General features: G+C 31.8%; 5 protein-coding genes and 3 long non-coding RNA genes across 11 annotated transcripts in view; 5 read left to right on the top strand and 3 right to left on the bottom strand.

The window, feature by feature from the left end:
* LOC139502575 (uncharacterized) overlaps positions 1–1,066 on the top strand; it is a 3,759-nt gene extending 2,693 nt beyond the window's left edge. Inside the window, exon 3 of the mRNA XM_071292080.1 lies at positions 217–1,066. Within this exon, the coding sequence (XP_071148181.1) occupies positions 288–827 (540 nt within the window). The 5' untranslated portion in view covers positions 217–287 and the 3' untranslated portion in view covers positions 828–1,066. The remainder of the gene's footprint in view (positions 1–216) is intronic.
* Positions 1,067–27,040: 25,974 nt separating this feature from the next.
* LOC139504336 (protein toll-like) lies at positions 27,041–28,391 on the top strand. The gene is made up of 2 exons (XM_071294407.1): positions 27,041–27,690; positions 27,735–28,391. The coding sequence occupies exons 1-2, from the start codon at positions 27,041–27,043 to the stop codon at positions 28,285–28,287; spliced, it is 1,203 nt and encodes a 400-aa protein (XP_071150508.1). The 3' UTR covers positions 28,288–28,391.
* A 4,741-nt stretch (positions 28,392–33,132) lies between these two features.
* LOC139502831 (uncharacterized) lies at positions 33,133–37,887 on the bottom strand. Its single transcript, XR_011658954.1, has 2 exons — positions 37,788–37,887; positions 33,133–35,584 (listed from the first exon to the last, which is right to left on the bottom strand). It is a non-coding gene; the product is annotated as an uncharacterized lncRNA (long non-coding RNA).
* Positions 37,888–44,926: 7,039 nt separating this feature from the next.
* LOC139503738 (cilia- and flagella-associated protein 65-like) lies at positions 44,927–97,187 on the bottom strand. Its single transcript, XM_071293582.1, has 42 exons — positions 96,906–97,187; positions 92,667–92,909; positions 92,030–92,168; positions 91,315–91,445; positions 90,830–90,944; positions 90,277–90,361; positions 89,256–89,401; positions 88,600–88,713; positions 87,223–87,331; positions 86,286–86,401; positions 85,550–85,699; positions 84,734–84,862; positions 84,404–84,472; positions 83,517–83,609; positions 82,633–82,713; positions 81,791–81,845; positions 81,464–81,549; positions 80,368–80,494; positions 79,165–79,333; positions 78,610–78,748; positions 76,976–77,115; positions 76,477–76,561; positions 75,799–75,957; positions 74,693–74,858; positions 73,212–73,340; positions 72,540–72,696; positions 72,145–72,213; positions 71,276–71,404; positions 70,366–70,450; positions 68,547–68,705; positions 68,024–68,212; positions 66,298–66,411; positions 65,246–65,404; positions 62,768–62,911; positions 59,489–59,605; positions 58,858–58,998; positions 55,393–55,467; positions 54,696–54,898; positions 54,254–54,382; positions 53,572–53,842; positions 48,191–48,303; positions 44,927–46,562 (listed from the first exon to the last, which is right to left on the bottom strand). The coding sequence occupies exons 2-42, from the start codon at positions 92,888–92,890 to the stop codon at positions 46,409–46,411; spliced, it is 5,364 nt and encodes a 1,787-aa protein (XP_071149683.1). The 5' UTR covers positions 92,891–92,909; positions 96,906–97,187; the 3' UTR covers positions 44,927–46,408.
* On the top strand, positions 57,116–57,876 carry LOC139503739 (uncharacterized). Its single transcript, XR_011659181.1, has 2 exons — positions 57,116–57,196; positions 57,758–57,876. It is a non-coding gene; the product is annotated as an uncharacterized lncRNA (long non-coding RNA).
* Positions 97,188–101,381: 4,194 nt separating the features above from the next.
* Positions 101,382–105,059, top strand: LOC139502753 (uncharacterized). The gene is made up of 3 exons (XR_011658926.1): positions 101,382–101,475; positions 102,275–102,410; positions 104,954–105,059. It is a non-coding gene; the product is annotated as an uncharacterized lncRNA (long non-coding RNA).
* Positions 105,060–107,704: 2,645 nt separating this feature from the next.
* LOC139503112 (activin receptor type-1-like) lies at positions 107,705–135,855 on the top strand. Of its 4 annotated transcripts, XR_011659029.1 has the most exons (9): positions 107,705–107,826; positions 123,010–123,137; positions 124,349–124,553; positions 125,760–125,974; positions 126,493–126,592; positions 128,148–128,768; positions 129,685–129,815; positions 133,039–135,078; positions 135,516–135,855. XR_011659029.1 is itself a non-coding variant. In XM_071292812.1 (8 exons), the coding sequence occupies exons 1-8, from the start codon at positions 107,775–107,777 to the stop codon at positions 133,192–133,194; spliced, it is 1,608 nt and encodes a 535-aa protein (XP_071148913.1). In that variant the 5' UTR covers positions 107,705–107,774; the 3' UTR covers positions 133,195–135,855. The 4 variants fall into 4 exon arrangements, 3 of the variants coding, with proteins under 3 accessions (XP_071148913.1, XP_071148914.1, XP_071148915.1); XM_071292812.1 differs by having other exon boundaries at positions 133,039–135,855; XM_071292813.1 differs by lacking the exon at positions 107,705–107,826 and adding an exon at positions 114,241–114,572 and having other exon boundaries at positions 133,039–135,855.
* Positions 135,856–137,522: 1,667 nt separating this feature from the next.
* Positions 137,523–140,630, bottom strand: LOC139503110 (uncharacterized). Its single transcript, XM_071292811.1, has 2 exons — positions 140,555–140,630; positions 137,523–140,067 (listed from the first exon to the last, which is right to left on the bottom strand). The coding sequence occupies exon 2, from the start codon at positions 140,046–140,048 to the stop codon at positions 138,015–138,017; it is 2,034 nt and encodes a 677-aa protein (XP_071148912.1). The 5' UTR covers positions 140,049–140,067; positions 140,555–140,630; the 3' UTR covers positions 137,523–138,014.
* Positions 140,631–144,179: the final 3,549 nt, after the last annotated feature.

Raw genomic sequence — 144,179 nt, 5'->3', positions numbered from 1 at the left:
TGTATATGAAAATAGTATCCTACAGATTACCAATGTTTCAAATGGGTAACAATACGCATACTGTTATACTAAGTGAAAAAATTTACTGGATCCGGAACATGAACCTTCAAGTGACGATTTAAGAGCTTTGGATTGGGTAATATTCATTCAAACGTAGCTAACTAAAATATTGATTTTAATCAGATTGTATAGCAATTGATTGTTATTGTTTTGCAGATATAAAGAATACTGAAGCAATTATTTATTTATCGTGTGGAGTTGGCTTTCTTGTAATTCTCATCTGCAGCATGGCTTGCTTTTACGTTGTTAAAAAATATCGAAATAACCAAAATCTAGGAATTAATCAAATTATCGATATGAATAACCGCGAAGCAGAGTTAGACAGTGAAACTCAAAGAAGCCCCACTATTTCATCAGAAAGGGGAAGTGGTTACGGATATGCCGAAATTGACGAACTTGAGATGTCTGAATTCATTCTCACACCATCCGAACAACTACATCTAGTACAAGACGACAACTCAAATGATTCATATGATCGGATCAGTTCACCAAGCAATGACTATTTAAACCCTTACGATTCATTGTTGCCTTCCTTGCAGCAGTCGGGGAACGACCAGGATGATTCGGATGAATATAGCAATCCTTATGAAGAGAACAGAGCGTACGACAATCTTTACCAACCCATAAGATTCAATCGACAGGACGAGTTCAGACAATATGCTAGTTGTTCAAGTGTACACTATTTCGAAGTCCTGGACGATCCCATAGGAAAAGAAAATGATGCAAGTATGAAGGAAGACAGCAAACAGTATAGGAAAACTTGGTAGGAAACACATTACAAAGACAGTTCGATAGCTATTTAATATATGCATAAATAAATGCGAAATGTGACTAATACTACTTACTATATAAAATGTCAACTTTCCTGTTTTGGAAATTATGATTTGAGATGTTAAATGCATGTGTGTAAAAGCTTTCAAGTTTTTAAATAGAAACAGCTGTCAATAAAGTTTAATTGTTTATTTATCTAATTATTCTGAACCGTTATTTCCAAAGCAGCTTAGCAAATATTTTAGGTTTTTGTTGTACTTTTACATTGTTGTGTAATCATAAGACAAACATTTCATATTGTGATCATAAATAAACCAAAACCATTATATTTCGCATGTTAATCGAAAGATAGCAGAGGGGCAATAAAAACCCAATTCGCTAAATGACACACATTACATGTGCAATATCATGACAAGCATTTGTACAGGAAGGGAAAGCAAACCCTACGGATATTTAGAATACCTTATTCTGCTTGATATTATCTAGTTCAAATGAGCTTTGTCTCAGATAATTACTATGCAGTGCAATCTGTGGAATCAGAAGGAAGGTTAATGTATTGTTTGTAGTTGCTCCGAAAATGTACTCACCATTGAATGGAATGTTTAAAGGGTGTCAATCATAAATGTCTTTCTAACACACTATCAGTAATTGCAAAATAGGAATTTGTCATGCAATGTTTATTTAGAAATAGTCACATTCAAAGTAGATACACTTTTGTGCTTCCGATAATGCAGACAAAAAGACTTATTAGCCAATTTATTACAGACATTTTACCAATTTAGCATTCTTGTAATTCTTGTAATTTATATAATTGTTATCAATTATAAAAGGCATATCCTTCAAAAAGCAACATATCCTCAAATATAATGGTATATACCACATTTTACCTAATATAATTTAGTCTTCTATAACGATACCTTTGACCTTTATTTGGTAACAACAATACAAACGGATATTCTGTTGGAATTAATTCAGATCAATCTAAAACAACAACATATATAATATAACAAGATAAGGAAACAAATCTAAGGAAGAACTCTAACGATCAAATTAGGGTTGAACTCTAACGATGAATTGTAGGGTACAAGAATCATAATCTTTTCTAGGGTAGAACTTTAACGATCGGTTCTAGGGTACATCAATCATAATCTTTTCTAGGGTTGAACTTTCACGATCAATTCTATGGTAGAACTTTTACGATCAGTTCTAAGGTAGAACTTTGCCGATCAATTCTAGGGTAGAACTTTCACGATCAGTTCGAGAGTAAAACTTTCAAATCATTTCTAGGGTTGAACTTTCACGACCAGTTCTATGGTAGAATTTTTACGATCAGTTCTAAGGTAGAATTTTAACGATCAGTTCTAGGGTAAAATTTTCATGATCAGTTCTAAGGTAGAACTTTAACGATAAATTCTAGGGTTAACTTTCACGATCAGTTCTAGGGTAGAACTTTAACGATCAGTTCTAGGGTTGAACTTTCACGATCAGTTCTAGGTTTGAACTTTAACGATCAGTTCTATTGCAGAACTTTCACGATCAGTTCTAGGGTAAAACTTTCAAATCAGTTCTAGGGTTGAACTTTCATGATCAGTTCTAGGGTAAAACTTTAACAATCAGTTCTAGGGTTGAACTTTCACGATCACTTCTAGGATTGAACGTTAACGATAAGTTCTATTGAAGAACTTTCACGATCAGTTCTAGGGGAAAACTTTCAAATCAGTTCTAGGGTAGAACTTTCACGATCAATTCTAGGGTTGAACTTTTATGATCAGGTTTAGAGTTAAACTTTCACGATCAGTTCTAGGGTTGAACTTTAACAATCAGTTCTTGGGCAGAACTTTCATGATCAGTTCTAGGGTAAATCTTTCAAATCAGTTCTAGGGTTGAACTTTTATGATCAGGTTTAGAGTTAAACTTTCACGATCAGTTCTAGGGTAGAACTTTCACGATCAGTTCTAGGGTAGAACTTTAACGATAAGTTATAGGGTTGAATTTTCACAATCAGTTCTAGGATGGAACTTTAACGATCAGTTCTAGGGTTGAACTTTCACGATAAGTTCTAAGTAAAACTTTCACGATCGGCTCTAGGGTTGAACTGTCACAATTAGTTCTAGGGTTGAACTTTCACGATCAGTTCTAGTGAAGAACTTTCACGATCAGTTCTAGTGAAGAACTTTCACGATCAGTTCTAGTGAAGAACTTTCACGATCAGTTCTAGTGAAGAACTTTCACGATCAGTTCTAGGGTAAAACTTTCACGATCAGTTCTAGGGTTGATCTTTTATGGTGAGTTCTAGGTTATAACTTAAACGATCGGTTCTAAGGTTGAACTGTCACAATCAGTCCTTGGGTAGAACTTTCACAGTCAGTTTTATAATTTAACTTTCACGATCAGTTCTAGGGTAGAATATTCACGATCAGTTCCAGGGTATAACTTTCAAATCAGTTCTAGGATTGACCTTCCATGACCAGTTCTAGGGTTGAACTTTCATGATGAATTCTAGGGTTGAACTTTCACGATCAGTTTTAGGGTAGAACTTTCACAATCAGTTCTAGGGTAGAACTTTCACAATCAGTTCCAGGGTTGAACTTTCACGATCAGTTCTAGGGTTGAACTGTCATCATCAGTTCTAGGGTTAAACTTTCACGATCATTAATAGGGTTGAACTGTCATGCTCAGCTCTAGGGTTAAATTTTTACGATCGGTTCTAGGGTTGAACTGTCACGATCAGTTCTAGGGTAGAACTTTCACGATCAGTTCTAGGGTCGAACTTTCACGATCAGTTCTAGTGAATAACTTTCACGATCAGTTCTAGTGAAGAACTTTCACGATCTGTTTTAGGGTTGAACTGTCATGATTTGTTCTAGGGTAGAACTTTCACGATCATTTCTAAGGTAGAACTTTCACGATCAGTTCTAGGGTTGAACTTTAACGATCAGTTCTACATTGTTCTAGGGTAAAACTTTCACGACCAGTTCTAGGATCAAACTTTCAAATCAGTTCTAGGGTTAAACTTTCACGATCGGTTTTAGGGTTGAACTGTCATGATTTGTTCTAGGGTAGAACTTTCACGATCATTTCTAAGGTAGAACTTTCACGATCAGTTCTAGGGTTGAATTTTAACGATCAGTTCTACATTGTTCTAGGGTAAAACTTTCACTACCAGTTCTAGGGTCAAACTTTCAAATCAGTTCTAGGGTTTAACTTTCATGATTAGTTCTAGGGTTGAATTTTCACGATCAATTCTAGGGTAGAACTTTTACGATCAGTTCCAGGGTTGAACTTTCACGATCAGTTCTAGGGTTGAACTTTAACGATAATTTCAAGGGTTAACTTTTACGATCAGTTCTAGGGTAGAACTTTAACAATCAGTTAAAGGGTCAAACCTTCACAATCAGTTCTAGGGTTGAACTTTTATGATCAGTTCTATGGTTGAACTGTCACGATCAGTTCTAGGGTTGAACTTTCACGATCAGTTCTAGGGTTGGACTTTCACGATCAGTTCTAGGGTTGAACTTTAACTATCATTTATAGGGTAGAACTTTCATATCAGTTCTAGGGTTGACCTTGCAAGATCAGTTCTAGGGTTGAAGTTTCACGATCAGTTCTAGGGTAGAACTTTCACGATCAGTTCTAAGGTTGCACTTTAACGATCAGTTCTAAGGTTAAACTTTCACAATCAGTTCTGTGGTAGAACTTTGACGAAGAGTTCCAGGGTTGAACTTTCATTATCATTTCTAGTGTTGAACTTTCACGATTAGTTCAGAGATAGGATTTTCATGATTAGTTCTAGGGTTGAACTTATTATTATCAATTCAAGGGTAGATAAATTAAATAAAGACAACAATAGCATACCTCTGTTCGAAATTCATAAATCGATTGATGAAAAATAAATTCGGGTTGCAAACTAAAACTGAGAGAAACACATCAAATATAAGAGCTGAACTACGACACAACAGAAACACAACATTAAAATGTTACAAACAGAAACGAACTATAATATAATAGCCATTTTTCTGACTTGGTACATGACATTTTATGAAAAGAAATGGTGGGTTGAACCTGGTTTTGTGGCATGCCAAACCTCCCGGTTTTATGGCAATGTTAAATATAACATTAAAATGACATCATTACATGACAGGACTACATTACAAATAAATGGGAGAACATATAAGACAGAGAAACACACGAATAAAAGCTAACAAAGGGTACCAGGTTTAAAATTTAACACGCCAGACGCGCTTTTCGTCCACACAGAACTAACCAGTGACTCTCAGATGGAAATAAGTTCGAAAGCCAAAACAAGTACAAAGTTGAAGAGCATTGAGGAACAAAAGTTTCAAAAAGTTAATTAATAGGGTTGAACTGTCATGCTCAGTTCTAGAGTTTAACTTTTACGATCGGTTCTAGGGTTGAACTGTCACGATCAGTTCTAGGGTAGAACTTTCTCGATCAGTTCTAGGGTTGAACTTTAACAATCAGCTCCAGTGAAGAACTTTCACGATCAGTTCTAAGGTTGCACTTTAACGATCAGTTCTAGGGTTAAACTTTCACAATCAGTTCTGTGGTAGAACTTTGACGAAGAGTTCCAGGGTTGAACTTTCATTATCATTTCTAGTGTTGAACTTTCACGATCAGTTCAGAGATAGGATTTTCATGATTAGTTCTAGGGTTGAACTTATTATTATCAATTCAAGGGTAGATAAATTAAATAAAGACAACAATAGCATACCTCTGTTCGAAATTCATAAATCGATTGATGAAAAATAAATTCGGGTTGCAAACTAAAACTGAGAGAAACACATCAAATATAAGAGCTGAACTACGACACAACAGAAACACAACATTAAAATGTTACAAACAGAAACGAACTATAATATAATAGCCATTTTTCTGACTTGGTACATGACATTTTATGAAAAGAAATGGTGGGTTGAACCTGGTTTTGTGGCATGCCAAACCTCCCAGTTTTATGGCAATGTTAAATATAACATTAAAATGACATCATTACATGACAGGACTACATTACAAATAAATGGGAGAACATATAAGACAGAGAAACACACGAATAAAAGCTAACAAAGGGTACCAGGTTTAAAATTTAACACGCCAGACGCGCTTTTCGTCCACACAGAACTAACCAGTGACTCTCAGATGGAAATAAGTTCGAAAGCCAAAACAAGTACAAAGTTGAAGAGCATTGAGGAACAAAAGTTTCAAAAAGTTAATTAATAGGGTTGAACTGTCATGCTCAGTTCTAGAGTTTAACTTTTACGATCGGTTCTAGGGTTGAACTGTCACGATCAGTTCTAGGGTAGAACTTTCTCGATCAGTTCTAGGGTTGAACTTTAACAATCAGCTCCAGTGAAGAACTTTCACGATCAGTTCTAAGGTTGCACTTTAACGATCAGTTCTAGGGTTAAACTTTCACAATCAGTTCTGTGGTAGAACTTTGACGAAGAGTTCCAGGGTTGAACTTTCATTATCATTTCTAGTGTTGAACTTTCACGATCAGTTCAGAGATAGGATTTTCATGATTAGTTCTAGGGTTGAACTTATTATTATCAATTCAAGGGTAGATAAATTAAATAAAGACAACAATAGCATACCTCTGTTCGAAATTCATAAATCGATTGATGAAAAATAAATTCGGGTTGCAAACTAAAACTGAGAGAAACACATCAAATATAAGAGCTGAACTACGACACAACAGAAACACAACATTAAAATGTTACAAACAGAAACGAACTATAATATAATAGCCATTTTTCTGACTTGGTACATGACATTTTATGAAAAGAAATGGTGGGTTGAACCTGGTTTTGTGGCATGCCAAACCTCCCAGTTTTATGGCAATGTTAAATATAACATTAAAATGACATCATTACATGACAGGACTACATTACAAATAAATGGGAGAACATATAAGACAGAGAAACACACGAATAATAGCTAACAAAGGGTACCAGGTTTAAAATTTAACACGCCAGACGCACTTTTCGTCCACACAGAACTAACCAGTGACTCTCAGATGGAAATAAGTTCGAAAGCCAAAACAAGTACAAAGTTGAAGAGCATTGAGGAATAAAAGTTTCAAAAAGTTAATTAATAGGGTTGAACTGTCATGCTCAGTTCTAGAGTTAAACTTTTACGATCAGTTCTAGGGTTGAACTGTCACGATCAGTTCTAGGGTAGAACTTTCTCGATCAGTTCTAGGGTTGAACTTTAACAATCAGCTCCAGTGAAGAACTTTCACGATCAGTTCTAAGGTAAAACTTTCACGATCGGTTTGACGGTTGATCTGTCATGATTTGTTCTAGAGTAGAACTTTCACAATCAGTTCTAAAGTAGAACTTTCACGATCAGTTCTAGGGTTTAACTTTCACAATCAGTTCTACATTGTTCTAGGGTAGAACTTTCACGATCAGTTCTAGGGTAAAACTTTCAAATCAGTTCTAGGGTTTAACTTTCATGATCAGTTCTAGGGTTGAATTTTCATGATGAGTTCTAGGGTTGAACTTTAACGATAATTTCAAGGGTTAACATTACGATCAGTTCAAGGGTAGAACTTTAACAATCAGTTAAATGGTTAAACCTTCACGATCAGTTCTAGGGTTAAACCTTCACGATCAGTTTTAGGGTTGAACTTTCACGATCAGTTCTAGGGTTGAACTTTCATGATCAGTTCTATGGTTGAACTGTCACGATACCTTTGACCTTTATTTGGTAACAACAATACAAATGGATATTCTGTTGGAATTAATTCAGATCAATCTAAAAAAACAACATATATGATATAACAAGATAAGGAAACAAATCTAAGGAAGAACTCTAACGATCAAATTAGGGTTGAACTCTAACGATCAGTTCTAGGGTGGAACTTTCTGGATCAGTTCTAGGGTTGAACTGTCACGATCAGTTATAGGGTAGAACTTTTACAATCAGTTCTAAGGTTGCACTTTCAAGTTCAGTTCTAGGGTGGAACTTTCACAATCAGTTCTATGGTAGAACTTTGACGAAGAGTTCCAGGGTTGAACTTTCATTATCATTTCTAGGGTTGAACTTTCACGATCAGTTCTGGGGTAGGATTTTCACGATCAGTTCTAGGGTTGAACTTTAACGATCGGTTCTACATTGTTCTAGGGTAGAACTTTCACGATCAGTTCTAGGGTAAAACTTTCAAATCAGTTCTAGGGTTTAACTTTGATGATCAGTTCTAGGGTTGAATTTTCACGATGATTTCTAGGGTAGAACTTTCACGATCAGTTCTAGGGTTGAACTTTCACGATCAGTTCTAGGGTTGAACTTTAACGATAATTTCAAGGGTTAACCTTACAATCAGTTCTAGGGTAGAACTTTAACAATCAGTTCTAGGGTAGAACTTTCACGATCAGTTCTAGGGTAAAACTTTCAAATCAGTTCTAGGGTTTAACTTTGATGATCAGTTCTAGGGTTGAATTTTCACGATGATTTCTAGGGTAGAACTTTCACGATCAGTTCTAGGGTTGAACTTTCACGATCAGTTCTAGGGTTGAACTTTAACGATAATTTCAAGGGTTAAACCTTCACGATCAGTTCTAGGGTTGAACTTTCATGATCAGTTCTATGGTTGAACTGTCAAAATCAGTTCTAGGGTTGAACTTTCACGATCAGTTCTAGGGTTGAACTTTAACTATCAGTTCTAGGGTAGAACTTTCATATCAGTTCTAGGGTTGAACTTGCACGATCAGTTTTAGGGTTGAACTTTCTGGATCAGTTCTAGGGTTGAACTGTCACGATCAGTTCTAGGGTAGAAATTTCACATTCAGTTCTAAGGTTTCACTTTCACGATCAGTTCTAGGGTTGAACTTTCATGATCTGTTCTATGGTTGAACTGCCACGATCAGTTGTAGGTTGAACTTTAACTATCATTTATAGGGTAGAACTTTCATATCATTTCTAGGGTTGAACTTGCACGATCAGTTCTAGGGTTGAACTTTCACGATCAGTTCTAGGGTTAAACTTTCACAATCAGTTCTATGGTAGAACTTTGACGAAGAGTTTCAGGGTTGAACTTTCAGTATCAGTTCTAGGGTTGAACTTTCACGATCAGTTCTAGGGTTGAACTTTAACGATAATTCCAAGGGTTAACCTTACGATCAGTTCTAGGGTAGAACTTTAACAATCAGTTAAAGGGTTAAACCTTCACAATCAGTTCTAGGGTTAAACCTTCACGATCATTTCTAGGGTTGAACTTGCACGATCAGTTCTAGGGTTGAACTTTAACTATCAGTTCTAGGGTTGATCTTTCACGATCAGTTCTAAGGTTGAACTTGCACGATCAGTTTAAGGGTTGAACTTTCTGGATCAGTTCTAGGGTTGAACTGTCACGATCAGTTCTAGGGTAGAACTTTAACGATCAGTTCTAGGGTAGAACTTTAACGATCAGTTCTACGTTGTTCTAGGGTAGAACTTTCACGATCAGTTCTAGGGTTTAACTTTGATGATCAGTTCTAGGGTAAATCTTTCAAATCAGTTCTAGGGTTTAACTTTGATGATCAGTTCTAGGGTTGAATTTTCACGATGAGTTCTAGGGTAGAACTTTCACGATCAGTTCTAGGGTTGAACTTTCACGATCAGTTCTAGGGTTGAACTTTAACGATAATTTCAAGAGTGAACCTTACGATCAGTTCTAGGGTAGAACTTTAACAATCAGTTAAAGGGTTAAACCTTCACGATCAGTTCTAGGGTTAAACCTTCACGATCAGTTCTAGGGTTGAACTTTCATGATCAGTTCTATGGTTGAACTGTCACGATCAGTTCTAGGGTTGAACTTTAACTGTCAGTTCTAGGGTTGAACTTGCACGATCAGTTTTAGGGTTGAACTTTCTGGATCAGTTCTAGGGTTGAACTGTCACGATCAGTTCTAGGGTAGAACTTTCACGATCAGTTCCAGGGTTGAACTTTCATTATCAGTTCTAGGGTTGAACTTTCAGGATCAGTTCTGGGGTAGGATTTTCATGATTAGTTCTAGGGATGAACTTATTATTATCAATTCAAGGGTAGATAAATTAAATAAAGACAACAGTAGTATACCGCCGTTCGAAATTCATAAATTGATTGAGGAAAAATAAATCCGGGTTGCAAACTAAAACTGAGAGAAACACATCAAATATAAGAGGTGAACTACGACACAACAGAAACACAACATTAAAATGTTACAAACAGAGACGAACTATAATATAATAGCCATTTTTCTGACTTGGTACATGACATTTTATGAAAAGAAATGGTGGGTTGAACCTGGTTTTGTGGCATGCCAAACCTCCCGGTAATAGATATACATGATAAAACCGAAATGGTGACAAACTACAGAATAAAATCAGCACATTCAAATTCACAGCCGCGTTAGTTAAATCGATAAACGCACAAAGTGATATAACATTTGAATTTCTAAAACGAGTAAATAATGCTTCAGTGGTGTAGAAAAATGCATCTTATCTTTTCGTTTTTATTAGCAAACATATTGTTAACAATGAGGCAACAATTTATGTACTGCACAATGTGTTTCCAACTAGAACCTATTTTCTTTATCATTAAGTCTTTATAATTGTTTGAGTAGACAATGTATTCTTTGAAACACATGTATTAGTTACAGTAAATGTTAAGTATATGGTGTTGATTACCAATCTAGTATTGAGTTCTTTAAAGTCTTAACATCTTGTTTGACTAAGAGTGATATATAGAGAATAATACATGGCAAAATCCATATCATATGTCGTATCATCCCAAGACACCAATATCAGCCCTAGGGCCTTTAGGATGATATGGTCGAGGGTGATACGGCATGTGATACGGATTTTGCCATGATTTATACGCTTTATCATATATTTCAACAGAAGAGTATTATATTATATGAACTGTTTTCTGATCCATAGCACTTGGTTACCTTCAGTTCTACCTTTGTCTTGTTTTAAAAGTCTTAAAATAACTCCTAAATTACTTATCCGAATCACCTGGGTTACCTTACAATTTGTGTGCTGTGGTTACTAAAAATATTTTGTTTATTATTGTATTTTTTGTGTACTTTGTATTTTTTATAGTTGTATATAGTGTTCCAAAAAATATGGAGTATTGACGTTCGTGCCGTCACATACCAAACAAAGACGTCATTCAATACATTTCGTCACGCCCGAATGACCGTTCTATCATAACTATCTTGAGGAAAAATATTTCTTTAGCTTACATAAATAAATACTGACTTATGTGAAATTAAAAAAAAAGTGGGGGTGTGATAAATGGTGTGAAAAAGGGTATGCGATAAAGGGTGCACATCAAAGTAGCGCGATATGGTTTAAACAGCAGGATATTTATCAAATATTCAAAACTACTGTATTTACTACTATACATATGATAAATATATATATATATAGAAGAATATATAGCAAAATCAGTACCGCATGGTGTATCACCTCGAGCAACTAATATCAGTTCTGATGGCTGAACATATTGGTCGAGTGGTAATACAGCATGCGATACGGATTTTGCCATTTATTGATCTGTTTATCATATATTTTGACAAAATAAAAATCATCATATGTAAGGGAAAAAACATTCAATTCTGTGGTGGGGGTCATGCAGATTTAAAAACTGAATATTTAGGCCTCCTTGTAGATGAAAACAAATCATGTTGTTTTACCACATATGCAAAATAAATAGTGTGACCCCAAATACATTTTTGTAATCATTTACAAAGGTATCCAATATTAACAGAAATCAGGGAAGAAGTATTATCAGTTGTTGTTTTGAGGGCTATTGCAGTTAACGTTCACTGCTTTGCCCTAAAAATAACAATACATGGCAAAATCAGTGTCGCATTCTTTATCACATCTATAAAAGGAAAGCAGAACAGAATAGCAGAAAACTGAACTGCTACAATAACAAACTACAGCATACATAAACACAGACTATTTTGTAACCACTACCATTATCCTGATATTTTAGGAAAACATAGTGGATTGGATCGGGTTTCATGATAAGTCAAACTTCCTGCTTATATTTTAAAATTAAAAATACCGTTACGCAACAGGAGTATGGGACAAATAAACACAGAAACACACATGAGACTTTATCTGTGATCTGGTAATTAGATAACGGACCATAGAGAAATATACCTTCATTTATATATTAGATCGGAAACAAATAGTTTTGTGTAAATCAGAATTTGCAGAGGAATACTGTTTTATAGAAAACCTTATTGAGTGGAATATGTTTCAAGAATACAGACATATATGTTTCTAATATACGATATACATTTCAAAGAGATCTTTTGATTTGAAATAAGGAGTCACATAGGTGAATAATTATAAGAATAAGAAAGCATATCAGTAGCGATTCTTGGATTTGAATAAGGAGAGACACGAAGGCAACGTTAAGAGTATCTACATCCGAATATGACCCTGTTCAAGTCTTGGATTTATTCTATTGGAAGCTTTGTTTTATTTACGTTCAATTCGCCTAGATTTCAATTTCTTGTTCATGAGGAAACTCATGTTTAAGTTTAGTAAAACTTCATGAAGGGTTGACAAAGTTATTCATTACAAATCTTTATCACATGCATGAACTACCTAGTCGTATTTGGAATAGCTTTTAGGAATTTTGGGTCCTAAATGCTCTTCAACTTTGTACCTCTTTGGCTTCTCAGCGTCACTAATGAGTCTCTTATGTAGACGAAACGCGTGTCGTCGTATTAAATTATAAGCCTGGTACCTTTGATAACTAATCACAACAGACTATACATTAAAAGTTAATTTACAATGCACAAGGTATTTGTAAATTATGGAAGAATAGGCTGAACATTCCTTGAAGGTTTAAATAAGGTTCTTTCTATTTAGCTCTAGATTTTCGCTAAATGTTTATTAAGCAAAAGTAAGTCATATTACCAAAAACAAGTTAACAAAACCAGAAAAAAAGTTTTTTCTTAAGATGCCATTGTTGGTCATAGTTAAACATCTGTCCCTATTCGTAAAATTCCATTGAGTTATTGATATCAGGGAACTTTAATTAAAGACTAGTATATAATCTCACTTCCAAAAAAAACGCCTTTTCTCGGTAAAGTAAGGAAAATTCAGAGAAATATTTATATTTTGATCTTGACCTTGAAGAAGCTAATAATATCATTCAATGGCCCTTTGAAAAAGTTAAAGATGTCTAGAAACAACTCAAACCTCAGACTGGTACTAAGCATAAATATTTGACGTCAGATGCATGTTTCATCTACAAAAGACTTCTCAGTGACGATATAAAAAAACCAAGTCCAAAATAAAGTATGTAGTTAAAGACAAGAATTTTTAAAGAATTAGCCATGTAATCTATTCCCGGAATCAAAAATCCATAGTAATTAGAAAATATCTAAATTTTGTTAACCATGTTAACAGTTCAAAGTATAATGGCAAAAAAACTGAACTTTGAGGAAAATTCATAACGGAGAGTCTCTAATCAAGTGGGGAAATCAAAAGCACAAACACACCAAACGAATGATTCTAATATGACGTGCTTCTTTCGCTTTGTGAACAACACTGGGATAAAACTCTCGATATATCTATCCTTAGCGCAGACTCCGAGATGTACATAATAAATAGCTGTTACAATATACTTCGCTAACGCTCAGGATAAAATGCTAATATCACGGCCCAGACCATGTGTAAATTTTCAATAATCTATGGCTTCCATGAATTATTTCTTAATTAGCAGCTCAATACTAGGTGCTTGATTTTTTTTTAATATCAGATATGCAAACAGTATATTATAGTAGTTAGCATTGCAAAAAAAAACAAATAATTCTTTGTATGCTGTCAATGCATAGAAGAAGCTTCTGTCAGTTCTGTAAAGATAAAACAAAATGTTAACGTTTTTAAAAAGAAAAAAAAAAGAAAAAGAATTGAACTTAAAGTTGACGACACAACTAGGAAAGGATTAGTTAAGTTTAAACCAGCTGATTAAAACAACCTTTTATTTCTGAAAGAGCTTACATAGCCATTGTACAATAGACATACAGGGATAAAAAAAAACTTATATGAATTCGTTTCCCATAAAAGGATTGCTATGTCTAGCTTTTGCAACTTTAATATTTTAACTCCTATTGAATATTTGACACTGCCGTTTTTCAAATGTGCATGTGGTACGAGAAAATTAAATTCTTTAGCTTCTCATGTTTTATTTTAGTAAACACAAAATTAACATATTTTTAAATATCAGTAATTTCTTATTCATATTTATTTATTAACATCAAAATAAAATCAAATGACTAAATAATTTATCAACCAGTTGATAATTGGTGAATGTTTTGCCTATTTTGCAGGAGAAACCATACATCTGGCGTTTTTGTTATCGATATATATAGAAAAAAACTTGTACTTTGATACTTGTTTAATTCATAATAACAAATAAACCACTAAATAAACAATCAATTGAAATCTCAGGATGGTACTTATAAACGGAAATGTTTAAAGTAGATCACTTCTGAATTATTAAGAGAGAGTTATACAATGAAACATAAAAGTAAAATAATGAATGCAAATATATATAGTCATTACATTGGTTGCAATGAATTACATTGATTTCCCAGTTAAAGATAAAAACCGATAATTTCACATGTGAAATACACGTGGTTATTTCACTCTCTGACGTCATACAACAATGCATGTTGTCAAGACGTCGATAACGGCGGATCAAAACAAATTGTAAATGCGTAGAAAAAAGATATAATTCCTTACATGTTTTACATAAATTTCTTTAAAAAAAAGGCATTTGCCAATGTAATAAGAAGAATAACTAATTAAAGAATTCAAATATCGAAAAATATTCAACTTGTGACCGAACAACACTGATAATTAACTCATGCGCTACGCGCATTCCTGAATTAATGTAGTGTTCGGTCACTCGTTGAATATTTTTCTCTATTTGAATTTTTCGATTAGTTATTCTATAAATATATATTATTTTTTTTTAACATAACAGAAACAAAAACTGATAATTGAAATAACGAGGTGAGCTTATTACCATTAAGGATGTTTGCTTGTCATTCCTTTGGAATTTTCGTCAGATTTTCGAAATCCTCTGGTGGTTTTATCCATTTAAATGCCTTAAAACTTTTGCCCATGTACCCCCATTTTTCTTTTAATAAATCTTTTACATGTCTAATTATCAGCCATTTGTACAAGTCTTACAATATACTATTTTTTTTAATAGTTTTTGAGAACTTGACTGGTCAATGATAAAGCTATGAAAAATCAATAGCGAACATTTTCCCACCAAAATTCCAATGGCTAATATCTCGAAAACAAGCACATTGACCCCTATATATTTTTTGCTTTTTTGATTCCTCAATTAATCCCCTATCAATATATACGAGTGTAATGGAAAGCTACTTATGAGCGACGAACTTCCTTAAAACCACAATGTGTATGCCTAAGTGCGATTTTACTTAGTTCCTTCGTAAAAATAAGACTCAAATATAGATTTGGTCGTTTGCAGAAACTTGTTCTTTCTCTTGCAAACACTGTTTAATAACATAATAATCTGAAATACGTAACTAAACTTCAAAGTTATACGATCCATATTCATAAATATGTCTATATAGTGTGCTTTGTAGTTACTATGAGCACCTTTGATGAACTGACAGCTCAACAATTTCTTTGTATAATATGACGGAACCACACCCTTTTAACCGCGGAAGGATTTCATGTGCATATATCACCGATATATCTAAACCAAAAGTAGCATTTACCTGTTTGACAACTTCTCTTACCAGTTTCAATTTATAAAACTATATTTAACTCAGGGAAATCCCTAAAGTCAAACGAAAAGAAATATATTGAAATACAGTATGTCTACTCAGGAAGCAATCGAAATGTAACTACTCTAACAACGTAAAGATGTGAACATTGTTTGTATTAATATTTCCTGACAAATTGCTTGAACAGTTTAGGAGAGTGCAATCCAATAATACAGTTATTCTATATATTTCATATATAAATGTTCGAAAGAAACCAACAAATGTAACTGAGGCATTTTGATATACATGTACAGCATATAACCCAAATTGATTGAAATCACTCGTATTTATAAAACAAATATGACGTACAAGAAAAACATAGCTTACTACCACCTTCGAAATTATGACAGGATACCTGCTCTTGAAGGTGCATTAGCTGTCAAAATCGTGGCCTCGATTTGACTAAAATTCTCATATTTGATTTATAGAATGCTAAAAAACATTTTAAAATTACAATAAGTCTAATGTAAGCGGTGAACAATGCATGTACTCAATAATGCATATCAGAAGTTTGTGTTTATTTTAATCTAGATGAAATCTTATTAATTATCGAGATGACCTCCTAAGACTGCCGACGGTCACATAACCCGATATAAACATAAAAATCAATATAAACGGGTAGGGGCCTCGTGCAATTTGGATTGTCCAAGGTCTGGTTGATATCATATTATTGGTTAAAAAAATATTGAACTAAAATTTAACCTCTGTAACAATGACCTTTTCGTGAATTGAATTCAAGGTTGACATTATTTTCCTTTTAATTGCTAAACATGATTAAAACATGAGTAACAACTCTCTAGTAAATGGGTAAAATTGAATATCACATGAATGCGGTTTAATGATGTCGAATTATTCACTTTCTAGTGAATAATTCATCAGCAATGTTTCCTCGTTCATTTTGACAAAATTGAACTAAATTGGCTGCTAAAAGCGAATATTTTATTTCATCTGTCACTTAAATTGGCCATTAAACAAAATTAAATCAAATTCTACTTTTTTCATATCTTGCATCAAGTTCTTATTTAATAAAATTATTTAAAACTACACTCGATCGATGAATGTATGAGGACATCAAACTGCAAAGTGCGTTTATAAACTAATTTAGGACAACATTACACATTTCTAAACCCTTTATTCCATCACGATAAGGGTACAGTTGGCAAAGGATAAAAATTCATCTCATGCAGAGTATTTTAAAAGTCATGTTCTAACAGAATGCTTGCAAGATTGTATGTGCTCAAGTAACGGAAAATCTAAATGTTAAAATACATCTGTTTGTTAACAACAAAACCTTACATGCACAAAGATGTGCACCGGTCAGGTCAGAAATCTGCAGAAATTCCCAATCATATTCCTTGACAGATTAAACAGAATAAACACCTTAGTGAATTATTGCTTGAATCTCTTCGATGACATTGGCTTAACTGTAATCGGGGTTTTATGAATTACATCCATGAGCTTTTGCCAAATATGCGTTGAATTCAAATCAATATTTGTCAATTTTTCAAGAGTTTGAATGTCAACAGGCAAGGTGACTACTGTATCATTTAAGTTATATGTGAAGATCTCAAACGCTGGCTGTTGACACAATATAAATATGTTAGTAAAGAGACTCAATTGACATTTGTAAGAAACAGTGCAGAAAGATACACTTCATATTTGAGTGAAATTTAGAAGGAACAAAGAATAGAGAAGAAGCCTATTATATTGCAAAATTGTGTGACTAAATGTCAATCCACCATTTTCTACATAAGAAAATGCCTATGCTAAGTCAGGAATATGGTGACTTTCCTTTTTGAATTTTCCTCGTAGTTCAATATTATTGTGATTTTACTTTTTATAATAGGTTTTATGACTATTTGTATATGATCCAAGATACAAGAGTACTTACTTTTTATTTCCGGTGGGATCATTCTTCTTGGGCTTTTTTTTCAAATGTTTTCAGCATCACATTTGAGTGAGATTGACCAGGAATCAATTTATGGATATTTTCACTGGAAAACAGATACTGTCCTTTAATAACATTTTGGGCAATACAACATTAAGGGTGTTGAAATATTTGAGAGCTTTGGATTTATCTAATAACAAGATACAGTATATAGAGCCAAATACGTTTAACTATCGTCCAGGTTCTCTCATGACGATTCGTCTAAATGGAAACTTTCTGAAAAGCATTGATTTATCAAACTTATATCTCGATTATTGGTTTAATTTTATCATTTTGACTGACAATAAAATTTCGAAGTTAACAAATGAATTATCTAGTAAATTCAATTTTTCAAATGGTGGGGGAATTATTAATTTAGCAAGAAATCACATTTCTGAAATGCCAAATCTATCGAAATTAGGATTTACCATTGATATTTTATTAAGTGCTGTTTTTAAATATTCCATCAATTTGAAAGAAACCCCAATAAGATGTGATTGTAAGTTTGAAAGATTTATTAAAACCATAAAATTTGCTGCCAAAGGAGTGCATAATTTAATTTGCAAAGACCCGCCCCTACTTCGCGAGAATAGGATTGTTGATATCAGTGAAGACCTTTTAAAATGTGCTATATCGATGAAAAATGGATGCCCTCCTGAATGTAATTGTTTCGAACAACCATCGAGGTCTAGGGTTGGGGTTAATTGTTTGTCGACTAGAAAGTATAAAATGCCGAGTGTTTGTCTACAACAAGATGATTTAGATATTAATTTAAGCCATAACTTAATTTCTGTTTTTGAATACCGTACTTTTCTGAATAGAACGTTTTCAATTAATTTTTCTAATAATAGAATAACAAGTGTAGATCCATTTGTTTATGGAATCATGAAACTACGGAATATTAATCTTCAGCACAATAAAATAGTTCAGATTCATTAAAATGTACTGTTAATGAGAAATGACCACACAATATCGTTTGGACGTATATCAATCAAGTGTTCCTGTAAAATGAAGTGGATTGGATCATGGCTAGAAAATCAGCACAGAAGACATGGAGTAAATAACTCCATTAACTGTCATATACGAGGTAGAGATATTCAAGCGAGTTCCATTTCTAAGATGTGTTCCTTTGTAAAACCGAATTCCACTGTTAAGTATGTACTACTTAGCTTCGTGATATCTATATGTGTATCATTAATGCTATGCTTGAAAATGAAATACGAACTGTGTCTCCTTTTAATGAATTTTAAAGGACTGTACCTAAATAATTACGACAATCTGGAGCCGACCCGATTCGACGTGTATATTTCGTGCAATGCAGAGAATGACAGCATAATGAAATGGATAAAGACAGTTGTATTCAATCTTGAAACAAGTGGCTTCAAAATTTGTTGGCCTCCAAGAGATTTTAATGTAGGCGATGTGTACGTTGTCAAATTTCGACCGAAATAGCGAACTCAAATTCGTATTTAGTCGTATTGAGTGAAGGTTCTTTACAATCACAATTTCAAATGATTTAATGGAACAAGATTTGGGCTCAGTACAAGACCAACATATCTCGCAATATTTTTGTTATAAATTATGATATGTTGGATAGTTGTAATAGCAAATTTAGGAGACTAAAAGCCTTTGCAAGACTGGGTCATACATTTGACTTTTGTAACTTTAATCACAAACTGATGAATGAGTTAGAAAAAAAGCTACGACCAACGAACCTTCAAAATACAGCTTGATTTTCAAATAGTCTGGTCGACCTAGCTAAACTCCCGTATCAATTTGACATGTTTTTTCCTGTCTAAGTATTGAAATCTAAAGCGATGTATATAGAGAATTATACATAGGAAAATCTGTATCACAGTATAAAAAACTCTTTCTGAATAACTTGCCTACCAATAAAAAAAATTGTAACAATAAACCAACAATTAAATAACAAGTATACTTAACATTATAAACAAAAATTCTTTGAGACTAGTGAGTAAATTTGAACGTTTGAAATATCAAAATTTAAAGTTTAACCCTATTGCTGCCCGTAGTTTTGTTATGATTTCATTTCGTGTGCAAGAAAATATGAAAGCGTGTCGTCTGTGACGTCATTTAAAAAAATGTCGTAATGACCGTTCCTTTTTAGACTCATGGAAGCTATGTTCGATCAAAAAAATACTATTACACATCGGCAGATATAATTGTAGCTAACTAAACCTCTTACTGACAGTCGCATGTAATTCCAATTATTGTAAAAGAATGTATTTCGGGATAAAATCGTGCTGTTTATATGCAGCATTTGGGAAAACTGATCTAATCCACAAAAAACTAAAAATTCTTATTTGTATATTGCAATGATCATTTAAAATTTAATATATATATATCAATGAGTAGGCAATTGATAGTTGGTGAAATCATCCATTTTTAATCTAAAATTACCGAAAACTTAATTTTCTATTTTAGTACAAGTATGATACGAATGATCAAAATATCTGAATTTATATATTGTTGAAATATCGGAGAAATAGTTCTTTTATTAAGCTAAAAATTAATGAAAAATCCAAGGAAATTTGGTTGATTTATCATTTTCTATTGCCGTTATCATGTCAAAGATGTATTCTTATCAAATACGCTAGAAGCGCGATTCATTTAAATATGACTTACAGTTAGGATAGAAGGAATCAAATAGATAATTAAGTTGAAGAGCACTGAAAACAAAAAGCAAATATCTATTTTTGTATGTTAATTTATGTAAAGCCAAAAAAAATAAAAATATCCTATTTAACAGGTAATGGGTTTCATCCAACATTTATTTGATTTTGTATTTACATTGTATCATGGATCACATTTATTCGTTCACTTTATGCTCACTTGTGTTAATGTGTCTTTTGATTGAGTTAAGTCTTTTCAATTTATATTTTATAGTAAGTCTTTCTATGCTGTGATGTTACACTACTGTTTCAGGTGTTGTTGTCGTTTGTTGATGTGTACCTCGTTTCTCGTTTTTCATATAGATAAAACCGTTGGTTTTCCCGTTTGAATGCTTTTACACTAGAAATTGTTGGGGCCTTTTATAGGTTGCTATTCGGTGTGAGCCACGACTCCCTGTTGACCTCAGTACTTTGACCTATAATGGTTTACTTTTTATATTTATTTACATATATCAATTGACAAATACTTTCTTTTTTTTTAACCTAAATAATTTTCATGTTTTCAAATGATAAAATAGCGTGAGATAGGATCGATTTCTATTGTATTTAACTAACAGTGGCAAGAACTAAAAGGTGTAAAATCCTTTACAAAAAAATCACAGAGGCTATGTCCATAATACAACATGTTTTTACTTTCCATTAAAATAAAAGTTTACAGTATATAGAAGTCACTATGAAATTAAGAAACCTATCTGCAAAGATATATTTCTTTTTTCGTATGTTGGCTATACCTTATTTCCTATGATGTCTTAGTTTTAAATTGCCTTGCTGTTGTTTGAGAAGATGGACATCATTCTTTGTTTAATGGATATCGTCATATCGTCTGGTAAAGGTGGAAGGGGTGTCGACTGCCATCATGGGATGAAAAGAAACAATAGGTTTTTAGCAAAGAACGAAAATGCTGTGTTTATTCGTTTATCATGTGTATAATCCCATGCCACCTGCATTCTGCATTGTTAAGAAATCTGACCTGGGTTTTCCTATTTTTTTCTTCTCTACATTCATTGAATATTATAGTTATTTCCAAGACAAAAAATCATTAAAATTGTTAGAAGAAGGAACATGTATAATATAGATATGTAATGGACAATGAGGGTGGGAAATACAGATCTGAGTTCTAATTAGATATTGGCTTCATTTCTTAGAATTTTAATTATGATGAAAAAAATCCGGCGTTAATCCAAATAAATGCAATTAAATACGATAATCTTATTTCTGTAAAAACAATTCATGACAAACTGAGGCGTTATAGTTTTTTTACATTGGTTACTTACAATTGTAATATTCTTGTAAGTTAAGTTTAAATTCATTGGTAGATCATGTAGCAAACTCCGAAACAGTGGTGACGTTGCTTCGCTAAACTATCAAGTCAACGTAGCGTAGTAAAGAGGACGTAACCGCTGTTTCGGAGTTCGATCATGTAGATGTCATTGCACCCAAATGTTTACAATTTGATTGAACTATTTTAATAGCTGAGTGATTGCACAAACAAAGCACCTACAAAAAAATTGAAATGTAAGTTCTTTTAAATAGATAATTGTCCCAAGTTGTATGACTTGATGGAAATATCGTTCACCGAAGCCGACGGATAAACGATATCTATATGTTTTAACTAGTATTGACTGTCTTCTATTAAAAATTAGGAGAGAGCATGTTTGACTTTTTTCTTATCACATCGTTCAGGGAAAAGCCATAACAAATTTATAACTGAAAATATTAAAATATTTAAGAATATATATGAAAAAACAATACACCATAAAATGCCAAAATGCTCTTTTTAAATAGAAAAAAAGTGGTTTGATTGCCAACGACACATCTCTCTACAAAAGACAAAATGACTTAGAAATTAACAGCTTTAGGTCACCGTACGACCTTCAACAATGGAGAGTAAAGAATTCAGCTTATTTCAACGTTTAGATACAAGTACACTTAATAAACTGATTTACAAATATCTTTTTCTAGATAATTGACTTTTTTAAAAATGGCAGGGAAAGGCTGACTCTGATTTTTACTGTATGTTTAACGCTGTCATTATTTGAGGTCTCAAATCGTAAGAACAGAAATCTAAAATCTGATCAAATTTTGGTAAATGATAAATGACTTTTTATGAGCAATTAAAATCGTAGAAGGTAAAAAAAACATTTGACAAAAATTCCTCAAACTGACCTCAAGAACATACGATACAGTTTTGATCGCACGGTGATTGTTTTGTGAAAATTTGCATACAGGCTTTTTTGACTGATAAATAAACTCATCATAAATACCAGGATTAAAATTCTATATTTACGCCAGACGCGAGATTCGTCAACAAAAGACTCATCAGTGACGCTCATATCTAAAAATGTTTTAAAGGCCAATTGTACAGTAGTTGTCGTTTGTTTATGTAATATATACGTGTTTCTCGTTTCTCGTTTTGTTTATATAGATTAGTCCGTTGGTTTTCCCGTTTGAATGGTTTTACACTAGTAATTTTGGGGCCCTTTATAGCTTGTTGTTCGGTGTGAGCCAAGGCTCCGTGTTGAAGGCCGTACTTTAACCTATAATGGTTTACTTTTTAAATTGTTATTTGTATGGAGAGTTGTCTCATTGGCACTCACACCACATCTTCCTATATCCAATTAGAGTACGATGTTAATTGAATTATGTAATAAAAATTGTATCTTCATGTGCGAAATTTCGAGATAAATCGGTTCGAAAATTTTGCCATGTAATTAGAATTTCATTTTCTTCGACATCTCTTTCCTTAGACAGACATACTAAACTTTTTTCATTCGAAATATCAACACATATGATTTTTGTAAAACAACTTGAATGCTCTTAATTTGTGTAACAGTTTAGTGAAAATAATTAAGATATTTATAATGAAATTTCGAGATTTGAGTAAAAACAGCATTTTTTGCTGCATATTTTTACTTGTAAAATAATTCGGTTATTTTTTTTATTATTAAAAACGGTCTTTTCCTGACATTTTGACGTCGCGAAAAATCGCATATTACGTTAGCAACGTCATTACCTCCCCTGTTACTGTATCGCATGCCCTAAATAAAGACAATGTCAGATCATATGAATTACTGTGTAAATCATTTAAGGAAATGACTGTATAATTTTTATCAATTGACGGAAGGCTGGTGTAGTATATTTTGTTGTGATATAGAAGAACAAATGTTGCATTATAGAGGTTTCTATAAACTTTAAGGAAATGTGTGTGTAACGAGTGTAAGAGGTTGGAAGGTTGATAAGAAACAGATATCAAGAAAAAAGCACGTGTGTCCTCCTACTACACGATCTTATGAACAAATCATCGTCCTGTTTATTGTTGTAGTACGTATTATATATTTGATGTTTGGCATTAAAGCAACACCAAATTAAGGTTTTTATTCTTTTTTTTAATTTCGCTCGAAAAAAAGTGGGGGTTTTCGATATGTTTTCGGGTGTTAGTTTACGAGAACGTTTCAGGTAAGAAGCGGTATAGTTTTATTACGAGTACAAATTCTACCCAAAATAATGAGTTTACCAACTATGTCGATTTTGTTTTGCAAAAATAAAAAGTGCTGATGCCAAGCACTATAGTTCATGTGCAGACGAAGGCTACAATTTGGGTCTTATGCATCCCTCATCCGTCACAACTCGGCCAATTCCGTAGGATAGTAGCGGATTAACCCGAGGATTGCCGATTGATACATCCCTGATTTTCAAATATTTTTGTTTGAATATTTATGCTGCAGGTAATTCAAAACCACGCTTCAGACGCACGACATAAAAAATAGCCATTTTTATTTAGTGTGTTTGAGAAAAACTCAGCGGTAATGACAAGACATTGTTGAAAGTTTAGGATCAAGTTCAGTGTCAAAATTGTGAGTGGGGAAATGGAGTCGTTGATGGCTTGTGGAGCGATTGTTTATTCAATAAAGATGTTGTTCTATTCTGAACATGTTCAATATATTCTTTAACTGGTTTGAAATCTTTCCTTTAACGTCATAATCTCAAAACACAAAAGCTGGGAGTGACATCAACGGCAGTTATGCCTCATAACGTCAGGTTTTTCTATAATCAAAGGTGTCACGCCTTCTTCTGTTTACGGATAACTGATTACTAAGAAGATCTTATTAAATTAAACTTCCTCAAAACAGGAAGGGCTCTATATTCACTGCAACACGCATATGAAAACAATAAATTAAAGTGATTGATGTATGAAAGACAAAAGAAGATATATTTGATCCTTAATAATTTTGCTGATATTGTCATTTTCAATTTCAATTACCGAAAGAAAATTCTTTTACAGATTCATTGATTTTGTTTTTAACTTCGCTCGCAGCCCACTATTGTCACCTGAAAATTCCGGAAAAGAATTTTTTTATGTGGCCAAAGCAGCAGCCTAACAATCTTTCATCGAAGAATGATCTTCCAAATATATCGTGTCAATTTGCAAAATTTAATTCAATATAAGTAGGGGATTTTTTTCATAATTTTCATTTGTGGTCGGAAGCTAAGTAGGATATAACTTCAAAATATTAAATTTCTGAATATCAAAAATACGAATGACCTGTACATAGACACATATATTAATTCAGTAGTTGTGTTCTGAATGAGAAGTATGATGGAGCGTTGTAATATGGTAAGTTAATTCGTTTTTTTTCAAACGAGGTAGGACCAATGTTCTTGAACTAATTTCACTATCCTGGTCATTTTCTAACTGTTTACACTATTAATCAAAATCAATTTATTTATGTACTCTTTCATATCAAATACATTAAACTACAATTTAGAAATATTTAAACAAATCATGAATGAGAAGGATATTCTTATGATATCCTTCATATGGTCATATTTGTAAATTTACTGCTTCGGAAGCGTGAAAATTATAAACTGTTGTTTTCATTTTTTACAAAACTTTTAATTGCTCGAAATGGTAAAGATTTTCTACTTCATGAATAGAATACCTTAACTGTAACCATGGTAACTGACAAAACTTTCTGAAATTTAGGTCATCAATGCTGTTCATGTGTACTTGATTTGACTTTTAAAACATTTTTATTCGAGCGTCACTGACGAGTTTTTTGTACACAAAATGGGGGTCTGGCGTACAAAATTGAAAGCCTGGTATTTTATCTTTGATAAGTTTTTTTTAAAACCAAAATCTTACCTTCACTGCATGTAAAGGTACGTATTGTTACCCATAGATTGGATAAGAATGCCTTTTGAAACATAGTTTATATGTCCAATTTGACATAATTATTAGAATCGTCTTTAACAGAAAAAAAAATTGAAAATCATTGAATACAAAGACGCATATGCGATAACTAAAGCATAATACAGTAAATACATCCAATATAAAGTCAGGTAAATAAAACAAGAACTTATATTATTTACTTGATATTGTGTTGACGGCTTTAAAAACAGGTTTTTTTTCCTGATGAATAAATTTTAAAAAATCAAGTTATTGGTACTTCTGAAAAAGTAATATCCCTTAATTCTTAAAAAATGACCTTTTCATACATAGTCAAAGTTTATGGTCAAAAACTTAAACGTTTAATATGTCTTCTTCATCATGAGAAACGCTATCATAATAAGACTACATGTGTCATATATTGAGCAAAGAAGGACAATGATACACGCGTTTACATCCGGTTTTCGTAAGGTTCATGCAGCACATTCTTTTGCAGTTCCTGTGGAGTATTTTGTTAACTGTTGTTATGATTTTTGTGTTTTTGTGTTGTTGTTTTTTAAACGTTTTCTTTTCTTTTCTGTGACTTATACTATTAGTTTATATTGCCAACTGCATTTCTTCTTTTTTGCAAAAGATCATTTAAACAGTTTTGACAAGTTTTCATAAAATTTTGAAATAATGAGTGGTATCTTCTTTTGCAGATGAATTTGTTCTTCATTACTTCTAGTTTTCACATGTTTTTAGCAGCAAACTTTAGTGATATTACTAAAAAACCAATCGCTGAATATTTTCATTGGACAGATTATACGGTTGCTAGTAAATACCTTATGTGTCCAAAATCATGTAAACAAAAAATCACAAAACGGCGTAGTTTTGCAGGGAGAAATGTTGCCAATTGCTGCGTGAAATATGCACGACCATACTGGATAATTGAGAAGTTGATTAGAATTTTACACTTGAAATCAAAACAAGAAAACGATTTTGTTATAATTAACGATGGCGCTACTGGCACATTGTTTTACAAGATTTTATACCAGCAGGGCGATTTAGAAGTTATTCCAAGCAGTCTTTGTAAATTAAGAGGTATAGTGGATATAAATTTTTCTAAAGACCAGGTTGGAAATATTACTCACATCGAATGTTTTCACATGCTGGACACATTAAACCTGTCTTTTAATAGAATTGCAGTATTGGGAAATACAACATTCAGGAGATTGAAATATTTGAGCGTTTTGGATTTATCTTACAATAAGATACAATATATAGAGCCAAATACATTTAACTATCGCCCAGGTTCTCTCATGAAGATTTCTGTACATCACAATTTTCTAAGAAGCATTGACTCAACAAACTTATATCTCGATTATTCGTTTGACTTTATACAACTGAGTAACAATTGTATATCGGAGTTTGCAAATGAATTGGATTTTAAATTCAATCTTTCAAAAAGTGGGGGAAATATAAATTTAAACTCTAATCAAATTTCGGAAATACCTAATTTTTCGAAATTAGGTTTTACCCGTGATATTATTTTTAGTGCTTTTTTCAAATATCCTATAAACCTTGAGGATAATCCTATAAATTGTGATTGCAAGATAGAGCCTTTCATGGAACAGTTCAAATTTGGCAGCAAAAATTTTGAAGAAAAACGAAAATTAACTTGTGAACATCCACCCTTTCTTCGTGGTAGACGGATTTTTAATATTAGTGCAGACCTTTTCGTATGTAATATCTCAATGAAAGACAAATGTCCTTTTAATTGCAGTTGTTTCGAACAGCCATCGAGATCAAGAGTTGTGGTTAATTGTTCTATGAGGGGAAAATATAAGTTGCCAAGTGTTTTGCCGGAACGAAATCGTTTACATATTGATTTAAGTCATAATTCCATAACAGTTTTCGAATACCGTACTTATTTAGATAAAACGTATTCAATAGATTTGTCTTATAACCGAATAAAGAGAGTGGACCCGTTCATTTTTGAAATCCTGAAAATTAGCAATATCAATCTCAAGCATAATGGTATATCGCAGATTCATAAAAATGTACAGCTATTTAAAAATAAACGAACAGTTCAGTTCGGAAATATAACTATCACGTGTTCCTGTGAGATGAAGTGGATTCAGGTTTGGCTTGAAAATCAGAACAGAAGACGTAGAGGCAATAACGTTATTACCTGTCGTTTTCCCGATAAAACGTTGAGGCAATTTCTATCTCTCAATTTTGTGCCGATAAAAAACCGCGATCAACTGTGCAATATGCATTTTTTACTTCAATGTTAATCGTAATTGTATCTCTGTTTCTTTACTTAACACGCAAGTACGAAATATATTTACTCTCGAGGAATTTCAAAAGTCGGTACTTTGGCAGATTCAATAATAAAACCAGTCAGCAACCGAACAAATTTGATGTGTACTTGTCGCTCAATGCTGAAAATTACAATACAATGAAATGGGTAACAACAGGTCTCGTTAAAAATCTAGAAAGAAATGGCTTTAGAGTGTGTTTGCCTCCTAGAGATTTCATTCCAGGTGATGTGCAAGTCGAACAGATTTTCACTGAAGTTGCAATTTCAAATTCGTATTTAGTGATTTTGAGCGATGATTATTTAAAATCACAAATTAATATGATTGAATGGAACCAAATTTGGACTCACTTCAAGTCGAACAACCCTCGAAGAATTGTTGTAGTTAATTATGATATTTTGGATAGCAGTCATATCAAAGATAGGAGGTTAAAAGCCTTTGTACGAGTTGGACAAACATTTGACTTTTGTAACTTCGACAATAAATTGCTAGAAGACCTTGAAATAAGGCTACGAACCAACAACCGTCAGATAAAAAGTGTATCTGATTAATATTCCGTGATCGGCGTAGCTAAAATGCAACATAATTAAGTCATGTTCAATTCAAGGAAAATAATGTGTGAGGTGCTTCATATATTGTGTAATACAATCTTAGGAAAATATGAGTTAATGATTCCAATTTGGATTTTCTAATGCAGAACATTTTCAATAGATAGTTTACGCCATATATATTCAGAAATATATTGATATTAATATGCAAATGTAAGACATAAAACATCCTTATCATTTGTGTATTGAGTTTTATAATATCTTTGAAAGTTTATTTTCTGGTTGAAGATGAACAAATCTCTTTTAGTGAGTCTTTTTCGTGGTATATATCAACAAGTTTATGTTGTGTTATCGTGATGGATTACTAGTCCATCGATAGTATCTTCAGCTCAGAGTCAATGCTTCTGTTCTGGCATGGTTTATACCATACAGAGAAATCCGTCTCTCATCAATATGATACCTGTCTAAAATTCTCCTTTGAATAATTTAGATATTATTAAGAACTCTCTTGGGTAAAGTTTACCAAGATGAATTTGACTTCCTATCATATAAACTATAATATTTCTATGGTTCTGTGGATTTGTCATGCTAGTGTATGGCTAGATATGAGTTTTGAACTGTATGTAGTAGCTGAAAAAAAAACATATTAATACACAATATAAATGATACGGGTTAAATGTGAGAAAAGGAATGAATTTTAAAATACTTATTATTTTGTGATTTCGGGACCTTTTATAGTGAAGTATACGGTATGCTTTTGCTCATTGTTGAAGGCAATTTTAAAACAACTTGGTGCATATCTAAAGACAACTCGGACCAGTTTTCAAACAACTTGGTGCACATCTAAAGACAACTCGGACCAATTTTAAAACAACTTGGATCACATCTAAAGACAACTTGGACCAGTTTAAAGACAGCCCTGACCACTTACGAAAGCAATACAAAAAATTTGAACATACTAGGATCACTTATTATCACTTTTTATATTGAATGGCATGTAAAAAAATCTGTTGTTTTATTTATTATATTGATATATCTGTTAATGTGACTGTATAAAAAAGAAGATGTGGTATGATTGCCAATGAGACAACTATCCACAAAAGACCAAAATGTGTTTACTAAATAATGTAAAAGTAACTGGGAACAGATTCGTAAATAAAGTCATAAGGGATATTTGTAAAAAATTTGCAACTTTTAGTTACTATATAGAAAAAGCTCACAAAAATATATCAACGATGTCTAGTCTATGATTTGCAAAGGAAAACCCCAAAGGTATGTTGGATCGAGAAATAAAATATGTTACACAATGACATCATATATTTAAGATTCAAAGAAAGTTTCTGTAAACCTTTATATTAAAACAAGAGTTTATGAAGAATTGTGGATAAGAAATGTGTACCACACCCACCCCCTCTCCCAACCCCCGAATCCCTCCTCCGAGTTCAGATAAAACGATGACAAAATATATGATGAGCTAAGGAAACTTCCAAAACTAATCTTGATCATAAAATGATTTTAATAAGTTTTATCGAAAGATACAAAATCGCTACATCCAGATAAAGCAATAGTCCATGAATTTTTGGAAGAAACCAAAAAATAAAAAATAGAAGATGTAATATGGAATTATATATAGTGATATACAAATGTATACTAAAGAGTGAAGATACAACAAAGTAAACCACAAAAACATCTTTTTTATAAATAAACGAAATCGTAATGCAAAAGTAAACCATGTGATTAAGAATCTGTAAAACGTTTAAATATTCTTTTATGCGGATCCGGAGCAGTTGTTGAAACAAAAGTAAAAGACTGACAAACGAAAAAAAGACGGACGAACTGACTGACTGTCGAATCACTATATACAGCCCTCTTCAGAAATTCATTGTTATTGGAACACTTAAAATATGAGTATTGAATGTTTAAAATTCTTATCATAAGCACTAAATTTCCTGATACATTTAAGTACGGTTATTTGTTAAATTGGTTAATCATTTATCTATGCTAAGGTCAAAGTTTAACCTTGCCGCATATTGCCTGTACTTGATACCATCGGGAAAATACAGCTACTGACTTCCTCTTTCCTATTCGAGGACGAAAACATGTCATAATATCCACTTAATTGAAGTGTTCTAAATGAAAGAAATATCTTTTGAAATATCGTATAATTATCTTCAATCCGGAGGCTGGGGTATGGAGAGAGCCACGCTCTGTATTTTTGGAACATGAAAATAAGGAGATGTGGTACCGGTATGATTGACAATGACGCAACTATCCACCGGAGTTCAAATGAATGGAAAGCAATATAGCCAGCCGTACAACCTTCAAGAACGATTAAAATCAATAACATATAGTGGGCTATACAAGGCTGCCATGAAAATTCAAACGAGAATACTAACGCCCTTATTTCTAACAAAAACAGGTTACGAAACAAAAATACTACGCCCATGAACCAACGAAAACCACTAAACTGCAACTTCTGACTTGGGATAGCCATTTATAGAATTTGACGGGATTAAACATGTATGTGAGCGCTCAAACTTCACCGTAATCTGTGACAGTGTGTAACAGCATAAAATAAAAAAAAATGTATAAATCAGAAACAATTGGATTAACTCAAAGTATCTGTTCGATCACGACCACAACTAACATAAAAACAATAGACACAAATCAGCGAAATAAATAAATGATGTTCTCCCTGACTAAAATATCAAGCAATACACATTCAACGGATTTAATGTATAGACGCCAAAGACAGTCCGGGAAAAGCATGAACATAAGCAATGACAAACTATAAGTGAACAGTATCGACAGGATGTATATATATTGCAATATATCTTTAGCTTTGTTTTACTTTTTTTCCAAAACAAAATAAATAGAAGTACCAATAAAACAATATTCCAACATTTTTCTGTGTTAATTTGATAATCTTTTATTACTAACAGCTACATGGATCATACCTAAATTTACGGGTTTTTTAAACATCAATACCTTAAACATGTTAAACATTAGAATGTGATGTCCGAGTCTACGAAGGTACAGCTAAACTTCCTAACCGAATCTTTGTATCTATGAAAGGATATGGTACATGTTGTTAGAACGAAATCCCCGACTTAATTATGTATCATTTATACAAAATTTAAGAGCATTTAAATCCAAAACGCTACTACAAACACGGGAATATAGAACAATACACATAACAGAACCACATCCAACAACCCTTTGAGAGTTCTTTGTTGGGCCTTTTGTAAAACATATTTTTACTACACTGTGATGTCATTACTTCTGCCACATGTGCCATGTCTCCTCTTATCTATATTCATGCTCTTCATCTTACTTGATCTTCCCACATGTGCCATGTCTCCTCTTATCCATATTCATACTCTTCATCTTACTTGATCTTTCATGTTTAATGCTCTATTGTATTTACTGTGAATACATTTATGAATTTGGCAAAATACATGAAATATTTGCTACAGGGCAAAACAAAGTTGTTTTTGTTAATTTTTGAAGTTGTTGTCATTTAGAGAATAAGGTGTAAATGTCAGATATGTGATAGTCTATACATATAGTTATAAACTCAACTTCTCAAACTTCAGCATGTTTTGAAAACACCTGCTGCAAGTCTGATGTTATTTTGGAGTCCAAAAATCCGTAGAACAAGAAATTAAATTGGTGTGGCCTAAAGGCAATGTACATTAATCTTTAACTGTATATTGGTTTGGTTTTTTTATGGGTTGCTGTTTTAAAGAATATCAATTGTTTGAGCAGCACGACGAGTGCCACATGTGAAGGAGGATCTGGTAACCCTTTCGGAGCACCAGAGATCACCCCAGGTTTTTGTTGAGATTTGCCTTGATCAGTCTTTAGTTTTGTTTGTTATGTTTTGTTTACTTTTGTTTGTCATTTCGTCAATTTCCCGGGGTTCGTGTTGCTCAGTATGTGTTTGAAAAGGTCATTTTATTTCCTTTAACGCTTTCAACCAAAACAAATACTTTATGCATTAGAAAAAACAAAGTTAATGCTAATAATATATATATTTACATATCAAATGTTGCAATGCCCTATGGATTTATAAAAAAGTGATTTTGAGTTAGTCAGTTAATCATTCCGATCGTTTGTTTTTTATTCTTGCGTCCGTCTGTCAAACTTATCAACAACTGCTTTTGAATCATATGTCAAAGTTTTCTGAAACCTCGGAATCTTAATCACATGACTTAATTTTGCAATTCCAGTTCCAGGATCTATTGTAACAATGCCGTTCAAGGGTTTATGTGGCATCTCATGGACTTTGTCCTATCCTCTGTCCTCGTAACCCTTTCCTCTCATTAACCCCTATGTAAGTTTAAACTCTGAGAAGTTCAGGGCATATAAACGTTGAAAATATGCCGCACAGCCCTATATTTTGACCTTTGAAAAAAATTGTGGTGCATATGAACTTTCAATTCTAGGATAAGATTTTTTCAAAACTTCATAGTAAAAGTGGTACAGTTTTAGCCGTAAAAGGAGTTCCTATGGGAAATTGCATTGTCAATATTTACAGAAATGCAACTTAATATTTCCAGAATGTATTTTCACTAGTTTCTATACTCTTCGAATTGTTTGACAGATGTTCAGATCTGCTCTATGTAACATTGACATATTGTCATTGAGCCACTAAATATGTTTATCTTCAACCAGATAATAAACTTTAAAACCGTGTTTAAAAAATGTAATGATTTATAATGCCTTATATTTACATATCTATACAAGTAAATTTCTAATTGTATATGGCTATTGAATATGAAAATGCTAATCGGGGTCGTAAGTTCATATCGCTTTAAGACTGTTTTGCGTCATGGGCGTATCAACTTTTGAAAATTACCTTTTATTGAATGGAAAATGCCTTTAATTATATAGCATTTTAAAGTTTAACATCGATAATGTTATATAAATAGGATATAGACATAAGATAATGTGGTATGAGTGCCAATAAGACAACTCTTCATGCAAGTCGCAATTTGTAAAGGTAAACCATTATAAATCAAATTACGTCCTTCAACACGGAGCATTGGCTCACACCGAACAGAAAGCTATAAAGGAGCACAAAAATTACTAGTGTAAAACCATTCAAACAGGAAAACCAACGGTCTAATCTATATAAAAATGATATTTATAAGTTGTAATCTATGGGTTTGTGCTTCGAAGTCTTAGTTCAAGGTTATCCATCAATTTGTTGTTGAAATTACAAAAGTCAAAGGTAAGTCCAAGTCTTACAAAGGCTTTTAATCGCATATCTTTGATATGACTACTATCCAAAATATCATAATTAACAACAGCAATTCTTCGACATTTGTTTGACTTATATTGCGCCCAAATTTGATTCCATTCAGTCTTATGAAATTGTGATTTCAAGTAGTCTTTGCTAAGAATGACTCAATATGAATTTGAATATGCAATTTCAGTTAAGATCTGTTCGACCTGTTCACCACCTGGGGTAAAATCTCTACGAGGCAGACAGACTTTGAAGCCATTTTGTTCTAGATTGGGAACTACAACTGTATTTACCCATTTCATTATATTGTAGTTTTCTGTATTGAAAGACGAATAAACATCAAATCTGGTCGGTTGCGGACTGACGAAATTATTGAATCTGCTAAAGTTCGGCATTTTGAAATTTCTTAAAAGTAAATATATTTCGTACTTCATGGTCAAGAAAAGAACCAGCGATATAAATACGAATAATAATAAAATTAGCAATGCATATTGCACAGTGGATTGCGTTTTTTCTACGGTACAAAATTGAGAGATAGAAATCGCATCTATAACTTCCTCGTGAAAAAGACAGGTTATGAAGTTATAACATCTATGTCTTTTATTCTGATTTTCCAGCCAAACTTGAATCCATTTCATCTCACAGGAACACGTGATCGTTATATGTCCGAACTGAGTTGTTCTTTCATTTTTAAATAGCTGTACGTTTTTATGAATCTGCGATATAGAATTATGCTTGAGATTGATATTGTTAATGTTCGGAATTCCATAAATCAATGGGTCTACTTCTTTTATTCGGTTATAAGACAGATCTATTGAAGACGTTCTTTCTAAATACGTACGGTATACGAAAACTGTTATCAAATTATGACTTAAATCAATATCTAAACCATTGTGTTGTGGAAATTCACTCGGCAATCTGTATTTTCCCCTCAAAGTACAATTGACCACAAGTCTAGACCTCGATGGCTGTTCAAAACAACTGCAGTTAAAAGGACATTTGTCTTTCATTGAGATATTACATATGAAAAGGTCTGCACTAATATTAAAAATCTGTCGACCACGAAGAAACGCTGGATGTCCGCATGTATGGTTCTGCATTTCAACAAAGTTTTTGCTAGCCAATTTGAACTGTTCTAAGAAGGGTTCGACCTTGCAATTACAATTTATAGGATTATCAATGATATTTATAGGATATCTGAAGGCAATACTATATAAAATTGGAAGTGTAAGGCCTAATTTCGAAAAATTCGGAGATTCAGAAATTTGGTTAGAGACTAAATATATATTTCCCCCACTTTTTGAAAGATTGAATTTAAAATCTAATTCATTTGTAAACTCCGAAATGTGATTGCTGCTCAATTGTATAAAATCAAACGAATAATCGAGAAATAAGTTTGTTAAATCAATGCTTTTCAGAAAATTTCGACACAACAAAATCTTCATAAGAGAACCGGGACGATAGTTAAACGTAATTGGCTCAATATATTGTATCTTGTTGTCGGATAAATCCAAAACTCTCAAGTATTTTAACACTCTGAACGTTGCATTATCCAATCTTTCAATGCTATTATACGACAGGTTTAATGTGTCTAGAATGTGCAAACATGCGATGTCAGGGATATTTTCAATCTGGTTTTGAGAAAAGTTTATATCCACTATGTTTCGAAATTCACAAAGACTGCTTGGAAAAACATTTAAATTGCCTTGCTGGTATAAAATCTTATTGAACAATGTGTCATTAGCGACACCAGGAACTATAACAAAACCTTGTTCTCCTCTTGGTTCCAAACGTAATGACCCGATTAAATTCTCAGATTTAGAAGTTATCCAGTATGGCCGTGAATATTCCACGCAACAAGTGGTAACACTGTTCCCTGCAAAAGTACGCCCTTTTGTGATCTGTTGTTGACAAGAGTTTGGACACATAAGGAATTCACTAGCAACTGTATCTTCGTGCCACTGAAAATATCCAGGTATTGGCTGTCTATCAGTATCACTAAAATTTGCTTCAGATGTTACCACCAAAATTAATGAAGAACAGTTTGATCTGAAATAAAAAAAATAGTTGCTATTAAAAAACAAATGAATTATTTTAAAATTTGAGGGACACCTGTCAAAGCTGTTCAAATCATACAACTACTTAAGGTAGATACATGGTATACCGCCATCTTGGATTGAACAATCACAGTAAAAAATCGGTCTAGTTATTTGCCTAAATCTGCAAATTTGGAGACAGATTTGCAATTTAATGGTTAGACTGTTTAATGATATAAAGAAAACGTGGTAATTTATTGTATAATACAAAATATTTACACAAATATAATATATTTTTGCTTTTAGAATCATTGTTTTCAAATGAGCCATTTAAGAAAAAATAACTCTTAAAACCACTTAAAAATAAGATACACAGTTGGCAATATTAACTGTAATTCGGTGAGAAGGCAAATAAAACATTGGTTTACAGACACAAACAGAGGATAAATAATAAAAACAGTCCACAATATACCACATGGAAACTACTAAACAATATGCAACATGAACCTCATGAAAACCGGATAACAACTAATGTGTGTTTCTTGACGAAAGATACACATGTCGTCTTATTGTGACAGCGTTTCTGGTGATATGAATGACACAATTAATTTCAACTTTTTAGTTTATAAACTTTGCTTATCTATTTAGTGAAACCTATTTAAACCGAACCTATTCGGGACTTTAAATTTTGTTCGGTTTTGGCCAATATTCGGTTTTATCAGGTTCACAACGCATACAAATTGATATGACAGTGCGTAAGAACATGTTTGGTTTATACAGGTTATCGGTTTATGCAGGATTCGGTTTAGCAAGGTTTTACTGTATTTGTTTTATGTATGAAAAACAAAATAATAATATTTTAAACTCGATTGCTCTGTATAATAATTTAGTCAGATAATGAAGGAATAAAAATGTGTTTAAAATCTGTCTACATAATTTCAAATAAATTTTCGAGATTCATGATATACTTGCTTGACTTCGTATATTTGTTATATCGGATATTTTCACTAGGAACGTTATGAATAAGTTTTGAAAGAGTAAAACAATATTTGAAATCAATGCAAAGTACCAAAAGGTCATATCAAAATATTCAGATATAAACATAATCAACATAGTAAAGAATAAAAGATAGACTTGTATAGACTTGGCCATTGTTATATTATTGTTCGTTTCTGTGTGTGTTGCATTTTAACGTTGAGTCGTTTGTGTTTTCTCTCTATTTTTGAGATATTGAGATCAGACGTGGCACGGTACTTGTCTATTCCAAATTCATGTATTTGGTTTTCATGTTATATTTGTTATTCTCGTGGTGTTTTGTCTGATGCTTGGTCCGTTTCTGTGTGTGTTACGTTTCGGTGTTATGTCGTTATTCTCCTCTTATATTTAATGCGTTTCCCTCGGTTTTAGTTTGTTACCCCGATTTTGTTTTTGTCCCTGGATTTATGAGTTTTGAACAGCGGTATACTACTGTTGCCTTTATATACAACAACAGTGATTTGATTGAATTCTGTTTAGAGGAAGGTTGACTAGTAACGGTTTTTATAAAGTATCAAAACTATCACATAGTAATTGCTTTATCTTTACATTTAAGAACTTTAGGTTTCTAACAATAATAACTTTTGATTTGTTTACAAGACGCTATAAACAACCCGGATTTTACTCATTGTTGAAGTATTTAAGGTGACCTGTAATTGTTAATTTGGCGACATAACGGCGTACGTTATTGACGATGATTTCATGTGAAAGAAATTATTCGAGAAATAATATATTGAGTATTTACCTTTTACATATCATGTTGCATTCTTATATACCATCTTATTTATCAATATGTTTTTAACAAGTTCGATATTGAGCATAGCAACACAAATATTGCCTAGCAACAGCAAAATATTTTTTTAAATCAAAGACAAATGCATATCAGTTCGTAGTTTTATCGTACGAAAGAAATAAAAATAAATGCAGATTGTCAATTAATTAGCTTTTCAAAGTTATATGCAAAGAATTTAGGATAAAATAAGCCATTTGTTTTACGTAAATGCCAACTTTGATTTTTCTCTACTTTTCTTCTCATCTCATCTCTTTAAATAACGAATAATTCCCGAACTTTTTTTATTTATAGATGTGTCTTTTCTGTAACCCTCAATCGAAATGATTGATACTTGCCAATTACTTGAACGCATGCATAATTTGAATTATGAAATAATTTATAAACTCACCATAATTATAAACTCCATCACTTTTCTCTTTCAGTACGCAACTATACTTAATGAATGAATATTTGTGCAGTGAGACCTGTTTAAACCGAACCTATTCGGGACTTAAGATTTTTTTTCGGTTTTGGCCATTGTTCGGTGTTATCAGGTGCACAACGCATACAATTTCATTCGACGGTGCTTAAAAACATGTTTAGTTTATACAGGTTTCTGGTTTATGCAGGATTCGGTTTAGCCAGGTTTCACTGTATTTACAAACAAAGAGTTGAATTTCTATTTAATTGTGTTATGTTATATGTAAGTTATATCCTTCCGTCAACTTAACAGTAAACATGAACCAGATTTTTATCGGATTATTCACAATGGGTTGTAAATGTGCACTCATTTACGATAACATTGCAATTTGATCTTAAATTTTCTACAAAGATCAGATGAGGCATTATTTTTTTTTATCAAGTTAAAGTGCATTTCCCATAATTTTGTAAGACTTACTATTTATGGAAGTTACTATTTGATTTTCATAGGTCTTTTTCATTATTTTATCCTGACTTTCCTCTACATCAATTGTCATCCTGCTTTTTTTGCAAAGTGATCCATCCTGTCTTTTTTTATTCCGAAGTTCTGTCCTGCCTTTTGTTCAAATTTAATCATGGCCCCCAAGCTCCCCAAACCTCATAAAATTCAAATGGTAATTCCCTAATATTATATCTAAATTTGTGGTAACTTGAAGGTACTAATTAGCAAGTTTTGTTTATGAAATAATTAATTCATGCTATGCTCACAAACATAATATGTCTACTTATGTTAAATAAGCAAAGCACATGGCATGATAGAATCATATCGACTATTATAGAAACATTTAGAGCGTTTGTACTTCTAATCGGAAGCTATAAAAGAGGGGCGAAAGATACCAGAGGGACAGTTAAACTCATAGATTGGAAATAAACTGACAAAGCCAGGGCTAAAACATAAAAAGACAAACAGACAAATAACAGTTCAGAAGACACAACATAGAAAACTCTGGAAGGGTAAGCAGATCCTGCTCCACATGTGGCACCCGTCGTGTTGCTTATGTTATCACAAATCCGGTAAATAGTCTAATTAGATAGGTCACATTAGTGAAAGGGGAAGGGTATTGTAGTTACGACATAAGAAATATATAGTTGTCAAAGGTATCAGGATTTTAATTTAATACGCCAGACGCGCGTTTCGTCTACATAAGACTCGTTAGTGACGCTCAGATCAAAATAGTTAGAAAGCCAAACAAGTACAAAGTTGAAGAGCATTGAGGACCCAAAGTTCCCAAAAGTTGTGCCAAATACGGCTACATTGTGAAATGAATATTCCATAACAGTCAACCAACTCATGAAGGTTCACGAAGGGTTAAAATTGGCCCTGAATTTTTTATGTTTTTTAAATCGGGCCATAAAATTACAAATTTCACATAGAAATACTTGTGATAATACTACTAAGACAAAAATATTTTTTCTGGCACTTTCCTTTGAATCGGAGTTCCTCCAGACACTTGTAAAAAACAAGAGAATCAAAGAAGCCAGATTATTTAATTTCACTTTCAGATATATTGATGATGTTCTTTCCATAAACAATCCGAACTTTTCTGATTGGGTTCCATTAATATATCCCCCAGAACTAGAGATTAAAGAAACAACAAACACGGCTTCCTCCGCCTCATTTTTAGACTTATATCTCGAATTTCACTTACACAGTCATCTCAGTACCAGAATCTATGACAAACGAGACGATTCTAATTTTGAAATCATAAATTTCCCCCACCTTACTAGCAATATACCAACTTCACCTGCATATGGAATATATATTTCCCAACTTATTCGATATTCAAGAGCTTGCAGCTCCTACTCAGACTTTGTAATACGTCATCAGTGTCTGAGTAGAAAGTTGATGAAACAGGGGTATGTCAAAGAACGTCTCGTTCTTTTTCTAAAAAAGTTCATCGGAAGGTACCAAGACCTTGTTGATAAATATTCCGTATCAACTTCTCAAATAATACACGATGGTCTTGATGTATAGATTCTTCTTACTGATGTTGTTTATCATCTTAACAACGTGTTTTATAGTTCTTTCATTTGTCTTTGTTCTATTATTAATATTACTTTTACTGTTGGATGGTTTCGTGTGATTTCCGTTTCACGTGGCTCGGTACTTATACATCTCGTCAATGTGTTTGTATTGGCTTTCATTTTTTGTGGTTTGTTTTGTATATGCGACTTTTTGTATTTCTTTTGTTCTTATAACGTGACTCTGTACTTTAAAAGATCCCGTCAGTATGATATATTTCTATTATGAATTACAATATACGTTGAACCACAAACGTCAAAATCATTCAATCGCGTAGTGGAATTAACTATTTTTGGATTCTTATAAATTCTATATATAACTTTTGGACTAGTTTAAATCTCGGTCTATTTCTTAAATTTATTCTTACATATTTTTGATTTTTTAACCCTGTATGCTAACATTCCCATGAAAATTTTTAAATTTATGTGACGTATAAAATTTTCTGACGTCAGACACTCAAATCAATAAATGTGTTCGTAGATAGTAGATGTTTTTGTGTTCTGTTAAATTGTTCCTTTTAAAATTGTTAAACGATGATGACTGATGTACCCATATTTTGACTATTATATTTATTGTGTGTGTTTATTTAACGCATCAATGTAAAAATATCGGAAATTGATGAGACTGTCATTAAAGTGAAAGGGTTAGCGCTATAGAACCAGGTTTAATCCACCATTTTCTACATTTGAAAATGCCTGTACCAAGTCAGGAATATGACAGTTTTTGTCCATTCGTTTTTGATGCGTTTTGTTATTTGATTTTGCCATGTGATTATGGACTTTCCCAATTGATCTTCCTCTAAGTTCAGTATTTTTGTGATTTTACTTTTTACTATTTATGGAGCAATGACCCCTTAAATGAGCATAATTTGTATTAAAAGGTCAATTTTGGTACTTTTTGTCCATAATTTCAATTGTTTTTGGCATAATTAACCTTGGCCTCCATCTACGATCCAAAAAGTTTTAATTTTGATGAAATGTATATCAAAATTGGAATCTTTTGGTTACAACACATTTTGAATTGTAAGTGGCGGCCAATGTGTTTCAAAAGCTTTTAGGTCTGAAAAATGCACAAAATCATCATATTTTGACAAAATGTCCAAAATGGGATTACTTTTGGCGAATATCTTGTACTCTTATGAAAAGAACTAATATATTTGTAGGACTCGGAACCGCGATGGTACTCCGAACCGCGATGGTCACGCTGAAGTGCGATGGTCTACGCTGAAGTACGTTGGTTAATACGCTGAAGTGCGATGGTGACATTGTGACGTTAACTTGTTGATAACTATACGCCGAAGTGCGATGATGGTTACGCTGAAGTACGATGGTCTTCCTGTGACATTGGAAAAAAAGCAAAATGTATATACAAGCTGGTTAAATGAAATAATATCATAACGATTTGAGAAAATGTATAGCTCTTAGCCTCGAATTAGGAAGATTTTAATTTTCTGTTTATGTCAAACAAAACTTAAGGCTTTAAATTTTGATTTTTTTAATCTAATTTTAAAATATGCTAATTCTCCGATTAGCACGCAGTAGTTGAGAGTAAAATAATATGCCGTTCAAGACGAAAAAAAAAGATACAGAGTGTAGGTCTATATAATAGTACAAAGACGGGTCCATCTCATTTTATTATATATTACGACAAAACTTAGAAATTGCTCACAACAATTATTCATCCATTTATATATACCCGACTGCTCACGGAGTAAAAAAACACTTAGTGCATTTATGTATGACAAATAGCGATCCTTGTTGATTATTCCACGAAAAAAATAGGTGATGACAAATTGGGAAGTACATGTAGGGATCAGTTACATTGTAGGTCAATTTTGGCCTAACATGTTGTAAAACATCAACACTGCAACCACTATAAAAAAAAAGACTAGAATGACAGTGTTCTTACAAATCAGGATTCATCATTATAGCAACTTGATATAGCAAAAACATTACTAGTACAATAGTACATTTTTTTTCTATTAAATTGTCGACATAGAATCACGAGACTTTTACTTAAAGGTAAATCCAAATTAATATTTAGATCAATATGCTTTATTTATTTGTTTTTGGTTTGTGGCATAATTCCTAACACTGGTTTTCCGATATGCAGACAAAGTTCATCCATCAGCTGCTTTGCTCTCAATGATTTGTTGCACGACTAGTTTGTAACCTCAACTTATAATGCTCAAAACTCTTCGGAACTTGAATAGTTCGTTACTTTCTTTTCCCCTTCGTTTCCTTTGTTAACATGAAACCTTCATCTACACAACCCTGTCGTCCTTCCTGCGAATCTATGTTGTATTTTACTAAGGCTAAACGTCACAATATGCTAACGTCAGACCAAACCATCGCACCTCAGCGAAAGGACCATCGTACTTCGGGGTGGACCATCGCACTTCAGCGTGACCATCGCACTTCAGCGTCCCCATCGCACCTCCGAGTCCTACATATTTAGCATTTATACTTTTGAAATAGACCCATTTACGAAACAAATTGAGACCTTTTTGGTGTTTTATGATAAAGTTGATATTTTAGGTCATTTTGTGCCATTAGTGAACCTTGTCCTTTGCGAAGGGATGACTATAACACCCGTCCAAACCGAATTAGATGAAGCCGATACGATATGGAAAATCAACCATTTCCACAATAAAACATGATTTTAGGTCAGGTGCAAATAAATCAGTGGGTTTATGTTAACGTTTCAATAGGTACCAACCTTTGCCCTTATATGACACAATAGTGTAACATCACGATATAGAAAGACACAATATAAACATCAATTGAAATGCCTTAAATCAATCAAAAGACTATTTTTTAAACAAGTGAACCACTGGCGGATCCAGAAATGGTGGTCTGGGGGGTTGAAACCCCCCTTTTTTGGACGATCAATGCATTTGAATGGGGACATATGGTTGGGAACACCCCCTCCCCCCGCCCCTTTTTGTAATGGGTAAGGACCTTCCCCCCGCCCCTTTTTGTAATGGGTAAGGACCTTTCCCCCGCCTCTTTTTGTAATGGGTAAGGACCTCCCCCCAAACCACTACCTTTTTTTTATAAATGGCTGGATCCGCCCCTGTGAACATACACTGAACAAATAAATTTCATCAATGACACACTTAATCAATAAAATAAGGGGTGAGATGTAAACCAAAATCAAAAAGACAGCCATATTTTGGATAAAATGCTGCCAAATAACGTACACAGGTAATTAAAAATCATTTGGTTGTAAGGTATACAGTCAAGGAGTACTTTTTTTATTTCTTAATTTTGGTAAATCTTAATTGAACTCGATATCATTTTATTTACACATGCACATTCATAGCTTTACAATCTTTCTGTGCCTGTTTTTCGGCATAGCACAATGTCATATTTTCACAGTCTATTAATGAATCTTTACAATAAATCCATTGGATGTAAAATGTTTGACCGATTAAAATTTTAGTGCTTGATACTCTTCTTTTAGTTGTTATTGGCTTTGAACTAGATGTCAGTAACTGCTAGTGCTACCAAATCTGTACTAGTGTCTTTCTTATGCTGTGGGGTTGTATATTTTTAGTCTGCCCCATCCTGTCCGGTTCTTCTGTTATATTGTTACACCATTTCCCAAGGTTAGAGGGGTTAACATGGTTAATGCATTCAAACTAGTTTAACATTGTCAAATGTGCCTGTCCTGTGATTGATTGATAGTAGTTTGGTGCTGTATATCACATTTGTTTTTTTTTTCATTATTTTATACATATATCAGGCCGTTAGTTTTCTTGTATGGATTGTATTACATTTATCATTTCGGGTTTGTTTTATAGCTGACTATTTTGGTATGGGTTTTGTTCATTGTTGAAGGCCTCACAGTGACCTATGGTTGTTAATGTCTGTGACATTTGGTCACTTGTGATGAGCTGTTTTAATTGGAAATCATATCATATCTTTTGATGTTAAGCTATTCACACACATGTTGCTCGCTGGTAGAGGTAATCTTTTTGGAATATCAAATATATCAATGACATACAATTTCACAGAGGTAATACAGTGAAACCTGGCTAAACCGAATAATGCAGAAACCGAAAACCTGTATAAACCAAACATGTTCTTAAAAGCACTTTGTATGCGTTGTGAACCTGATAAAACCGAATATTGGACAAAACCGAACACAATTTTAAGTCCTGAAGAGGTTCGGTTTAAACAGGTTTCACTGTATACCAATAAGTAGACATGGGTAGAGATTTACACATAAATCGATATATGAAAGGGTTATTTTTTAACCCCAGCTGGATTGTTGTACCCAAAATTGCATGGTGAGTCAGTCCACTAGCTGACTAGTAATAGGGACACAGTTTCTTTACTTGATTTGATGCACATCTCTTGATCAGGAATTATCATCATCTTCTTAAAAAGAATTTCTAAATAAAAAGCATTTTCATTATATTAGTTTAAACATAGTTATGTATGGTGGATTGGGAAACAAGTTATTGCAACTTATATTAATCTTGCCATATAGTGGCATTAGCCTGCCCTTTTTCGAAATCTATCATCGGACTATCATCGTTTCTCAAGACCATATTCACAAATGGTGTCAAGGGAGAACCAAATATTTGGTCCCTGAAATTTTCTCCCCCGAGTGGGGATGGAACCAGGAACCTTTGTGTCAGTAGTCCGACTATCCTATTCATAATGGCTTTCCTGGTTACCCTTCAAGAATTGTTATACAACTCCATACAAAGGCACTAGGCATCACAAGAATAAAGCATTATGTTAAAAATTCTTTAGGGATCTGCAACCTTAATTTCCTCAAAATTTAAGGGCATATTTACTGTGGATTCATTTATTCAATTTCGAGGTTTTGGCAAAGTCTGCACACATTCCTTTAGAAAATTTGTAATTCGTTCGTGGTTCTCCTGTACCCACGAAATCCACGAAAATTAGTATCCAACGAATATTCACAGTACCACACTATTCATTCAGAAGAACTGATGAATTTCATATTTTCACAATCATTTCCTAAAAAAAATATGACCTCTATTCAAAATCAATGAAAAAAATTAAATTATATTCTCACAGTTTATTTGACAGATAAAAAATATATAATTTAATATACAGACAAAAAGGTCCAATACTATCTGTGGTGAGTACAAACTGTAATACAAAATCTGTAATAAAATAAATTTGTAAAATTTGTGGACGGAATGTTTTTACAAGTTTGAAATTACGGGAAACTACGGAAATATACTTCACAGTCTGTTACATACTCTTTACAGGCCTTCGCCATTATCACATACTTAAAATATCATATTTTTCAAACAACAAATATTTAGACAGGTTTTATTACTTGAGACCAATCTCTATAAAGTCAATTTCAAAAAGTAAAAACTACATTTTCTATACATATAAAAGATGAAAACATTTGAATGCTACTTAAGACAAAAAGAAGAACATCTTTAAATGGACCAACAAAACCATGTTAAAGCAGAGTAATCAAAATATAAACAGAACAGAATGTGAAGAACTTTTCTGACTATCATATGTAAACAAATACAGATTTTAAAGCAGTTTAGAGAGCATCACACATAATAAAACTCTTCAAATGTAAATATAACAAGATATCACAGACAATCTTCAAATAACATATAAATAGTTATATACAATACAAATAAACAGATACATTCATTTTATACAGGATGGTCATTTTTTAATAAATTTTTCAATTAAATTTAGCAAAAGAATAGATATTTACTGTTTTCTTAGTATAGCATCATTTTCATTTCCATTTAGAAAGAACCAGTTGTCTGTTCTAACTTGAAATAATTCCCTTTTTATGGATAAAATATATACATAGGTCATTAAACTCCCTTTGAACAAATTATCTTCTTTTCACTATAAGGGAGTATATATAGAGGATTAAAGAAACAAAAAATTAAAAGCTTGCTCCAAGGAAACTATTAAGGGTAATAAATTAATTATAGTCCAAACATTGCAAAAATGCATATTTGAGCAATCAACCTTACAATGATACAGAAACCTCATCCAGAAAATAATTATTTCAAAACCTGTTTGCAATAGAACATAAGATTTTCATGCTTTTGGTTAGATGTCCATCATTAAAACCCAAAACGCCTGTTTCAAAAAAACTCTGAATTTTAAACCATAATTCAATAGATTCTGAAACAACACAAGATGCACACTCTGAATTTGCTTCATACAGCTATGCTCATGTTGTAGATAAAAACACAGGTACCACTTATATCATATTCTCTGGGGGAACTAATGGTCAAAATATCCTAAAGAGAAACATTTACTTCAAATTCAGTTATGCCCCTTTCCTAGCATGGTAAAGGGACATAACCCATTTAAGATATCCCCATTCGCTTATATGAAAAGTTATCTCCCTTAATATCATTCTTCTACATTACAGATAGTCATGATTTTTTAAGCATGGTCTGTTCTTCTGAACACTGAATTGGTTGTCAATACACAAAGACCATAAACTCAAGAAAGTATCTTTATCTTCTGAATTGTTTACAATCCTAGATCTTATTTCTGGCTTTTGGCAGATGCTGTTCTTTTAGGAAGAGCTATAAATCTAGGTCTTGCAGTGATGTTGAATTCTTCATTCAAAGCTTCAGTCATTATGTTTAATAAGGCATTCTCCATCACTGATTCAGCCATGTTTCCAAACTCTGGATTCCTACAAAGCAATGGCATTTTTTAATACAGTGAAACCTGTTTAAACAGAACCTCTTTGGGACTTAAAATTTTGTTCGGTTTTGGCCGAAGTTCAGTTTTATCAGATTCTCAACACACATAATTTGATATGATGTTGCTTACGAACATGTTTGGTTGATACAGGTTTTCTGTTTATACAGGATTCGGTTTAGTCAGGTTTTTAATATAGAAAAAATCAAATGTTTAGACATTGGAAGAAAATAACTCTTAGAATCAGGTATCCATCTGTCATAATGTTATAATCTCAAAGCTTTTATATGGAACACAAAATTATTGATTTTCTGTGCTTTAACACCACTTTTTGACTATTTCATGGCGGCCAGTATTTATGTGGTGGAGGAATCCCAGGATTGCTGGAGAAAACCACTGACCTTCATTAGGAAAACTGACAATCCTATTCAATTAAGACAGGAGTCGAGTTCACCCGCAAGAGCGGGGTTCGAACTCATGACCTCAGTGTTGCCAGGCTAGTAATAGCAGTAGTAATTATTAGATCACTTAGCCACCGAGGCCCCTCTAGAACACAAGTAAATAAGAGTAAAAAGATTTTTTTTGGCTGTTTTGCTCCTGGCTTACTTTTTTCGAATGGAGATGTAAACTTACATCTAGCATTACTATAGTATTCATTTCTTTCCTAATAAGACTTGTATTTCCTTTTTCAATTAGAATAAAACCATCTTTTTTCACTTTTTAAAATTTGATATTCTCTTTTTGTTTTACAAGTTATAAAACTTCCAATTTTTATTTTTTTTAAAACAAGGAAATTATAACAATATTGCATAAATAAATAGCTCAACAAAATAATGCTAAACTTCTTAACATAATCTTAATTTTTAAATAGCTTGTAAATTTTTCAACAAACAAGGAAGTAACAACTAAAAGCTTAAAGTCATAAGAAACCTCAAATCAAAAAAAAATAATGCATATGATTTTTATAACTCAATGGATAGTTTTCATTATAAAACTTATGTACATATACTTTTTTCTGAAGAAAATTCTTTAATTTATTCATATTTAGAAGAAGTTTACTTTATTTGAATAGCTTCCTTCCAGCAAGCTATTCCCCCTGACATATTTTCCGTATGCAAGGTGACCTCAGTGTGACCCATCTCGTAAAAATCCGGTGACCACAATACGCATGGATGTCCTTAAAATAAACTATTATCTGAATTTACATGTTAAACACGTGCTCAATTTCCATGCTTTTTTGTTTATTTTTCGTCAATTGTTGACAAACAGGTGACAATCGTTAAACTTCGGCTTCAAAATACGAACTTTAATTATCTGCCATATTTTCACAACAACACTGACCGATTGAGAAAAAAAATTGACAATTATACGAAATTTACACGAAAAAAATGATAAATTCGAGCACAGAAGACGAAGTTTAGGATGTTTGTATGCATTAGTTCAAGAATTGGAAGAACATTATTTTTCACCGGTCACTCGTTTCTTATGACTTTAACAAACCAATGTTAAACTTCTTGACATAATTTTTTTTTTAATAGCTTATAAAGTTTGTTAACAAACAAGGAAATAATAACAATATTGTATTTATAAATGAACTACTCATCATAAGTATGCACTTACTTTTTTAACAATTGTTTTTCTTTCAATCTACTTTCTTCAAGTTTAATTCTCTGGATTTCATCTCTAGTGTACCGAGGAGGTGTTTTTGTTTTTCTTCCATTCTTCCCTTTTCCCTGAAATGACAGATTAGAATTGATTTAAGGATGTCTGCTGGTATATGTGTCAGATATTTTCCAAATCCTATGTTTTTATATATCTCAACAACAAGGTCATGGACCTGTAACTTTTTCTGCTGTTTATGGTACGCGATTTATATGCTATTAATTTGTAATAGTCTTTTAAAAAAACAATAAAGCGAACATCCTTCAGATTTTTTTTTTTTATAAAAACACATCTATTGAATTTGGTTGGAACGGGGGGGGGGGGGTTATTTGGCACCAACAACATACCTGTCAACTGACCTGTATGTGACCCGAGATTTTCTGAGGGATCACCCAGGACACCTCACGGGTCATTGAATAACCCCAAAAAATGACCCTTTTTCACATGGATTTCTTAGCCTTCAGATTTCATAAGTGATTTCATAAGTGAAATACCAGCAAATTCGTAATTCTTCCATGAACAAGAAGTTCAGCTAGCGGTGTAAACTGTCAAATTAAGTGACCCGTGAAGTGCATGGCTTCACTTGACAGCTTCGGTGTTAATTAACATCAGTTACCTTAGGCTTAGCTTTAGGTCTTAAATAATTTGTGTATTTCACTGTTGTTTTACAAACAACTGGAGTTACTTTTCCTTTTTTGTCACCATTCAAAATTGTTCCTTATTTTTACATTTTTGGGGGTAAAAAAGATTAAATCTAAACAAATTGAATGCAAATACATATTGAAATATTACATTTCATTATTTTTCTACCGTCATACAATTATAAAATAAATACTTCCTTTAACTGTTTAACTTTATATTATTATAATCTAATTTCAATATTTTTTTTCTAAATGTCAAACATGTAAGGGCTGTAAAGTATATCAAATACTTCCATTTGTAGAATATAAACTGAAAAACATTATTAGAGGGTAAAGTTGATATCATGTATGTATTGATAATAAAATGTAATACATTGTATAAATTTAATGAATATCAATAAAAAAGGTATTAAAGGGAAACTTCGCAAAAAAATCAAAAATTGATATTATGTTCATTCTGTATAAAAATGCTCAAATTCATAGATATTAAAGTTTTATTCCGCTAGATAAGAGATCACCATCGATTTTAAATTTAGAGTATCAATTCTCTGCGTTCGGCCATTTTGTCTTCTTTCCCGATTAATAACAACGATATGTCTATAAACCACAAAGGAACAAAACTACAGTAACCGATGTAGTCGTAATTGCGTGTCGATATCTTGTCAATCATCCGACTAACTAACTTGATACGGAAAATATTCTTATTTTTTTTCAAATTACCATGGTCTGTTATTTTTAAACTGTTAATATTGGAATTAGTGAAAAAGTCAAAGTTGAAATCATAAATAAGTGTTCCCTGAAAATTGTTTTCGAAAATCTAATTTGTTCATATTTCTTTAAAGTAATAAACTTTATTCAAATAAATTATGATCTTCCCTCATCTGATCATCACCATGGTTTAAGGTATTACTCCCAAAGGTATTGTGAGGGGTGTGAGGTGACACGTCCAGGTATTCAAGCGATTTCCTGTCGGGCTTGCAAGTTCGTGCATCGTTTCACTTCTGTAGGTATTGATCAGTGTACACGGCCGATAACTTATAACTTTCCATTTTGAACTATCAGGTGTATAATATACATCTCTGTCTTGCGTGTCCGAAAGTGATATAATATACTAGTCATTACTTAAGTCATACGCTTGTTTATAAATAACATTTCTGGTGTAAAGAATATTATTTATAAAAATATAAATAATACCAAAAAAAAAAAAGATTTGAAGAAATAAAAATCTATTTACATATATATTTTTTCCAAGGGTTAATTTGGGAAAATGTAATATATACTCGTTGTCAATAGTAAAGAACAGATTGGAACATACCAGAAATATTGATTTAAAAAAAAATGTACGCACTTGTCGATGATTCCTTTATACGCCTGGATAGAAAGTTACGGAACTATATCGCAATTTAAGATATATACATGTATACATTGAACATAAGAAAGAAACATACATTTTGTGTAAATTGGGGTAAAATTTTTGTAAATAGACTAGTCCACGTATGCCAACTGTATGTAATAGACTATTGTATACCAAAAGAAGGAGAAGAGAACCAATTTGATTTAAATACAGGTCGATATATAACTTGCTTTGGATCACCGAAGTTATGAACATAGTAAAATCACAGATTTATATATCAATTAGATTGTTCTCAAATAAAGGAAGAAATTCGTCATCATCACAATTGTTTCGACATTCATGTAATATACATGCAACTGGACGTACACTTATAATCCCCAAGGGATGTGAATATTTTCTGGGAAAACTATTGAGTATTACAGTTTCAGATCAATTTCGGGATTTATTTTCTTTCTTGATATTCAATGACAGCAATTTAAAGAATAAACTGCTTGTCCGCTTTAGGGGTATTCTTGCCAGTTGAACAGACTTATAATTACATTCAAAAATAGGGAAAGATGACATTAAATTTGTTGTCTTTTGTTTTCAAACATCGTTGGTCAAATAGCTAAAGTATTATACGTTGTGAGACGAAGACTATTTTAATAAGGACGTTCCTGATTATGAATAAATTTGGTTGACGTTTTTCACACTTAAAAAGAATATCTATTCGTAATTTTTCGATTCCATTCCAAGAAGATCCTTAAATTTCCTGTCAATTTTTTAAAACATCTTTTTTTTTCAAATAGCTGAAGTATTCATGCGTTGTGAGATTTAAAATATTTTGATGAGAACATTAATTCCTAAATAGGTAAATAAAGATCGCTTTGGATGGACTGAATTATATAATTGCAATTGTTAATTATCTGTTTGAAATATTAATTTTAAAAAGTACAATTTTTAGTTCATACACTCGTGTTTAGGCTATTTTTATTTATAAATTTATTCAATTAAAATAATTCAGTATTTTATCGTTACAAAAGTAATCAGAAGTCATAATTCATTTAAAAGTGAGCTTATGCAAAATATATAAAAATATACAACAGCTTTCCAGTTATTGTGTGACCTTGTTACTCCCGTAAATTAATTTTAATTCTCTTTCTTACATTTCTGTGTCTAAAATTATAACTGAGTCCCGTATATCATTCATACGAAATGTTGTTCACACCTGAAATGGTGAACCGTGACGACTAGATGTCACTGAATGAAGATCAAAAGATTAGAATTACATAATGCTAATCTTTTAATTACCTTGAGTTTAACTACGCATTCAACATTCACTAAGTGTCACAAATTAATACACATTTTATTTCCACAGTACAAGCAAGTGAAAATGTTTGCTGGAATGAAGCAAAAAGTTCAGAATACAAACATGTATTTTTTAATACACTATCGAACATGTCAGTTTCATATGTTTGCTTAAATTATTTGTTGAAAAAAATCATAAAAATGTTCTATTGTATTATTTACTATGATTACTTAAGTCGTATAAAAAAATCCACACATAAATCCTACAATCTAATTTTAAAAGTTGCATGGCTATCACTCACTTTTCGTTGGTTAGGCCAGGATTTTTTAATTTGTTGGTTTACGGATCCGCCGACCCGATTTTTCTGATTTCCAGAATAAAAATAAAATTGACTTTTCATGCTTTTTTATTCCCGCCGACCCTAACAAATGCATTATCCCTGAAAAATAATTAAATAATTTTTTTTTTATGAAATGAAATGCATTAATCACTAACAAAATTGATAACACTTTCTGTTGTGAAAAAATAAAACTTCCAGTTTACGTTTCTAAAAATAGACAAATCAATTATAACTGACCTTGAAATGTCGTTTGCGCAAATAATATTGCGGAACGAAACTTGTTTTTAAAACCAATTACACAATAAGTTCGTTTCCCTTATTTGTCATCAGTCCGTAAGATCATCATCTCATAGAAATAGACTTGTCCAAATGTGGACAGGGTAAAGGCATCAAGTTGAAGTACTGAATATTAACAAATCATTTGGAATTTTCTTGTTTCATAGATAATGAAAAAATTATCGTCCATTTGGATAAAAAACGGGAATGCGAGACAACAGATTAACCCGATAATCTCGTTTTCCAGTGGACGAGTCTATTAGGTTTTTAACACGTGTGTTGAAACTTATTTTCGTACGACGTTTTTACATTTTTTTCTTTATCAGTTTTCGTGCTTGAAGATCATTATTCACCAAGTTTTCTGGAATTGATAAAGAGCTACGCGAATTTATTTTTCTTGTTTCTGATATGACGATTTAATTTCGTCTTTGTCCGTGCACCCCCCTTTTTTTTTACTGTAATTTATTAGACAATGTCATGCGATGTTTATAACATTTGAGCAATAATATTTCATCGAACTAAAATTTAAGAAATGATGATAAAATAGCATAACAAACATATTGTTAGAAAGGTGAAATATATATTGATTTTGCATATTTTTCTGTCTTCAAAGATGATTTTTTTTCTTTTTTTTTTCCCGACCGACCGACCCGACTTTTTCATTGGGAAAATCCGTAAACCATCAAATTAAAAAACCGTGGCCTTAATAGCTACACCAAAAGTCGTCAATGCGCTTTAAATAGCGTTAAATAGATGGTTAACGAACAAGACTTAAATGAGATTAATTTCACTCCCGACATGCAACAAGACTTAAACTATGTCACATAAGTCAGGAAGTTTGAAGAAATAAAATTAATAATTCTCAATTTTCTTCTTTATTACTTTTCATATCAAAATAAAACTTGGTGAATATGTTTTTTATGGTATTATGAACATAATAAGATGAAAAATGAAAAATCGTGAATTATCCCTGTAAGGCAGTGTTACACAAATTTATCAAAAGCTTAAAGTGCAATGAAATAATAATTAATAAAACTTTAAATTACTTAACCATGTGAACATATTTGGAAATTGTTTGATTTAAATTATAAGAAAAATGCCCCCCTAAATACTGAAATTCAGCTCGAAAAAGTGTGTAAGCGTTATGACCTGAGATTTCATTCTTCAATGCAGGTCATGACCTGCATTTTCATTGTCACAGGTTGACAGGTATGCCAACAACTGACTACTGAAACAGCTTCTGATATCGGTAGGGATACAGAAAAGAGACAACCCTGCTTCTAAAAGACAAATGGGTACCAACCTTTTTCTAACTAGTCTAACTTCTTGCAGAGGAGGGTGGACTTTGGCACCAACCACTAACTACAGAAACAGCTTCTGACATGAGCAGGGATACAGAAAAAAGACAACCCTGCTTCTAAAAGACAAATGGGTACCAACCTTTTTCTGACTAGTCTGACTTCCTGCAGATGAAGGAGGACTTTGTCGTTGACCATTGACTACGGAACCAGCTTCTGACATGGGCAGGGATACAGAAGAGACACGCCCATCATCTTCCTTGGGAGGAGATGACCTTCCAGTAACCTTTGTAGATTCTCTTGATGGAGTTGGTGCTGTAACTGGACGCTGGCCAATCTGGGCATAATATGGAATTGATTCATTGGTCACCTTTCTGACCGCTTCATGGAAATATGTATCATCCAATAAACCTCTGTAAAAGATATAAATTATCTTTTTATTTTCAAAAAGAACTTTTTATAAATAGAAAAATATAAACGTAAGATATTTGCACAATACATGTAATCCCTTTCCCAATGAGTTTCTGAAAATAACAGTTAATACATCCTCAATTACTCAAATAAAATACAATGATCTCTAAATTCTAAAATAACAGTTTGTAACAGTCAAACTAATCCTAGACATCTTCAATTCCTCAAATAATTACAATGATCTCTAGATTCTCAAATAACAGTTTGTAACGGTAAAACCTATCATATACATTCTTAATTACTCAAATAAAATACATTCTAAAATAACAGTTTGTAACAGTAAAACCTATCATATACATCCTCAATTACTCAAATAAAATACAATGATTTCTATATTCTAAGTAAATCCTTACCGCAGAACATTACTAAGGACACCAGACACAACATCAGCCTCAGCAGTAGAACATGTTATTAGATCAGGTGTCGTCACTGTCTGTTTTTGTTTCTTCTCTATTTTTGGTGCCATTTTCTCACTTAATGAACTGTTAAAATAACATATATAGCATATAATAGAAATTTTTATCAAATAAAAAAATCACAATTAACAAAATATGAGTGAATTTTCTTCTCACATATTTAGGTTCTTTATTTATATTGTCCCAGCTATGATCTATACTACTAAAAGAGGAGACTGATTTCATTGAGTGGCAACTCCACCTCAAACCATTTAAAGTTAGAAATATTTGCGATGTTAATTCAACAATCGTCCAATTGTACCACGATTTTGCTAGCATTTTCTAGTAATTTAAATAGCCAAAATTCTCTTGTAATACCATCAAAACATAAAATACATACCGATCTATATAAAAGTTTCTGTATTCTTCTGGGAAATTAATTTGGAATTCTCTAACATCATGGGTTCTAGCTGTTAGTCCAAGATGAAGTAAGAAAGGCTTGGGAGAGTTTGGTTTCTCCCACAGTAAAGAATCTTTCTTCATTTTCTGGACAGCAATTTCTTTCTCCTCATCAGGCGATAGCACTTTGATTGGTGGCAGGGTCTATGATAAAAATGATAATAAAAGAATGTCTTATTTTTCCATCTTCATTATTTATTTTTTATCTAGTAGTTTTTACTTATTTATTTATTACTAAAAATTAGTTTTTCAATAGTTCATTGATCCATAAAACAGGAGAATAAAAATGATGATAAAAACTATCATTTAGTAAATAATCATCAAAAATTCACATCATAATGAACATTTATACTTAGTTTTATATTGGTGAGATCACATCTCGGTACGTGACCAAAAACTAAACTGGATAGCCAGTAACAAACAAATAAACAAACAGACAGACAGAGGGACAAGCAGATGACTAGAAAACTCCTATAGAAGGGATATAATACAGATGAAAACATATAGAATTTCAAATATTATAAAATTAAATAAAAGTATGATTGCCAATAAGACAACTGTCAACCCAAGTTCAAATAAAGTGGATGTAAACAATTACAGGCAACCATATAGCCTTGAACAATGAGAAATAAAATTACCCTATATTTGGTCAGCTCTCCTTCTGAATTCTCACGTTTTGTTTCTAATGAACTAAGTCGACTTGCTGTCCTCTCCTAGAATAAATAAGTTAATATTTACTACATGTATAAGAATTGGATTTACATTATTTTGACATTTTCAATATCTACTTCATATCTTATGAATTTTATCCATTTTTTTTAAGCAGTCATTTTTTTTTTACTATAGGCACAGATAATAAGAAAACAGATTCAAATGGGTCAACCGATTTTAATATGTCCAAAATATGAGCAATCTGACAAAACTACACTAATGAAACAACAAGCTCAAATGAGAATTTAATTTGCAATTATGGATATTTGATTTTGTGGTTTAAACAATATCTGCATATAAAGTCTTTTGAAAAAATGTTAATCATTACCATTTAAATTTGTGCTTCACCTTTACCAACAAAAATTCATGACAATTAGTGTCCAACGAATAATAATGAATCCACAGTATAATAAAAGACATTTTGCTTAATAACGTTTCTACTTATAATTCTTGAGATTCTGACATTAATATGTTACCTAAATTATAACATCAGATAAACATTGATCAGCAATAAGGTATAATACCACCAAATCATGGTACGTCACATCCGGTTGCATACGAAAGTAGGTCTAAAAAAATATTCCCTTGAATTTGACAGTTGTAGAAAAATTAACCCTGCATTTCAATGCACTTAAAATTTTTCTGAGTCATAAACATGTATGTTGGGTGTCTGAAAGCATCATTCTTTTTTTATTTGATGGTCTTATAAAATATTATGGAAAGTTAAGGTTACATAGTTATCAAAGCAGGTAACCAGTAAATAACAGTGTAAAAATTGGGTTGTTTACTTCCGGTGTTGGTTACTTTCTTATATGCAATGAAATGTAGTGTGAAATTTTCACTGTAGCACTGGAAAGGATTAAACTTTATTCATGCAAAGAATTTCTTTGGTTGAAATAAAGGTAAATACTGTACATTTTTTTTAAAAGTGCCAATTTAACAAAGACTAACAGGGGAAAATCAATGGTGGTATTACAGCTATATAGGGAAACTACACGGGCACTGGTGACCTTATTGTACTTTCATTTTTAAAAATGATTACTAAACTAGTTCATACGTTGTAAAAATGGACAATTCGGAATGGATTTAGACACAGAAAGCACGTTTGAGGGAAAATTGCCTTGAAATGGGGGTTTACGGGTGTTTGCTAAGTCAAATGGGTGGACAGACAAAGCTGTATTCAGTGTATAGTGTTAGGTTTCCTTGGGACAGAAAAAAAAGAACATTGTATGGTCCAGATTTGCATACATGTTGCACACTGAGAAATTTGACCTATCAGAGGAATTTGATGTGTCTCATCTGTGTCATCAGAAGAGATGCATCAACCCTGAGCACTTGTCTTTCAAGCCGCCTCATATCAACCAAGACCGCCAAGTTTGTTGTGGTACACACCCAACAAGGTGTCGAAAACACAAACCCTACCAAGACTGTTTGATTTAAAATGGTAAAACAATAATGGTTTTAAAGAGAAGTCTTATTTTTTGTTCATATGATATAATTTATGAAATACACTTTTGAATCCACATACATATATTACATTGAGACCTTTCTTATAGCTTGCCATGCTAATCCCCATTTTACGTGAGCCTCTGTGTCAAATTTTAAATCACCCTTACAGTTTTGTTTATACAACATGTGATTTTTCATTTCAGTGTTAACCATGATCTGACGAGCATTCTGTTGAAAAATCTTATATGTGAATTTGTCTGCAGATGACACTTTAGCATTGAGGTATGTATCAACTAATGTCATGTTTTCTTTTTGTTTTGGCCGCAAAAGTTTACAATTTGCCATTGTGCCGTCTGTATTTTGCACCGACAAAACATCATTTAAACACTTGCCTTGGATTTATACACATCAGAAACCAATCTCACATACTTAAATTTTATAATTCTTACCAAATTTTTTTTTTACCAGCATTCAAAGGGACATAACCCTTTTTTAAACCATTTTGAGGTATTTTTTATTACTCTTTCTCCTCATTTTCTAATGTAAAATACAAGAAATTGGACTTGTTTTGTGTTAATCTATTAGAAATATACTGCAATACATAAATGAAGTGACTTTGATATCAGGAACAATAAATGATTGACTGAAAGGGAACCGTTATTTGTCACACTCGGGGAACAGACCAAAAACTCAAGTTACACATAAGGGCTTATAGAAACTCTCGGTGGGGACTGTTGACATTTATAGAGACAGTTCTTTCAGCTAAAACACTTTAATTATTGATTTAACATTGCATTTCTTTCATTTTTTTGGGAAAATAATTTCATTTGTTTTATTTTTTAGGCAAAAGATATCAAGTTTTTATGAAAAAAGAAGGAAGAAGGAAAAATGGACCAAAACAGACCAAAACAGACCTTCAAATGAACTCTAAAAGGTGCAATAAAATTGTATATCATCTTAAAGTTGTCTTTTGTATCCTATTTAATTGTTTGAATGCTTAGATCATGAGTATATGATCAGATATTAGTCAACACTGCATTTTATAATGATACACTGAAATTAGGATTTTTCAAAGAAATTAGACTGAAATCGGGGTAGGATATGGCCTTACATTATAGTGATTTTCTCTGAAACTATAGATCTGACTGAGACAAAACTTGGCAGTTATGCTTGAAATAACTTGCAATTGGAGGAAAAAAATTACATTAAGTTTATTTGACATTTAGGTGTTCTTTAGGTGTAATACCACCAAATCATGGTACGTCACATCCGGTTGCATACGAAAGTAAGTCTAAAAAAATATTCCCTTGAATTTGACAGTTGTAGAAAAATTAACCCTGCATTTCAATGCACTTAAAATTTTTCTGAGTCATAAACATGTATGTTGGGTGTCTGAAAGCATCATTCTTTTTTTATTTGATGGTCTTATAAAATATTTTGGAAAGTTAAGGTTACATAGTTATCAAAGCAGGTAACCAGTAAATAACAGTGTAAAAATTGGGTTGTTTACTTCCGGTGTTGGTTACTTTCTTATATGCAATGAAATGTAGTGTGAAATTTTCACTGTAGCACTGGAAAGGATTAAACTTTATTCATGCAAAGTATTTCTTTGGTTGAAATAAAGGTAAATACTGTACATTTTTTTTTAAAAGTGCCAATTTAACAAAGACTAACAGGGGAAAATCAATGGTGGTATTACAGCTATTTAAGATCTTGAAAAGTGTGAGAAAAATATTTCTCCTCACTAGTGAAATATCTGTTCTCATATTATTGGTCAAAATTTAATTATGACGTCAAATCATCTTGGTTTCTTTTCAATTTCCTTTTGTGATGTCATTAAAAAAAAAGGCAACTATTCCTGATGATGTCACACATAATAAACACAATTTTCTGCCAATGTTTCTATTCATAATGCTTTAGATGGAGAAACAATTAAGTATTACCTTGATTTCAACCTCAGGTAATCGTTGATCAGCGTCTAGATCGTTCTCAGTGATTGTAAACTCGTATGTCTGTCGACGTTTTTCTTCATTCCAATCCTGTAGTCTCTGTTTGTAAGCTCTGTTCTCTACTTCATCAGTTATCTATAAAACAAGAATGTGTTCATTGTACACGTATGCCCTACTAACACTATCATTTTCTATGCTTAGTGGACCGTTAAAACTCTTAATTTGGAATTAAAATTAGAAAGATCATATCAAAGGGAACATGTGTACTAAGTTTCAAGTTGATTGGACTTAACTTCATAAAACCTTAAATGAGCACAATCATTTCATTTGTTCAATGGCCTGTTAAATTGGGGTCAAAACTAATTTGGCATTAAAATTAGAAAGATCATGTGTAGAAAGTTTTAAGTTGATTGGACTTCAACTTGATCAAAAACTTTAACCTGAAAGGGGCACTATCATTTTCCATGTTCAGTGGCCTAAAAAATATTTTTAAAGGATACATTTAAAAATATATTCAACATTGTGTAGCGAGGGGATAACATCATTCCATGATGCATTTTACTTTATAGGGTTCTAGGAAAAGGAAAATTTACAATTTGAGAATGATACATCTTAACTATCTTACCTCACAAACTAAGTCCAGGTCATAAAATGATGGGACTCCACAGGCAACAAATACCACACGACACATACGGCTCTCTCCTGGGGCCAGGTAACCTCTAACAGGTGATATAGACAAATACTGTAAATATAAATATAAAAAAGGTAAAGGTTTTAAACATAGTTCTTACTTGTCAAATTTTGAAATAATAGGCCCATTTTCAACTTTTCAACTTGACACTTTTTTATTGTCAGTGTTTAGGATAAAGGGTATTCTAAAATTATAGTATTAATTTCTCTTATCTATCTATATAGCTAGCAGTCAACAAAATAAATTACACAAATTGATCTAAGAAATATTCAGAATTAGGCAATGTGTTCAGAAGTTCAATTTTCCTAAAGAGTTAAAAGATATGAATTAAATATAAAATAATTAATGTTGTATTATAAAACCAACAAACATTTTAATTATCAGTCACAAATCATGCAATAGTAACCTTAAAAATAATAAAATAAGTCACATGCAGAATGGTTTGATAATAAAAAGAAAATTTTAGATTTATTATCATTATTAATATAATTATTATTATCATTCTTGTTTTAATATTTACATGGATTGCTGTGAGTAATGGTAAGCAAAAATTTCCTCTGAACAATAAAAAACAAGGTTTCTATAGGCTTATAAAAATAATTTGTCAAAACCAAAAAGTAAATCAAATATCATTGGAAATACAATTCTTTATTTCAATCCATGAAAATTAATGTACTAAAAAAAACATATAAACCCACGGGACATATCAGAGGAGTTAAATAAAATTATTTGAATTCACCATGTTAGGAGACAATCTAATTAAAAACCGATCTCTCATCGCTCCCGTTTTCTGATATGTCGCATTGGAGATATAAAGAAACCCGCTTTGAGGTCACATGTGAGTGAACTGGAAGTAATGAATTTATAATGATATGCAAATGAGTTGACGACCTATAAGCCAATCAAAAAAGTTTATGTATTATTAGGACTGACAATTTCTTCGTAAATAAATGAGTTACATCCCTTTACCTTGCGATACACTTTCAAGATCTTCGAAGACTCATTTTCATTGGTCGAAAAAGACACACCAACGGGGTCACTTACATATGACCTCAAAGCGGGTTTCGTTAGATCTCCCACGAAAACGGAAGTGATGAGAGATTGGTTTTTAATTAGATTGGTTAGAACATAGACCTTTTTTACAAATATGTTATATGACAAAAAAATGGTTTTAGAAATATAGATTCCTACACTGCAACAAGTGTATTACGATATTTCTCCACTCGAGACAGTTAAATTTTATTATTTAAGGCGCAAGGCTAGCCAAGCTTTTTAAATAATTAAAATTTAACTGTCAAGAGTGGAGAAATATCGTAATACACGAGTTACAGTGGTGGAATCTGTTTCTCTTATGTTTATTATTCTTCCTTTTCAAAGATTTGAGGAAAGTTGTGTACTTTTGATGTGAAGTCATCAGGCATGGGCTCCTTTTTTCATGACGTCACAATAAGAAAATTCAACGTCACAATTAAATTTCAACCAATAATTTGCCGAGAACAGATTTTTCACTAGTGAGGAGAAATATTTTTCTCACACCGGTCAGGAAATGTGAAAATATCACAGAAATTAGAGAACATAAATTTTATTGTTTATTTATGAACTTTTTTATTTATATATCAAAGTTGAATTGTTTGGAAATGCCTCCGCTCTTATCACTTCTAGGATTGCATGTGTGTTCATATAAATTCAGCCTTATATATTTCTATCATCCTATGAAATATTTTACTAACTTATTATGGGTTGTAACATTTCAGTGATCATAAACCTAACAACCCCTTTATTCTGATGAAAAAATTATAAAACAAAAACCAAATTAATTTTGGCTGTGTATTGAATTGATTGATAAACACATTTTAAGGGCATACGATACAGTTACAGGGGAGGTAATGATGTTGCTAACGTAAAATGTTATTTTCGCGACGTCAAACTGTGACATATCGGGAAAAGATGCATTTTTCGACTGATTTTTATCATTCAAACTGATTTAATTTGAAAACGAGTTCATGGACCCCTATTTTTCAAAACAGCAATTTGTTTCATTTTGCAGGGAGATTATGTGACCCAAATTTTATAAAACTGTAAATAGAGGATTTTTTAAAATTTTGATAAACATGCAGCAAAAAATTACGTATTTTCTTCAATTCATGAACATTTGATAAATATGAGTTATTTCTGAATAAAAAATGCACAATGTTTTAGAATACTTATAAAATACAGAAATTACTGATTATGTAACAAAAAACAATTTGTGTTTATCTTTTATAACAAAAAAGTTATGTCTTTCTTTCGAAAAAGAAATTACGGCCACAAATCTGAATTTTGAGCAAATATACAAAATTTCGACCTTATTTTACTCAAAAAGTAGCACATGAAGGTATACTTTTTATTACATATTTGATTTAATCAGGTAAAAAATAGCCTATATTCAAATTTTCACGAACTTGTAAATACAGGATCAAAACTGTATCGTATGCCCTTAACATGGCATGCAATACAGCACAAAAATGAAATAAAATAATAAAAATTCAAAACAAACAACTCTGTAAAGATATCAATCCATAATGTAAACTCACTTTTACAAGATTCTAAAATTTGTAGTAAATATTTCTTATCATGCATTTTTTGTATACATATGAAAACTTCTCCTTAGGTTTGAATTCTAGGAATAAATGAGAAATTATCTTGATTTTACAGATTCAATATTTTTCTCTCAAGAGAGATGCAATATTTTTATCCGAGACAGATAAATTTTCAAAAGGAGATATATATATATATATATTGCAATTCACATAATATGCAGTGCAATTATTCTTATTGTTAGGCCATACTTAGGCAACACTCTCATTCTTTTTCAATGATATGAAAAAAAAACTTCTTTTTTTTCCGAGTGGCATCAATAGCCTGTTTTGTTTTTCTAAACTACAAAAGGAGTGAAAATCATCAGAAGTCATGATTGCATTTCCAGCAATGAAGAGCTTGATCAAGAGAACCATATGTGAATCATTAAAAAAATCTGTCCAAAAGTATAGATCAGTTGTTGTCTATTCATCTGATGTGTTTGAGCTTTTGATTTTGCCATTTGATTCTGGACTTTCTGTTTTGAATTTTCATCGAAGTTCAGTATTTTTGTAATTTTATTTTTTTCAGCAAAGAATTAAATACAAGTTTTATTATGATTTTATATAATTATCTATATTTTTTTTATTATATTACCTGTGCATCTGACTGTGAAGTAACATGCCATTCAAACGAAGCATCGTTCTCCTTTGAACGATTAGACACAAACACCATACGTCGTGCTCTGCTGAATAACGGCAGGTTTCCGAAGGATAGCCTTTCTTGTGACAAGTATACAAGCTGCAAATAATTGAACCAGTTTATGACATGATTATTCAGTAATATTTTAGTTTGGGAAAATATATATTGAAATATAAAAAGAATGTGTCTATGGGCATGTAAATGCCTGGGGTCAAGGTCATAAAACTTTGCTAAGTGCTTGGAGCACAAAAATCATGCTGGAAACATGAAATCCAGCATTTTGATTGGTTGATTTTCGAGTACGAGAACGAAAAACTGACTCGAAAGATTTATGACCGCAAGGCCTGGACTCAATCTTCAAACAAATGAAATTGGGATGGACGGATGAAACAGAAAGAGAAAAGGATGGAAAGATGGACTGTCATGGGTAACACTTTTAAAATGTCCCCTTCAAATTCATTGGTGGCATAAAATCATAAATGTTAACCAATAAGATAGAGAACAGCAATAAAAGTGTGGTTCCTTTGTGCTTTTTTTGTGTCTTTTGCTGTACATACACTGATTATGTGTCTTGGACAGATACCCCATATCTTTTCTTTTCTATAGCACAGCTAAGTAATGAGTTCATACACAATTTTTCAACAAGAGAAAAGTAATGCAAGTAAAGCAGGCCTAAAAAATTGAATTAAATTTGATTGAGCATTCATGAATTTTTCATTAATTTCATATACACATTTTTATAGCAGATTCAATTTTTCATGTGAACCAAATATCATGCAAATCACCAATTCAATAAAATTAAACAGATTTTTATCAAGTAATAATTCGACAACAAAATCAAATTTACTAAAATGCATCAGCTTGATTTATCTTGACAAATTTTCATTTAAACAGGTATCTGGTTTTTTTAAGTCATAAATCAAATGTAAGAAAGTCACAAGCGAAAAAAGGTCATAAATAAAAAAACAAGAGTGCAGACACTGAAATGTCTCGCCTTCTTTACTAATCATTGATATTATGTTGATACTCCTAAATATAAAGCTTTATTACGACTGTCACATAAACTTAACATGAACCATGAAAATGAGGTCAAGGTCAGTTGAACCATATGCCAGGCAGACATGTACAGCTAACAATGCTTCCATACAACAAATATAGTTGACCTATTGCTTATAGTTATAGAAAATAGACCAAAACACAAAAACTTAACACTGAGCAATGAACCTTGAAAACAAGGTCAAGGTCAAATAAAACCTGCACGACTGACATATAGATCATTAAATATTTCCCTACACCAAATATAGTTGACCTATGACATATAGTATTAGATAAAAAGACCAAAACTCAAAAACTTAACTTTGACCACTGAACCATGAAAATGAGGTCAAGGTCAGATGACATCTGCCCGCTAGACATGTACACCTTATAATCATTCCATACAACAAATATAGTAGTAAACCTATTGCATAAAGTATGAGAAAAACAGACCAAAACATAAAAACTTAACTATAACCACTGAAGGTTGAAAATGAGGTCAAGGTCAGATGACATCTGCCCGCTAGACATGTACACCTTACAATCATTCCATACAACAAATATAGTAAACCTATTGCATAAAGTATGAGAAAAACAGACCAAAACACAAAAACTTAACTATAACCACTGAACCATGAAAATGAGGTCAAGGTCAGATGACACCTGCCAGTTGGACATGTATACCTTACAGTCCTTCCATACACCAAATATACTAGACCTATTGCTTATAGTATCTGAGATATGGACTTGACCACCAAAACTTAACCTTGTTCACTGATCCATGAAATGAGGTCGAGGTCAACTGAAAACTGTCTGACAGGCATGAGGACCTTGCAAGGTACGCACATACTAAATATAGTTATCATATTACTTACAGTAAGAGAGAATTTAACATTATAAAAAATCTGAACTTTTTTTTCAAGTGGTCACTGAACCATGAAAATGAGGTCAAGGACAATGGACATGTGACTGACGGAAACTTCGTAACATGAGGCATCTATATACAAAATATGAAGCATCCATGTCTTCCACCTTCTAAAATATATAGCTTTTAAGAAGTGAGCTAACACCGCCGCCGTAGCCGTAGCCACTGCCGGATCACTATCCCTATGTCGAGCTTTCTGCAACAAAAGTTGCAGGCTCGACAAAAATAAAAAGCGAAACATTTTTCAAGAATATTGATTAAACTGTCAATGCTTTTTTTTTTATCAACAAATAAAAATGCTGATTCAATCTTTTGGTCACTCCTTTTTTTAACTGAATTCCAAAGTATTTAAAATTTCAAAAGTTCAGGTAAAACTCCATATGGAGGTCCTCCTAATTAAAGGAGGCTTATACTAAGAAGAAGTATTCCATTTGTTTTCGAGCATATTTAACATCAAACTAATTATTTCATACCTGTCCAGGAACAATGGCGCTCTGTACTCCAGGAACACCGGTTAAATCTGATTGGTCTGTCATTGGCATGGTTTCTCCCATGATTCTCTTGTCATATCCCACACCAGTAAATGTTACTATAGCTGTATCTCCTTTATCTACAATCACTGGGACATCAACCTAACAACAGAGGTAAAAAAAAACATTTATGATAACATAAGAAATAGCAATGCATCAAGCAAATTCAAGTCTCCAGGACTATTCACTTTAAATTGGAATACTGGTTTAAACTCAATAGAAATTTGAAATAGCAATTTTTACATAGAATTTGGCCACTTGTATGTTTATGATAAATAACAGTTAAATATTTTTTTTTAACTGACGATGTCGTCATATTGGTGAAAGATTATGAAAAAAACTCATATATGGATACTTGGATTATTTAAGGAATGACTGTAATATTTTTTCTGTCTATGAAGAAATAACATAAAAAATTTGGTGCACACTGAATAACGCGCGTAGCGGGTTATTTAACAGTGTGCACCACATTTTTTATGTTATTTCGAATAGACAGAAAAAATATTACAGTCATTTCTTATAATTTAATTCTAAATTCCATTTTAAACCATAGAAAATCATGAAAAAACGTTGATGACGTCAAGGTCACATGACTAAATTATGTCTATTGGCTGATAACAAAATAACGTCAGCCAATCAGAAGACGTGTTACATCCAAAATTAAATTATTGTTGATTAATTTATATTTCAGGGAAGCCAATTTTTGTTCTCATGGGTATAGGTGAACCACAAAATCAACACAGTTGAAAAAAATCAAATTTAAATTTTTAAACCAATTCTTACTTTCGAAAATATATTATTGCTATACAATAAAAGGGTTATTGCATGAATATTGGGGAATATTGTCCCTCGTAGAGCATATATTGCACTCGCAAGCTCGTGCAATATAAAATTCTACTCGGGACAATATTCCCCAATATTCATGCAATAACCCTATAATACCACTGATGCAAGATTTTCCTAGTCAATTCTTATTGTAATATTACAAAACATACCATATAAGTTTTGGCCTCAATTGGTGAGAATCTCCATTCTACAGCGAGCGATCGTCCTGGTGGTATCTCTCCAAATGGTGTCAAACACTCAAATACTGGCTGGTCAAAATTTTCCTACGTGTGTAAAATATTAGATTGAGATTAGAAACAATTCTTGGCATGACCAAATATGTAAAAAAGAAAATTTACTTTCTTTAGTGAAAGTAAGGTTTTACTTAAGGAAGCTGGCTTGTCATGTTTTTGATGTTTTGTCAGATTTTCGAAATCCTCTTGTTTTATCCATTTGAATGCATTAAAAAAAATTTGCCCGGTGACCCCCATTTTTCTTTTTGTAAATTTGTTACATGTATAATGATAAGCCATCTGTAAAAGTCTTTTAAATCTTAATTACTTTTTAACAGTTTTGAGAACTTCAACTTGTCAATGATAAAGCTATGAAAAGTCAAGAGAAAATATTTTCCTGCCAAAATTTCAATGGCTTTTATCTCGAAAACAAGCACGGTCACCTATATATTTTTATTGCTCTTTGGAATCCTTTATAAATCCCCTATCTATATAAACTAGTGTTTTGAAAAGTTAACAAGTGAAACTGCGAGCTACTGCTCACTGATGATACCCCCGCCGCAAGTGGATAATATTAATAGTGTAAAAATATGCAAGTGTTCGGTAAACAGGAAGTTGTCAAGTGATGAATCTGAAAACGCATCACACGGTATAGCTGACTTATATAAATCCTGAAACCAAATTTCAGAAATCCTTGTATTGTAGTTCCTGAGAAAAATGTGACGAAAATTTTCAACTTGGCTATCATGTGTAAAATCATACAAGTGTTCGGTAAACAGGAAGTTGTCGAGTGATGAATCTGAAAACGCATCACACGGTATAGCTGACTTATATAAATCCTGAAACCAAATTTCAGAAATCCTTGTATTGTAGTTCCTGAGAAAAATGTGACGAAAATTTTCAACTTGGCTATCATGTGTAAAATCAGACAAGTGTTCGGTAAACAGGAAGTTGTCAAGTGATGAATCTGAAAACGCATCACACGGTATGGCTGACATATATAAATGTTGATACCAAATTACAGAAAGGGTGGATGTGCAGTTCCTGAGAAAAATGTGACGAAAGTTTCATGGGAAGGACTGACTGACGGACGGACGGACAGACAGAGGTAAAACAGTATACCCCCCCTTTTTTAAAGCGGGGGTATAATTACTTTGAAACTGAAAAGCGAACTCCCTTAAGGACATACTTAGGTGAGGTTTGGTCATTTTTGTCAGATGTTCAGACTCTTTGTATTTTTTCCTATAAAACAGGGCAAATATTTTGCCCCACAACAACCATTTTTAATTTCAGATAAGACTTTTAGCTAATAAAAGGTCATTTACCAAAATTTAAGCAAATTCTTGATTTCTTTTCTTTCCATTTGAGACCCAAATAATACCAATGCAAAAATAAGGGAAAAGTCTGAGTCAGACATTTCCCACCATTTTTTAAAACTAAAAAAACTTGAAAAAGAGCTTCATAATCTATCAATATTTTTAGCTTATTTTATTCCTCAACTAATACTCTTTTGACTTTAGGCATCAATTTTAATGTCTTGATTCACCTAAGAACATTCTTTATCCCTCACTCCAAAAAAATCGCAATAATAAATGCATGAACTAATTTTTCAATTGACAACATTCAGATTTAAACTAATCCTAAGTTTTATCAATGGACCTACCTGTTGTAAAAGTTCAAGAGGTGCAAGGTCAAAGGTGAATTTAACTGTTTTAGCCCCTCCATTATAAAGTTCATACACTTGTTTTGGACTTGATTTTTCTCCCACTGGTACTGGAGTAAACAGATGTTTATTGGATGGGAAATGGATATAATTCCTTTCTGCTTCAACTGTGACTCCAATAAAATTCAACTGAAAAGTAAATAACTTTAATTAGAGTAAAATGTAAAACCACAAAGCTGCAATAAAATTCAACATGATTTATATTATTCCAGAAACATTTAGTTTCACAAAATGAAGTGTATATTATGACCACTCAGATGTAAACTAAAAAATCCATCTAACGTGGGTATAAAAAAAGTTAAATTAGCAGGACAGGTAATTTTGTTTGTAAATTTAACCTCAATGTAAAAGGTTTTAGGATTAAAATTGCTTAAGTTATCATTGAAAATTTCCACCACTTCTTCTAAAAAATGAAGCTTTTGAATCAATTAACCTCTTGGATAATAACTGGTTTCCTACTTACCAGAACTTCTCTACCCCGAGCTAACTTGAGAAGGACAGGAAGTCTATCTGTTCCTGTCATGTTGTGTCTATAGGTAAAGGTAACAGTTCGACACTCTCCTGGTTGAAGTTTTCCTTCCTGTGGTTCTACGGAAAACAATTTGTTGTCCATCACCTTCATCTGAAATATGAATAAAAGGAAGATGTTAGGTGATACAGCAAGTCACCATCAAAATAAACTAATTTTCGCAATATTGAGAAAAATCCTGTTTAAGTTTGAATTATTGCGATTATAACAATTGTGACAGGGATGCTTATATTAACATTTTTTTGGTTAAAAGTTTTTAAAGAAATCATGTCATTTTTTTCTCAAGCAGCTGCAGCATTATTTATTTACTTAGATCAACTACAAATCATTTTTCAAACATTTTTCTATTTTTGAGTTTGCTGAGACAGGTCATCTTCAAATTATTTTTGATATTTGGGTGTTTCTATACTTTCTCCCATCCCCTATCATCTTTTTTAAATTTTAATACACCTACATGAGGTGCATATCCTCTACAAATCACTATACGGTATATATTTGAATTGTTTACATTACCCATACACCTGAAATTTATTGATCTATTAAATTAGCATTGTACATCTTAGAAAATATCAAATAATATTATAGTTTATATTTTTTTGAAGCACAGTGCATTTATACATGCATATTTTCTTTTTTAAAGTGTACTTTGTATTAAAGAATGCTTATTTACTTAAAATAAGAAAATCAAAAGATAAAAAGAGAATAAAAACAATATTTTTTAAAAACACAGGTTATAAAGGGAAATAACTCAAAAATAACATTGACAAAGTCATCAGTAATTTTCTGATATTTTGAATTACAAAATGTTACAATTACAAGCACATTTATTTAAAATATATAAAAAAAAATCCAGGGGCTGGAAAAGGCTATGTGATGACAATTGTTTTGTTTTCTTTCTATTAACCTAGCTGTGTGTGGCATAACAATTAATGTACATGTATTATAAATTTGTGAACCTTACTATACTGTGTATTTATCATTATTCGTTGTTTACCAATTTTCATGAATTTCAAGGATACAGGTGAAACGCCAATTCAAATATTCAATGAATTACAAATTTTCTATAGGCTTTGTATAAACAAATCGCCAAAATCACAAATCAAATATCCACGCAAATGCAAATTTTCCTCAGAGGCGGATTTAGGGAGGCCTGCAGGCCCCCCCCTTTTGAGAAAAAAATTTGGTTGCTTATATAGGGTATCACTGAAGCGTGACGCAATGGCCCTCTTAGGCAGTCAGTGGGCCCCCACTTATGAAAATTTCTGGATCCGCCACTGTTCCTCTATCCTCAAGAAGCTCAGATAGCCATAAAAATAAATTAATCCATTGTAATTGTACAGATGTACAGACATTAATATGTGAATATAAAATAGCAGATCACTAATAATAAAAGATGTGACACCTAATTCATGTGATAGCAAACATTTGGTGAAGGAAAATCACAACTAAAATTATTTGTGAACTTGTTTTAATTCTGTCACCTCTTAACTTTTCCCATTAATAAAAATAACCAAAAATTTCTTAACTTTTTTTAAAACTAGTAGAAACATTGCAATTTTTTTTTTTTTTTGGAAGGGCGATTTAATCTAAAACAATAAGCCATAGGCGAGCCCAGGCCCCCCCCCTTTTCGTGGGAAAAATTTGGTTGATAAAATAGGAAATCACTGAAGCATTACTGGAGCGGGGCACCCCCTCTAGGTCAGTCAGCGGGCCCCCTTTAGAAAAGCTCTGGATTCGCCACTGTAAGCCTTACCTCATGTAGCTCATCTTCATCAAATTCTCCCGTCTCCGCCCAGTACTCTAATTCTAGCTGTAAGTCCGATGGGAACAAGAAAGCCCTGAAACAGAGAGCAAGAATATTTTAAAGTCCTGTTTTAGTTATAAGTAAAGAAATGCACATTAATGCCAGAGAACAATTGGTTTAGGGCAAATGAACACAAAATTATATACAAAAAATACAAAAACTATAAAAATGTAAATATCATCTTCTGGCTTGTACATATCCTTGATATGACTATTTTCATCAATGATCTTCCTATAAGTGTCTTTTTAAATGACATCAAATACTTCATTTGACCAATATAACATTAATTCATAATTAATATTTTTTTTCATTCCAGTTTTTCAAATTCTTTAGAATATTTCAATTTGTCTAATTTATAGTTTGCTGTTGGTCTTATGTAATTTTTCATATTTTGACATAGCTTTGTCTAAAAGTTGCTCTGATACCCATCACCCATGTATTATTAATACAATGTGCCTTCCAACCCCCCCCATACATTTTTTTCTGGAATAGCCCCAACTTATAGATTGCTGTGGTCTTATGTAATTTTTCATATTTTGACATAGCTTTGTCTGCTGGTTCTTGACTTACTTGTTTGAGTGTCCATTCTACTATTTGATTGTAACATATTCTACAAAAACGTCATTATAATTTCTCCTTTAAACCTATCATACATGTTGTCCATTCTGTAGATTTTGCATTTTTCATCATTAAGTGTTTTTGCTGTCGCGTTGTTAGTGTGACTCTTCGACTTATACAATTCATATATGTGTTTTGAATGTCAATCAATTCCTTTGGTATAGCTACTGCTATATTACAGTAACATATTCTACAGAAATAGTATTTTGTTATACGAAATAAATTTGTGTATAAAACTTACCAATCAGTGGCTACAGTTCCTGTATTTTCAAACATTAAATTCACAATACACGGCTCACTACCCACTGGTGCGGCACTGAAGTTAAAGTCTAATATAGCTCTCGTATAGACTGGTGGCCGTCTATGGTGACTGAAATAAATCAAATGGTTCTGTTAATAAATCTAATATAGCTTTCATTTAAATTGACAATCATTTGTGATTACTGCAGAATGTTCAAAGTAAATATTTATTTTTAAATTTTTATAAAAGGATTTTACTTTAAAAAAAATGATTTTTCCAATACATGAGGAAAATAATTGTTATTTTAAACAATATGAATGTTTTACAGCTGAAAACTGGGATCCCACAAAATAATATGACTCCTAAGTTGCAGCTTTACAAAAGATACTTTTTATTTTGAATATGATTTTTTTTCTTTCTTTGAATTGTTTGTGCCAAATATAATTCTTTTTTTTTACTTTGAAAGTCACAAAGGACAAATAATGATGCATGTAAATTTCATACAAGATATAAACAATTAATAATCCTTTCTGAACAGAATATGAAACGATTTTATGGACGCTACCCTCCGGAGCACCTACGATTACCCCCAGTTTTTGTTGGGGTTTGTGTTACTTAGTCTTTAGTTTTCTATGTTGTGTCATCTGAACTATTATTTGTCTGATTGTCTTTTTCTTTTTTAGCCATATGCATTGATTGTTGGTTGCTTAATGTCCAGTGGCAAATATTTCATGCATATTCAGGACGATTTTAGCCATATGCGTTGTCAGTTTATTTTTGATCTATGAGAGTATGAGTTTGAATGTCCCTCTGGTATCTTTCCCCATTCTTCTTGAACGAATGGGATTTTTTTTATAGATTATCCTTACCTGTGCCTTGTAGCTACACTGTATCTTAACTCCTCAGCAGATGGATCTGAATCCAAACAAACATTCATGCTGAAATAATAAAAAAAGATTTCATACACTTGTACAAATTTTAAAAAATCAATTGATTCTATAAATTTATGGGTTTTTCCCTTTTCATTTAAGATGAAATATTTCCAAAAATATCAAATGATTTTGTTTTGTACTATTGAGCTGACAACAAAATCAGGGTTATCCAGAAAAAAAATCAAATATCATTTATGAGTATTAAAACAGAGAATGTAATGGGGAATGTGTCAAAGAGACAATAACCACAAAGAGCAGATAACTTTTCTTATGAGTGGAACAAGATAAAAATATTTTATGTAAACAACGTAAATCTAGTCAACAATACTTACTTGTCTAGAGAAAACAGACCCCATAACTGTTTCTTACTGATTCCAATGGCGCTACCATAGCAACGTGCATCAGTGACGGCCATGACAGGGAACACTCCAGTAGTCAACACATGACACAAATGTTGGGGTTCTGTGGCTGTGGGATGTGATGTTGTGGCTAAAAATAGATTCAAACTTTTAAACAATTTTTAAAAATCTAGATCTTATTTCTAAATAAAATTGAGAATGGAAATGGGAAATGTGTCAAAGAGGCAACAACCCGAACATAGATCGGAAAACAGCTGAAGGCCACCATTGAGTTTTCAACACAGCGAGAAATCCTGCACCCTGGCATAGGCTTACTTCAGCTGGCCCCTAGTTTTCTTTGTTTGAAATTTCTCTTCAACAATTTACTTTTAAGGAGAACATAACATTATGTTTGATTTATTTCAAAACCATTTTGCTAAAAACTAAGCTAAAAATTTCATAGGTTAATAATTTAAAATTAAACATTTATTGTGCTTTCTATTTGAAGTCTGTTTAAAAATATTATAGGAATCTAGCTACTATCAAATAGCCATTCATTGAAATTTGTTTGAAGATATTACAATCTTCCTATTATTAAAAACAATATAATATTAAAAAAATTATAAAATTTTAAAAGGGGGAATAACTCAGTTTTATGACTGGTACCTTCTGGTGTCACAAGTTTATATGAAACAGAGAACTGGTACTGGACACGTCTGACTGGTTTCACAGTTGCCATGATCACATGTTTAGATCTAGCTGGTAAGATGCCTTCTGTTCTCTCTAACTGAAGAGCTGTGATAAAACAAACACAAATCATAGTTTCTTGTCTTACAAAATTTTTCAAATACTGTGAAAGTACTTTAATTCGTTGATATCAATTTTGTGGTTTGAGCAATATTTACATGTTCGTGGATTTTAGTTTTTATAAAAAAAAATTGAAAATTGAAGCCTTTAGAAACGAAGCTTGCAAATAGTCTGGATTGAAGGAAATTGCAAAGTAAACGTTGTCCCGTGTCATTCGGTGGTGACAACACTAATTAACCAAAGATAAAGTGATCAACAGATTCAAGACCATCAAAGGTGTTAATAAGGTCATAAACATGTCCAGTGGCGGATCCAGAACTTTTCCTAAGGGGGGCCCACTAACACCCCCTGGATCCGCCTATGATGTTACCTAAACAGTAACATAAACAAATGCTATAAATGTATTGAATTGTCAAAAAAGTCTTATCAAAATCAAGCCCAGTATGAAATTATTATGTCCCATATGTATGAGAAGTATGAGAATATAAAATGAACACTTAATCATAATTAAGCATAAATGACTTTCATTGATCAAAAATATTTTTTATGAGAATTAAAAGATCAAAAGTTGTACAGTTTATGCTATTAAAGATTAAATGAGTATAATCCTGCATGCAGTTGTAGTTCACAGTGCTTTTGCCTTGTGACTACTATTATGGTATTCTCAGATTTGGCGTTATTCAATATATTATTTAGATCATATCAAGTAGTGAAACCTACATGGGGATCTTTTCAGGTCTTGATTTGGACAATGGTTTTTTTTTTTTCATTGGATACTTAAATTCGTGGATTAAAGTCATCAATGAAAACCAGGAAAATTGGTACCCCACGAATAAAAGTACTTTCACAGTACTCTTTTTGTCATAAAACTCTAGTTAAATCTCCATAAGTACTGCTTGTTTGTCTTGTCTTTAATAAATTTCTATGAGGTTCACAAACTGAATTTAAGCAGGTATTTTTCATATCTCACAAAATATTTTGGCAGTTCTTTTTACCAACAAACACATCAAACGAATCAATAACAACTGTCATATTCCTGACTTGGCACATTTTTTTCTTATGTAGAAAATGGTGGATTAAACCTTGTTTTATAGCTAGCTTAACCTCTCACTTGTATGACAATTAAGATTAATGTTGAATGCACCTGCCAAGTGCAATGTTAAAACTCCCAACCTCAGTGTGGCCGTACGGTGACCTATAGTTGTTAATGTCTGTGTCATTTTGGTCTTTTGTGGATAGTTGTCTCATTGGAAATCATACCACATCTTCTCTTTTATATTGACATGCTAGACTCTGCCACAAACTTGACACGTGAATTTATTTAGAAGATAATCTCCTACCTATTCTGTCATCTAAGGTTAGTTCCTCTGGATAAGGTCCAGTCATCGTCTGTTCTATAAATAGCTCGTAATGGAGACTGCATGTACTCTCATTAGAAATAGTAATAGTCTTACAAGCTGAACTTCCAACCACAACATCCCCAAATTCAATATATGTCTGGTCGGCCTTAAATAAAATATAAAATCATGAAACATTGATTCTTGAAATCTTGGGAAATATAAAGATGACCACATATTAAGGTGGTACCCAACACTTTCACTAAAATTTATTTGTCTCGTTTAATTTTCATAAAATTTTGACAAAGTATTTACTTTGACCCTTTAACAAAACTATAAAAATCTAAAAATTTTGAACCAACTGTTTTGTCAGAAAAATTACACTGGTTATATAGCAGTTTGACAAACACCCATTTGATCATAATGAGAAGCTTAATATTCCCTTTACAACACAACGTAATTAAAACATTTAGCTGACTTTACAGAGTTATCTCCCTGTAGTGTTAGATACCACCTTAATATACAAATTTCAATATTTAAATTACTGTGGATTCATTTATTTTCATGGGTACCAATATTCATGGATTGAGGAAAACTTGCATTATCCCTGATATCTGGTTTTGTGGTTTTCCAAAAGTATAGTGGTACAGCAAATTTGTAATTCCTTGAACTTTTAAATTAGTGGTTTCCTTGCACCCACGAAATCCAAGAAAATATGTATCAAAAGAATAATAATGAATCCATAGTAATTAAAAGAATGATAGCTTTAAATATATCTTTTAGATTTTTATTTTTGTTTTTTGTATTGACATTATCCATTTAAAAATACTTCATCTACGAAACTTTACGTACTTTAAATTAATAATTTTTGTTTACACATTCAATTCATAATGTAGTTGGACCACTCTGCCACAAAGACTCCAGAATTTATTGAAGCTGTTAACCAAATTTTCAATGGCTTATATCTTGAAAAACAAGCACATGGACCCTAAATTCTTTTCTGCTTTTTAAGTTCCTGTATTTATATACTATCAATTTATAGTAGTCTTTTTAAAAGCTTGTTATTCTAGAAAAGAGCGGTGAACATCCTTGATATATTTCTGCCTTACCTTAATATCACCAATAGTGCCTTCACCAATAGCCCTAACATTAAATTCTTTTTTCTTTCCCCCAGACGATGTACTGCTGAATCCCTGTCCCCAGACAATCAGGCTAGGCTTCATCACATATTTCTCCTTAGATGTTGGTGTAAATGACCAAGCATGTGTCTAAAATACAAAATAATAAAAAGTGCTGAATATAATATTTAGGGTGTCTATTATATTAATCAATCATTGCTAATACTGTTTCATAAATTTATTCATTTGAACAGACCCATAAGGTTAAGAAATGGTTGGGTGTGAATAAACATGTTTGACCTGTATGTGCAGCCCCAAAAGAGGGGCAAAAGATACCAGAGGGACATTCAAGTCAAGCAATTTAGTGTTTGTTTGTTAATGAATATCTTCTTTTTTTCTTTTATTACTTTGCTCATAAATCAGGCTGTCAGCTTTCGTTTCTGAAATGATTTACATTTGTCATTTTGGCCTTATATAGCTAGCTAAGCAGTATGTGTTTTGTTAATTGTTGAATGCCATTATGTGCACTGTTGTATGATAGATTCAACTGTCAAAAGAATCCGAAAATGTTTGATGAGGACAGCAATTTTTAAGGGTTATGCTTATTAAAAATGTGGGTAGTTATAGCAGGAAATCTGAATAATGTAATGCCGTGAGATTAAAACATACCTGATTTTCATTTGGTTGAATGATGCCACAATCTGGAGTTACAGACAATAATTTCTTATCTGCAAACTTAAACTTCCATTCAAATCTGAAAACAAAATATTAAAACAATCAATGTCAAACAGTATTTTTATGTACATTTTTTTTAAAGGTTTGTATTTTCCCCATTTTGTTAAAAAAAAAAAATACAATATATTTCTCAAAGAGACAAAAGATATATAGAGGTGAATCAGAAATATTTCTCTGACTAATTTTACAAGAAAATATATGTATAAATTATTTTAGTTTAAACATTCCTGGTATTCTTACATCAAAGAAGAAAAGCAGTTTAAATATAATTGTAAATATGTTCGTAAAATGTAATATTCATTTATACATTCATTTGAACTAAAAGGTAGGCGAAAGTTTTAAAAGTTTTAGGATTGTGGTTTAGGTTAGAGGTCAGGGGTTAACATTGAAGTTTAGGGTCAGAGTTCAGGATTAAACTGTAAAAAAAACATACCTTAGAGGTATCCTAGAGACATTTTTGATGGTGTAACATTGTTTTGAGAATGTTCCAATACAAGTTTCTCTGAAATATAAACAGCCGTCTGTATCTAACAAGACTTCTGGTGATTCAGCTGATCCCCATACTTCAAGCTCCTGAAAGATAAAAAAAAGCATTTAAATGATTGAGATTAAACAGTTATAAAAAGCTCTGATTCCTTTCCCAGCTTTGACTATACTTTTTTGTCCTTTTTGGTTTATAGCTCTTCATATTTTTTATAAGCTTTGGATTTTCAAATATTTCAACCTCAAGCATCAGTGAAGAGACATTGATTATCGAAGTGCGAATCTGGTGCATAAAAATATGTACCATTAATGTTATTATTACAATACTGAGAGGGGGTCGGAAAGATCCTGATCCCAAAATCCCGAGCTTAAAAACATGATATCCTGAGGTCCCGAATTTAAAAAAAAATAAATCCTGACATCCCAAATTAAAAAAAAAAAGAAAGGGTCAACCCTGAAATCCCAAGCTTAAAAACACCTAATCCTGACGTCCTGAAAAAGATCCTCCCCCCTCAATACTATTAAGGAAATAATGATCTGTAAAAGAATAAACATTGATGTTCAGAAAATATAAATGCAAATTTAAAATTGGCTATGATCCACATTCTGTTTATACAGGTCTGTCTAATATCAGGAGCCAGTAATTCTGTGGTTAAGGTCAATGTCACTTTCATATTTTTTTTATTGTTTTGTACATTAATCAGGTCGTTTTGGTTTTCTTGGTTGAAATTTGTTCATGTCAGGACCTATTATACATTACTACTGTGAATTCATCTATTTTCATGGATTTCATGGAATTTAGAAAGACTTGCATTTTCATGGGTATTTGATTTTGTGGTTTTGCAAAACTCTGCATACAAGCATATATATAGAAAGTTTGGTCTTTCATTGATCATAAATATCTGTAGTTCACCTTTACCCATAAAATCCACGAAAATTGGTATCCCCCTAAATATACTGAATCAGAAGTATATTATGTAAATGTACAGTGAATGGACTGCAAAATTAAACATATTTATTTATAGTGGATTGGGAAACAAAATTTGCAACTTATATTAATCCCTTTCCACTTTGCGGGTGCGAGTGCTGCCTTGAAGCGGCATTAGCCTACTCTTTTTCAAAATCTACAAGGGTGTCTTTAACGTGAAAGAGATATGGCTCTCTCTTAACACGGGTCAGCCATTTATCGTCCCCTTCCGACAGACTATCATCGTTTCCTAAAGACCATACTCGCAAAAGGTGTCAAGGGAGAGCCGAAAATTAAGTTCCTAAAATTCTCATCCCCAACAGAAATCGAACCAGGAACCTTTGCGGTAGAAGTCTGATGCACTAACCACTACACCACGGCACTCTTGCAAAATTAATACTACTAACTAGAAGACACTGAATCAGCACCCTCAGACTCTAAACTATTCATTACTCAATTTGAAAAGATCTTTGATTTGGTGATTCCTTTGTTCTACATTTTGACCTGTATCACATACATATCATTAATTTCTATAATTCTGATTGGTGCTTTTGTTGTACATTTTGACCTGTATCACATACATATCATTAATTTCTAGAATTCTAATTGGTTCTTACCTTGTTGTACTTTTCATTGTCATTCAGCCGTAATATCAAATTATGTTTATACGTTCTGACTTCTGCTGGTGTACATTTCACAACAAAGGTCATCATTTCACCTTTCATCAAAGCTTTGGCAGGTTTCACAGAATAAACACTGAAAAAGAGAACAAATTTATTTTAAAAAAGATAACTTCCTATAGTAAACACTTCTGGTTTGATTGATTGTTTGTGTTTTAACGCCACTTTTAAGCGTCACTTTTGGGCTATTTTGTAGTGGCCAAGTTTTATTGATGGAGGTGCCACTGGCTTCCATAGGGAAAACGTCGGGTTTAAAACTGAGGAAAAAAAATGAGTCACAAATATAGAAAAAAATAGAAAACTATGTCCAAGTTGAACTATTACATTCATTTATGAAATAAAAGGTTAATATTGCTGCAATGCAGTAGTATATATATTTTTAATTGAAACTGAAAAATTTAGAGAACAAACATTTATACAAACAAAGCAAGCAATCCAACCAAACCTTTAACTTGCTAGCATTAGGATAACAGCTGTAATGTTTTTACTTACTTGTTTGGATCTTTCTGTACATCAAAGAAGATAGGTGTTGTCCCAGTGTTTCTCATCTGTAACGTTCTGTACGCTGATTCTTTAGTGTTTACAGCTGGGAATACCAAACGTGATGTGTCTAAGGTATATCTGGGTAGGAATGTTTCATTGTTTGGCAGGAATGTCTGACCTGATCGAAGTTAAATGTTGAGAATTAAAATAAGAAATTTCAGTGTACTGCAAATTAAGAATGAAATGCATGCAATAGCTAATTTTAGCCTTGATAACTGTCATGTGCATTTATTTTAAAATTGAGAAATTGAGAAACAAAAATATGTACTAGCTAGTTCAGTGATAATGAATGTCATACTAAGAAAAATGTAAAATCACAAAAATACTGAACTCAGAGGAAAATCAATTCGGAAAGTCCATAATCACATGGCAAAATCAAATAACAAAACGCATCAAAAACGAATGGACAAGAACTGTCATATTCCTGACTTGGTACAGGCATTTTCAAATGTAGAAAATGGTGGATTGAACCTGGTTTTATAGCTAGCTATGGAAAATGTTTACAAAAATACATTTTTTTCTCAATCCTCATAAAGCAACATCCACTGATAAAATAATTTTAAGTGTACAATGTATTAATTAAATTAGTGCCCACGAAATTTAATGTATCCATAGTGTAATTATTCAGTTGCATTTTTCCAGCTAAAATCATCATATTTATATCTATATTTACAGCATTGTATTTTTCTTCAGACTGACCACTCATGACATGCACACGAAATTTAAGGTATCCATAGTGTATTTATTCAGTTGCATTTTCCCTGCTTAAACCATCATATTAATATCTATATTTACAGCATTGTATTTTTCTTCAGACTGACCACTCATGACATGCACACGAAATTTAAGGTATCCATAGTGTATTTATTCAGTTGCATTTTTCCTGCTAAAACCATCATATTTATATCTATATTTACAGCATTGTATATTTCTTCAGACTGACCACTCATGACATTTACAGCACAGAATAATGTAAATTCAGAAATTATTGCGTTGTTTTTATTATTGCAATAAATAGGACAGGGTCGTTATCCACGTAATTTAAACTCACATTTTGAAAAAAATTTATATGGATTAAACAGGATTTTTATCAATATCCCACAAATTAACTATGCATTGTTGTATTATTAAAGCAGACAAAAGTAAACAAACCTGAACAAGTTAGATTTAAACACCATGGTGGAAAGTGTGTTGTATCTTCCACCAGACGGAAATCTCTCAAGCTCTTGTAGTAGGCAAAACATTCCAATTCTGATCCATAAAATTGATTTGGTGCATTCTAAAGAGAGATTAAAAAAATATAGAGGCATAAGTATATAAATGATGTACCAGAAAAGTTATTTTAAACATAACCTTTTAACAGTATGCTGAAATTAAAGCAAAATTTTTATACTGATTAAACTTGACAGCAAGTATTTACTGTCTTGTATAAAAGAATTGTTTATTCTTTAGTTTTCTATGTTGTGTCATGTGTACTATTGTTTGTCTTTTCATTTTTAGCCATGGCGTTGTCAGTTTATTTTCGATTTATAAGTTTGACTGTCCCTCTGGTATCTTTCGTCCCTCTTTTAGTAATAGTTTAAAAAAAAAATTGTTCAGTTAAATTTGTTTTTTTTCTAAAACTTATAGTTTAAAAGTATTAAACCACAATATTTATTTAACGATGATGGATTGAAAGGTGAATATTGCTGTGATGCAGGTGTAAATAAATTCTTTTCTCAGTTTTTTTTATCATAGGAACCTCCAACAAACAATGAATATTCAAAAAGAAACAAATCCTTCTTATTTCGTGTTTTTTCAAAGCATTAAAAAATATTCTAACATGGCACTACCCTTCAAAAAATGGCTTTATTCCAATATTGACAGTAGCCTTAGAATTAAACTTGGTAACACTGATAATACTTCTATCATGTATATTGTATAAAAAAGATGTGGTATGATTGCCAATGAGACAACTGTCCACAAGAGACCAAAATGACACAGACATTAACAACTATAGGTCACCGTGCAGCCTTCAACAATGAGCAAAACCCATACCGCATAGTCAGCTATAAAAGGCATGGATATAATATTAAACAATTCAAACGAGAAAACTACCGGCCTTATTTGTATATATAAAAAAAAACGAAATACAAATATGTAAAACATAAACAAACGACAAACACTGAATTACAGGCTTGTTCATTACATGTTGAAGTTAACATGAAAACCTTCATAAGTACATTAAAGTTCAAAGTTGAATACTTACAGGTTTAAATGTGACCTGGAAGGCACATGACTTCAGTGGTGGTATATCCATGGATAAAGGCATCACACAAAATGTTTTCTCATGTCCTGCAAAAAGGTCAAAAGTCAAATATGTTTATCATTGTTTTTTAAACAAAATAATTTTAACTTAAAAAGATTGACATCTTCAGAAATAAAGAAATTGATTAAATTAGATGTCCTTTCTCTGTGGGAGATTTCAATGCATTTTTTAAAAAAGGTTGTGATATTTTTCAAATCTAAGTCAGGATAAACAATATTCATTGATTAGTTTTCAAACTACATAAACTAAAAATAATATTAGAGTTACCTCCCATCCACTGCACAGTTATCTTCCCTTTAGTGTGATTGGTAATGTTGATGACCTGAAAATAAAAATAAATTCTAAATCATTAGAAAAGGTTATTTATATTTCATTAACAGAGAATGATTTTAAAGTATAGAATAATCATCACTGATTTTATCATAAAAAAACACATACAAAAATGTTAAGAATGGCATGTTCCCTCAATATTCTGCAATGTGTGTACAAATGTACATGAAAGCCCTGAAATAATTGCCCAAATCACTCTTTTTATTGTATCTAAATATTTAAGACAGGGAGCAAAGATTGATACAAAACTAATAAAACATGGAACTTTCAAGCATTCACATAAGAATACCCTTTAATTGTCAACTGCAGATATCAGTCAGATGGGAAAATTTTGAGATCTTGTAATTTATATTGCAAAATAAAATAAGGCTTATTATTATTATTATTATCCAAAAGGTGCTTTACAAATATGTCACAGTAAATAGAATGTGTGTAATATATCTTTTTAAGAAATGCTGTAGCTCACATGTGTTTTGTTGAAAAATGTGTGAAATGGCTAGTTCAGGTCAAGACTCTGTGTATGACCTCAACTTTACACATAACACAGGACATTCCTCCATTAAAGTGTTCAGACTATATACACATGTTATTTTATCAATAAAATTAATATATTTGGAATGAATTGAAAAATGTTAGAACTTTGGGGCCATTAATAATGGCTCTCATCCTGTCACCTTCATTGGTTGGACATATACATTTTTTTTTGCAAAAAAGCTTTTGGTTATGTAAGCATTGAAGATGATGGTGCAGACTGTTTGGGCCCTTTTTAACAAACTCACCTTATTTTCAATGGTTCTAATATTCTGGCAGTTACCAAAATCAATGTTGTTGGTCTCCAAACTCACATGAGGAACAAAGTTCTAACAAAATATAAAAAGTTTAATTTATTTAAATACTTGAGATAAAAAAGAACTTAACACATTTAAAATTATTTTAATAAGCAACTGGATCTTTTCTCAACATATTTAATGAAAATTTATAAATATTTCTAGGTTGGGTTTGTGTTTCTCAGTCTTTAATTTTATTTGTTGTGTTTTGTGTACTATATTTTCGTCTGTTGGTCTTTTATCTTTTTAAGCCATGGCATTGTCAGCTTATTTTTGACTTATGAGTTTGATTGTCTCTCTGGTATCTTTCGCCTAGCTTTTAAAACAAAATGTAGAATTCATAATAGAAGATGGGTAATGTGTCAAAGAAACAACAACCAAGCAGGTTAAGTATGACTGTTCTGCCTTTAGTTTTAGTTTTCTTTATCTTTGTTTTTATTTCATTTTCACCAATTGCTAAGGCTTTTCTATCCAGGCATAGATTATCTTAGCTGTATATGGCAAAACTTTTAGGAATTTTGGTTCTCAATGCTCGTCAACTTCGTACTTTATTTGGCCTATTTAACTTTTTTTTATTCGAGCGTCACTGATGAGTCTTTTGTAGACGAAACGTGCGTATGGCGTATATACAAATTTATTCCTGGTATCTATGATGAGTTTATTTGCTGTTTCTTTGGAATTTTGAAAGTTTGATAGCTTAATTCTTTTCATCACTTCACCAAGTTAGCAATGTGCCATTCCTAATCAAGTTGTTGTTGTTGTTAGATTCTGTTAGATGCCTTTCTCGCTCATATAATATACCCCATATGTCCTTTTACTCTGTCAGATATACTTACAATAACCTCACAATGGAACCCGTCGTTGAAATATTCGTCCATTGGATGGACCGAATGTATTGACTGTGGATTGTGTGGATGTTCTACTTCCGTCTGAAAAAGAAAAAAACAAATTAATGGAGATATTTTTATGATTACGTATTATATGACACAAGAGTTTATACTTAAAGAAAAATGCAAATTTTAAATTTTTACAGCATAGTTTGTATGCAGAAACAATAATAATAATCTCACGTTCTTGTCTATTGTTCAACAAAAGCAATAATAGAGTCTTCAAAAACAGTCCCAAGTACGAAGTGCTCTAGTTTGCTTTTCAACAATCGTATGGGTTAATTAAAAACAAAAATTATTAGCTGAAAATCTTGCAATTTATTTTTTCAAGTTAGTCAATTTCTATTTTATTATATAATTTTAAACATATTGGATTTGGACAACTTAAATAAACTTAAACAAGAGCTGTCAAAATGACAGTAAACCGAATTCTTTTACATTTATTTGTGTTCTGGCATTTATCAATATTACAAGGACCAAAACTCCTAATCGGAAATTTTAAAAGGTTTGGTTGAACGGTTCATGAGTAAATGCACGGACACAACATTTTTTAAACTTTCAAGAACCGTAACTCCTGAACGGTAAAAGTAAAAATCGTCATTATTGAACTTGACCTCCATTTTGTTGTCAGTAACAACATATTAAAATTTTAAAAGGTTTGGTTGAACGCTTCATGAGTAAATGCATGGACAACATTTGGTTGCCGCCCGCCGACTGCCCGACAGACCGCCCGCCGTATATCCCCAAATTAATAACCGACATTTTTGACACAAAAATCCGGTTAAAAATGTACACAGAAAGAGGATAATATAATAAAACTAATAATAAAATGTTACCTCTGGTATCATAACTGCTCCAGCGTCATCTATTTCCAGTTTGTTGCTCCTAACTAACTCATTCAGTTCCTGTTAAAAAGAAAAAATAACTAGACAAACGTCCATTTGCCAATTACCTAATTTGATTCTGTTATTACACACTTTTTAAACAAATTACTTCCCTTTGACAATCATAGACTGGTTCTATACTGGATAAAATGGCTATTGCCAATGCATACCATGATAAGTTGAAAGTGATGTATCACAGGTTTCACTAATTTTTCATGAAAAATAATTTCTGGTGACAAAAGAATTTAGCTAAACAACAGGTATTTAGAGAAATGTTTTTACCTCTGGTGGGTATGTAGACAGACCTCTTTCTACATGACATTTATATCGGTCTAAATGTTTGGATAACAATACTGCTGGTTTCACCGTTTCTGAATGACATGTTCCTATAAGGTCTAAAAACAATGGTCCCTGAAACAAATAAATAATTAAGTCATGACAAGTAAAAGTGCATTTTAAATCTATCTGAATATAGTATAAGATAATAATTTATTTGTTTGCGTTTAAAGGATTTTTTGTTGTTTGGTAATATTAAAACAGGACTATTTTCTTCATATGTTTTTACATTGCTAAATGCATTTACATTAACAGTCAAATAATAGGAATGGGTAAATTTCAGACAAGAAAAAAATAGATAAACCAAAATTTACCTAGATGTTACTAATCAAGGAATCAGAATACCAACAAGTATCACGGTGTAGAATGGTACAGACTTATCGGGTTTTCAAGTATTTAAAAGGATCAACCAAACAACACATGATTTGATAAATGCACATTTCCTATCAGGGGCCTTTTTAAAAATAAGAAGATGTGGTTTGATTGCCAGAGAGACAACTTTCCATCAAAGACCAGACATATAAGTTAGCAACTATAGGTCACCCTTACCTATCAATGATTTTTTAAGACAAGTTGAATATTCGTGGATTAGTTATTTTTGTAATTACATCAACGTTAAAAGTAAATTATCAAAGTAGAAAACGCTATTTCGTTTGTGTAAAGTATCATTTTTTTTATTTGACTTGCAAATCAAAACAATGTGATATCTTCAACAAATATATCAGACAGGTTCTACAACTTATAAAACCCTATACTTTATACCTGATTGTGGACAATGCATGCCAGCCTTTTGTAATAGTTGATTGGATGAACTGGAAAGAACTTTATTATCACTGTTATAGTGCTGTTAGCACGTACAGTTCCCGTCAATTTCTCAAATTTGAAAACACTTTCTTCACAATCAATCATAAACTGAAAAAAATAGAAGTACAATAAAAGTACATTTTCTAATCGACTCTCTGATGTATACAAGTGGCTTGTTTCTAGAATAAACAGTGAAGTTAGAAAACAAAACAAAAATAATCATACTAAAATATGAAAAAGAAGTTGTGGTATTATTGCCAATGAGACAACTCTCCACAACAGGTGAAATGACACAGAAATTAACAACTATATGCCACTGTACGACCTTCAACAATGAGCAAATCCCATATCCTTAGTCAGCTATAAAAGTCCCCGAAATGACAATGCAAAACAATTCAAACAAGAATTTTGAGTTTTTAAATCACAGATACTGCCGTGAATAAAATTGATATTTTTAGTCAAATTTAAAATTTTAAGATTTATTCTCAAAGGCCTTACTTACAATTTTTATTGCCACCTTCGATTCGGCAAAAATATTTACTAGATTTCTTTTACATTTTTATCAGTTCCTACATTTTATCAATAATTTCTCCTCCTAATTTTTTCTCCAATAATCCAATCAAAACACATGTAACAAAAAAACTGCTATTTTCCCTAGCCCTAACCAATAGCTGCATTTGTAACTTAACTATACCTGGAACTGAGCATCTACATCTGAGTTGTTAACAATATCAATAGTCTTTGTTCCAATCCGTCCTGAATCAATTTGCATAAAGTTGATTGTTGGTGAACTAAGTTGAACAAATGGACCTATAAAATATCATAAAATATATACTGTATATTTCAGATATTATATGCTTTCATCAAAACAAATCTTGTACAACCAACAGATATTAAACAAGAATTGTCCCCAGTACACGGATGCCCCATCCACACTATCATTTTCTATGTTCAGTGGACCGTGAAAATGGGAGAAAATCTCTACTTTGGCATTAAAATTAAAAAGATCATATAATAGGGAACATGTGTATTAAGTTTCAAGTTGATTGGACTTCAACTTCATTAAAAACTACCTTGACCAAAAACTTGAACCTGAAGCGGGACAGACGGAGGAAACAAACAGACATACAGACCAGAAAACATAATGCCCATACATGGGGCATAATAAATGGGGCATAAAAATTGAACCTCTGTGCATTTTGAATGCTAAAATAAGAGTACCAGGTATTTCAAAATTTATTTGGTAACATATAATTAACCGTATTATTACAAAATTTCATTGCTTTTTTAAATTTCTATAAGCAGTTTAAATTTTGCAACTCAGGCGAAAATTAAAATAAAACTACAACAAATATTAAATAGCAATGCTATTTATAGGACCAAGACGCAAATACAAAGTGTTGGTAATTTCAATTCAGTCTTCAAATCATGAATAAAAGATGGGGTGGAAATTTCCCAGTTTACACAATTTAATAGACTTTGTGGGTTTATAAGGGCAATCAGATGTATGTTTCTTGTTTTTGTTGTTTTTGACTTGTGATGTTTATCCAAATCATTTTGTTTGTAATTATAAATGTGATATAAAACGAAGTTCTTTATTATTGGTCGACATTTTTAATTTGCATACTGACCTTTTGATACTCCTTGACATTTGACCACACTTTTACTGATGTTTCCAATAGCAACAATATGGAAGTAATCAATACTTGTTGTGTCAACTGTGTGAGGGTTATAGGTCAACTGAAATGAAAAGTCGATGTTAATTTTTAAGTTCAATCAAAGTCATTTAATGAAAATAATCATACAATTATTTTGGGAGGGAAAATAGTCAAATTTGCACCAAATTCCACAAATTACAATGCTTCTATTTCTCTAAGTGACATTATAAAACATGTTCAACGAAATTACTGTCAGGTAATCAAGCACCTGTATTTTCTTTTTTTTTAATGTGTAATGTATATAATTTACCTATGTGTCCATATGCACCTGTCCTAAGTCATGAACCTGATGTTCAGATGTTGTCGTTTGTTGATGTGGTTCATAAGAGGTTTTTTTTAATATAGACTAGACTGTTGGTTTTCCCATTTGAATGGTTTTACCCTACTCATTTCTGGGGGCCATTATAGCTTGCTGTTCAGAGTGAGCCAATGCTCCAGGTTGAAGAACGTACTTTTACCTATAATGGTTTACTTTTATAAATTGTGACTTGGATGGAGAGTTGTCCCATTGGCACTCATACCACAGTGTTTAAGTTATTTTTCACATCTTCGTCTACGTACTGAATTATTGTAATAAAGTTTCTTTTCTATTTATGATTTGAGTTAGGCTAGGGAATATGGAAATAAAAATAATGATTATTGGATTCATCATATTCATGTACGAAAATTATTTTGATTGTTTGGCTTTTGAGTAACTTTAGATATTAAAGCTATTTTCTTAAAGATTGTAGTTTAAAGGTTTGGTAAGCTTAATTGCTTTGTTTCAGTTTGTATAAATAATTGCTCAAAGATAGAAATATCAATATAGTTAGTAGCACAATTCTTGATTTTGTGGACAATCAAATACAGGATCTATTGTTACAAGGCTTGTCTATTTTTTAGAGCTAATTTCATAATGCATGTAAGTTAAGATTTTGGTTAAATTGTTTGCCTCGCTACTATAAACTTTTGATCAAGCATTGTTATTAAGATTGAAATCTGCAAACAATATAATTAGGCCATGTGAAACCTATATACATCTTATTTAGATTTGATTGGACAATATCAAATAATCAAATTCAACTTGGATACAAACAAAGCTAGCAAGCCAACCAAAGTTTTAACCTACATATGTATTAGGGAATTAGCTCTTACTGTTTAACAGTACTTACAGGTAATTTGATTGATCCCATAGGAGGAAAAATTCCTGCTTTCTGTGGACAGTCAAATACTGTATCTATCCTGCTTAATCTTACCAAAGTCTTTACCTACATGCATTAGGAAATTAGCTCTAATATTTACAGTACTTACAGGTAATTTAATTGATCCCATAGGAGGAACAATTCCTGCTTTCTGTGGACAGTCAAATACTGTATCTATCCTGCTTAATCTTGTTGGATGTTCTACTTTAAATGGAGCTCGTACCTGGAAAAAGAAGAAGTTGGAATTTTTTATCAAGAAAGAGTGTAAAAAAGTTCATGAAAGAAATTTTGTGACATTTTTATTAATACAAAGTTGTTCTGTCAAATGCATTAAAAACTGAACAAATTATTCTGACGTTCATATTTGTAAACTAATTTTATTTTTAGAGCTGTTCTTGATTTATCAAACAATGCATGAAATTTAAAAAGATATTAAAATTTTATTTCCAAAACAATCATTAGTCTACCAATTAAATCATATCTCCTATTAAGGTGGTAAAGGGTAATTTTCATGCATTTCTGTTTTTTTAATTTATGTGCTTTCCAGTTTTGACGTTTTATTTCTTGTTTTCTCGTGTTTGGTTCAATGAGCGTGCTTCATGTTTCCCTTTATTTACTGTCCACAATTCATGTCCATACTCTTTTTTTCTCGTTCTTGTCTAGCATTTAATGTTTAATTAGATAAAAGAAAATTTGAACAAAAAATGTCAAAAACTTTACCAAGAATAAGTCATATTCTGAAACTATGAATTGTGAGTAACTTACAGGAGCTAAATTGTGTAGTTCTATGTACTTCTGTAAAGTTGTCCCAACAGGAGCACCACCAAACTCGACAGTGGCCTCCAAGTTATCTTTGTTCAGTGTTGTAGCTGGTCTTCCAGGCAATGAAATCAAAATGTGGGGATATTTACCTGTAAAAATAAAGTAAATAAGTATTGTTGTTTTTTTTAAGTTAGTTCAAATTTACCATCAAGAGCTGTTTTCATTCAAGGTCATGCATGATCTCAAATGAAAAGTCTAATTTTACTGTCACTGCATATTGTCGTGAATTAGTTAAGTTTCAGTTCAGACTATTCTGTACTTTTTTTTTTGTTAAAATGTTTAGCACAATTTTACGTAACAATAGGCCCACAACGTTGTCACTAGCTCACGCCTATTATTGACTCCAAGTAAAGCATTTAAAACTCCTTTGATTTTAAAGCCATTACTTGCTCCTTTTATCTACATGTTCAAAACACATATACTACATTTAAGTGATAGGTATGCAAGTTGGGCTTCAAAAAAAAAGAAAGAAATCTTTAGAGATATTTGTTTACAGCTTCATTATTTTGTCATCTTTTCAATTATTCATTTAGTTTTGTGTCTAAGTAAACATGCCATACATTAAAATTTTAAAAAACTGCAGTAAAAACGAACAGAAAAAAACAAAAATACATCAAATAATTACTCAATGATTCAACATTTAGAAAACTCCAATTACCTGCTCGCTTATCTAACTATTAGTTGGTTGCCCTTTTCAGCTTCAAATTCTAATGATTAGACTTGACCATTGTCGGACAAAATTTGAGCATTTTTTTGGCAGCTGACAGTTATCATGGTAACTGAACCCCGGTAAAACCAATGCAAATCCAGGAATTATATATATTCTTTTTCTGCATGAATGCTTGTTTTGTTTTGTTTGAGTTTAGTTGATGTTCATTATAATAATTTATATTGCTGTTAATAATCTAATAATTAATTGCTTGTTATTTTCAATTCCTTTTTTTTTATTTTATTATCAGCTCACCTATTCCTTCTAATTTTGTAACTTTTCCAAGATTTAACTCATTTCCATATTTACAGACAGCCTCTGCTTCAAATACACTGGCATTCTGTAAAATAAAACAAGAAATTTTATTTGAATGTTGTACAAGTGAGAGGTTTAGCTAGCAATAAAACCAGAATCTTTCTATGTAATACCAAATCAGGAATATGACAGTTGTTATTCATTCGTTTGATATGTTTTAGCCGTTGATTTTGACATTTGCGTAAGGACTTTCCATTTAGAACCTTCCACAGAATTCAGTATTTTTAGTATTGTACTTTTTACTACACTTGATGTTTCAAACTATTATCATAAATGTTGTATTTACTAAATCCAGAGGAATGGTCACTACAACCTATTAAACTCATATATGATAAAATATTTATAGTTACTGTCTGAGTATTTCATTGAAATAATTAGAACTGACACAACCTCAGTGTTGACTGGCTAGTGATTACAGTAGTAACTACTTAATTAGACCACTCAGCCACCTTGGCCACTTCCCTCAAGGATGAGTCTATCAAATGATGTTTACCTCTGGTTTGAATGTTGCCTTAAACTTTTTAATCTGCTGAGATTTTAATATTGCTGCTGGTGGATCTATAGTGAAAGGTTCTCCAACTTCCCATTCCACTTTGGTTTCAAGGTCACTGAAAAATAACAAAATGTCAAAATAAATGAAAATTTTGCTTTAGATTTACTCAAGTTTATACTCAATAATATGGAATAATATTGAAATCACCTCAATTTCTAGATAACAAAAGATTTAAATTTATCTCATTTTTTAACCGTAAAACTTTATTTTTCTATCAAGTCTTGTTTTACTAACTTTGCACCTTAAGCAATCCAAAATATATAAAAAAATAATCAAACAGCAAAAAAATCACTTTCGTTATCAGAATAAAACCTGAGAGCAACACATCCATTTCCTGTGGTTTACAAATATAATCACTTTAATAGTCTAAAGTGAAAACATAAATTCATTTAATTTTAACTCAAGTGGCTTTCTTTTGGACCTACCCCGAGTTTTTGACTTCAAATATGGTCTCTACAGAATCTTTAGCAGCACACATACTGAAATCTAGGAATTCTGGGACGGTGATGTCAACCTGAGGCAAAACAGCTGTAATTGGTACTTCAAATACTCCATCCTTTATAATATACAAAGTGATTAACTTGAAAAAAAGCCCACATAGTTTTTTAGCAATAATTAATATTCGCATTTTGAAATTTTCTTATATGAATTAAACAGGATTTTTCTTAATATAGCAAAAATTAAAATTGAATTTTAGTCTTAAATTACAAAAAAAAACAATAAAAATGAAGGCAATAATTTCTGAATATACATTTTTTATATTGTAAACATAAAAGTTAAGAGGCTATTGGTTCAATTTGAAATAAGACACATTTTTTTCAAACAAAAATTGAAACCGTATAAAACATTCACTTAAATTATTACCTTCAACGAGTACATAATAGATAATGAACTTTATAGCTGACAATATGTTATAGGTTTTTCTTATTTTTGAAGGCCATACAATTGCCTGTTATTACTTACATCCACTTCATTTTAACTTTGAAGGATAGTTGTTTCATAGGCAACTATACCGTATCTCCTTATTGTTATATATATATGTAAATGGAAATGTTTATTAAACATGGCAGTTTTTGCTTGATGAAATCTGTAAGCTGTAACTTTAATAAAAGGAGACAATTTCATTTTCATATGACAAACCTTAGTATGGAATTCTATACTGTCCTCATAGACAACTTTCTCCAGTGGTCGGAATGTTATTGGCAAGGAGAAACTGGTACCTGCACTTAAAACAACTGGTTTCGGAAACAGTGTTGTGTAAAATCTACTCTTTGGATTCCTGTTCAATAAATCAATATACAAAGTATAAATGTTAAAGTAATTGAAATTCTGTAAGGGTACAAAAATACTGTTTGAAATAACATGAATAATAAAAAATCTGAGGATTCCTGTTCAATAAATCAATATATATATATATATATACAATGTAAAAATGTTAGAGTATAAAATGAACATTCTTTAATAGCTGTATCTATTTGAAATAACGAACAATCTATTAGTTTTTCTCTAAAATGAATCTGGAAAATTTGAATCAAATTTCTTTGAATATTCATATAAAATCCACATATGCAAATTTGAAATCATTTACTCAGTAATCCATCAGATGTTACCTATGAGTCTTTCTTTCTATATTAAAATATTTTCTGACATACAATGCATTACACATTTATGATTGTTCAGTTTCTTTTCTATAACATCAGTCATGTCAGTATCTATCACAAACTTTATATCAAAATAATTTTATGAAATTAAAAGTCTATAACATATTCATACATACTTATATTTAATTTTTTGTGTTTTGACATTGACATTCTTCAGTACAATATTTTTGGTGTATTCTCTTCCAGGTTCCCATCCTTGGTACACCACATTATTGATGACCTCAATTCCATAGTAATTATTCTTTAATATCTGAATTTGTCGTGGGCTTGTTGATGGCTCCAGTTTACTAGGGTCTCCCGGCATAGGTCCCACCTGCGTCATTTCCAAAACTGCTGGCATGATGCCTTCTTATACTGTTCTGAAAAATATAAAATTTAACACTCATGAAAATATCCTATAAATAGGAAATTAGTTATCCAAAACAGGTGTCTACATACATGACATACCAATAACAGTTGGGTCAGGATCCCTAATAGACCTTGAGATGAGGAACTCAGATGACGTAATTAAAAAAAATATTAGTCCGCCATACAATTGTGGATGCTGTGATTTTAAAAATGGACATAAATGAACAATAAGAACTGTTTTATAGAGCTGGTGTGATGAGAAAAGAAAGATGTAGATTTGACCTGAAATAAATTATTAGAAAGGACAATTTTTTTATTGAATTTTATGATCAGAATTTTGGGATTATTTCATGAGGAAAGTGACATTTTTCACCATCTTCCGGGGTCCATCAATTTGCGAAAAAAGTAATCTCACTTGCCACCCCGAAAATTTAACCAGACATGTATAAATGTATCAGCTTCGATATGAGCCATCATACATGTTCAAGTAAACGATATGGACTGAGCAACGGAGGAAAACGTTACCATTACCGCCTATGGAGAATTAATTGTAAATGTATACCCAGTTCACATGGATTTGATCATTTCCACATCCCTTCTTCTGGTAAGCAGCCACTGTCAACTGATTGACAATCTGCCACATTAAGCACATGATTTTTTTAAACTTACATTTTTGTGAATAAACAAAACAAAATAAAAATGGGTGCAATTATAAATATGGACCATAATTTGCTATTGGGCTCCGTTTCCTATAACCTATAGAAAAGTGATAAAATGTGAATTACTGTAAGAAAAGTTGCAACTACATCTAAAGATGCCATTATTTTTATCAACATACAAGTGTATGCTACTCTTCCCTAGAAAAAAAATTAAAATATACGAATTTCAAAGATTCTACAACCGTATTTTGTGTCGTTTCTTGCGTTACTTTTTGCTTCCGAAGAGCATAACGCTGACTGATTTATAGATAATCGTCACCGGCAAATTCGTAACTTTTGCTTTCAAATAACAAAGAACATCGACCAATAAGAATAGTGAGAAGAAAATGCCGAGAACTATAAGTATTTATGTAGCAGATGTAAGAACAGTGGCGTGATTTTTGTGTCCGATTTTGTAACGCAATTTTTAGATGATGTAATCTGCTTTGTTGTAATAGAATTCTTAAAAACAATATGCAAATATGAACTCTCGCGAGATGTTCAAACAGGTAAATCCGAGATGATTTACATTCTTGTTTTGATCTTCGTAATAATTAAGTAAGAAAATTACGTTATAGTTATGCGTTACATTTCACACGAAACAGAAGTCCAGTTATTTATTAAAATTGTTTTTGTCCTTAAGTTCTAATCATTTACGGTCATACGTGAAACATGTGACTAACATGTGATAACGCCATTACGGCCGGATGTACGAAATACTAGGTCTAAACATTGTTTTTGTTTCCAACAGGATGTTAGCAAACATAATCTGTAGACTTGTTTCGTCTTGTTTAAAAGAGGAAAATACAATTGTCAAAGAGATTGCGCCGGTGGTCTGTTATTTTTCCTATGTGCATAATGTTACATACGATCCTGTGTGAAAATAAATGCCCAATGACTTGACAAAATCGATTTCATATTTGACAGACGTTAGAACACACTTCGTTTCCCGATAATGACGTGAAGAGTCCTTGGAAAAATCAATCGAAATTACGTCTCTTATCATTGTACCAATGCTCGTTGGATTGATTTAACTTCAGCAGTAAATATTACTGGATATTTTAGGTGAATAAATATAATTTAATAAAAAATACATGTTAATATACCGTTACACTTGGAATGTACAAAGTTGGAATCTTTGTCACAGTTTTTAATTAATATTTTTTATTCGTGTTCTGCAACCACTTATCAGAAACGCAATAAACTTGTCAAAGGAGAAGTAAACTTTTACCATGCATGACTTGAAAGGAAGTACTTTATTGATTTTAGCCCACTAAAGTAGGTTAAAATGTGGAAACCATGTAGATGGTGTACAGGTCACAAGTATCACATTGTGCCAATTTTAAAGATTTTAATTCCAAGTTAAAAGTTTTTTTCTTTACTGGATTTAAAGAATGTTACATTGCCAATGATTTGGAATAAATTGTATATAACTGGAATATCAAAACCAAATATAAATACATTTTTTTGGCTTAAACATCAAGATACAACGATTATGGTATCCTGTATCAATGAAGAAAATACGGAAAATTCTGAATAAATTGTACTAATTGTTTTCAAAACAAGCACATATTTAGGAGTTTTATAATACTGTTACATTTAAGATGGATTTTAAGAAAAAGTATACTGTTCAGATTATTTTAAGCAGATTTTGCAATAAAATAAAACTAAAAAAATGCTTTCGGTTTCTTGTGGTTTCCTGTCAGGTTTAAAAAAAACTTTAATATAACATTGAAAATAGATTTTAAATATTAACATGAAGCAAGTAACACTAGTAATGGTGTTTATTTATGCCTTTTGAATTATATTGTGCAAAATAAAGAAAATAAAGATTGGTTTCCTGTTTGGTTTCATGTCACGTAAACGGTGAATCAAAATGTATTAATTTTTTCTCGAAAAACTCAATTGTTCCATTCATACTATTCTAACACCAACACAACCCACAAAATAAAAGTTAAAATTTTAGAACTTATAAAAAAGGTTACAAAAAGAAACCAAAGGCCGAATACCAAATTATGGTCCATATATCATTTGAATTTAATGACAAAACTGAGTTGTTACAATTGATGAACGTCTTAATGTCATTCAGTGCAGTAATTAGGTAAATGTATATTTGATGTCGCTACAGAGGGTTGATGTTTGTGATCATATGTAGTTTAGAAAAATATTTCGTTAATGTGAAGACTTTCTTAATTATTTCTTTAGCAATATATGCCAAAATATTGATAATTATGTATGAACAGAGATGCAACTAATCGTCGGACCCGTCGGACCTAAGGGGCAGAATTTATGCAGGTCTGGCAAAACTCGTAGCTGTGCAGGACCTGATGGCCGGCAATATTTAAGTCCGCTTGGGTCCGCCAAAACTGAAATCCCCGTCGGCCCCGGCAGAGTATTTTGTTTATAAAATTGCGATCATCTTTAATAAAAGTAAATGTCCTGTTCCCCCGCATTTTCTAACTCCGGGAACCCGTATTTCCGCCCAGTAATAGTCTTTCGTACCTTGTCCATCTCGCCCCGAACAATTCTCCGTATTTCCGTCATGTTTTTTGTTTTAAAAATTCGCTCTCTAGGAAGGAGGTCTATTAAGCATAGTTGATAAGTTCAGGAAATATGTCATGGCCGATAAAAATAAACTACAATTGTTATGAATCACAGGTTATTTTAAAATACTAATAATATCAACAAAATCAAAATTAACGTTTGTTCAATAGCATAATTTCATTTGATTTTTGAGTGAAAATATGGGTCTGGCAAAACTTGGTACCCTGTAAGCCCCATTGTCTGACAGGAAAAAAAAACTGTTTGCATCTCTGTATGAAGTATTAATATTTCATAGTTCTGTGTTAAATTTTTGGTGTGTTGTGGTATACTGTGTTATAAAGGCCCACACTTAAAAGGAACACCTAAATAACTGTATCTGTGATTTTGGTCAGGCTTCTCTCTACGAGAGAAGCTCTACTGTGATAGTCGAGTTGACATATTTATAGACCCTCATTGATAGGATTTCAACCTCCTGTGAATTAACAGACCCAAATTCATACTTTCTTATCATGCTTATGGTACCAAGGACATGGATGACCTTAAAGCTAAACTATGCATACCCTGAACATTACTCTCTAACACTTAATTTACACTAGCTCTTGGGATAAAACCAAGAACATGAACCATAAAATAAGGCCACCCTCAAATAAAACTGAGAAGATCTTATATGAAAACATATTTATAGTGAACCTAGCTAAGATTAGTGACGGCCCTGTGCATTTTCCTGGGTGTAACTTGGGTGAAAGATAACATTAAAAGGCATACCTGTGACCTAGAATAAGAGTGTGGAACTATGTCTGTTTAATATCCAAAATTTTACAAGAAATTCTGTTCAATCTTATCCGCCGCCATATTGTAAACATGAAAATGGCGCTGTTGCTAAGCGATTTTGATATTATCAAATCTAACAGTATGCATATAGTTTTATTATTTTTAGGGAGCTAATTCGACGAAGATGATGAATAAAAACAGAATAATACACAAAATTAAGTAAAGAACTAGTATCAGGTGTATGTGTGCTCTTTTCTTTCAATTCATGCAGAAAAGAGTTCTTTAAAGGGGACGTAACTCGAATTTATTTTTTATTGGTATAACCAGAAACCATAAAATTACTCTCTAAATAGTACATATAAACGTGCCCGTAAAGAAATTGACAAATCCCATTAAAATGTGATAAAAAGTTTAAATGTTTGTCACTATCCAAAATTTTCCAATGGAAGTTTTTAAATCATTATTGTCTATTTTTTCCGGAACTTACCTGATATATTTTCCACTGGACGGAAAGCAAACAATATCCCCAAGAAACGAATTGTACCGGTTTCTACAAGTTTCTAGATTATTAAACAAAAAATTAAATTAAGCTACTACAAGTTACTAGATATTTAAACAAGAAATGGAATAAAGCAAGAATACATGTGCAATTAGTTATGATTTCGTAGTCATCATGGCCGGTCATGGTAGGTAGTACAATGTATATAATTGTTCTCAAACATACTACTTTTCAGTCGTTTATTATTAAAAAAAAAGACATGTAAACTTAAGATGGATTGAATTATTATTGTAACTTTATGAACGTAGAAACACAAAGACAGATGCTGATATCGTGCGTTAGCAAAACAAATACGATACAAATACATTTAAGGATTGACTGTAATATTTTTTCTGTCTATGAAGAAATAACATAAAAAATTTGGTGCACACTGAATAACGCGCGTAGCGGGTTATTTAACCGTGTGCAACACATTTATTATGTTATTTCGAATAGATAGAAAAAAATATTACAGTCATTTCTTATAATTTAATTCTTAATTCCATTTTAGAAAACCATGAAAACCATGAAAAAACGTTGATGTCGTCACGGTCACATGACTAAATTATGTCTATGGGCAGATAACAAAATAACGTCAGCCAATAAGAAGACGTGTTACATCCAAAATCAAATTATTAAAAAATAATGTTAAAGTAGTTTAAAACTGCATGGCATTATAAATTAAGCTGGTATTTATTGCGTGTTTTTCAAATGTTTTTTTCTTTCTGTTTATACAAATTATCCCGATTGTCTTATGTGAAAATGCCATGCTGTACACCAATTGCAGCCCTGGCCTTTGATTGGAATAATTTAATATTCTTTTTTAATTGTCAACATGTGTATTACAATTGTTGGACGTGTTATTCAACAGAAAGTTCAATATAGCATTCCTATTGGAACGAATGTGCACCAACTTTAATTGTCGCCTTCTTCTATGCTTCACACCATGAACAAAAAAAGCTATAACTTTACCCTGTAAGTTCCCGTGGGCTCTTTACCCTTACTGAAAAATTCAGCCTCCTGCAAACATTTGCTGCAAGTCTGCTGCGAACTTGCTACAGACTTGCAGCGAACACAGACTCCGTGTTTGCGGCGTGTTTGCTGCAAATACGCTGCAGGTCTGCTGCAAACAATTTATCATGCAAATGAGTTTGCTGCAGACCTGCTGTAAACATTTATATTCAAATGAGTGTTTGCTGCAGACCTGCTGCAAACATATTTATGCAAATTAATCTTTCTCATTCGTGTTTGCTGCAGACCTGCTGCAAACATTTATATGCAAATGAGTGTTTGCCGCAAACCTGCTACAAACATATTTATGCAAATTAATCTTTCTCATGCGTGTTGAGGCTTGGGCTTAAATCTTCATAAAACATGACCAAGTATTGTCTAACCTATAAATATTGATTAATAAAGTGAACATGTTTTGGAATCTTTTATTTAAATAAAATAAATGTCCCCTAATTACTGAAATTCAGCTCGAAAAGTTCGTACGCGTTATGACCTGAGATTTCATTCTTCAATGCAGGTCATGACCTACATTTTCATCGTCACAGGTTGACAGATATGCAACAACTTAGTCTGTTTCCCGGCCGTTATTGAAATTCTTGACAATAATTGATATTTGTAAATTCCGAAGGCATACTGAATGTTTTACGGAGGGGACCAACCTAGCAACAACTTGACGAAAATATTTCACTTTCTCATTGTAATCCTTCCGTTTTTATATTGAAACTTTCTGAAGGCACCTCAAGGTGGAGTTCCATTTGATGCGTTATTTCACAGCAATTGTTTTTATTTTACTTATAATTATCGGAATATATGAAGAATAGCTGGTTTCAAAGGAGGTCCTGAACTAATTGTTCTTGCGCAAAACTCCGGGGTTTTGAGCAAAACTCATGCCGGGTTGAACTTATCTGTGTATTTTGTCTTTATATGTTAGTTGTTTTTGTATTCAATGCGCATTTGATGATTTAATTTACTACTGATTATACAGTTTGTTCTTATGTTGTGCTGTTTTACCATTGCATGTTCAACTTTTGGAAGGTTTGGCTTCTTACAAATACCTTATAAATAGTTTAGTCATGCTACATTCTTTATGTGCCTACCGCAAGTCAGTGGTCAGTAATTCAATGATTTTCGGTGGTTGCAGTCTTCATGGCGTTTTTGTTTTTCATGTGTTTTTTTCTTTTTTTCTTTCATAAATCAGATTGTTATTTTTTCCCGTTTGAGTCGTTTCACATTTTGTCACGAGCACATTGTTGAATGATGAACTGTGACCTAAAGTGGGCTTAAATCCGCGTCATCTGGCCTTTGTTGGATGGCTGTGCTGGATATTCGTCTTATTGGCAATAGGTTGACATCTCCTGTTTCATTTGAGCAATCTAGCGACTAGAATACACCGCGGTTAAAACTGTATTATTTGAAATATCATTGTGAAAATGGTAATTGTATAAAAAATAGTAATTTGAACTTCTATATTGTCGAGGCAGCAGTAAACCTAGCTTAACAAGTGCATACGTCTGTTTGCTATTGCGGTGTGTACATAAACGCAGCTGCGTTCGACCGATATGTTAAACTATACAGCATATTCTTCTCTTAGTACGACCGATACCAAGCTGTTTTTATGGTAAAGACCCACTGCATGCAACATTTTTAAGATCCCTATGATCCTGTCGCAATGCAAAATATGTCGACTCAATCATACGTAACATTTATTGTTTCAATGGATGTAAACATGTCCAATCCCAATCCCTTTCGACATTTATTTAAAAACTTTTCTTTTGTATTCATTGTTATTTCTTCTGTGTTGAATATACATTAACTATTTTCCACTGGACTTTAAGGGAGCAACACTCAATCAATCAATTTGTTAAATACTACAGCAGAATGCCTTGAGTCTGTAGGTAAAGGTAGAATCTTTGGTTAGCTTGTTTGTTAACTGAACCACGAAGTCATTATTAGGTTTGATACACTACCCTCCTTTCGAAGTAGTCTAGTCTTACAGACATATAGATTGGTTATCTGTTGGGCTAGTCTACTCGTAAAGGAGGATAGTTTACCTTACCTATAATGACTTCACTGTTCATCTAACAAGTTGAAGCTATATAAGGGAGTTACCATTTGATTTTTATGGAGGGGGGGGGGGGGCTAGGATGAAATTTGAAAAAAATAGGCAGGACAGGAGTTTTGAGTTAAAAAAAAAGGCAGGATGAGACACTTGCAAAAAAAAAAGTCAGGACGACAATTTAGGTAAAAAAAAGTCAGGATAAACTAAAAAAAAAAAGGCAGGACCGAACAGAGTGAAAAATAAAAAGGCAGGACAGAGATTACAGCTAAAAAAAAATGCAGGACAAAATTTTTCATCCTAGCCCCCCCCCATAAAAATCAAATGGTAGCTCCCTAACCGAAGATATGACCTTTACCTACACACATAATGAAATCGGCTGTAATACTAAAGCATGACCTTAATGGTTGGTGTTTACTTTGTGCTTTGGTTTTAATCATCCACATGATGTCCGTGGAATTTCTACGTTTTACAGTTGTACTTCCACATATTTTAAACGGTAATCTGCTTTATCAATGATCAACACTTTGAGATGCAGCGATAACCACATGAGCCAGTGACATCAGATTTACAAGTCGTGCTTTTTCTTTATCTGTTCTATACATTGTTATGAGGGTCTTCATTTCTGGATTCTGTAAATTTGCATGCAGCCATTTTGTTTTCTATTTTTACATATTTTGGTCCATTATTTTTTCATTTTTTTTTGGGGGGGTTAGCAACCTATCACTTTTCTTCTTTTATAATTTTGGTCCACCTTTCTCTTATCTTTATTGATTTATGCCAATTATTCTGTACATTTTGCCCATTATTCACTTTTCTGTAAACCCCTCCAGACCATCACATATATGATAGATAAATAGTTGATAAGGGCCGTTCTTGTCCTCCATTTTATTCTAACTTCAGTGAAACAATGAAGGTTCCTTTCTGCGTAGTTTTCTTAGTGTTTGTTTACCTGGCAGGTAATTGACATTTTTAACCTGTATTAAGAAACTCATAACTTTATCTCATATAAAAGCATTTTAGTTTTTTCACTACCTGCGATATTCAACAACCGTTTACGCCGAGTTTAAAAAGACCATTGAAATAGTTTTGCCAATTCTATTATTGCCCATGAAAAATATACAAGTTTATTTTTCACTTAGGAGACACATACCGATGTTTTTACAGGGAAATAGAATCTTTAAAATTTTATTCAACTTTTTTTTAATTATTACATTTAATTTTTTAAAGCCAAAATTGGATATGTAGGCTATACACATTTTTATTATAAATGTTTTATTTTACATATCAATGAAAGGAGACCTGAGACAAAAGTCTGAGAAACAGCAACCCTACAACACAAACGAGTAAAAAAGAAAACTAGATATATTTTAATACAAAAATATCTTTTAAAGTGCTTCACAGATAAAAGATCCAAATTTGCCACTTTTCATTTGTAACCGTGTGCGATTATTAAGCTTGTCTACAGTGCATCCGTCTTTTACTTACCACTAACATTTTCTTTTTTTTTTAACTGCAATTTCGAAAATAATTCGTCAGTTTTACTCCGACCGATTTATTGCTATATCAAGTAGTATATGTCAGTGTATGTCATGAAATTACGTGTCAAACAGAACCTACGATATAGGTTCATGGGGTAAATGCCTTAAGAAATTGGGATTGGAAAAAATGTTTCAAGACATTCAAGAAAAAAAAAGGAGTTTAGAAAAAAAACACCGGATAATTTGCCGTGTGGCCTAATCGTATGCCTTATTTCAGGTTCTACGTATGCTCAACTAATCACACCAACGATAGCTTGTGAGATGAAATGCATTCATGACAAGACAGGCGGTAGTTCAGTTTCTTTTGAATCACAAATCTATACAGACTGTCGGGATTACTGTTTGAAACATGCGTAAGCCATTTTATTAATCAATCAATCAATCAATCATCAGATGGAGGTTAACATACCGGGAAAAAAGAAATTTGAAAATTAAGGAGTGTTTGTTATGCATGTTGGCTATTAAGACAACAGAGACCAAATGATACAAATGGATGTAACTGTAATCCATTGTTTACGGTCTAGCTTCAACAAAGATGTGATGCTACATGTATGTTTTCTTTTTTTTCAAAATCGAAAAAGCAGACTTTCACTTCTTCTTACTACATTTGTATAAACTTCAAGATTTACCTGTATATTTTTAAAACTGGTTTTTTTTCTAAAGTGAATATTTTCGAAGGGTTAAATATTTCGCAGTGGTGACTTGCCATGGCTTTGTTTGGACTTGTTTGTTTGTTTTTTTACCTTGAATTTTTGTCCCTAATATTTTATTAACTGTGCATTTGCATTCAGATATCGCAGATCAAATTTATTCGTTAATAGTGTATTAATGTACGTTTTTTGATTGAGTTAAGCCTGCCAATTGATATTTTACCGTGCGTTTTTCTATGTTGGGATGTTATGCTATTGTTTCAGAAAAAAGGGAGAAGATTTGGATCCATTAAAACGTTTAATCCCGCTGCAAATGTTTGCACCTGTCCTAAGTCAGGAATCTGATGTACAGTAGTTGTCGTTTGTTTATGTAATTTATACGTGTTTCTCGTTTCTCATTTTTTTTATTTTGTATAGATTAGACCGTTGGTTTTCCCGTTTGAATGGTTTTACACTAGTAATTTTGGGGCTCTTTATAGCTTGTTGTTCGGTGTGAGCCAAGTTATTTGGATGGAGAGTTGTCTCATTGGCACTCACACCATATCTTCCTATATCTATTGAATAAATTCTAATGGTTATATGTAAACCAAATAACCCTATCGTTCATGATATAACTATCTCACTTACAATATCAAAAGGATCATGACTGGGCGTTGGAGAGGAAAGAATTATTCGAGTTGTTGATAAATTGAAATTTGATAAATTTGATTGGGGAAAAAAAAACACCAATAGAATTTTTAAAAAAATCGTAGGAACAGCAAACAATTACTTAAGGAATGACTGTAATAATACGAGCGTAGCGGGCTATTTAACAGTGTGCACCACATTTTTATGTTATTTCGAATAGACAGAAAAAATATTACAGTCATTTCTTATAATTTAATTCTAAATTCCATTTTAAACCGTAGAAAAGCATGAAAAAACATTGATGAAGTCACATGACTAAATTATGCCATGAGCTGATAACAAAATAACGTCAGCCAATCAGAAGACGCGTTACTTCCAAAATTAAATTATATCGCAATAAAACAAATGAATATGAAAACTGAGTTTTTACATACAACATATTAATGATACAATATAAGTAAACTGAAATATTTCTACTTACTAAAATTGAGAATGGAAATGGGGAATGTGTCAAAGAGACAACAACCCGACTAAAGAGCAGACAACAGCCGAAGGCTATATATACCAATGGGTCTTCAACGCAGCGAGAAAATTCCGCACCCGCGCGTGAATGCCTCAGCTTGCTAGCTCCTAAATAAAAGTTCATGAAAATGAACGTCACACAATGAACTAAAATTAAAAAAACACACGACTGACAAATAGATATAGAAAGATGAGATATGAGTGTCAATGAAACAACTCTCCATCCAAGTCACAATTTATAAAAGTAAACCATTATAGGTCAAAATATGCTCTTCAACACGGACACCGAACAGTAAGCTATACTGAAAGGGCCCCAAAAAATATACTAATGTAAAACCATTCAAACGGGATAACCAACGGTCTTATTTATATATATATACAATCTAATTAAAAACCGATCTCTCATCGCTCCCGTTTTCTGATATGTCGCGTGGGAGATCTAACGAAACCTGCTTTGAGGTAACAACAACAACAACAACAACAATTTTTATTTGTCAATCAAGACGCCCCGAGGAGCAGTACAATTACAGTTTAAATTAAAGTGTACAAATAATTGTGTTGATTTTTTGTCACATGTGAGTGAACTGGAAGCTATGAATTTATAACGATATGCAAATGAGTTGACGACCTATTAATAAGCCAATCAAAAAAGTTTATGAATTATTTTGACTGACAATTTCGTCGTAAATAAAATGAGTTACATCCCTTTACCTTACGATAACCTTTCAAGATCGTGGAAGACTCAATTTCATTGGCCGAAAAAGACACACCTACGAGGTCACTCACATGTGACCTCAAAGCGGGTTTCGTTAGATCTCCCACGCGACATATCAGAAAACGGGAGCGATGAGAGATCGGTTTTTAATAAGATTGATATATATAAATTAACAGAAACGAGAAACATTCATAAACCCCATCAACAAACTACAATTATTGAACATCATATTTCTGACTTAGGACAGGTGCAAACAATTGAAACGGGTTTAAACGTTTTAATGGTACCAAACCTTTACTTTTATTTGAAACAATAATAGTGTAACATCACAAAAAAGATCAGCACATTATAAAATATCAATTAATAGCTATTTCTATTTCAGATACGATAACTTGGGAAACTTAGGAACACTTGGATGAGCAGTATATATGTTACTAGCACAGTGACCGTACTAAAGAATTAAATATTTAATAAAGAATTCATTTTCACTCTTCAGTTTCATTGTACTTTATGTACACACTTCGTGACCAGATATATATATATATAGAGCATACTAGTCTACGCATGTAAAATTTCTTGTCTGATATCGGATTATATTAAACTGTGCACCACTTATTGCGGACCTGTTTTTGTATTGTTATGAGTTACAATTTATGACTAAAATTAGCAAAGACCCATCAAAACAACATTTGATACAAAAATTTAACAATACTTTTAGATATTTGGATGATATATTGGCTCTAAATAATGACGACTTCAGTATGTATACTAAAGAAATTTATCCTGTAGAACTTACTTTAAATAAAGCTAATGATAACAATGACCACTGCCCTTTCCTCGATCTTGATATCTATATCATAAACGGGAAGCTTACTACAAAAATTTATGATAAAAGAGATGATTTTTCATTTCCTATTGTTAATTATCCATTTTTAGATGGTGACGTTCCCTTGTCACCATCTTATGGTGTTTATATATCTCAACTTGTACGATTCGCTCGTGTATGTAACAATGTATTAGATTTTAGCGAGAGAAATTTATGTATTACTGAAAAATTATTACACCAGGGTTTTCGATATCACAAACTGGTCAAAACATTTACTAAATTTTATCACCGGTATAAGGAAATAATTCGTAAATATAACTCAACATGCAGACATCTTATACGTTCAGGTATTTCACATCCAAAATTTTATGGAAATATTCTTTATAAAGCACAAAAATGTCAGTATTCTCCTCAGAAACTAACAAAACCTTTAAATAGACTTATTAAAAGGGGATATAGTTACGATACTGTTGTCAGGTCATTAAAGATTGCATATTCTGGCTTTAACATTGATTCACTGATAGGGTCTTTGCATCGGAACTAAACACATTTATTTCTAAAAAAAAAAAAAACAGTTGTTGGCATGACACGGGTTATGTTCTTCTCATATATTTTATGATAGTATGATACTAAACCCCTAACGGGAGGGATTGTACCTGATATTCATATGATGAAGACATAATCTTTCAATCAGTTTAATTGAGGTCTGGAGCTGGCATGTCAGTTAACTGCTTATAATATACGTCCCGTTATTGTGCTAATCACGGTAAAACGTGTTTGTTGGTTGTCTTTCATTTTTGCTTTGTGCATTGTGTTATTGTAAAGTGGCAAATTTGTGTATTCTTGTCTTTAATTTTTGCTAATATTTTTTGGTGTTAAGATTATAACTTTAAGTTAATGTTGATTGCTGTATATTTGACATTTTTACTTATTATTTGTTTTGTTCAAGCATCGTTGTCAATATAATGGGATTTGATGCGACTGTCATACAAACTTGTGAGAGTTTTAGCTATAGGTATAAAACCAGGTTCAATCCACCATTTTCTACATAAGAAAATGCCTGTACAAAACCAGGAATAAGACGGTTGTTATCCATGCATTCGTTTGATGTGTTTGAGCTTTTGATTTTGCCATTTGATTAGGGACTTTCCGTTTAGAATTTTCCTCGGATGGAGTCAAGGAAAATAGTTCCGGAACAAAAACGATCACTGTTTTTTTTTTTAAACACGTACGTAAAACTGCGTTGCACTTTTTGTTGTGTAAAATATGGATCATTTTATCAAAAATTCCTAAAGCTACACTTCATAAAATTATCTATTTCTTCAAAAATACAATGAACATATTATCGGCCATATGCCTTTAGTTTCTGAACTTATGCCATAGTATTGGAGCTTTCAAGAATAAATTTTAATTAAGGACATATTATTTCTCTCGCTAATTGATTATAACTTAGACTATTATTCTAACTAAACGTCTCAGATTTTAAAATTACATCACGTTGATTAAGATTATCGTCAATAACTGCTGTGCAAATAACATACAATTAAAAAAAATGTAGCTGCTTATCATTTAATTCGGCGGAGGACATTTTAGCGCATTGATAGGACATATTAGCGAAAATATTTGACGTTTTAGCACCAAAGTAGAACCCATTTTAAATAGCGCCAGAACTTTAACCCATTTTAGCGTTAATTAAAAATTTCAATGCCTATCAGTTTTGCGAAATATATTTAACCCATTATAATATATAATAAATAAAAAAAACTTTAAAAGACTCCTGCAAGACAGCACAATATAATACATAGGTGTCCATTAAAATACAGCACTAACTGTCTAAAAGATTTAATCAATTGGCAAACGTTCGTTCTAGCCTGGATTTTATATCCTAGAGAAAGTATACGTAAATGGCTCTGGATATACCACTAACCCGAATAATTCAGTCGTTATATTCCGCTGATCTACGAAGGCTATATTAACCTCGTGTGGGAGAAAATCGGACACGGAAAGGGCTTGAATTATTCGAGTTAATATACCCCCGGTACAATACTGTTGAATTACATTAGGAACTGTCTTTCTCTTTATTTTGTCTAGATTTTGGTGAACATTCGTATTTTTATAAATGTCTAATCCAAACAATGTTTGTGTTGTCAATAATTTTTATTAATGTCATCAGTAGCAAGGACGTATATGTTAGTTATACGTCCTTGTCAGTAGTAATCTGAAACCCGAGCTGAAAATATTATTGGGAAAACGGACCTTTTTCGTCTGTATTTAAAGATGCTTACGTGTTGGTGCTTGGTTAAATCTAATGTACAAAAACCATGAAAATCACTCATCTGGAACATAGACCTGTCATGGCGAAGTTACGGTGATCATCATGTGGAAAATAGAAATTTTAGTGGCCTTCTCTGTGTTTACTCTCATTTGTGGTAAGTTTTTATAGAAGGGAACAATTGGTTATAATTTTCTATAGCTAAAATATTGTCTTTAATGGCGCTGAATCGATAAGTACATACCATCTTTCCCGTTTCATTGTTTGTAAACAAAGTGACACTGAGGTAGTCTTACAAGGTACATTGTGTATGTAATCTACACAATGTGTATAACACATTCATTATCAAAATTAAATTCTGTTGCATCTGTGTGACTGTCCAGTTATTGGAAGTAAGGGATTATGGATGTTAAAACTTTACAGTTTGTCTGTGATAGACCCCAGACTTCATGGCACCTTTACACAATAATAAACAAATGGGTCATTTTTTTCTTCACTGACTTCAGTGAAAAAATATCTAAATATGGAAATGTAAAAATTGTCGGAAATTACCAATTAGATTTTTTTCGTCTGAACTTTTGAAGAACATTTTTATACTACATGTATAACATTTGTCAGCTGAGTCTTTTTCCTATAAACATGTTATACCATGTGTACTACATGTACTATGACATAGAATTGTGAAAAATTTAGCAAAATTTCCAATAAATGAATCCATTATCTTGAATTACTGAGAAGTTATAAGCCTATGAAAACTAAGTTTTTAGCACTATCAAATGAATACACAAATGCGGGATTATTACTCATTTGGGGAATAGTTCCCCATTACCATTTGGTGGGGTGTCCCCTACCTGTTAAATGAAATCTTGTATCATTTTATGCATGCACTGGTGGAGGCACAGGTACAAGCACGGAATATTTTACAGAATTTTAGCTTAGCTTCATAAATATCCTGTACTACTCTACCAGTGTAGATTGGAGTCTTTCCCAATGTTGGACCGTGAAAAAGCAGATAACTATCAACCTGATCAAGACGAAGTTTTTTTATTGCATATATTAAATTATCAGATTTTTGAGACATTTTTTTCATGTGCAAAATATGTTTGATTGATTAAAAAAATTTAATTCATGTCACTTTTGTGCAGGGTTCTCACTAAGGCGAGTCCATGAGTCCTGGACTCATCAAAATCTCTCTGGACTCATCATTTTCAAAACTAGTGAGTCCACAGATGCATCAAGATAGAAATATTTTGTATAAACTAAACACAGTTAAATACAAATATCATCAGTTTATAGCAAAAGTTTAAAAGTAATCTGAATTTAATGTCATTTCATTGCTCTGTTAGACCATGAGACTTAAATATTACATTATATTGCAATAAAATATCTTCTCCTTGCTGTTGGACTCACCATGGCCAAAAATGACGAGTCCCTGGACTCGCCTTCTAAAATCCATAATGAGAACCCTGCTTTTGTGTACACTTGTAATGTATTAAATCTGATAAGGGGAGATAACTCAGATAATTTGACTTTTTGAATGCATTTTTTTGAAGCTATATTCAGCACTTTGTAATTTATTTTAAATTTTGTCGTTATATTTATAATTTCTAAATCTATTTTTCTGTAGAATGCTCTTTAAATTACCTGTTAAATTGTTACGAAAAATGTGAATTTTCACAATCTGTAGCTAAAAACAAGCTTTCAATAAATGAAATTATCTGAGTGATCTCCCCCTATTGAATTTATATAATTTTGGAAACAGTTGATTTGAATTATGCTACATGTATATAAAATTGAAATTGAATAAAAAATCTTGCATTTTTTACATGTTTAACCAATATCTTAAACAACAAGTTATTATTTTGCTTTTTAAATTAGTTGTTTAAATGAGGTTTTTTTTACAAGAAGACCTATGACAGATCATGACGATGTATGACATTTTTGCAAAGTTGGTAATTACTAGACTTGGATTATTTGGTGTGTTACCCATATTCATAAGGACACAACATGTATCATACAGTTATATTGCATGCATAGCTAGTTGGCATACATACAATGTACAATGTATAATGACTAAAGATCTAGAGGGTCTCTAAAGGATCAGATTGAGAAAATAACAGGAATAAGAAGAAATAATCTCATCTGACTGATGCAGTAACAGTTATTGCAAGTCAAGAGCCTCTGGCCTTTGTTAGTCTTGTAGGATTTTTAATTTCAGTTTTTTTGTGTATAATTCAGAGTTTATTATGACGTCCATTATCACTGAACTAGTATATATATTTGTTTAGGGGCCAACTGAAGGACTCCTCCGGTTGTGGAAGTTTCTTGCTGTGTTGAAGACCCATTGGTAGCCTTCGGCTGTTGTCTGCTCTATGTTCGGGTTGTTGTCTCTTTGACACATTCCCCATTTCAATTCTCAATTTTATGTATTCCAAAATTTCAAAAATGTTCTTGTAAATAAGCTTAAGCTTGTTAAAAATTTCAAAGGCCCTTTGGTGGGGAAAATTTGGTTGATTATATAGAGAATCACTGAAGAATGATGGGAACTGGCCCCCCTTTAGGTCAGTCAGTGGCCCCCCATTTAAAAGTCCTGGATCCATGATGTAAAAGAAACACAAATATGGGGTACCCATCAATGACACTGTCACACAAGATCAGTACAAAAATACACATATAAGAAAGAAGATGTGGTATGATTGCTAATGAAAAAACTGTCCACAAGAGACCAAAATGACACAAATTAACAACTAAAGGTCACTGTAAGGCCTTCAACAATGAGCAAAGTCCATACCCCATAAGTCAGCTATAAAATGCCCGAAATGACAATGTAAAATGCACCGTAAAAAATATCATGAATATGCACACACAAAGCAAAGGAACAGCACATACAACATGCATTTATATACATTTCTTTTATTTTAATGGTAAAGATTTATGCTTCGTCCCTGGTTAAACATAAATTTAATTACACTGAGACTCTTCATTCTAATCTACCTACATATATACATGATATACATTTTGTGTTCATGATACTATTCTTTTATTTTATATATCGTAATTTAAAAAGCTGGCAACAGAAAGGTGGTAGGTTGTTGGATAAATTTATTTTTGAACGTCACTGCACCTGAGAAAGTATAATGAAGTAAACCTTTTTTTATCCTAGTATGCATTAGTGAAAGAAATTTTCATTTATTTGTGTTTATTCAATAAATCCCCCAGTAATGTAATTAATTTTTAGAGGCGTGATTTTCACGCGATTTTTACTATGAATTATATTAGGACACCTGGTGAGAGTTTCAATACAGTACCAATTGAATTGACATCTATATTCAGCGCTACTGATCTCTGCTTGTAAAATCTTCGCCATAAAATGTACCTCGTATGGTGTACCACGTTGACATAAAGACGAAAGAAGCAGAAACGTCGTGTTTTTCTTTCTTTTTCGTCCATGCAGTACTAATCTGATTACAACAGAAAAATGAATTTTATTAGCTTTTTTTTAACAGATTAAATTGTGTAGGAAGTTATTTAAATTTTTTAGTTTGAGAGGTTGAGAAATGAACAGTTAATAATATAATGATGATGATTTAGAAAAATCTGATTACAACAGAATAATGAATTTTATTAGCTTTATTTTAACAGATAAAATTTTGTAGGAAGCTATTTAATTTTTTTAGTTTAAGAGGTTGAGAAATGAACAGTTAATGATCATCATGATGATATAATGATGATTATGAAGCTCGTTTTCTTCTCTTGAAATTTAACCTTTGTTCATTTTCTATTTCAACTTCTGGTCATTTAAGTAACATCCAGCCTGTCCAGAAAATAAGGATGCATTGTAAAATAATTTGAAGAAACATTATTTTCTATGTTAAAAATGGGTAGTTATATGTGTATATATACATGTTAACCATCATAAGGCATGATTTAGAATGAATTAGATATTGGAGTGGAGCAAAATATTTTTTTTTAAAAGTTGATCAATTTTAGATACACATGCTTATATATGACAGGGGCAGATCCAGCCATTTGAAAAAAAGGGGGTTGGTTCCTAACCCAGGACAAAAAAGGGGGGGGGGAGTTCCAACTACATGTCCCCATTCAAATGCATTGATCGTCCAAAAGAAAAAGGGGGTTCCATCCCCCGGAACTCCCTGGATCCGCCACTGTATGCAGTCAAGTACCATCCCAGAAATTCAAGATATATATATATATATATATATATAAAATTTTATGAAAATATTTACTTAATGTAAAAAAGGGGTAGTTTCATATGTACATGTGCATGTTACTTTTTCTTAGACATGATTTGGAATGCAATATTATAGAGGAGCCAAATGATTTTTTTTTTGGAAATGCTGAACTAACTTTTGTTACCCATGGTAATTTTTTAAAATTTTCAAAATACATACAGATGTTAAAGTTAACCTCATCTACCAACGTTAAGTTTTTAATTATGAAAATATGCATGTAATATGCACCTGCACCTTGCATGGATGATGGATTTTAGACATATTTGATATATATGCATAGTGCTTTGTTCCGCTGATAAGTTTTGAAAACTTTTTTTTTTTGCACATGCATTTCCGACATAGTCACGTTAATAACTTTTCCATGTTCCTTTAAGAATTTGTCAAATATTTTGACAAGTATTAAGAGTAAGATTAAAGGGAAAGTTTTAATATGTTTCATTGAGATACGAATTAAATGTCGAATCATGAATATTTATTCACGGGTTTAAGTCCAGGTGTTTCCTGAATAGGATCAAACTTAATACCACAAAAGTTACAAGGATCGCCACCCCATATTTAAATTTCAGGCCATACAAATGTTATCTGTGTGTATCTAATTTAAGTTGGTTACCGTGAGATCGATTAATATAACTATTAAATACAGTGAATGTCTATGTATTATAGTGTCTTAGGACATCCATTTTTTTTGTACGCAAAAATCAGTTTAATATGAATAAAATGAGAATTTTTTTTTATTGGAATATTTAATGAAATTTAAAATTTAAAATTTTTAAACAAGGTCATATTTTCATAAGTGACAACAAGAAAAGTTTTGAATCTGCCAAAATAATAAAGTTCTGATAAAATATTTTGTATACCTTACGGTACATGTATATTTAATGCAAATTGCAGAATTTTACAACCGTGAAAATAACCCATTATAGAGCATTGTTCAGTATTATATATGACTTAATAATAGCTCTAAAAATTGGCCCCATTCTAGCAGAATTGTAATATTATTAATGGTAATTGGTTTATTGTGAGAATGGGTGCTAGGAATTTGTGACTAAAAAAGCATTTACAATTTTAGAATTAAGCTAATCAATGTTTTCAATTTGTAATGATGTATTATATATAGGTGGTCGTGTGGTCTAGCGGGACGGCTATAGTGCAGGCGATTTGGTGTCACGATATCTCAGTAGCATATGGGTTCGAATCCCAGTGAGGGAAGAACAAAAAAAAAATTTGCAAAAGCAAATTTACAGATCTAACATTGTTGGGTTGATGTTAAGAAGAGATGTTAAGAAGAGTTGTATATATATATACATATATATATTTTTCTAATTCTTTGTCAATTTTTCCTTTCTGCACCCATTGTATAAAAAAAAATTAATCAACGTGTGGTTCGTTTGATCTCAGTTCTTCATTGGTTAAAATCCAATTATGACGTCAAATTTTCTTGCTTTCCTCTGAATTTCCTATTGTGACGGCATGAAAAAAGGCGACCATGCCTGATGACTTCACATAGAAAGAACACATCTTTTTGCAGATCATTTGAAAAGAAGGAACACGTTTGCCTGCATATTGTTTGAAAATCATTAGAGAAACAGATTCTACCACCAAATCTTGTGTAATACGATATTTATCCACTCTCAACAGTTAAATTTTAAGTATTTATTGTCTTCAATAAAAAATTCTGCACTAGTTTAGTAAAATGGACGTCATACTTAACTTAAAAAAATATAACAGTAAACTTAACTAAAATTAAAAACCATACTAGACTAGTAACAAAGGACAGAGGCTCCTGAGTTGGGACACTAGGCGTAAACATGCTGCTGGTTAAACTTGTTTTGTGAGATCTCAACCCTCCCCTATACCTCTAGCCAATGTAGAATAAAGATATTATAAGTTTCCAGCCCTGAAAACAAAAAAATATATATACATATATTCCAAAATTGCAATCAAATTTAAACCCTATAAACCCATGGAAGTGGTTTGGCCTAAAGCTGTATGGCCACCCATGTTCTAGTTACTGGTAGTAATTCTATGAATGGTCAGCTTTCCATTGTCAGAGATCATGATCGAGAGTGAAATATTCAACCCACTTTTATTTGCTTTCCTTTAATTTAATCCCAAAATTCAACATAATTTCACATCCAAGCTTCAGTAAAGTGTAGATTTGTTTATATGGGTACAATTGTGATTTGTAAAGTGTTGATTTATTTGCCTTGTACAATACAGTAGTTTAAATAGTTTCATATTGTATTGAAATTCACAGCTGTAGAGAAATGTATTTAAATGTATATTTCTTTAAATGAAAGTTACACCTGGGTTATAATGTTATAATACAATGTGAATTTCATACCGTGGGCTGCATTAAGAGAATATTATTTCAACATTTTTTTGGTTTTATTTGAATGTGTGCACCAGTATTTGAAAATAACATGTGTTTTTACATGCAGTAATAGTTTTGCCTCGATTTTAACCAGGCAATAACTGAAAGTAAAAAGATTGTTGTAAAAAGATTGTTTTTATCAAATGACATAATAAAGTGAATTTTGTGGAAGGAATATATACGTTACTTTAAATTTAATTAAAATCTGTGACTGATATTGTATGTCTAACTCCTACTGAGAGTAAAGTTGTGGAAATAAGAATTACTTTTTTGACGGTAAGTTTGTTTTTATATATTAGTTTAAATTTTCAGCATTTGTTAAACTTCAACAGGCTTCATGATCTTGCTTTTGTCTTTGTGTCGATCTATTTCTTTTTTTTTTAAATTTGAAATAAAAAGTTTAAAAAACAATAATTAAGCAATTAGGAGTTAGGAGTTGCTTGAAATTCTTTAAGATCTTTTTTCCCAGTTATATAATATATATATCTTGGTCTTAGTTTCATTGTTTGAGGTTTGTATTTTTATGTTTTTAAATTTTTTTGATGACACTCCTAGGCCTCTTAAATTAAGAATGAGGAACTTAATTAATGCCATTTAGTATATGAGAATAGTTTATGTTTTCACAGAAAAAGAACAATTAAGAAGATATAAAACCAGGAGCCACAAAATTTGCTTTTAAAGAAATTTACGAAAAAAATTAGCTTTTAAAGAAATTTACGAAAGATAAGATTCAATGTATATATATATTTTTATGTACATGTAGGCCCAGTACAATTAGTTACATTATTTTCTGTTAGCACAAAGTAGCAAATTAACCTCTCTTGGGGGTCACACCAGCTTAAGAGTAACTAGAAATAAAAAAATAAAATGTAGCAAGTAAAATTAAATAAATTTTAAAAGATCAATACAATCTGAGATGAAATTTTAGTTTCACAATTAGTATTGAACTTATAATTGATCACTATTTCTGTTTTCCAAAACAACCAACCCTAAACATCTGAAAGTCAGGGATGTATAAATATGCTGGATTGTAAGGAGCTAATTATAACAAAAAAAGGCCTATTCAAAATTACAAAGTGCATCCATGATCAGGAGCTTTAAATTTAACTGATGAATTTAGAAAACCACCATAGAGTCATAAATTGTCACTCAGGAAACTGAATTAGTAAGACAGACATTAAATGAAGTTCAACATGCCATGAAAATCCTAGAACTTGATGAAAGAAATGGATAAATTATCAGAAGATGATTGTTCCTCTTCTGATGACGAGATATGATTTAGATTAATAAACTTCATTAAACCTGAAATTGATAGTCTGAATTATATCTATCATGTTGTGTTGTCTTAATAAGTCTATTTGGTTATATGAGTGCTTTAAACAAGAAGATTTTCATTCTTTTTTTATTTGTATTTCTACATTTCTATTACAACTTCAATATATTACAAAACTATTACAAAAAAAAGCTTAAAAGACATGATTATAAAGAATATGGTGTGCATCCTATCTATAATAAAATAATAATAAATAAAATTGCTGTATCCAATATTTAAAGTATTCAAACTTTTAAAATTGTGCAGTCAACATTTTTTTTAAAAAGTCCTGCTAATAATATGTCCATTTGACAAGCATGAAAGATTGTCTTAAAATTCACCAGATACCGAAATTTTGAATCTAGATTTCAATTTTTTTTTCGGTACCCTGCAAACCCCCACCCCCCATAATTTCCAGTGACCGCCCTTAACTTATTCATTTTGGCCTATTAGTGCCCTGTTAGGCCAAAATGAATGGAAAACCCTGCATTATAGTATCTTAATATTTTTTTGATTTATATCAGACTGGAGAAGTTCTCAAAAATAAGTAATTGTTATTAATCATGTCATTTACCAAACATTTGTAATTTGATACAGCACCCACCATACTTTATTATTATGACTAGTACAATGTAGCTGTTGACTCTGCACATGTGCTAATTTAATTATTTCTGTTTTTATACAAATGTCAAAACATTGTTATGTGTTATATATATTTGAGTTTTTTTACAAATTTTATAGTTCAGAAACTTGTATTGTTGTTACGTAATTTTCATTTTTATTTTATTTTATTTTTTATAATTCCGAAGTTTTATTGTAAAATATTAATATCCATTTCAGTTGAGATAACATAATGTCCATTTGCAGTAAAAAAATGATAATTCAAACGTATGATCATTAATATATGTATCCAGGAATTCTTGAATTTTAAGTCAGAAGTTAAAGTACATTTCAAATGTTTGCTGATCAAAACTATATATAATAAAGACAATTTTGAAATTTTCCAAAAAATACGTTCTTCTTCCAAATGATGATTTTCTAATTAAATTTGATGGTAAAAGTACTTTTAAAGCATTGTAAGTCTTTCAGTGGAAACTAGTTAAGTTTAAGAGTTTTTCCCATTTAAATGGTTTTATCTTAGTCTTTTTTTTGGGACCCTTAAATTATGACTGATTGTTTGGTGTAAGCCATTAGGCTCAGTGTTGAAGGCTGTACTTTGACCTATAATTGTTCAATTACTTTCACAAATGTGACTTGTATGTAACCCGAATAATTCAGTCGTTATATTCAGCTGATCTACGAAGGCTACATTAATGTGTTGGAGAAAATCGGACACAGAAAGAGCATGAATTATTCGAGTTAACTTGTATGGAGAGTTGTCCTCATTGTTACTCATACCACATCTTCTTATATATCATGTAGATATATCTTCTACCAGCTGATATACAGTTTTGATGCATCTCTACCTGGATATATGGACTCAATATGATAAATAGACAAAATTTAGACAAAATAATCAGAAAATATTGAGTCTCAGCTGATTGGCAGATTTTCATGAGTCCAGATCTCATGGACTTCTAAGTAAGAACCCTGGAATGGAATCCATGGATCTATATATGTGTTTAGAAACTAACACAAAAATTTGAAATACAATTTGCTTACATGTCTGTTTGTACAGTTTATGACATGCTAAACGATAGCCAATAAATCATTGCATTAACTCTTTTATGACATATTGTACCATTAACATTTATATTCAATATCCAAGTTGAGTTAAATATAAATAAGACTAGGTTCAATTTTCAAATCTTAAGCACTTAATTTAGTTATGAAATTCCCTGTATTTATAATTTACGACATGCTAAATGGAAGCAGTTGGCATACAATTTTATGATTAACAATATTTGAGTTAAATAAGACTTAATTACAAATCCTAGTTAAATGATTTAGATATGAAATGAATACATTCTCCGCACCTGTACATTTGTTGTAGGCCTTAGTTAATATTCCAAAGAGATGTACTCAGTTTGTTTGTATATGAATTAAAAGTATCTATTTGTCCTAATTGATATAATTTGTCGCTGAGTTTAAAGTACCCTAAGCAGCTCGGAAAAAAAGTTATGAAAACATTTTAAAGTTTGTGCAAACAGCGCTGGTTAGGAATAAATTGTATTGATTTTTTAATTTGAATTTTTTCAAGTGGACCCTTGATTCTTACACGTCTTAATTCCCACATATTCTTTAGATCAAAGACGGATTTTTCATATATCGTTGAGTACCGGACGCTTTGTTTGGAGAAATGTATGTAAATAAATGCTAAATAGCAAAACCAAACAAAACTTTTGAAGAGGTAATTAAAGGATGTTTCTGGTCAATTTGTTAAATTTGGAATTCAGATTCGCGTTGACTTATAGACGTTTTATTTTCTATAAATATATATACGAACATTTTGTTAGATTTGAATCTGTTTTAATTTTGAATTCGGTATTGATAGGATTATTTTTTTTTTCAAAAGAGAAACCAAATCACCCCCTGTTTGCCCCCTCGTCATTTTTAATTCAATTTTCGATCTTCTCATTGACTTGATCAGGTATCCGTTACCCAGTAAGGCTCGCTATTGTTAACGGCTTCAATACAGCTTTACATTCAGTAATTCAATTTATTTGAGAGAAAAGAGTTTGTTTCGAGAGTGGCAGTTCAAATATTCGCTAATAAAAATACACGACTTAAGCATGAAATTGTTAATTGACATCACATAGGTGCCAGTGTGACGGGGAGAACAAAACGCTTTGACACTGCAGCTAGTTAAAATTGAGCACCAAGATCGGAGTGAACCATTAAAAGGTGTTGAATTTTATACAAATCAAGTTTAGCTTCTCAACTAAATCATGTCGAAAAGAAAAGAGAATTAGGTAGTTGTACGTTGACAAAATCTTAATTTGTATGCGATTACTTTTCTTCTGTCCAATTGATTGTGCAACCTTAAGATTGGGGGCGTGGCAGATTACAGCGTTGTTACAATGGTACATGAAAAAGTTTTGCATTGTAATAGAGATTTATGGCTTATTAATTCAAATTGAAAAATTAATTCAACTTTGCTTTGGAATTAAAAGTGAAGGGATGGGTAAAAATCTGTAGTTGGGTTGTAATATTTCCGGATGAAAATCTAGTTTATGGTGGACTTCAAGTTCTCAATAATTTGCTGCTTGTATGAGGTATAGTTACTTAAAAGTTCTAAAATCAGTTACATTGATGCATTCTTTTTTTCTTAGGAATATTTTTTATGAATTCTGGGATATGTATTTACCACATCTTCAAGTAATTAAGATACAAGTTTTCTGTAGGGAATTAATATATAAAAATGCAGTTCCCAAATTTTGTTTACTCATTCATCAAAAAAGAAATCAATCCATTGTCAGTAATTACAAATTAGAAATTATTGTAGAGAAATTAATTTATTAGCAATTTGAAAGTATATGCTGTAGATATATTCTCTTGATTTGAAAGGAAGTTTAAGTCAACATATAACTTTGTCAACCAAAATTTATAATTCTCAAAAATTACGTATTTTTAATGTAATTATCAGACCTTTTGTTTTTCGTAAGTGGATCGAAAAGGGCTTATATAGTTCTAACTCATCCCTTAATTGCGGCATATTGTCATTAAATTTCCTATTATATAATATTTGTTTAAAGTATTTGCTTAAACTGAAAATCATCTACAGATTCAATTTTCTGTTGTAAATTTAATTAATTAATTAAATGTTACATATCCCTTACATTCAATCAGATTTCTTGTGCTCAATCATGTTAATTCAGAATTCAGAAAGTCATATTTTCTTCTTTTCTTGAATTTCGGATTTCAAATGACTCACAATATACGGATTTGGATGATTGTCATGTTTTAGTATATATACTTGTACATGTTTTGTTAAAAGTTCCAGTTAAATGGCAGACAATGCAAGGGTTATCTATTTTTATGTCGCAAACAGTTTTGCCCTCATTTTTTTGTTTTATTTGGTTTCACTTTATTGATGTATAGTACCTGGCCAAAAGTATTCGTCACCTGCATTTTTTTGCTATATATCTGTATATATTTCATGTAAAAACACATTTTTCAAAAAAATATTTTGAGGGCAGTTATGCTGGGATTTTTTATCAACAATTAAGGCCTTATGTATGTCCTCATCCCCTCTAATGTTTGAAAAGATATATATTAAATAGATATATATTAAACTCTAGTTTAAATTAAAGGCTCTATAGAGTTGGTGTTTTATTTTTTACTGTGAATTCAGAAATTATTGCGATGTTTTTATTATTGCAAAAAATGCGACCATGTTAAAATTGCAATAATTTAAATTCGCATTTTGATTTTTTTGTATAAGAATACAAAAGGATTATCCTCAATAGTGCAAAAATTAAAATCGCATTTTAATTTAAAATGACAAAATCGCAATAATAAATGCACGCAATAATTTTGAATTGATATCAATTCTTTCTGAACCAAATTAAAGATTTCTTTATATGTTAACTTGTTGTGTCATTTTGGACTCTCTTGTGGAGAGTTGTCTCAGTCATTGGCAATCATACCACATCTTCTTTTTTAAATATAAAGTTAATGATATAAGGAGCTGACAAACTGTTGTAAGAAGTCCACAAATAAGAATTGTATAAATAACATGCTATCATGAAGTCATTGTAACAAATAAAATGAAACTACTACAACTATCCTATAATTTAAGATCACAACAAAATTTGCAAGTGTTTGGTATTGATTGTAACTCGATATACTTCTTACAATCCAACCCTATAATTTGTGTTTAAACAAACATTTTGATGACATAAGATTCACAAAGGAAATTTGTTTACCCATTGTTGAAGTAATTTGTTTAGTTATTTAAACGAAGATTAAATTAGCTGGTTTATGCATTAAAAGATGGTATAATAAAGCTGTCTTGATATTTAAAACCATCCAAACTGTAGGAAGATTTAAAATCTTATCAATGGAGGAGCTTATATGCATATCATTAGAGATTGGATAGATTGTGATTTTTTTTATGTAGCTACTTTGATCTACAAGCTTTAATAGTTATACAATATTCACGCTGAACCACAAACCAAGAAGTGCAGGCTTGTAAAATTCCTTTTAGGCCTGTAAAAATCATCCCTACATCATGTTAATGTACAAGCCAACAGAATCTAACTAACATTTTCAAAAATTAGAACTCCATGCCAGGCCTGTTGTTTAAAGGTTTATGGTGATAATAATTTTATACTATATAAATTTTGTAATATAAGCAATATCTTCTTTTATCTATATTCATATACATGATATATATCCAATAATGATGTCTAAAGTCAAATGGAAGTGGTTGGTCAGTGGCGGATCCAGAACTTTTCATAACGGGGGGCTCGGTCCAGTCATGCTTCAGTGATTCCCTATATAATCAACCAAATTTTTCCCTCAAAAGGTGGGGGGGGGGTGGGTCTGCCCCCCTGGATCCGCTCATGTTGGTGTTTCATATTGATATTAATTTATCTTTACTTATAATGGTCTTGATTAGTTATTATTCATTGGTTCCCTATTCTTGTTTCTTGCAACATGTTAGAAGACTGCATACTGGAAATTTATTATTATTCATGGGATACTATTACCAATTTCATGTAATATGTAAATTAATCTTTATTATGAAAAAAGAAGATGTAAAATGATTGCCAATGAGACAACTCTCTACAAGAGACCAAAGTGACACAGAAATTAACAACTATAGGTCACCGTTCAGCCTTCAACAATGTAGACCAAATTGTAACAAAATACAAATTTTCTATAGGTTTCACTTTGTGTGCAGACCAGTGGCGGATTCAGCCATTTTAAAAAGGGGGGGGGGGGGGTCCAACTATATCCCATTCAAATGCATTGATCAGCCAAAAAAAGGGGGGGTTCAAACCCCCTGACCCCTTCCCCCCTGGATCCGCCACTGGCAGACTTTTAAAATCAAATATTCCCCAAAATATAATTTTTCCTCAATCCCCAAAAATTAGTACCAGAGAAAATAAAGGAATTCACAATAGACAATGGTAGATAAGAATAATACATGGTCTTAACTTGGGACACAAATCAAAATTAAAGGAGTTGATAATTTGCCACGAGTTCCCATCGGTTAATTGCATTTTATTAATTTTTAAATTTAGAGTAAAATTATACATACTACAAAAAATGCAATGTACTAGTATATGTACTACATGTACTAACAAGTACTGGTCTGATATATGTTTTATTTTCAGTGTAAAGATAAACACAATTTGCACTTTTATTTCTGGATTTTATGACCACAAGTTTTGTTTATTTTCCACCTCAGATTTCGATTTATTACATAACATATTTTTGGCTATTTATGCAGAGCTGTAAGATACAATACTCATGCAGATCTAATTTTATGCTAACTTTTAGAGCAAAGCATTAATATATAGAGATTGTCTGTGATTTACTCTGATAAATCTATCAAAATATTCCGTAAACCAACTTATTTTCGCGGATACTTAATTTCGCATTTTACCCTTTTTAGACCACTTCACGGCTATTTAATTTCTCGATGTTCTGAAGTTCAATAAGGAATGATCCATGTATAATATATTCGCGTTATTTTTCTATTCGTGAAAGTCGCGAAAATAAATTGCTTGCGAAAATAAGTTGGTTTACAGTATATATTTTTAGTACAGTGGATTCGTTATTATTTGTGAAATACTAATTTTCTTGGATTTGATTGGTATATATAGGTAAACAATGTATTTAATCGTTTAACTTAGTAAGAATTGTCTATACACTTGTATGCAGACTTTGGCAAAACCAATGAAAGTAAATATTTTTCAAAAACACAACTTTTCCTCAATCCATGAAAATTGGTACAAAAATAAATGAATTATAAACATTATTGATGGATTTAGAGACATAATTAAGATAGGACAGGATTGTATTCCAGTTCCTTTTTTCACAAATAATCTTAAGATTAAAAATACTCTTGAAGTCATACATATTTCAGTCTTGTCAGTATAACTTACAATCAATTTTATTCATAAGATTAATTGTTAAAAGAGTCGCTAAGCGTGATCACTTTAAATCACCAGCAATCAACCTGTTTCACTATATAATGCACATAACACAAGCAAAAGACTTAATGGTAATCCAGTGACAGATTCAGAGGGGGGAGGGTTCGTAGGGTTGGGACCCCCTTTTTTTGACGATCAATACATTTGAATGGAGATATATTATAGTTTCTCGCTGCATTAAAGACCCTTTTGGTGGCCTTTGGCTGTTGTCTGCTCTATGGTTGTAACTTGTGTTGTTGTCTTTTTGACACAATTTCCCCGTTTCCATTCTGAATTTTATTGTTTATTTTTTCAGGATTTAGACCACCTAACTCCACACTTGTAGAGGAAGCCAGAAGAAGGATGACCAGGTTTAAATGTGCTTGTACAGATCACTATTGTCCAATAGGGCAAAACTACTGTGAATCTTCAATCAAAGTTGGGGTAAGTCTCAGGGAGAATGTCCATATACTGAACACTGTTGTCCAATAGGGCAAAACTATTGTGAATCTTCAATCGATGTTAGGGTAAGTCTCGGGAAGAATGTTCATATACTGAACACTGTCGTCCAATAGGGCAAAACTACTCATCTACTGTGAATCTTTCATGGATTTTGGGGTAAGTCTCTGTTGGAATGTTCATATACTGAACACTGTTGTCAAATAAGGTAAAACTACTGTGAATCCTCAATTGATGTCGGGTAAATGTAGAAAGTCTCAGGGAGAATGTCCATATACTGAACAATATTGTCCAATAGGGCAAATCTACTGTGAATTTTCAATTGATGTCGGGGTAAATGTAGGAAGTCTCAGGGAGAATGTCCATATACTGAACAATATTGTCCAATAGGGCAAAACTACTGTGAATCTTCAATTGATGTCGGGGTAAGTGTAGAAAGTCACAGGGAGAATGTTCGTATACTGAACAATATTGTCCAATAGGGCAAAACTACTGTGAATCTTCAATTGATGTTCGGGTTAGTGTAGAAAGTCTCAGGGAGAATGTCCATATACTGAACAATATTTTTTAATAGGGCAAAACTACTGTAAATTTTCAATTGATGTAGGGGTAAATGTAGAAAGTCTCAGGCTTTTCTACCTCAACCCTAATGTTATAGATGGGAAAATTGTTGTAAATATTTATAAGAGTTTTGGGTAAGAGAAAAAGACAGTTATCTAAGAGTATCAATATACATATGTTTCACTTTAAAACAAATGTCCACAAGGTTAAGGGACTTTAACTAATAATAATAGGCATTTTTTCATGAGCAGGATAACTCACTTTACCAAGAGAGGGGCGAAAGATATCAGAGGGACAGACAAACTAATTAATCGAAAATAAATTGACAATACCATGGTTATATAAAAAAGTAAAAGACAAACAGACAACAATACCACACAAAATATAACAAAACATATGACTTAGCAACATGAACCCCACCAAAATCTTGGGTTGATCTCAAGTGTTCCAGATGGGTTAGCCATTCCTGCTCCACATATGGCACCAGTCGTGTTACTTATATGAATACAAACCCAGTAACAAGTCTAATTCAGTGGGTCACACTTTGCTTCTACCAAATATCAAGAATTTTGCATGTTTTTCATCTATTAATGAAAGCCTTTTAAGTATGAAGTTTATTTTTGTACGTATTGTAGTGTTTTGTAATGGCTGACCATTCCAACGACATACTAATCGTCAGACGAGGCTGTGGATATGACCAAGAGAAACAGAATATGAACTGTCAAGGTCGTAGGGATGACAACTGGAGTTCAAAGCATGTTGCAATGGAGTGCTGTAGAGAAGAAATGTGTAATGAAAAAATTATACCAGCTGTTCTACCAGTTCTGCACGATAAACCAGGTAAATTATTCTGGAATTATAACTATGATTGATCATCTCAACAAGGTTTTCTTGCTTTAGCTGGTAAGGTGAAAGGGAGACTAGCCATGGAGTTGAGATGACCAATGATAATCTGTTTATTGCTATTTTACCTTTGATAACGTTGTCAATTTGATGTCAATTTCATTAGCAACACCACATGCCTCCTTAGTTTCTAGCGATAATTTTCCATCTCAAGCCAGTAGCATGATATGAAAAATTATCACAATAAAAGATCAAAGGAAAAATGCACAAAATAGCGATAATAGTATTTATTTGTAATTGCAGCCGATTACATTGAGTGTGTAGAAAAAGGTAGTATCTTTGGCTAGCTTCCTTGCTAGCTGAACCTTGGAGTCATTATTAGGTAAGGTGTACTACCCTTCTTTCAAAGTAGCCTAGTCCTACAGACAAATAGATAACTATCTGTCAAACTATGGTTATCTGTCAACCTAGTCTACTCTTAAAGGAGGGTAGTTTTTACCTAACCTAATAATGACTTTCAAGGTTCAGCTAGCAAGAAAGCTAACCAACGTTTTAACCTTTACCTACACACTCAATGCAATCGGCTGTAACAAATTTATGCAGGACAGCTAGGTTATGTGATTCAGTGTTTAACTAGGACAATTGGTATGATCATCAAAGAGACAACTATCCACCAGAGATCAAATGACATTTTCTTATCAAACCAGAGGAAGTGGAAGCTGTAAATAGTTATCAAAGGTACCAGGCTTATAATTTGATACGCCAGACGAACTATTCTTCTACTTAAGACACATCAATGACGCTTAGATCAAAATAGATAGGAAGCCAAAATAAGTACAAAAAGCATTTAGGACCCAAAATTCCAAAAATTTGTGCCTAAAAAATCCTTAATATTTTGAATAACTTTTATTTTTTGCAAACCATATTATTAATATTCATGTTAACACCGAAGTGCTGAATACTGTGCTGGTGATGCCCTTGAGGACGAAATTTCCACCAGCAGTGGCATCGACCCAGTGGTGTAATGAATACATTACTATAACTTAATACAGAATATATAAATTGTAATTAAACAGATTGAATCACCCTTAAACACCCACAACCAGTCTGAAAAGTGACCACAGGTGACCAAATTACATTGAAAATGAAAAGAAATATACTTTGTATTTTGCAGTGTTTGTACTTAAATGTCTTTTTTTTTAGTTGCCAAAGAAGAGCAGGTATTTAACTACATGGTTGTATTAGCAATAATTGTCCCAGTGATAGTACTGGTGATCTCCCTTGCCATAGCGTGGTATTTCTTTAGGAATCTGAGAAAGAATCGGCAGGAAAGTACGGAGAACTTACGGGTTAGAGAAGAACTATTACCAGAGGAATATGGAATCAGAGCTACGCAAGTCGGAGATAGTACTCTAAAGGTATATGGTTTTTCACTCTGAAAGATACAAGAAGATGTGGTATGAGTGCCAATGAGACAGCTCTCAATCCAAGTCACAATTTGTAAAAGAACAAAACTAGTATAGGTCAAAGTTCTTCATCATTGAGCCTTGTCTCACATCGAACAGTAAGCTATGAAAAAGGGCCCCAAAAATGACATGTGTAAAACCATTCAAACAGGATAACCTAATCTATATAAAAATGAGAGATGAAAAAAACACTTAAATATAAGCCTCATCAATAAACTACTAAACATCAGGTTCCTGACTTAGGGCAGGGGCAAACAAATGCAGTGGTTTTAAAAATTTTAAATAGGTACCAACCTTCACCCTTACCAGAAACAATAATGTAACATCACAACATAGAAAGCCAACTATAAAATATCAATTAAAATAGCTTAACTCAATCAAAAGACATAATAATACAAGAGAACATACAAGATATAGAGTGCATCTGATTATGAAAGGTTAAATTAAATTATAGATTTTTTTTTGTTTAGGAAATATTGGATGACTCCTGTACATCTGGAAGTGGATCAGGGTTACCATTCCTGGTACAGAGAACTATAGCCAGACAAGTCACTTTGTTAGAATGTATAGGTAATATATTGGAATAAATATTATGGATTCATTTATTTTCTTGGATAACAATTTTCGTAGATTCAGTAAAAATTGCATTTTCGTGGATATTGAATTTCATGAATTAGACAAAGTCTGCATATAAGCCTATATAACATTTGAAATTCATTGAACATTTGAATTTGTGGTTAACCTTTACCCATGAAATCCATGCATATTGATATCCCACTAATATTAATGGATCCACAATATTTAACTAATGAAAAGATTTCTGTGCTCTAAGGTCATGTTTCCTCTATTATCTTCATCAGATAGGCTGACACAAAAAGTTTGACTTCCAAAAATCAAAAACGTTTGTGAGTATAATAACCAGAATAGCTTAAGGCTGTACATTACAATACAGGGAGATAACTCTGTAAAAAATAGCTTTGTTAGAATGTATAGGTAATTTATTGGATAAAAAATTAACTACTGATATAATGTCTGTGCCCTAAGACCATGTTTCCTCAACCTTCATCAGGTAGGCTGACACCATAATGTTTTTGAGTATAAAATCAAAGTTGGCTGAAACAGAACATCAAAAATCAACCTTTGTCTACTTTGTCTGATTGTGTTGTGAACTTAGTTTTATAACAATTTCATAAATTTTAAATAAAAGACAATTTTTAAGTTGAAAATGAAGAACCAATTTCGGTTTTGGAATAAGGGTATTAAAATGAATGACAGTCATGACAGTGCACAGTGACAATTTTGAAAAAAAATACATGTTGTCTTGGGGACGACATCAAAAGTTCAATGTAGGATAAAAAACTAAATTCACATAGTTTTTTCACTGACCCACCCCCCTCTTAACTTAATTTGGGAAAAAATTGATTTACCAATAGGGACATATATGTAAAAACGATTTTAGATATACAAAACTTGTAGAATTTTAACCCCCCAAACTATTTGATTTAAGTTTTTTATCCTACATCGATCTTTTGATGTCGTCCCTTAATACTACCAACTAATAAAAAAATCATTTTTGTGTCAAATGTAATGATATTTTTTTTTTTAAATGGTGCCTAGATTGTTTAATGATTATAATGATGGACAATTAATCCTTGTAACTAAACTGAAAAAGGAAAAAAGAATTTCATCTGATTTATGAGATATAATCAAAGGGAAGTAATCCAAAGTTTTTATTATGAACATCAAGTTGACAGCTTGCTCTATATTATTTCTTCAAAAATTTATTTTCACATGTTCAAAGTTAAAAATCCTGATACAGATTCTCAGAATATAAATATATAAATATTTGTGTGTGTTTTTTTAATTTATATAAAAAATGTTTTACTGTTCAATTGAAAATGAATTACATGTGGTTTACTTCCCTAAATTAGTTTCAAAATCTTGTTGAACTTTAAACTATCATTAGCATGATGAAAGCAAATGAAAAGATGATGTGTGTTTGAAAAATTCCCACATGTGACAATTCTTATTTTAATGCATTATCCAGCATAAGTGCACTTCACATTAAACAACTATCAATCAATATAGCAGAATTATTGTATGTGTCTATTTTCTTTTATTACAGGAAAAGGAAGATATGGTGAAGTGTGGCGTGGAAATTATTACGGAGAAAGTCTAGCCGTTAAGATTTTTTCCTCACGTGATGAAGCTAGCTGGGCACGAGAAACAGAAATCTATAATACTTGTCTTCTTAGGCATGACAATATTCTCGGATATTATGCGTCAGACATGACGAGCAGAAACTCATGTACTCAATTGTGGCTGATTATGCAGTACCATGAACACGGATCATTGTACGATTACCTTCAGAGAAATGTGCTCAATTACGAGTCCATGTTGCTATTGGCAACATCGGCAGCTGCAGGTCTTGTTCATCTTCATACGGAAATAGTTGGTAACCAAGGGAAACCTGCTATCGCACATAGAGACATCAAATCTAAAAATATTCTCGTTAAATTAGACGGGACTTGTTGTATTGGGGACTTAGGTCTAGCAGTGACTCATTCGCAAGAGAATAATAAAATAGACCTTGGTCGTAATAATAAAGTGGGGACCAAACGTTATATGGCCCCAGAACTTTTAGATGAAACTTTAAATGTGTATTATTTTGATTCATTTAAATCAGTGGATGTTTACGCATTTGGTCTGGTTCTGTGGGAAATTACCAGACGTTGTTACACAAATGGTGAGTTGTAAACTATGAAAACAGGGAATCAGTCTATCATTTGTCATTGAGTATTTTCCCTCGAAATTTTTTTTATCACTATGAAAAACATATGAAAAAATATTCTAAACTACATGTTCAAATAACAAAAAATGAAGTTGGTTATATTGTAGAACAAATCTAATATACAAGAGTTTTGTGTATTTTTGTGATGTAAGCACATCGGTTTCAATTCTAGATAATGATGGAAGCCTATTTTCTTTGTTGAAATTCTGAAATCTCCATCTTTAAGATATAAGCCTAGCTTGGTTAAAATCCATCTGTTCACCATTTTTCTACAATAAGTATTATATTGCAAGGAAAATATCAACAAGTTATCATGAAATCATTTTTTACACAATCAAGTGAAGACAAGTCTTTTCACATGTAGTTTCGCTTTTATATTTCATGAATGATGGGAATTCATTGGAATATTTATTGGCAAAATTTGTATACATAAATATTTTAATCGTAAAACTTAAGTTGAAACAAGCTTAAGTTAAAGATCTTGGAACACAATGCCATTATGTGAATACTATGAAAAAAAATTATTTGAAAATTTTTCTCAAGATAGAGATTCCAGACCTTTCATCAGCAAAAACAACAGCATTATTCACTGCAATTTCAGACACAATTGCATATGTCTTTTTACTTAATATTTACTATGAGTAAAAAGTAAAATCACAAAAATACAGAACTCCAAGGAAAATTCAAAAATGGAAAGTCACTAATTTATATATCAAGCACATCAAATGAATAGAATATTCATTCCTGACGTGTTTCAGGCATGTTCCTATGTAGAAAATGGTATGGTAGTCCCATCAAATTCCATTATATTGACAACGATGTGTGAACAAAACAAGCAGACATTATGTTAACATATGTTTGATATTTGTAGGAATGATAGAAGATTACAAACCTCCGTTCTGGGACGTTGTGCCTTCTGATCCTTCCTTTGAAGATATGAAGAAAGTTGTAGTCATTGATCAACAGAGACCAGCAATTCCAAACAGATGGAGTTATGATCCAGTAAGTAATAAGTTATAGTTTAAGCTGACAAAGCAGCTAACGACAATTATTGGTTTTGCTATGAGTAAAGTAAGGTGAAATAAGATGTGAAAAGTAAAATAAAAAAAAAAGAACTACACTAAAATTTAAAATTGAGAATTCCTTTATCTAATGGCAAAATTGAAGGCTGAATACAATCTAACAAATGGAAAACAACTGTCAGAAACCTGGCTTGGTACAGGCATCTTCTAATGTAGAAAGTGATGCATTAAACCTGGTTTTTGTTGTTGTCCATTCGTTTGATGTGTTTTATCATTTGATTTTGCCATTTGATTAGGGACTTTCTGTTTTGAATTTTCCTTGGAGTTCAGTATTTTTTATTATTTTACTTTTTATAGCTAGTAAAACCTCCAACACATATGACAATTGCATTAACATGATAAAATTACATTTTATTGCCAAAAATAGGGGTACAGTCATGAGACAGAAACAAAACTCATGTTAGTAGACAACAAGAGAGCAATCAACATTAAAAAGGGCTTTTAAATGCTGAATAGAACATAAAGAATCGGATAAATCAAATACACAGTCAATGTTGCTCTTTCTGATTTTTAATGCATTTCTGATTAAGGTGGTACCTAACACTACAGGGATATAACTCTGTAAAATCAGCAGAACGTTTTAATGACATTGTGTTCTTAAGGAATATCAAGCTTCTCAATGATCAAAATGAGTGTTTGTCAAACTGCTATATAACCAGTGTAATTTTTCTGATTAAACAGTTGGTTCAATTTTTTTGATTTTTATACGACCGCAAATTTTGAAAAAATTTTCGTCGTATATTGCTATCACGTTGGCGTCTGCGTCGTCGTCGTCGTCGTCGTCCGGCGTCCGAATACTTTTAGTTTTCGCACTCTAACTTTAGTAAAAGTGAATAGAAATCTATGAAATTTTAACACAAGGTTTATGACCATAAAAGGAAGGTTGGTATTGATTTTGGGAGTTTTGGTCCCAACATTTTAGGAATAAGGGGCCAAAAAGGGCCCAAATAAGCATTTTCTTGGTTTTCTCACCATAACTTTAGTTTAAGTTAATAGAAATCTATGAAATTTTGACACAAGGTTTATGACCACAAAAGAAAGATTGGGATTGATTTTGGGAGTTTTGGTTTCAATAGTTTAGGAATAAGGGGCCAATAAAGGGCCCAAATAAGCATTTTTCTTGGTTTTTGCACAATAACCTTAGGTTAAGTAAATGGAAATCTATGAAATTTAAACACAATGTTTATGACCACAAAAGGAAGGTTGGTATTTATTTTGGAAGTTTAGGACCCAACAGATTAGGAATTAGGGGCCAAAAAGGGACCCAAATAAGCATTTTTCTTGGTTTTCGCACTATAATGTTAGTATAAGTAAATACAAATCTATGAAATTTAAACACAAGGCTTATGACCATAAAAGGAAGGTTGGTATTGATTTTGGGAGTTTTGGTCCCAACAGTTTAGGAAAAAGGGGCCCAAAGGGTCCAAAATTAAACTTTGTTTGATTTCATCAAAATTGAATAATTGGGGTTCTTTGATATGCTGAATCTAACTGTATATGTAGATTCTCAACTTTTGGTCCCGTTTTCAAATTGGTCTACATTAAGGTCCAAAGGGTCCAAAATTAAACTTAGTTTGATTTTGACAAAAAATGAATCGGTTGGGTTCTTTGATATGTTGAATCTAAAAATGTACTTAGATTCTTGATTATTGAAGTTTTTTTGGTCCAGTTTTCAAATTGGTCTACATTAAGGTCCAAAGGGTCCAAAATTAAACTTTGTTTGATTTCATCAAAAATTGAATCCTTGGGGTTCTTTGATATGCCAAATCTAACTGTGTATGTAGATTCTTCATTTTTGGTCCTGTTTTCAAATTTCAAATTCTACATTAAAGTCCAAAGGGTCCAAAATTAAACTAAGTTTGATTTTAACAAAAATTGAATTCTTGGGCCTCTTTGATATGCTGAATCTAAACATGTACTTAGATTTTTGATTATGGGCCCAGTTTTCAAGTTGGTCCAAATCAGGATCTAAAATTATTATATTAAGTATTGTGCAATAGCAAGTCTTTTCAATTGCACAGTATTGTGCAATGGCAAGAAATATCTAATTGCACAATATTGTGAAATAGCAAATTTTTTTTTAATTAGAGTTATCTTTCTTTGTCCAGAATAGTAAGCAAGAAATATCCTATTTGTGCAATAGCAAGATTTTTTTTTAATTGGAGTTATCTTTCTTTGTCCAGAATCAACTTAAATCTTTGTTATATACAATATACAATGTATATACACTTTTTACTACCAACTGATAAATTTAAATAATCTTTACCATTCAGTGATAACAAGCAGTTTTTTTACATCTTAATATTTTATGATGTATTTAAATGAGTAGTTATTGTTGCAAACTCCATTAGAAATTTGAATTGATATCAGTTTTGAAAAAGGGAAACGGGGATGTGAAAAAAAAGGGGGGGGGGGTTAAATTTTTCTCATTTCAGATTTCATAAATAAAAAGAAAATTTCTTCAAACATTTTTTTGAGAGGATTAATATTCAACAGCATAGTGATTTGCTCAAAGGCAAAAAAAAACCTTTTAAGTTCATTAGACCACATTCATTCTGTGTCAGAAACCTATGCTGTGTCAACTATTTAATTTTAGATTTAAAAAGTTTGAAGAAGAAATCTTTAATTGATTTGTAAAATCTTGGCATTTGTTTTGTGTAAAAAAAACCCATGTAATGTCAAAAATTTGATCACAATCCAAATTCAGAGCTGTATCATGCTTGAATGTTTTGTCCATACTTGCCCCAACTGTTCAGGGTTCGACCTCTGCAGTCGTATAAAGCTGCGCCCTGCGGAGCACCTGGTTTTATATTTTTGTCAAAGGGTCAAAGTAAATACTTTGTCAAAATTTTAAGAAAATTAAACGAACCAAATTAATTTTAGTTCAGGTGTTAGGTACCACCTTAAAAGAGAAGTGATTTACACTTTGAAATTGCACTTTTAATATTCCTTCAAACCTGCAAAAAAGAAAGAAATTAAAGATGCTGCAATGGCAAAAAAATGTAAACAGGAATACATTGAAAGAAAAATAAAACATTCACAGAATATTTACAGTAAAAACTGATTCTTTTTTTCAAAGAGTTGACATTTTGTATTTTAAATTTATCAAGTGAAATTATAATTGAAAATACATTTTTTTTCAGACTTTAAAACAGATGACGATATTAATAAGAGAATGTTGGGCACAGAATCCAAAATCTCGTTTAACAATGTTACGTGTGAAAAAGACACTTAACAGTATTACACAAAGACCGAAGAAAGAAAAATTAGACGATTGTTCTGATTGTAACCATAACTAATAATTAAGTTTTTACAATTTCATGTATTTTCGCAACAGTTTTTAAAATGTTTAAAAGACATAATTTAGTTTTGTAGCTGTTGTCCATTTCACCACAGTTTTAAAAGAAGGAATATAGTTTTGTAGTTGTTGTCCAGCAAAATAGAAAGATTAATTTCTCAACATTTTATGTTGATTTTGCAGATGTAAAATGAAAAACAAAATCCATGTAAAATGAAAAACAAATTCCATTGAAACATATTTTTGTAACTACATGTATTTTTTATTTTTCGATATGAAACTGATCTCAGATAATATTGCTGTACCTAAGAATTGAAAGTTGGTTGATTTTTATATGGTAAACATGTGGTAGCATACACATTCATTACTGTAAATTGAGAAATTATTTTGTGCATTTATAAATGTCATTGTTGAGCAATGGCCAAAATAGATCAATGATCATTGTGATTTAAAGAAATTGGGCATACCAATAATACTACTGTAAATTCAGAAATTAATGCGAGGTTTTTATTATTGCAAAAAATGCAACAGAGTATTTAAACTTGCATTTTGAAATATTTTATATGAATTAAACAAAATTTTTCTCAAAATCTTAAAAATGAAAATCGCATTTAAGTCTAAAATGACAAAATCCCAATAATAAATGCACGCAATAATTTCTGAATTTACAGTAACAAAATTTAAAATGCTAATTTTTTTTTTAAACTTGTCGAAAAATTAAAAATTTTGAATTTGAATAATTTTCTACTGTGTTGTTTACTAAGAAATTGCAAAGTTATGAAAGATGATATAGGTAATTTAACGATTGTTGAATATTTGATATAATTTAAATCATTCAGTTAAAGCCAAGGCTCCATGTACATGATGTAGAAATTTGTAAGAAAAAAGTCCAAAAGAAATTCAAAATATGATTCAGAAATAATGTTTTGCCTTGTACCTCATATTTCAATTGTCCTTTATTACAAGTACATATATTCATTTTCACACTCTTTTTCATTTTCATCGACTTGAACAGATAAGTTTCAAAGAACCATCAGAACAATTATGAACAGCAAAGTCATAAATCATACTTGTTCAATTTTATACCACTGCATATCTGGATTTTTTTTATCTTATTTACTTTATATAAATGAATAAAACGGAAAATACATTTTATTCAGGGTTGTCACTAAGACTGTTTCTAAGGACTTGTTGTTAGTTGTTAATTGCTGTGTCATTTTGGATCCTTGTGGAGAGTGGTCTCATGGAAATCATACCACATCTTCTTTTTTATTTGTACTGATGACAGATGAAAATCAGTATCATCATAGGGCATTCAATCCTTTTGTTTAAATTAAATGATGGAAAATTCTTATTAAGGCTATACCTAGCTGAATATAGAACATTAATACATCTTAGAACTCATGTTTGTAGAAAGCTATGTTAAGTCAAAGACTCAAGGAGCACTTTTTGTGAGAACCCCTTTCATTAACTTTAACATTTACATTTTTAAACTTATTGTATAATTAGAATGTTCATCATTTCTTGCAAATTTTTTTTTTTTATCTATTTCCTAATACTTGTAGAGTAAGACTTTGATTATCCTGCTTTCTTTGGTTATGAATAAACTCATCATAGATACAAGGACTAAATTTAGTATATACGCCAGATGCCCGTTTCGTCTACAAAAGACTCATCAGTGACGCTTGAATCCAAAAAAGTTAAAAAGGCCAAATAAAGTACTTAGTTGAAGAGCATTGAGGACCAAAATTCCCAAAATTTTTGCTAAACACAGCTAAGGTAATCTATGCCTGAGGTAGAAAAGCCTTAGTATTTCAAAAAATTCAAAAATTTGTAAACAGTAAATTTAATGTTAGCTCAAGCATTGTAGTAAAGATTGACATCTGCAAACAATATAGAATGATATTCAAAACAGTGTAGCTGTGCCCATTGATTGACAACCTTAGTTATCCTATTGACTGAGGCAGATTAGGTGAACGTGTGTCTGTAACGACAACTGCTCACTGCTCACTACTTACTTATTATAGAATTTAAACTGTGGGGTCACCAAAGGTTCTTAACGCCTTTAATATTAAAATAGTTCGAAAAATTAATCAGGAATAACTTTATGTTTTGATTTATATTATTGATATAAATCAAAACATCGTGTTATTCCTGATTAGTTTTTCTAATTTCTTTATTTAGGTGTTGAGAACCTTTTGTGACCCCACAGTTTAACTGCCTTTAACAAGTACAAAGTGAGCAGCGGTTGTTACAGACAAACGTTCACATAATCTGCCCCAGTCAATGGGATAATTTAAGGTTGTCAATCAATGGCCACAGCTACACTGTTTTGAATGTGATTCTATATAGGCAAAGTTAAACCTGTACATATTATATAAAAAATTGATTGAATGTTATTCCAATTACAATTTTACAAAGAAAAACAAACAAACAAAGCAAGCTAACCAAAGTCTTACTCTACATGCATTAGGAAATTAGCTTTAATCACTTGATTATGTTGACGGTCAGTTGTTACATTGTATAAAGCAATCTCATTGTAAAGATAATCATTGTTCATGTGTCATTTGTATTGTACAGTTGGAATTTGTATTTTATGACAATAATTTATTGAGATATCTTGTATAATAAAATGTAATAAATGCAGAAAATTTTAGTTTAATTGAGTTCAGTTGATTATGCTGCAAGGAGTAGTAAAATATATTAAAATCATTGTTGAAGAAAAACAATGACCATAGTTTCCAAGTTGTTTAAATAGTTCATTTTTAGTTATCACATATCTGCCAAGACTGAGGTTATGTGTGTGAACCATGATGATGGAAAGGTGTGTTAGACTCAAATCTTAATTAAGTAGGAGTGGCTGTTTTCCTACAGATGGCGCTGGTTCCCTCGAGGTTCTCTGACTTCCTCTACCAGTACAAGCTTACCCAATTATAAAGCAATGTGATGGATCATTCAATTAAGACCTTTAACACTACATATACCTGATAAAACAAAACAGAGAAAACAGAAGTTTCTGATCCTGCCAAAGGCTTCTATACACTTTTGGATGAAGAGTTGTCTCATTGGTATTCCTTCCTCCTTTTTCAAGTGAGCACCACTTAGATGTTTGAAGGTCGAGGCATAAAGTATTTGAGTAACACTGTCTATAAGTAGAGGAAAAAATCAGAGAATGATCACAAGGGCTCCGGAATGAAAACAAGGGCTCCGGAATGATAGACAGGTTCTGCTCCATCTATGGCACCTGTTGTGTTACTCATATTAGTACAAACCTGATGATAAGTTTAAATCGGTAGTTTAATTTCGGAAAAAAGAGGGTGAGATTATGGTTACAAATTAGGAACATATCCGTCTATAAAATATATTCCATAACGGTTAACCAACTTGTGATGGCTTCTTTAAAATACTAGTAGTCAAAGGAATGATTTGAACTTTTTCATTTTGAACTCTTGGTCTAATAGTTTCCTTGTTATCAGTATTCCTATGAAGGAAATCATGATTGAAAATATAAACTCAGGAATATCATTTCATATCAGCTGTATATGTGTAAGAGGTATAACAGGAAATGATGCATGACAAGAAAACTAAGGTCCTGTTTCATATATAAAAAAATTATATTCAGTAACAAATGACAACAACTGATTTCAAGGCTTTTAGCTTGGAAAAGGCTCTCATTAAGAAAATGGTAGAGTTTTAAAAAATGCGTCAAGTTATCCTCTTAATCTGACAATTGTATTACAGCATACTTTTGTTTGATATATAGAAGATTGATCTTCAGGTCAAAGTAGGGGACAACTTTGACCAACCGAGGCCTCCAAAGTACCAATTCTAGTTAAAACTCCAAAATTTTTTACTCTCTCACACACATCTCTGGTACCCTGACCGGAGTTTAAACTAGAATTGGTACTTTGGGGACCTCGGTTGGTCAAAGTTGTCCCCTACTTTGACCCGGAGATCAATCTTCTGATATCTCTATGGTTTGTCTGTTTCCACTGAGTGGCCCGGTGGTTCTCTCCGAGTACTTAGGCTTCCTCCACCATAATAACAGACTTTCCTGTATCCTTGCAATCCCTTTGTGTTAGGTGGGGATTGAATTGTCCTTGTAAAAATAATTGTCGTATAAATATACGTTAGTGACACATCTCCATTAATCCCGATAGGGAGTGTACATGGATGCCACTGTATCCTCGAATCTTTCGAGGGGTTCTTCGGATATCGGAGGCATTTACCAGTACATTCATACATACATAGACACAAACGATTAACATAGTTAAAAATGGTTTGACTCGTCAGACCTATACGTTATATATTAACAAACAACTTCATATAGCTTGTTGAAATGTTTTATTAGCCTTGATTCTACAATTTTATTAAAATACCACATTAAATTACAGTGGTTTAGTGTTGGAGTAAATTGATCGTGAATTGATTATGGAATTATACAACTAGACATTCTTAATTTGATACCAATGCAGAAATATCTAGTGAGAATACTCTTTTCATTTTTTTTTCATGGAAAAAAACACAGGACCTTTTTGCATTGGTGTCAAGAAAATCAAAACCCAACAAACGGTACCATATCAAAATATAAATCAATAAATATAAAACATTAAATATGAAAAAAACACACCGAAATAATAAGCAACCATCAGAAGACTTTCTGTTTCAGAAATGCATGATTGCAAATCAACATTTTATTCTGCACCTATATCTGATTAAGGTTATGCAGACACAATTTCATAAAAAACAAGAATTGAAGTCATTCATCATTATAATATACATTCATATTGATTATTAGTTAACAAGTAATCAATTATTGCCTTAGCTGAACCAAGGACCCTTAAGACCAAATGAGTGTAGAATCGAAAATAATCCTCGAATAGTAGTAAGATAATCGTCATCACCAATTAACAACTGTGCTTTTAGCAAATATGAATAATTAATAACAGACGAAACATTTGAACGAGAAGTCCTTCCAACAGCTTCTTTTAACAACATTAAAGCACTGTCCATCCTATCTGTATGTTTTTGTTTATACAGTTTTAAAAATACGAGGTATCGTAAATGTACTTCTTGACTTCCAAAATGAACCACTCTCCAGCCTGAGTGGGTCAAATCTTTATGAAATACAAAACTGTCATCATTATGTTTACCCTTATAAAAAACAGGCGTTTTGATGAATGTATGTCTTAGTCGTTTTAGGAATGGTTTACTCTGAATTGAAGTCTTACAGTTGATCTGTTTAAGTGTAGGAACGTATCCCAAGCAAGGTAAATCATATAATTCAAGGGTTAAAATTTTCTCTGAAAGTAGAAGGACTTCAGACATTTTATCATATTCCTGACAAGAATAGAAAAATTTTCCGAGTAGAAGCCATCCTGACACGGCATCGCTGTTTAAATTCAACAGTAAATAGAATAAACATTGTTTATATTGAGAGTAATACTGCTTATTACTGCTGCACTTTGATACAGAATCAACTGAAAGTTTTTTAACAGAAGTTGCTAAACATTTACACAAGTCTAGTAGTGCCATTGCATATATGTTTTTCAAATGTGATGGACAATGCTCATTTCGAATCCTATAGACGAAGAAACTCAATGATCGTTTAACAACAAAGCTAAATAGTTCAACATCAGGAAGATCTATTATCATCAAGGTTTTATCGAACTCGGAAATGCCATTAAGTGGTTTCGAAATATTGCACAAGTTATAACGTAAATCATTGAGTGAAGAAGATGACAAAAGTGCGTTCCATAAATCACCCACCAAAAGTTCTGCAATATAAACTTCTAGTTTTTTTCGAAGTTGTTCTGACATTCTCCCGTCTATCATATTATGTTTAGGTATGAAGTAATTTGGGATATAATTACAACCAATAAAATAATGCAGTCTCTGCATACATAACAAAAAACAACGTAGCAAGTTTACCTGGGTCCAATATGTGTGGTCGACTTCTTCTAAGACCCAAAAAAGAATAGTTTTCATATAATATGAACACAATACTTTGTTAAAAATATCTACATTGTCAATTATCTCTTTCAGAAAAATCTTTAACAAGGCATAGCATAACAGTTGACAATGGTTGAATGAATGGACTAATAGTTTTTCAACTAGAGAAAATGAAAATCTCCATTCTAAGCTGTTATCTTCTGTAGAATTAGACTTGCTTCCTACTGGTACTAATAACACTCCTTCATCTATTGCCATTGTTATCAATTCAAACGACGGCCATTCGTGAGATCTACTTCTATACAACCACCTCTTTGCAACGGACGGCCACGCACGACATGAAATGCAAAATACAAAATCATAATTATAAAAACCTTGTAATGACGTTGAAAATGCTGGTCCTTGAATTGTGTACGTAACAGGAAACCTACGTTTTGATAAATCATTAAAGGTAGACATTTGTTTGGACATTGTTTTGGACATATTTTGCTTTCCAAAATCGTTTGTCAGGAATAATCCACTCCCTGTGTTTGTTATACTGATGTTTTTGTCGGAGATATTTTCCAAACCATATCCATGAGGAATTTTTATACAGGCAAACCCGGACGAGGCATTTTCAGTGTCCAGACACATACTATTTGTATTTGTATTTGTGTTCTCGTTGTTTTCTTCAACAAAAAGATTCAAAAGACACATCAAATCTAGATCACTTCCAGGGAGGTCTAAGCCTTCAGCCTTACTTCCGCTGCTGATCACTCTTAACTTGTCTGTATTCAAGCAGTCATCAAAACATTTATAAAAGTATCTTCTATATTTAACAACTTTTTCAGATCCAACAACAAAATCCGAAAGGTAATGATACATTTTGCAGGACAATGATTGTAGGTCATTTTGATTATTCATTTCTTATAGTATCTTCAATCTGAAAAAAAAAAGATTCGATATTTTAGTAGAACACTTAGATTTAACAAAGAACATCTAACTTCTAGAGCTGTCATTTTAGATTGTTTAAAATTATTTTCGATGAGAAGTATCCGCCGAACAAATTATCCGGTACTTGTCGTGTGTTGCTGAACGCTAAATATGTGCCGTGCAATGTTGCCCTAGACTGTTTATTTTTCTCTTTTGACATATTTTAGAATTTTGCCGTATAAAATATTTAATGAGATGAATATACGTATTTTGCTCACTGTCGCAAGTCTTTTGATATTTTTGGGGATTTTACACGATGTTTATAAGTAGATTTTCCATTGGAAAGTATACCCCTTTTCCTAAATATTTTATATTTAAAGGTTTGACTCAATTTAATTTCAAACAATTAAAAATAACAAATAACAATCAATCAATAAAAACAATCATAGGGTATATGATGTGATTGAAATGCACAAACAATTTTAAAAGATACTTACATCGTGTACTTTCTACGCCCAACATTTTGTCTGACTCTTAAATAAAATACATACGTACAAAGGTTATTCGTTATCTAATTGTAAATATGTCCGTAATCATGTAAAGTGTATCTCTGATTATGTCAGACGAGGTCCAATTGGGATTTAGCTTCAATAATTCTATAAATACGATAATTTATTTTTTGATAAAGGTGATTTTACTGAATAAGTTATAAAATAAAAGGTTATAGCGAAATCTTTAGGTATCTTTTGGAATATTTCAAACACATTTCACGAGAGCTCAAATTAAAAAAAAAGCACAATAAATAACCCAAAAATGTAAAAAATTGAGGAACATTGTGGATCTGAAAAGTTTTGTCAAAAAAAGATAAGGTAATTTATTCATTGAAGAAGACATCCTTAGTATTTCGGAATATTCAAAAGGTTTGCAAACAGTTATTTATGTTTATGAATAACTGGCATAGTTGCATTATGGAGTTTCTTTATACAAAATTATTCTATCAAAATGATCAATTGAAAGATACCAGTACAGAAGGACAGACTATTTTGTGTTTTCATTTCCAGATAATATCAAAATGTTGTATTGAAAAAACATGTAGTTATCTCTTTTATTTCAAGTTTTGTTTGTCCCCGTTACATTGGACACTGAACATATTTTTTGGGGTGTCTTCAGAACTTTATACACGTAACAAGAATCTTGAAAACACGAGTCGTCTATTCAAATTTCGCTGCTTGTTCTAAAAAAATCAATGTCTGTTGATATAAAGAGTGTTCAGAAATTTGGGACACAATTCTTAAATTATGAATTAGTTCGATTAATCACGAACACAAAAAACATTTTTATCTTTTGAAATGAAGTTATTAAAAAAAATATTGAGGTTCTTTTAACCTCCCATCACCTGAAGCAAATGAAAAGATAACGTCCGCTTTGAAAATCTCTACCTGTGTCAATAAATAAATAAACATTTTCAAGGAATTATTTTGCAGTATTTGTTTTTATAATAGGCAAAGGAAGATTTGGTTATGTGTAGCGAGGAAATTATTACGGAGAAAGTCTAGCCGTTAAACTTTTCCCAAGAAAGATATTCCACTACTCCCATCAACAAAAACGACAGCTTTTTATTCACTGCAATGCCAGACACTATTGCATATATGTCTTTTTACTTAGCAAAAAGAAAAATCACAAAAATACAGAACTCCAAGGAAAATTCAAAAATATATAATCAAATGGCAACATCAAATATTAAACACATCAAACGAATGGATTACAACTGTCATATTCCAGATTTGGTACAGGCATGTTCCTATGTAGAAAATGGGGGATTAATCTGGTTTATAGCTAGCTAAACCTCTCACTTGTATGACAGTCCAATCAAATTCCATTACATTGACAACGATGTGTGAACAAAACAAACAGACATGTTTGATATGTATAGAAATGATAGGAGATTACAAACCTCCATTCTGGGATGTTGTACCTACTGGTCCTTCATTTGAAGATAAGAAGAAAGTTGTAGTCATTGATCAACAGAGACCAGCAATTCCAAATAGATGGAGTTATGATCCAGTAAGTTATAAGTTAAAGAACAAGCTGACAAAGCAGCTAACCACAAATATCTGTAATAAGTTAAAGTTCAAGCTGACAAAGCAGCTAATGACAAATATATGTAATACGTTATAGTTCAAGCTGAAAAAGCAGCTAATAACAAATAAGCTGCGTGATAAAAACCGATGTGATTCAAATGAATATCAATTCATATGAACCTAATCTATTTAAGGTTGAATATTTTTAAACAATTATGCAAAATCTGTACCTGTTTAAAAATTGAGTTGATATAACCCTATAAAACAGACCAAAATTTTTCTGTTATTTCTTATTTGAATGTTCCAAAATCAATCAAAGTACATCTTAACGTGCACTTGCCAGTGCAGCTCAAATATTGGTTTTCATATGAGTAAAATGAAATTGGATGAAAATGTCAATGAGACAGAAACTTACCTTAGAAGAGAACTAAAGATTGCCTTCAACATTGAAAAGTGCACTTAAAGGCTTACTGTGATGGGAGGAGCATAGAGCATTAAAGAAATCAAATACTGTAGATTTGTTTTTATTTGTTGGGTACCAATGCAATTTTCATGACCTTTAATATTCATTGAACTATACATCTTATAGTATATGAATAAGATTGTATGTAGACTTTGATAAATCAAATATCCATCAAAATGCAGGAGGGGCGAAAGATACCAGAGGACAGTCAAAAAAGAAAGATTAATTTCTCAACATTTTATGTGGATTTAGCAGTTATAAAATGAAAAACAAAATCCGTGTAAAATGAAAAACAAAATCCGCGTAAAATGAAAAACAAAATCCATGGAAATACATTTTTGTAACTACATGTATTTTTTATTTTCAATAAGAAACTGATCTGAGATGATATTGCTGTACCTAAGAATTGAAAGTTGATTGTTTTTAATATGGTAAACATGTTGTAGCATACACATTCATTACTGTAAATTGAGAAATTATTGCGTGCATTTATAAATGTCATTGTTGAGCAATGGCCAAACAGTCCATGATCATTGTGATTTACACAAATTATGCATACCAATAATACTATCAATTTTTTTTTCTTTGAAACTTGTTGAAAAATTTGAAATTTTGAATTTAAATAATTTTCTACTGCATTGTTTACTAAGAAATTGAAAAGTGATAAAAGACATACACAGTGACAATTTATTGTTTGTTTATCCTGGTGTTTGTATACACCTTATCGCTATTTGCCCTCCATTACTGGACATCACAAAGGTTCCCGTAAAATTCCAATGTCATAATACAAAATGTCTGACACCACAATTTAAAAGTGATTGTTGTATGACATAGCGGCACTGATCCTCGGGTCAGCCGGTAATAGCAATAAGGTTTAAAAAGAAAATGGTTATTGTATAGGTACTTACTTTGAAGATTGTTGAATATTTGATATAACTTAAATTATTCAGTTAAAATGGTTAAAGCCAAGGCTCCATGTGGAAATATGTAAGAAGAAAGTCCAAAAGAAATTCAAAATCTGATTCAGATTTAATTTTTAGCCTTGTACCTCATATTTTATTTGTCTTTTATTACCAAGTACATATATTCATTTTCACACTCTTTATCATTTTCATCGACTTGAACAAATAAGTTTCAAAGAACCATCCAAACAGTTTTTATGAATAGAGAAGTAGTATATCATACATTTTCAATTTTATACAACTGCATATCTGGATTTTTTTGTATCTTATTAACTTTATACAAATGAATAAAACGGAAAATACATTTTACTCAGGGTTGTCACTAAGACTGTTTCTAAGGAGTTTTACTGATGACAGATGGAAATCAGTATCATCATAGCTCATTCAATCTTTTTGTATAAATTATTTGATGGGAAATTCCTATTAAGGCTATACCTAGCTTAATATAGAACATTCATACATCTTAGAACTCATGTTTAAAGAAAACTAAGTCATGTCAAAGTTTCATAGAGCACTGTTTGTGAGAACCCCTTTCATTAATTTTAACAGTTACGTTATTAAACTCATTGTATAATTAGAATGTTCATCATGTGTTGCATTTGATATTTTCAGGCAG

Source organism: Mytilus edulis, chromosome 14 (genome assembly GCF_963676685.1).
Source record: "Mytilus edulis chromosome 14, xbMytEdul2.2, whole genome shotgun sequence".
Taxonomy (NCBI): domain Eukaryota; kingdom Metazoa; phylum Mollusca; class Bivalvia; order Mytilida; family Mytilidae; genus Mytilus; species Mytilus edulis.
The sequence above is the reverse complement of the archived record's forward strand: the minus strand, read 5'-3'. Positions and strand labels throughout refer to the sequence as shown.

Bases quoted from the DNA above. Each gene is read 5' to 3' on its own strand.
- LOC139503112 (XM_071292812.1), top strand. From the start codon at position 107,775: ATGTGGAAAATAGAAATTTTAGTGGCCTTCTCTGTGTTTACTCTCATT. The intron at 123,138-124,348 runs GTAAGTCTCAGG...TACGTATTGTAG, and splicing joins AATCTTCAATCAAAGTTGGG to TGTTTTGTAATGGCTGACCA. The intron at 129,816-133,038 runs GTAAGTAATAAG...ATTTTTTTTCAG, and splicing joins ACAGATGGAGTTATGATCCA to ACTTTAAAACAGATGACGAT.
- LOC139503738 (XM_071293582.1), bottom strand. From the start codon at position 92,890: ATGCCAGCAGTTTTGGAAATGACGCAGGTGGGACCTATGCCGGGAGAC. The intron at 90,362-90,829 runs GTAAACATCATT...TTTATTTTACAG, and splicing joins AGGCAACATTCAAACCAGAG to AATGCCAGTGTATTTGAAGC. The intron at 68,706-70,365 runs GTAAGGCTTACA...TTCATATTTCAG, and splicing joins ATGAAGATGAGCTACATGAG to ATGAAGGTGATGGACAACAA.
- LOC139504336 (XM_071294407.1), top strand. From the start codon at position 27,041: ATGGAACAGTTCAAATTTGGCAGCAAAAATTTTGAAGAAAAACGAAAA. The intron at 27,691-27,734 runs GCATTTTTTACT...ATCTCTGTTTCT, and splicing joins CGCGATCAACTGTGCAATAT to TTACTTAACACGCAAGTACG.
- LOC139503110 (XM_071292811.1), bottom strand. From the start codon at position 140,048: ATGAATAATCAAAATGACCTACAATCATTGTCCTGCAAAATGTATCAT.